At 49.0% G+C, this 119140-nt stretch overlaps 5 protein-coding genes across 11 annotated transcripts; 2 read left to right on the top strand and 3 right to left on the bottom strand.

The window, feature by feature from the left end:
* The first annotated feature begins 22198 nt into the window (after positions 1-22198).
* ZBTB46 (zinc finger and BTB domain containing 46) lies at positions 22199-75582 on the top strand. 6 transcript variants are annotated; one of them, XM_082292921.1, is made up of 11 exons: positions 22199-22339; positions 22788-22968; positions 29282-29409; positions 31135-31274; positions 37855-38824; positions 53503-53784; positions 59678-59850; positions 61014-61065; positions 61157-61468; positions 67259-67434; positions 70729-75582. In XM_082292921.1, the coding sequence occupies exons 4-11, from the start codon at positions 31221-31223 to the stop codon at positions 71113-71115; spliced, it is 2406 nt and encodes an 801-aa protein (XP_082149047.1). In that variant the 5' UTR covers positions 22199-22339; positions 22788-22968; positions 29282-29409; positions 31135-31220; the 3' UTR covers positions 71116-75582. The 6 variants fall into 6 exon arrangements, with proteins under 6 accessions (XP_082149047.1, XP_082149051.1, XP_082149052.1 ...); XM_082292922.1 differs by having other exon boundaries at positions 22222-22656; XM_082292923.1 differs by having other exon boundaries at positions 22222-22656; positions 22759-22968.
* Positions 75583-76617: 1035 nt separating this feature from the next.
* On the bottom strand, positions 76618-80630 carry SLC2A4RG (SLC2A4 regulator; the record flags this gene model as incomplete). Of its 2 annotated transcripts, none has more annotated exons than XM_082292959.1 (8): positions 76618-77233; positions 77318-77397; positions 77496-77754; positions 77861-77961; positions 78331-78578; positions 78655-78764; positions 79481-79632; positions 80529-80630. In XM_082292959.1, 8 exons carry the CDS (start codon positions 80628-80630, stop codon positions 77122-77124), a joined length of 1164 nt encoding a protein of 387 aa, XP_082149085.1. In that variant the 3' UTR covers positions 76618-77121. The 2 variants fall into 2 exon arrangements, with proteins under 2 accessions (XP_082149085.1, XP_082149086.1); XM_082292960.1 differs by having other exon boundaries at positions 78331-78575.
* A 4998-nt stretch (positions 80631-85628) lies between these two features.
* On the bottom strand, positions 85629-87662 carry LIME1 (Lck interacting transmembrane adaptor 1; the record flags this gene model as incomplete). Its single annotated transcript, XM_082293090.1, has 5 exons — positions 85629-86015; positions 86238-86650; positions 86819-86906; positions 86995-87043; positions 87547-87662. The coding sequence occupies 5 exons, from the start codon at positions 87660-87662 to the stop codon at positions 85629-85631; spliced, it is 1053 nt and encodes a 350-aa protein (XP_082149216.1).
* Positions 87663-92163: 4501 nt separating this feature from the next.
* On the bottom strand, positions 92164-99765 carry ZGPAT (zinc finger CCCH-type and G-patch domain containing). The gene is made up of 6 exons (XM_082292942.1): positions 98715-99765; positions 97932-98065; positions 97032-97190; positions 95872-96003; positions 94734-95145; positions 92164-94289 (listed from the first exon to the last, which is right to left on the bottom strand). Exons 1-6 carry the CDS (start codon positions 99350-99352, stop codon positions 94151-94153), a joined length of 1614 nt encoding a protein of 537 aa, XP_082149068.1. The 5' UTR covers positions 99353-99765; the 3' UTR covers positions 92164-94150.
* Positions 99766-99950: 185 nt separating this feature from the next.
* On the top strand, positions 99951-111783 carry ARFRP1 (ARF related protein 1). Its single transcript, XM_082292819.1, has 8 exons — positions 99951-100024; positions 101071-101170; positions 101552-101639; positions 102109-102191; positions 102819-102900; positions 103069-103139; positions 109258-109358; positions 110864-111783. Exons 2-8 carry the CDS (start codon positions 101078-101080, stop codon positions 110949-110951), a joined length of 606 nt encoding a protein of 201 aa, XP_082148945.1. The 5' UTR covers positions 99951-100024; positions 101071-101077; the 3' UTR covers positions 110952-111783.
* Positions 111784-119140: the final 7357 nt, after the last annotated feature.

Genomic DNA, 119140 nt, shown 5'->3' with positions numbered 1-119140 from the left:
TCAAAGGGGAAACAGTGGCAGGAGAGGGGGATCTGGCCCGCCCTGCTGCGGGCAGAGCTTGGTGACAATTTGCTCTAGTGACAATCTGCTGTTCCCTTTGGAGGGGCTGGGAGTGGAGTGGAAGCGCAAGCCCCACCGGCAGCACAGCCTGCAATTCCACCTGGGTCTGAGACCTGCGTCAGGGCACAGGGAAGCCCTGGGCTGCTCCGCTTCCAACCGTTTTGCAATCCCCTCCCTGAAAATCCCGCTGGGTTGGGGCCTCGTTTCATTTTCAGAACCTTTTCCCCTGTCTCTTTGGGTTGCCCAGGATGAGGCGTGAAAAGGGAAGTGAATATAGATGGGGAAATGGAATTTGTCAGAGCCCTTTCCATCAGCACCTTGGCCACCCGAGCAGAGGATTTGCACCCACGAGAGCTCCTGGAAATGCCCTTCCTGGAGCACAGCACATGACCCCCATCCGCCTGCTTGGTCCTGGAAGGACAGGAAGCACTTTAACAGCTTAACTTTTTATTGGGGGATTTTTTGAGGGGTTGTTGTGAAGTTTGGAGCCGTGGTGCACATCTCATTTCAAAGCTGAGCTCAGTGGAAACCCAGGGGGTGGCTGAATGCTGAGCCCACGAGAAAAATCTGGAATTTTCCAAGCTCACCAGAGCCTGGATTCCTGAAAATCTGGCCCTGAGAGGTCAGGAGGAGCCAGGAGGGCTGCGGCTCACAGGGACTGCCGTGGCCTCTGCCAGCTCTGCCAGGCACAAAGCCCACTGCCAAGTCCAGCCTCCCTGAACAGCCAGGGATCGGGCTGTGCCTCACGGGATTGCCCTCCAAAAATCCCCTGCTGATTTCCCTCTACCTTCAGGCTCTGGCTTTTAATTAAATATATCATGGTGCCAACTTAATCATTCCCCAATCCCAAGACCTTGAAGGCTGTTGGGAAGTGCAGAGCAATCCTAAGTTTGAGGAGAGGGGGAAAATAAAATCCCTTTTGTGTTTTCGGATCTGCTGGTGGTCTGGCGCGGTTGGGCAGTTATTTGGGGGGCAAAATGTCTGTGGAGGCGTTTGTTCGTCCTGGCAGCCACAGCCCTGCACCCTCCACATCCCCTCGGTTCCCCTTTTGCTGCCACCGGGATTTTCGCTTGGTTGGGACTTTTTTTTTTGGCCGTTTGCTGCCGAATGCAGAAATGCCAGACTTGGGGCGAGTTCCCTTCGCTGACGCCCTTCCAGCCGTGTGGAGGCGGAGGGGAAGGAAGGGGCCATTTGACGGGTCTCGTTTAGGAGGCGGGTGGCATCTCCTGGGGCCCAGGCATCCGTGTCTCTGGAAAGCGCATGTCCCCGGGCACCACCTTGTTTTCCAACCCTGTCAGAGCCTGAAATACAAGCCACTGTTTCCCAGCAAAGCAAGGAATTGCGTGAACGGCCACGCACACGGGAAGCAGCACCCGTGGGCGTCCTTGGCAACCGCATCTCCCGGGATAGGGATGCTCCGGGTGAGCACTGACATTGCTCAGCTGCCGGCTCCCGGTGTCTGCGCCGGGCTAGGGCAGGTGCCGCTGCTCCGTGGCTTCGCTGGAAGCCGCCGCGTTCTGGGCTCTGTGCCCCCTTTTAAAGCAAGCCCTGACCTAGATTCCCTCCCCGCCCGTGCACCGCCGCCGGGCTCTGCTCTCCCGCCGCTCCTCCCCGCGGCTGGAAGGGGCCCAGCGGAGCAGGCCGGGCTCCTGCTCCTTATGCCAGCGGCATCCGCCCCGGCGGAGCGGAGAGCGAGCCTGCGCCGGCCGATACAGCCCTATCGCCCTTTCCCGGCCCGGAGCGATTCCCAGGCGCGAGGTGTTAACGGAGCATCCCCCGAGCAGGAGGGGCGGCCAGTGGGACTATCACTGCTCGGCAGAGATATCACCGCCCAGAGGCAGCGGTGGTGGCCCACGGCCAGCCTTGGGCTCTGCCTGTCCTCCCCCCATGGCAGTGTCCCCCGTTCCCATTCAGCCCCCGGCATGTCCCACCCCTCGGGCTGACACCAGGGACAGCATCACCCGGGGGTGCAACGGGGAGGGAGCACAGCTGGATGGCCTCCTGCAGAGTGTGGGTGCAACAGGACCCTGTCTGTCCATCCGTCTATCCCTGTGTCCATCTGCACATCCATCCATCCATCCATCCATATCTCCCCATTAGAGTCAACCCCCACTCGTGGTTATATCCCTGACCAATCCTTGGGTCACCCACATGCAGCCACATGGGATAACATTTACGTGGGCACTGATGGCAAAACACACATTTAAGAGGAAAAACCATCATTAAAAAGTGATGTGTGCACCAGCACCCTGCCTCTGGGGCAGAGGCAGGATTGGGAGCTGCACACATTGGACAATCCTCCGCAATCATCCTGGGAGCTACCCAAGCCCCCTTTGTCTGCCCCCCCCCCCCCAAAAAAAAACCTTTAAGCTTCAGGTAAGACAGATCCTCTTTCCTCATCCCACAGGTGGGAACAGGGGTGCAGAGCAATATTGGGGTTCCTCTTTCCCCATCCACCACTGGCCCCTGCGTGCTGCAGGGCATCTCCCGCCCGGTGCTGCCTTCCGCTTTCCTCCAGACCCAAAATAGCCCCCGGATGACGGTGGGGGGATGCCGGGGGCGACGCTTCCCCTTTCTGAGACGCCACCGCAGCTGCTGGGGAAGGTACAGGGACTCTCAAGTGGGGATGAGCCATGGGGACGTGGGCGCAGCTGCTGGGGCTGACATCAGGCGTGGATCGAGAGCATCCTCTGGATGCCCGGCTCCTTGCCTGGGCCACCTCAACATCCCCCACTTTGCCATCTCCCTGCCGGTGTGAGGAGTTGGTGAGAACACCCGGCCCAGTGGCTGCATCCCACGGAGCAGTCTGGGGTGGGCTGGGGTCCCGGCACCTCCGGGGGTTCCCCGTGCCCCCCTCTCCACCCCAAGCAGAAAGCTGCACCCACGGGCTGCCCGAGGGGTTCCCGTCCACGTCCCACTCTTCCCCAGAAAGTGTCGGTGACTCCCTGACTGGTGGCTGGGCTTTCCCAGTGTCAGCCGGAGTCCCCATGTTCCCACCACAAACGCCCTCAGGAGCCATGGGAACAATTTCAGCTGGAGGAAGTCAGACTCTTCTCCTCTGAGGCCAGTTTTGAAGCCCCTCATCACACCCCTCTGCCTGGAAACGGGTCCCTTAATTTCCGCTTTGTTATCCCGGCTCGTTTGTCTGCTCTCAGCTCCGAAATAGCTCCTGGGGACACCCGGGTACTCTGTGTCAGCCACCAGTGCTGCCCCGACTGTGGGGTTTCTCTCCTGGCCCCACCTTGTCATATCTTGTTTCCACCCTCGTCACTGGGAATTCCCCCAGCAGCTTTTGGGGTGAAGCTGCTCATCTCCGCGGTCGCAGCAGAGTCCGGGGAGCCACCAGGGCCGTGGGGCAGCAAGGATTGTCCCGTTCCAGCCCCACATCAGCAGAGCACCTCAGGGGGATGCAGAGGACGTGGAGGGACGCGGGGTGAAGCCCCTGGTTTCGGGGCTTCCCACGCACCCCCAGAATGATGTGCACACCCGGGAGCTTGCACTCCTGTGGGGACACGCGCACTCGTGGGGACAAGGGACGTGCGCAGCTGAAGGACCCGGTGGGTGATGGAGCCACGTCCCGTAACCGGGACCTTGAACCCCGCAGCCTGGCTGGGGTACAAGGGAAGCTTCCCGGGGTCGTGGCGTGCAAAAGCCACGCTGCTGCCACTGCAGCTGTGACCCCCTCTGGGCGTCAGCTGCCATTCCTGGGAGCTGGGGCAAGGATCCGTCCCTCCAGCCCTCCCTCGCGCTCCGGAAACGGGCTGGGCAAAAACCCTCCTCCTCCCTGCTTCTGCCCGATTTCCCCTGCCCTGCCCAGGGCTGCTCTGGGACCTGTTTCCCACCCCGCTAGCCCTGCCCTGGGATCCATCCAGCACCATCTGCCTCTTGGAAGAGCCCTGTTCCCTAAGCTGCTCTAATCCCTGAATCCTATCTGCGTCCCGCAGTCGGTGTGAGCTGCCGGCAACGAGCATCTCCCCGGCTTCCGCAGCCCACGCTCCCGCAGCCCACGGCCACGCTCCCTGCGGCTCTCCCGGCTTTTCCCTGCCCGTCATGCTGGGGCTGGTCGGGCGCTGAGCAGTCCCTGCGCTGCGGGACAATGGGAAATGCTGGGAGAGGCAAGAGCAGAAAAGCACTGAGTGATGCTCGACGCGGCTGCCTCCTGCCTTCCTCTGCCCTGGGAGCGAGCCGAGCTCTGAGCCAGGAGCGCAGGAGGCAGCGCCGGGATCGGGAGGCAAGAGAGGGGAGAGGTCCCCCGGGATCGGGAGCTGTGGGGCAGCTGGCAGGAGAAGAAAAGGAGCGAGGGGCCGCGGAGAGGTGGGAGGAGGGCGGGGGGCGGTTAGCCCGGGGGTGAAAGAGCCGAACGCTGGAGCAGACAGACCCGGCGGCTCAGGAAGCCTGGGAGGAGCGGGGGGCTGGGGAGGTCTCCCCCACTCTCTCCGCCGAGGAAGCGCAGGGAAGAGCTTCCCGGAGGATGCAGGGCATGGAGGGAGAGGAAGCGCCGGAGACAGCTGCACAACATCTGGCAGCGGCGCGGCCCCCCGGGACCCCGAGGCAGCCGAGCACGGGGGGGCCGGGCCAGCGCGACGCTTCCTGCCACCCCTCCGCTGCCAGATGTGCACCCCTCTCCCCCCGGCCCTGCACCCCCACCCTTCCTCCCGCCGGGACGTGCCCAACACCTGTTTCCAGTTCAGTCCCAGTTCGCCGGCGCTCCCAGGACCCCGCGGTCCCCGCAACGCCCAGGGGACACGCGGCCCCGTCACCTCTGGCATCCCCATGCTCTGATGGCCTTCCTGGCTCCCGCGGGGCGGGCTGGGGGGAACGACCAGTGCGTGTCCGCAAGTGGGGCGCGTTCCCCTCCGTGGCACTGTGGTGCCCTTTCCCATATCAAGCCCGGGCGTCCAGCAGCCCCGGCCCCAGCGGAGCAGGACGGAGGATGCAGGACCACCCCATCCCGGCCGGCACTTCCCACCCGATCCTTCCTGCCCCGAATCCCTCTAGATGCAGACTGCCCAGGGCAGGGAACTGCCCATTGCGCGGCCCCGGGAAATAGCTGGGTAAGGTTGAACAGCAAGACAGGATTAGCCTCGGGCAGGGAAAATAGCCTCTCCCTTCAAAAATAGCTTCCTGGGATTAAAAATAGCCAGAGGTCCCAGAGCCGTGACTGCGGGGGGACACAGGCACCAGCTGGGCCGGGCCACCCGCTCCCGCGCCGGGGGACAATTAGGGGCATTATGGAGAGCTTAGGGCTGCCCGGAGCCATCTGGCCACAGGCAGAGCCCCTCAGCACCATCCCTGCAGCCGAGTCAGGCCCCTCCAGGTGATCCCATGAGCCCCATGGTGCGGATGGTCCCCAAATCCTGGTTATTCCCCTTTCCACGCAAGCTGTGTGTTGCAGCTGACATGCTGGAGGGAAGGGATGGTATCCAGTAGAACCTGGACAGGCTGGAGAAGTGAGCCTGTGCTGTCCAGAGGAGTCTATGGAGATGCTCCAAAAGCTGGAGCACTTCTGCTTTGGAGACAGCTGAGAGAGCTGTGGGCATCCAGCCTGAAAAAGAGAAGGCTCTGGGGAGAACTTAGAGCCCCTTCTGGTCTCTAAAGGGGCTCCAAGAGAGCTGGGGCCTTTGGACAAGCACCTGGAGTGACAGGACAAGAAACAATGGCTCCAACCTGACAGAGGGCAGGGTTAGATGAGATATTGGGAAGAAATTTTTCCCTGTGAGGGTGCTGAGGCACTGGCCCTGGTTGCCCAGTGAGGCTGTGGCTGCCCCGTACCTGGAAGTGTCCAAGGCCAGGCTGGATGGGGCTTGGAGTATCCTGAGATAGTGGAAGGTGTCCCTGCCTGTGGCAGGGGGTTGGAACAAGAGGAGCTTTAATGTCCCTTCCAATCCAGCCCATTCTGTGAAGTCCCCAGGGATGTTTTAGGCTGTCCCAGGGCACAGAGCAGGGGTTTCCCTGTGGGTTGGATGGGGCAGGGGCAGGTGAAGTCCAGCTTAGTGTTCTGTGGGTGTCCTATGACATGGGGACTGCCCCACATCCCTGGCACTGGAAACTCCCAGCCTGGGGTGATGCTGGGACATGGCCAGGCACCCCAAAGCCCAGCCAGCCCCGGGGTTTTTTCCCCCTGTGTCACAGGAAAGTGGCATCAAAGGTGGCCAGCAGTGCCTGGGCTGGGAATGTGGAGCTCAGGTTTTCCCTGAAAGTGCCAGCACAGGCTGAGCCCTGGGTGCCACAGCACTGGCAGGGAGGTGGCTGCCAGTATCACCACCATGTTGGGGACCAAAGGCAAAGGTGGTCTCAGTGATTCCTTGAGGGACAAGGACCAAAAGCCACCAGCAAGCACTCTGTCCCCGCACAGCCAGTCCCGGGAGGTTTGACATTTTCACCTCCACCTCCTGTTTTCTGCTCTCCTCCCACCCAGCGCTTGGAAACGGCTCCTCTTTCTCTCCCTGCTTTTCTTTCCGCATTTCCGCTGGCTGTGGGCTTTACACAACATCTCCCGGTTGGAGAAGGAGAGCGGAGACCTCCTCCCACTCCGATGGGAGCGCTGGGGGTGCTAGGGCTGGGGGGAGTCTCGCAGGTGGAGAGATTTTAGCAGGGGCCTGTAAGGAATAAATCCTCAGCCCCTGGAGTCCCAGGAAAGGGCGAGTCCTTGGATCATGTCGCTGCAGCCAGAAAGATGCGTGCGGAGTGACAGTGGGGACAGCTGGCCGGGAATGGCAGTGTCCCAGTCTGGAGAGGGGACAGCCACCCTCGGGGAGCAACGGGGTGGGGTGGCCTGTCCGTGCCCCCCTCCCGCCCCCCATTACCATCAGCTCCATCCGTTCCGCAGCCCCCCTCTGCCCCCGCCGGCATTATCCCGCTGATCCCGCTCGCAGCCTCCCTAAGGCACTTAGAGGGGTTAAAAACAGCAACTGTCCCAGCCCTGACCCCAAGGAACCCTCCGAATCCCAGCTCCCTTGGGGCGCTGGCACTGACCCGATGCAGGGTGGGCACTGTGTGTGTGTGTGTGTCCATCCCCACCGCCCATTCCAGACACTTCTTGGTCACCCCATACCAGCTTGGGGTGGTGGGAGCAGAGGTGGGGTGACCCCCCATTACCATCTCTCTGCCTGCACAGGCAGAGAGATGATGGGTGGCATTAATTGGTGCTGGGCTGGGGGGCCGTGGTGGGGGCTGTTTGTCTGCTGCAAAGGGGGGCAAGAGTGTGCCACAGCACCCAGCTGGTGCCCCCTTCCCGGCGCCCTTCTCCCTGCCTTTCCCAAAATCCCGCCCGAAGGCGGGGAGATGAAAGCGGGGTCACGCTGCCCTGCCTGCCCACATCCTTCCCGCACATTCCTCTCCCTCCTTCATCTCTCCGGGGGTGCCCGTCCGCGCTCAGCTCCGCAGCAGCCCAGGCTGGAGGAGACCTTGGCGTTTTCCCCTCTGTTAAAAATAGCCTGAGATTTATTTTCTGGCAGCATGGAAAGCCCCCGGGGCGGCCGAGAGGAAGCAGCCGGGCTGGGGCAGGCAGGGGCGGCGGGGGGAGAGCGCGGAGGGCAGGAAATAACCCCCGGCAGCGGCTGCCCTGGACGGGGAGAAGGCTCAGATGCGAACAGTGTGTGGTTCATGTGGAAACTCCCAGGACAGCAGCCACAGCTCCAGCCCTGAGCATCCTGCGCTCCGGCCAACTGCCCCCGCCTGCTCCCCACGGCCAAGGTCGGACAGGGCTGGGAGCAACCTGGCCTAGTGGAAGGTGTCCCTGCCCATGGCAGGGGGTTGGAACGAGATGAACTTTATGGTCCCTTCCAACCCAAACCATTCCACGATTATACAGCAGGGCTACAGCCCCTCTGGATGGTCCCCAGCATCCCAGTCCCCCTACCCAAATCCCTGTGTTTGTTCTAACCCCAGCGCCATGTCCCCACACCTTTCCTAACATCATTCTTCCCACCTGTGACATACAGAGGGAAGGTGGGATGCTGTGGAAGCTCCCAGGGTGCTGCGGGAGCCCTGGGATGCTGGCAGCCAGCAGGCAGGGAGGGCAGGGAAGTGCCGTGCCTGAGGGAGCACTTTGCTTGCCACCACTCCCTGCCCCGCTCGCCTTGCGTGCATCCCAAACCACTCCTAGCGTGCTGGGCACTTGGTTTTGGGCTCTATCCCCCTCCATGACCCTGCACGGCCATGCCTGGAGTGGAGGTGGCAGCTGTCTGCGCGCAAACCACACAGAGCTCTGTGCTGCTCTCCTCCTCCAGGCATTTCACTCCAGGGGCTCCCACCCACCCTCCGAGGATGCTCAGAGTGCCTCTGCCTGCGTCTGCCTCCCGTTGTCCCCCTGCCTAAAGTAGGATGGGGGGACGGGGCTGCCCCCACTCCTGGCTGGCACTTCCTGTGTTGCTGAAGCGTTCTGTCCACCCCTTGCCTGCACACCCACTCTCCGGGAGCACAGGACCCCCTCCTCGTGCCGTGACCTCCTTCTGCTTCCCAGAAGGACCAGTTCCCGTTTCCTGGGGACCTTTCGGTTCTTGTCCCCCTTCCCCAGCCCATTCGTTATCAGCCTCACTATCATTTCCTCCCCGTCCACCCACCTGCTTATTTTAGCTGCTTCTTCCTTCCTCTCAGCTGCTTTTGGAGCAAAGTCTGTCCCCGTTCCCCTCTGGCAGCGCCCACCCCGGCCACACCACCCCCTGCCCACCGCATCCCCAGTGTCCCCTCGATAGCCCGAGCGGGTCGCGGCGGGCGATGCCGGGTGCCGGCAGCGCGGGGTGCCAGGACGTGCTGCCCATGGGGACAGTTCCCTGCCCGCCGGCCGGGGATGGAGGCTCTAATTAAGGCAGGATCCTGCCGTCGCTCCTCGGTTAATTGCAGCCTGCGCTGCCCTGCCAGGCTCCCTGGCTCGCCCGCCGGTCCCTCCCCGCGCTGCCTGCGCTGCCTGGCCTCTGCCTGAACCCTGCCTGCGGGCTCTGCCTGCGCCCGGCCTGCCTCCCCCAGCCGGCCGTGCCTTCTGGAACGCTCCACCCTGCAAACCGGTTTGCAAGGAAGCGTCTTCCGTCAGGGAAAAACCGATGGGTCACATCCCCGCTGCCCCGCCTGTGCCCTGCCTTCATTCCCGCATCCCTCCCTCATCCCCACACCCTGCCCGCATTCCTGCATCCTCCCTGCATCCTTCCTGCACCCCCACATCCCCGCATCCATCGCAGAGTCCCAGGAAGCACCAAGCTCTTCTCCCCCAGCCGACCCTCAGTGATTAAATCCCATTCCCAAAGCAAGGCTGCGATGCTCCATCACAGGAGGCCTTGAGGAGAGGGTTGGCAGAGCCATCAGCCAGTGCTGACCCCGCCAGGGACATCCCAGGGCCCCCCAGCCCTTTTCCCTGGATCATTACCACTCCCCAGGCCGAGCTCCCAGCAGCACTGTCCCCATTCCCGTCGTGCTCCGGAGTGCGGGGGCTGCCAGGGAGGGCTCCGCTCCCAGCGTGGCGCTGCCAGCAGAGCCGGGAGATGTCGGCAAGCTCGTTATTTATTTAAAGCTCCATGTTTGCGGGGAGTGCCTGTCCTGCAGGAGGGATCCGGCTGCCAGGGACTGATTCGGCTGCCAGGGAGGGATCCGGCTGCCGGGGAGACATCCAGCTGCCAGGAGGAACGCTGGCCGACAGCCACGGTTGCAGGGGCTTTTCTCCCTGCCCAGGGCTGGGTGATGCCCCCCTACCCCGGGGGAGGACACAGCCCCCTTTGCAGCCGCCTCTCCCCCTGCCTGGCACCAGCCATAGAGCGGGATTGGGGGGCACGCTTCCCAACACCCCTGCTGTCACCCTGAGCAGGCGAGTGGGGTTTGGCCTCGCCACCGCAGTGGCTCAGTCCCTCAGTGGTGACAGGGATGTGTGGCTCGGGCGCTGTTTCCAAGGTAACCCTGGATGAGCTCGGCCTCCACATCCCTCCATGCCCCTGCATCCCTCTGTGCCCCTGCATCCCTCCATGCCCCCGCACCGAGGAGCCTCCCAGTGCAGCAGGGGCTTGGTCCCTCCAAGGATGGGGATGGGGAGGATACCGACCACAGGGAGGAGGGATAGGGAAGTGGAGATGTACAGGACATCCCTCCCCTCCCCGTTCCCAGCACAGCCATCCCCTGAGCATGGGTGTGTATGACCTATTCCAAAGACAGGACCTCAAGAACCTCGGGGACCAGGTCAGGGTGTTCCCGTCCTCCCTCCTGGAGCACCTCCCAGGGAGAAAACCGGAAATAGACTCTGTGGTTCCCCACCCAGCCCTGGGCAAGAGGCCATGGCCTGAGTCCTGCGGGATACCCTGGATGAAGTCTCTCCCCAAGCATCTCCTGCCCGGGTGGGATGGGCTGAGTGGGCAGTGCAGTGGGTGCCAGGGATCCCTGGGGGTCCCAACCCAGGCAGGTGGGGAATGGGGTGAGAGATACGTGGGTGCTGTCCCAGTTGAGATCTGCTGGGAAGAGACCTGGCCAGGCTGGGAGCCTGCCTGGGCTTCCCAGTGCCTCAAAAAAGGCCAGTTTGGATATATTCCAGGGGGTCACCCTGTCCCTCCAGCTCCTGCCACACCCCAGGCCAGTATGGCAGCACTGAGCCATTCAGCACAGATGGGGGCTGCAGCCCCCCACTCACCTCCCCACCTTCCCCCCACCCACCCCATCCCTGGGGATGAGCATCCCCAGTTTTCCATTCATCCTGGCTTGTGTAAAACAAGTCTTTCAGTGTATGCAGCCAGGGCTGGAGAAGACTGGGATGCTCCAACAGGAATGGCAGGGGCTCGGCAGGGAGGGGATGCTCCCAGAGGGAAGCAGAGCTGCAGAGATAATGCTGGACTCATTTCCCATTGCAGTGGGAACCCCAGGGGAGCACAGGGGAGCACAGGAGACTGGCTCCCTGACCCTGGCCCACCGGCTGCCATGAGGAGGGGAAGCAGCTCCTGTGTCAGGATGCTGCCAGCCCGCCCTGAGCACTGTTTCCATCGCAGCCCTCCCTTCTCCATCTGCTCCTGCCAGTTCCTCAGGGCCCTCCTGCATGGGGCCACCGACAGCAGCGATTTCTTATTACAAATATGTTCTGGTCCATCGCCCCCCAGATCTGCATCCCTGGGACCTGTGTGATGAGGAATTCGATTCCTCGCTGTTAATGAGTTTATGCCAGCAAAGGGCTTTGAAGATGTAATGCTCTGTACAGGAGCTGAGCATCATTTTTATTATTGATTTCACTGCCAGCCCCTGAGATGCTGCTGGAGGACACAGACCTCTGGGTAAAGCCTCTCGAATCCTTGGGGAGGCAGTGGGGAAGAATATGCAGGGAAGGAGAAATCCCTTCCCTGTGGACAGACAGCTCTGCAATGCTTCCAGGTCTGTGCCCTTCCAAGAGCAAATCCGCCCCACACAGCAGGACAGCAAACCTCTCCTCGGGATGGAGAAGGGATTGTACGGCAAACCCCACATCGGGGCCGGGGGAAGGGATCTGAGTCAGCCACTAACAAAATGTCATCACTGATGGCATCCTGCCACCCTGCCCCAGGCTCAGACAAGCCCCGGGGTCCTGGCGCCACAAGGGACCCTGAGCCGTGAAGGACCCAGAGCAGCCGAGGTCAGGGTCAGGGTGGGGCTGCGGATTTGGAAGCGGCAGGAAGAGCGTCCGGAGCCTTTTATCAGCCTTGGATGGTGGCAGCCACACAAAGGTCCTTGACGGGCTCCACATTGCTCTGTCCCCACACGCCCTCCCCAGGGATGGGCTGCGCTGGCAGCTGCCCTCCTTTCAGAGCAAACATGAGGCGAGTGTGTAGCCTCGCCCGACTGCTGATCCCACTGGAGCAGGATGTGGTGTAGGATTCCCTGCCTGCACCCACCACTGCTGCCCTGGGCTGAGCCTGGAGCTGCTGAGATGCTCCACAAACCCCTTGGGCTTTAAACACTGGGGAGGATTTCCTGCCAGCAAAGGGCACTGCTGTCCCTTGGCCTGGACTGCTCCTGGCCATGGGATTTTCCAGAAACGCCTCCCTAGTTCCCCACTCCTGGGGCCACCCATGGTCATTTCCCGTGGTGGGCACTGGAGTGGGTGTGGGGCTCACGTCTCCCCCCCAGCACACAAATGGGGAAATGCCACGCTGGGAGAAATCACCGGGAACGGCAAAGCTGAGGGCTAATTATCGGCAAGGGAAGGAAGTGGGGAGGGAGATGCTGTGCTGGGGCCGAGGGTGGGGAGAGGAACCGGGCTGCTCCCAGCTCCGCCACTGACTCACCGGCAGCCCTGGGAAAACCACCTTGCTCCATGGTTACCAAACACAGACATTGATAACGCCCTTTGGCAATCACACCCGAGCAATCTGATCCTGGGATCAGCATCCCTCCCTCCTGGGTACCACTTCAGGGATGCTCCAGTGGCCTTGGGGCTGCCGAATGGGACTGGAGGAGATGCCATCGCGGTGGCGAGTGTGGTGAGGCCACACCTGTGATCTGGTGTCAGGAAATATCTAAAAAATTCAGGTTAAGAAAAAATACGGAAACCGAGCAGAGCCCCACTTTTGCTTCCTGTTTTGGGGTCTCCATCCCCACCACCAGACACTGCCTCAGAGCTCCAGTTTGGTGCAAGAGGCTGATGTCACCTCGGTGCTGAGGACATGGCTCCTGGCATGCGCTGTTCTCGGAAAGGGGGTGCCGGGAGCTCACTTGGTGTTTGGGGGATTTTCGGTGGAGTTCCCATGGGTCCTTTCTCACGGGTTGCTCCTGCTGCAGGCAGAGCCAGCACTGCAGGCAGCACAGGCAGCACATGCATCCTGCCCATAGGAGAAGCACACTAGGACACATCAAGGCTGAGTTTTGGGGTCTGAGGAGGGAGCTCAACCACCCCCCACGTGGCGAACACCCCCCTGGGCACACAGAGGGGGCCGGGCACTGACCCATTTATCAAGGTCACGGCTGTGGGCAGCGCAAAGCAGAGGCGATGTGACTATTTCGGTGAGCTGAGGGAACTTCACTGGCCTGATTCCCATAAATAAAACATGCAGGGAACAGCCCCTGCTCTGTCCTATTAATTCTGGACCCCAGGGGCCTGGCTCTGTGTGCATTCAGCAGCTCAGCATTGCCTGCTCCGCTCCCCTCTCCGGAGCCTGGCTGCGCTCAGGAAGGCTTGAAACCCCTGGTTTCCACAAAATGCCGAGTGTGAGTGCTCCGAGGGCACTTTATGGAAAATCCATTTGTTTTCTTAGGCACAGAGGCAGCTGGGAAGGATGCTGGTGCGTGGGTGGGTCGGGGAGCAGAGGACAGCTCCAGCTTGCTGCAGCCCCCAGCCCAGCTCCCCGGTTTCAAGGAGCCAGAGCTGTTTCCACCCACTCTCCTTCCCCATCTCCCAGCACGACCCCAGCACACCTTTGCCTCCCAGTTCTCCAGCAGCAGCCATGGCTCTCCCATGGCTGGTTCCTCCAGCCTCTCACAGAAGGCATTAGCAGAACAAGGGAGTTTAATTATCTGGATATTCTTCCAGGAGGGCATGAACCTGTCTCTCCCTTGAATTTATCAATTGCTGCCAGATTTTATCTCTTGCTTTCAATTTGCTTGTGATGGTGTTTTCTGCACCAGGGGCACCATGTCAGCAGCTTCCTCCTCGCTTACCACAGACACAGTGAATGATCTCTCTCGTCCCTCTGTGGCATCGAGTCCTGGGTGCTTTCTCCAACACCCATGGGTGCTCACACTGGATTCACATCCATTACTGACCATGGCATTGCCCACCCAGCAGAGCCACGGAGCAAAGTTGGAGCGATGCCAGCACCAGGAGTGCATCTCGCCCTGGGGCTCTGCTGAGATCCATGGCCCCACCAGTCATACCCAGAGATGAAGGGCCCCCATTTTCAAGTGACTCAGACTCACCCTTCCTTCCTCAGGAAAACCTGTGATCAGATAAAGCCATCAAACTATCTGGTGAGAATAAACACGCTGCATCTGCACGGATGCAGGCTGTACCCCTGCTAACCCCGCAGAGCCCAGGCAGCCTCTGCTGCCATAACCCCATCCTTCGGAGGGACACCTCCAGCCCCAGGCAGCACAGTGGGGATTGCACACGCCATGTGCAAGGCTGGGACCTGCTCTCACTGTGACCAGCACTCACTGGAGGTTGGGAGGCCCAATTCCCAACTGGTACTGGGCACAGCATCTCCCCATCCTCCCTCATCCCACTGGGCTGTATCCATGCTGCACCAGCAAGAAACACATGGACAAAGCAAAGGGCGAGAAGAGGAGGAGCAGAGGGTGGAGGAGAAAGAGGGAGGGAGGGAAAACATTTTAAAAAACCCGCAACTGCCAGCAGATGGGCACTGCCCCCGCCAAGGTGCTGCACTGGCAGGCGGAGGGGCTGGCGAGGAAAAGAGCAAAGGAGGGTGTGAAGATTTCCCTGCAGATTAAACCAAACCCACACTGCTCTGGTGCTCACTGATGCAATCCTGGCCTAGGGAAACGGTGGGGTTGGGGTTTGGGGTTCCATTCTGACACAGGCAGGACCCCTTCAGGTCCCCCAACTCCCCACAGCTCTTAGCCCTGTCTGTGAGATGTCAGGGGTGCTCAGGATCAGACTGTTCCCACACTACATGGGGGTTTGCATGACACTGAAGGGGCCAAGAGCCCATCTCTGGAGGCAGCTCTGCTCCCCTCACCCCAAAATACCCTTGGAGGTTGGGAATGAAGGAGTGTGGTGCTAGGATGTGGCTACAGGTGCTAGGGGAGGTTGCACCAGCAGCTCCAGCACTGCCTTCTCTGGGAAAAGCAAGGATGGAGTGGGATGTGAGCAAGACAGAGGGGAAGCACAACAGGGCTGCTTAAACTGATGCTGGGTCCAGCAGGATGTGGAGCTCAGGGCTGGTGTGACAGTGAAGGAGCAGATAATGTATTACAGGGAACTCCTGGTGGGATAATCAAAATGAGTGGGTTGGGTTTAGAAAAGAGCTGAGAACACAGAAGTTTTTGTAGGGGGTTGGAACTACTAAACCCAGGAGGAAAGAAAATAAAGAAAGCATCTGTCTTTGCCCACATCCCTGTGCTACTTCCCAGACATCAGGGGCTCTCCTGGGCTTTGGGGCCAGCGGTGGTTCTGCCTCTGCTTGGGAGCACCCCTGAGCCTGGGTGTGGGTGCTGGCCCCACCGGCACAGCTCCAGCTGGGACAGGCTCCAGGGCTCACCAGGCACCGGGTGACACGGGGCCCTGCCTGCCCTGGACCTCCACACCCCGCGGGCCGATACCCCCGGCCATGGCCCCGGGCGATGCTGAGCTCTGCCCTGCCTGACCGGAGAAGAGGAAACATCTTCCCGACGGCGGCTGGCTCCGGGAGGGATTTTCCGCTGCCTGTTGACCACGTGCTGCTGGAGCCAACTCAGGTGCTGGATCTCCCTGGCTGTAATTTCATCCCTGGGCTCCTGTAACAGCTCTGGCTGGGCGGCACGAGGGAAGTGACCGGGGCGCAGGTCCGAGCCCCAGCCCGGAGCTGCATCCGCCCAGCGTTTCCAGCCCAGCCTTATCTGGCGGCTCTCCCTGTGACTCCCCATTTTCCTCCTCTCCCCTCCTTTCCCCCACTCCACCCCGTGCTCCCGGCAGAGCTTCCTGCAGCAGGGCGAGGGCTGGGGGCTGCGGTGTGCCTGGCCGGACCCCTCCCTGCTGACCCCAGCTCTGCCCAGATAGGAAATCCTGCGGGAACTGAAGCCTGGGAACAGCGGCCGAGTTCTCCCCAGGGCTTGGCAGCACTGGGATTTGGCCTACGGGTCACATCAGCCAGCTGGGCTTCTCTGGGAAAAGCTAGGATGAGCTGGGAGAAACCCAGGGAAGGGCATGGAGACCACCATGAAGTGCTCATGATGGACACCCATCACCTAAATGTGCCATTTACAACAAAAGGATTTTGGCACTTAAATGAGCCACTTTCCCATTGGGAATGGTGGGAGGAGAGGGCATCACAGCAGGAGGATGCTGACCAGAGTCATGCACGGCCACTGGCGTGACCCAGCTGCGCAGGAACCAGGTGGGTGTTCACAGAAGGCCATGGTGATGCAAAATGCCGTTAGCAGCCTTTGAACAGCTTCAAATATAAACTGATTATTGACAGCCTCATCGCTCCTCCTTACAAGCAATTTAATATAGATTCAAATATTGTGCAACCCCCTTCTTATTTATTTGAGAGCATTTTGTGAATGTTTTGCCAGAGTCATCCTGATGTTTCTTGTTATTATTTTAGAAAGGGAAGCAACCAGAGATGTGCTGCTCCCCACACCCTGCAGCTCAGCTCCAGCACAGCCCTGCGGGGAACCCTGAAACTGGAGCTGTCTGAGCAAATTCAAGACACTGGAGGTAAAACCAAACAGAAGCATCAGGGTAGGAGCAAAAGGAAGACAAGCTCTCCACACTCTCTGAGCTGAGGAGGTTGAGAATGGAGGTGGGTTAATGCTCCCAGAGTGGAGTGTCATCCCAAGCTCCACATCAACCAGAGCAAAACTTGACTCAGTGTTTAACCCAGCTAAACCCTGGCTGTGGCCTGAGTCGTTAGGAGAACCAGCAATTGCCTGCTGAAACCCCAAACCACACTTCCCAAACTCCAGGAGTTACATATATGTATATTTTAACTGTTGCCTCTGCCTGTTGCCAGCAAGGTTCCATGACAGGCACGGCTTACATGGATCACACTGAGCCAAGGACTCGCATGCAGCCCTGCAATTTCCTTGGGTTCTGAAGAAAACCAAATCTTTGCAAACAGAGGGATCTATTACAGTGAAATCTCTCTTAAACCCTGAGTTTGTAGGTGTTGTCGTAAAGGGGGTTGGGCCTGACTGAAAGACAAATCAGACTTTGAAGGATGCAGGACCAGGGGGATGTCCCTGCTTCTGTCTCCTGAAAATGGGTTTGTCTGTTTCTAAAGGGATGCTGTGAGCCCCTGGTAATGGCCAGGAAAGGTCGCAGGAGTGAAGGAGGGTGATAGTGGAGGAGGAAGGATCAAAATTTATTCTGAATGTGCTGACGTTTTGCTGTTGATGTCAGGACAAAGCCTGGCCCAAGCACCAGCACTTCCCAGATGTACAGAGGTGACAGTCAGCAAAAAGCTGCAGAAGGAGAAGATCTGGTCAAAGAGCACTGTCCAAAGTGCACAGCAGTGAACTGCTCCTGATCCATACCTGGAATAGGAGGAAACCTGGGAGGGGATGAAGTACCAGAGCACTATGATGCAAAATACAGCAGGAAACAACTCTGAGAAGAACCCAAGCTCAGAGAAAGGAAAGTGGAGATCCTTTATTGCAGGAGGAGGGTGGTGTCAGCTGAGCATGGGGATCTCTTGAGCTCCAACTAACACACAAATGGTCTGCGGCGTCTGGGTGGGACTTGGAGGGGCCCCAGGTTGGCTCCAGGCTCCCAGTGAAGTCTGCAAGAATCAGTGTTTGGCTACTGCTGGGCCACTCCAGGGAGGGGAACAGAGCCAGAGCAGCAAGTCAAGGACAGTGCAGATGGAGCAGCCAGGAGAAGGAGGGGACAGAGCTTGTTGCACCCTCCTGCACCCCCAGTGCCATGGCCCCAGCATCATTCATCCTTATCATCACTGTAGGTCTTGGGGGGAACCTAAAGGGACACCCCAGAGCTGAGCTCACCCAGGCCACAAGAGGTTGGGAGTGGGGGATTGAATTTGACAGCCTGGATGCTTCTCCACTTGAGAAGCTTTGAAAGGGAATGTATTTTTGGAGCATTAAAGATCAACTGTTTGACTCTGGCCAATCCCTTTCAAGAAGAGCACCAAAGGAGGTCAGTGGGATGTGTCTGGTCAAATATTTTGTACATGACCATCATCTCTCACCCCCTCAAGTATTTACAGACCTGAGAGCATTTCCTGCTGTTCCCCCCTGTTGAGTATGTGGTGTCTCTGCTCCAGCAGGATGGTCCTGTGGCCATGAAGGACCACCCCAACACTGCCCTTGGGTGCAGAAAACAAAACGAAATCAGCACGATGTGTTTAGTCCCACAAATGGCAGCAGGTTTACCCAGCCAGTAGTGAAACACAGCGCACGATAATGAGAACAAATCTGCGGGGGTGGTGGTGGTGGTGGGGAGATGGGGTGGAAAGAGGGAGGTTTATTCTCCAGGGTTTTTTTTGTAATCTTCACTCACCATATTTAGTAGGCTTGTGACTTGCCCTTGCTAGCTCATGGAGAATTCCCCCAAGTGTTTACTCCCACAGCCTAGCAAATGCCTCAATACACATCATGGAAAAAATACAATCGACATCTTCACTCCCACTAGAGAAGGAATTCCAACTTGCCCGGCACAGACCGGGAGTATAAGCCTGTGAGAGAGACAAATGCTGCTTCATTAGCTCCCCTCAGATGTGGTTTACTCCTCAAATGACCTGGTCAGGGCTGCACCACCTCCCTCCTTTCCTTCACCTAAGGAACCCCTGACCTTTGGTCAGGGCAGTGGGGATAGGAATGTGGGTCCTTTAACCCTTTCCTCCAACATCCGCCAGCTGCTCTCCATGCAGTTCACAAAGCTGATGGTCCCGGGATTTCCAGGGATCCAGAGATGCCGTGAAGGCAGGAGCAGAGCTCTGCAAAATGGCTTTCTTCCTGCTGTACCTAGAGAAGAGCAGGATTTGATGGAGAGCCAAGGCTACCTCGTACAGAACATTGAAACAAAATGGGGATCACTGAAAGCAGAGACCACATATCACAGATTGCCCAGGATTGCTTTGGAACCTCTTTTTCTACAAAACTTTAGTAGAGGAAAAAAACAGTAATTAGGCCCTTTGGACTTCGTCAACCTGTTCCCGAACAGCCCACATGACATGGACACACAGGAAATCATTTTAATTTATCAGATGAAGAATCTCCTAAAACTTCAGTGAGCATGAAGTAGAGGAGAGCTGGAGAGAGGAGCTGAAATGAGAATGCTCAGTGCTTCTGATGATTTGGCATTTCTGACCAGGAATTTCTTTGTCCATATTGGCAAATTTTGGGAATTTCTGCTGAGGGAAGTGGTGGAATCTCCATCCCTAGAACTGTTCAAAAAACTTGTAGATGTGGCACTTGGGGACATAGTTTAGTGGTGGGTTTGGTAGTGCTGGGTTAACAGTGGGACTCAATGATCTCGGAGGTCTTTTCCAACCTCACCAATTCCGTATTTTTATAAATGGGGCATGGTGTGAATGCAGCACCCAGCCAGCTCTCCTCTGCTGCTGCTCTCCCCTGGTCTGGTCCCATCATACCCCAGCACAGGAGGCAGCAGGAAGATGATGCTGACTTATTTGCACTGGAGAGGTCTTGGAGATTGTGCAGGGAGCAATCACAGAGGTGCAGGGACACTGAAAAGGCAGCGAAATTCAACAGCACCTGTGCAAGTCCATGGTGCTTAATTTGCCCACTCAGTGAGGATGATCAGCCATGGAGAACTGGCATGTGGTGTCAGTGTAGCTGTGCCGGGGGTTCAAATGCTCACATGCTCTTGGTAGAGCAAAAGGAACACCTTAGGGTAACTCCAAGCACTCCTGTGCTAAAGGAATATGATCTTTACCTGTTTTCCCAGTGGCTAAAACCCATCAATAGCGTGATACCACCTGTCTCTGCCAGGGTAGAACCTGTGGTATGGTAGCTAGCGAGGGATGTGGAGTCAGGCTGGAAACACGTGGTCTGTAACCCCTCACATGGTACTACACACCTAATCTCTCCTTTGCACACTAAAAATCACAGCAACTACCCCCATTACCGTGATTTTTCCTCCAGCTCTTGTTTTTCAACGCACATCCTTTCCTTCTTCATGAGGAGAAAGCACCTCTCAGGGCACACTGAGCTATTGCAGTATTACCCAAAATACAATACAAATACAATACAAACTTCTAATTAAAGGAGAGGGGGCTTGGCAAAAGAATATTAAAGCTTTTCAAGTCTGCTGAAATCCTTTGTGTGGAACAGCTTTGGGAAATGGGGCCTGCTGCCACCCTCCCCCTCTTGGGAGTGTTCCCCAGGGCAGTGCCCGGGCAGCAGCTGCTGCTGCTCCGGGGGAGTCAGCCCAGCCTGACACACAAATAAATACCACAGGAAGAAATGCTTTCTTCCAACAAAGACCTGGGGAAGAACCCCTGGGTAGAAGGAGAGGAGGGGAGCGTACATCCTGCACCTGAGGAGCTTTGGGGTAGTGGGGGAAGCTTGGTCTGAGATAGAGGAGTGAGGAAAGGCAGGAATGGTTACAGCTGCAACCAGGTATGATGCAGATGTCATGCAAAACAGACATAACTACATAAAGATAAAGCTCCACTTTCAACAGCCCCTTTAACCTTTGTATTTCAGCCTAAAATAAAGGACAGACTTAAAGCACAGGAGGATTTAATACCTGCAGGCATGGGGGTGACAGATTCACATGAAAACCAGCACGAGTGTTTAGGGTGGAAAAGGGATTTTGTTTGCTCAGCTCTGGTGCTCCTCACCCACAGGTGACAGAGGTTGGAAAATGTGTTCCGCACAGGATTGTGCGTGCAGAAAGAGCAGGTGGCAGAAGGAACCCCCACCCAGTGCCGATTCTGAATTGCTCAAGTCTAAGAAATTGTGTCCTTGGTTGCATGAACAACTTCTGCAAAGTCTTCATTTGCATTTTAATGGAACTCTTTCTAGGAAGGTGGTGCTTGGACTCTGTTGCAATATAAAATGAAGAGGTAATTAAAAACATGCTGGAGTGAAAAGGCATTTTGTTTTCATTAATCAGGTTTATTCAGAGTCTTTTCAAAATTAAAGGTATTTAGGGTATGTGGGAGGAAACAGGGGGAGGAAAACACATGACGGAACATCCGTTTATTTAAATTACAGATTAAAAAGTGGAAAACACACTTTTTGTGAGGGGATGTCCTAGGGATTAAAAGCACCTTACAGAAATGGATTTGAATGAAGAATAGGCATAAAAGCCAAGTCTAAGATTTCAACAGCAGGTCTGCCTACTTGAACGCCAGAGATGAAGGAAATACATAGGATGAGGGAAAGGAAACCACGGAGGAAATTTTTAAACCTTCGGCACGCAATTATCCCAGCAATTACTGTGATTGCACACCTAAGTCAGTTAACTATGCAAATGGCCAACCCCGTTGGTCAGACACGTATTTCCCCAATTTCGGGCGCAATCACAGCACGCAGATGTTGATAAACAGTTTGCGAACGTTTTATCTGCTGGACCAGCTCCTGCTTTCACAATCCAGCGACCGCACAGCATCGAAAGCGATCCCCCCGCTCACCGCAGCCATCGTGCGATCGCGCCGACTTCCCCCACGCTCCAGACCTATCCTGCCCTGTTAAACTCCGTCCTTTGAAATATAGGGCACTTTCTGTCAGATCCTTCAGCGCGACAGTCAAAAGGGCAAAGCCCTGCCCTTTGTTGCAGCGGGAGGTTTTCCATCGCGGAGCTGACTGTGATTCCCATCCGCTGTGATCTCCATCGTTCCCCGACCACCGGCCTCGTTCTCCGGCCATTACGGGTCAGGGGGCTCCGAACTGTACTTATTTTACATTATTTCATTTCAGGGAATTGTGTGAAATACATCTCAGTGCGTACAAGAGGGGAAAAGTGATTTTTTTTTCCTCCCGGCAAGGTCCGGAGGAGGCTGCGGCACTGCCCCGCTCCAATACCCACCATCCTCCATCCCGCCGTGGGGCTTAGGGGACGCGCCCCGCTGAGGGCGCACAGCCGCCCCTCCCGGGACCAGGCGCACCTGCCGGGGGCAGGAAACACCCGTGGAGGCGCAGAGAGGTCCGGAGCAGGAGCAGGACCGGAGTTAGGATAGGGACCGGGACCAGGACAGGGAGCGCTGCCGAGGTCCCGCCGCCGCCCCCGGCTCAGCGCAGCCCCCGCGCTGTCCCGGCGTGCCCCGCGCGCCGCGCGCCCCCGCCCTCCTTCACTTCCGGTGTCCGGCAGTGGCAGCGCCGCCGGCGGCGCCCCCGCTCCCCGGGCGCAAGGGGAGGGGGGCGCGGCAAAGGGGCGTGGCCGGCGGAGGGGCCACCGCCCAATCAGCGCCCGCCGCTGGGGGAGAGTGGGCGGGGACAGCGCCGGCACGCGCCGCGCGGCACCGCCCCCCCGCCCCCCCGCCCGCCGCGGGCTCGCGCCCCGCGCGCCCGAGGGAGCGTCGGGAGCGCGCCCGGGCGCCCCCCCCTTCCCCCCCTCCGCCGGGTTCTCCCCCCCCCCTCCTCCGCCCTCCGCCCCCCCTTCCCCTTCCCCTCCCCACCCGGGAGGAGAGGCACGGAGTGACCGAGGGAGCCACCGCTCCGGCCGCTCCGACACCCCGCTCTCCTCCATGGGGCACAGGTAAGCGCGCCGCCCCCCGCCCCCCGGGGTGAGCGGGGGTCGCCATGGCCGCCCCCCCACCCCTCGAGGGGCGGCGGGGAGCCCCCCCCCGCTGCTCCCGCACCTCCGCCCCCGGTGTTATCCCCGTTATTATCCCCCTTATTATCCCCGTTTTTATCCTTATCCCCGTTTTTATCCCCGTTTTTATCCCCGTTATTCCCCCCCTGCCCGCCCGCCGCGGGGGGAGCGCGGCCGGTCGCGCCCTGCCCGCTGAGGGGGGCACGGAGCCTTCTTTGGGACGCGATGTCCTATTTGGTGTGGGTGGATGGCTTAACTTGGTAAGTGCCGGGTTTAACCCCCCTCCCCCGGCCCTCCCCTCCCCTCGCTCCTCCGCCCGCCCCCCCCCCCTCCCCGTAACCTCCAAAAGGGGAATTTTCCAGCTGGTAATTTCTGCTGCGTCAACACCCAGCTCAAGGGAGAGGAGAAGAGACAAGGGGGCATTTTAACAGCAGCTCCACTTGCGGATAGCCAGCCTCAATCCCGGCTCCAGCATTAAAACCCTTTCCGCCCCCTAAAAACCAGCATCCGTGCAAGTTGGACCAAGAGTTTGTCAGGAGTGTGGTTCAAAACTGCTTGGAAAAAGGGATGAGGTAATAATACTGGTGAAGCATGTTGTATTTCTCTCTTTCTGCCTGTCTCTCTTTTCTTTCTCCCTCTCCTCTCCTCTCCTCTTTTTTTTTTTTTTTTTTTTTTTTTTTTTTTTTTTTTTAAGCTAGGCCTGTTTTGGGTTATTGTCTCCCCCTAAAGCCAGACATAGATCGCCTGGCCTTGCCTCCATTTTAATTGCAGGCTGAAATGGGGGAAGTGACCCTCTTTAAAAAAAAGAAATATAAAAAAACCCAACAAGCAAACAAAAAAAACCTTGAAAAAATAATGCTGTTCCTTTGGGGGGGCATAGGTGGTTTTTGATAAGGCTGTAACAAGTGCAAAAGTGGCTGGAAATGTTCTCTGTCATGTTGGGAAACTAGTGAGGTGTCCTCCCCCCTCCCCAGAAAAAAGTGCTGGTAGAATTTGGTGGAGGGGAGGAGAGGTGCTGGGAAAAGCAGGGGTTGTGCTGTTGGATTGCCTTTGTGTCTCTGTAAATAGACATGTCAGTTCCCAAAGTAATACAAGTAGTGTCTGATAACTCAATCCCAGATGACAAATAGAGAATGGAGCAGATTTTCAGGACTGTAATAGTGGGAGGATTTCTCTTTTGAAACGGAGAGGAAAAAAATGTTGGTATCTCCTGAGGAGGTTCTTCCCCGGCGCGTTATTGTGAACTGGAGCATTCGGATGGAATCCGGAGACATAAACCCATATTTATTTATTTTTACACCTGACCGGGGAAAGATAAACAAAGGAGAGTTTAACAGCTCTTTAATGAATTCCTCATGCTTTTTATTTTGCAATCCCAATGATTCATTTGGCAAGCCTTACAGGACGGGATTATTATCAGCATTGTTTAAAGCCGTGCTAATTAGGAGATGTGTTTAGCAAACAGTGGCATTGTAGACACCTGTACCAAAGTTCTTGCGTGCATTTTAATTGCATCACTGGTATAATTTTTAGCATTTAGTCTCTGTCATAGAGATGCAGGTCTCAGTTTGTGGACTCAATCAAGTATTTATTGAGTGTGGGTTCTCTGTGTGCACAGATCAGCCCTGCTACTAATGCATTTTTCTCAAAAAAGACAGGGAGTGTTTTTTCACTTTTTATTTTCCTGTGGGGATGATAAGAAAAGGCAGTGATACCCAAGAAGAGTGAGAAAAACATAATTTTGGAAGAAGAAGCTTTCTGTGACTGGATAGCTCTCTCACTTTAATCAATACCTCACTTTTATGCTTTTATAGTCTCTTTTAATTGGAATTGGAATTTGACTTTCCCCTTCTAAACTCTCTGTTTGTCAAGTTTTATATTTTGAAATCCTTAGTGATGGAAAAAATGGGTGGAGTGTATTATTAGTCACAATATTTTCAACATGCGGTGAGGAATTACAGCTTTGAGGTGTTTTTTGGGAACCGACCGGGAATAGGCAGAGGAGCTGCCCCGTGGGCTGAAGAGAGAGCAACAGGACGGAATTCGGGCTCCCAAATGCACATTGCTGAAAAATATTCCGTGGTTTGGTGCATTCATGGGATAACTGTAGCCGAAATAGAAAACGAATCTTTTGGTTTTGATGCAGTGTGTCCAGGAGGGGGAAACTCACTCACAGCGAAACTTCTCTCGCGGTTGTTTTCATAGACTGTGTGTTTGCCTGGGTGGAATTGAGACAATTTCAGTCTGGTACCAAAAACGGGGCATTCTAGTAACTCTCACGTTAGGTGTGTATGCCTGTGCTTAAAATGCTGCTCCATTCTGGAGTGTGTAGGACTCAGCCTTTGAAAACATGACCTGTACTCAGGGTTCTTGGAGACTGGAGAAAATGGGCCACTTTCTCCCCGTGGTCTTTGTTTTCTGGGACAGTTGTACAACAGTGGATATGTTCTTCGCAAGAGGATTTTTTTTTTTAAAATTTTAATATCTGGAAGTACTTAGAGGAAAACCAGTTTAGCAGCTCCCCCTTCCCCAGCAGCCCTCTGTCAGAATGAAAAATACCTCATGTTTGGAAGATCTGTTAATTGCCTGCTTTTCCTCTGCTGATGTGTTGTGTTGCTGTGAGGTTGAACATATTCTTTTTGTCTTTGCTATCCACTCGGGTGGATTTTTTTTTTTTTTTAAGATCCGTGTTCTTGAAGTTTCTAAGCAAAGTTTCCTGTCCTCCCAGCAGCAGTGCAGAGCAGGCTGACACCCAATCCAAACTGCCACTGCCTGCTTTCAGGGCAGAATTATTTCATAAACGGCTCAACCTTTCCCAGGACATTTTTCCCTTCGTGTTGCCGATTTTACTGGCTGCTCCAGAGCACTCTGTAACGCTTTCCAGACTCCCCCTAAATTGGTAAATAGCATTCACAGGGGTTTTCCATGCTCCTGTGTGCTTAGTTTAATGGGCAAACAGAAGGGCAGGGAGAGGGCTTAGTTTAAGTCTTTGAAGAGCTACCTGCAGTTGTAATGGTTATCCCACATGTCCGTTATAGTTCCCAGGAGGCAGCAATCTGTGTCCATTCCTGGCTGGGAGCATTACCCTGGAAAATTCTGACACTTTACACAGAGAGATTAATTCCGTTTTTTGATATTTCGCTCCTGGCTTGTGTTTGGCTCGAATATTTTGAAGTGTGGGGCTCACCTGTGTTTTGTGCGTGTGGTATTTGAAACTTGAAGTGTGTTAATAGTGAAAGCAAGCGTGCCGCAGGTTGTGCGCAGAGGGGTCACGTTAGGAGAGAGCACGAGGAGCGACTGCGGCTGCAAGGCAGAGGCAGGAATTTGGTCTGCGGGAAATCCTGCAATCCTAATCCATCCCTAAAGCATCTCTGTGGGAGTTTTTATGATATTTGGGCAAGCACAATAACAGTCAGGGCTCCAGTGTTAAAATTTGTTGTTTCGAAACTTCACTTTATTCCCTTCCTGAGGACTTTCTGTATGTTTGTGTTTGCAGTCCCCTTAAATATGTCCTTCAGTAGTTGGGTTTCTCAGTTTGCTCTGGATCTTCAGTCCTTTAGGCAGGATGAGAAATAAAAGCCCTTCGTGCAGGGCTTCTTTCCATGGGATGCAAGAGGGAAGAATCTCAACTTCCCTAAACAGTTCAGTGGTTTTCTGGTTTGTGCTGCCTTGGTGTATTTGGAAGCACAAGGATGCCCAGTTTAGAGGGAAAGCTGCTCTTTGGGACTCAGTGCCCATCCTCCAGCTGTTGATTGAACGTGCTGGTGTGTAACTTCTTGTTACCTATCTCCCATTCTGTGAAACAGGAGTTCACTCGGCTCTCCCAAACATTTTGTGTTACATTGATGAAAAATTGTGTTAGAAGTGCTTATTCTTCGTAAAGGCAAACCCATGTGAAGTCCTGGCTGAATTCCCTCTGGGATGTGGTGGAGTCCAGAGGCTCGTGGGTGGGGTTTGCTGTCCCTAACCAAGTCAGCTGTGGTGTAGTTATTTTCTGAACAGTTGCTTTAACTTTCTTTCATAGCCATGTATTTAAGAAACATCAGGCTGCTGTTGAGATGTTGGTTTGGAATAGCTTCTAAGCACTCCAGAGGCAGGGTGAGATCCTTGACAGCCATTCTAATGAGATGGAGGTGTGTCCCACTTGGCAGTGTTCAGTTGTGCATAGGTAAGGATGTCCCTGGCACAGGAGGGGAGAGGTGGCTTTGCTGAAATGTAACAGGTAGATGCCGAGTTAGAGCTGAAACTCACCTTTTTGCCTTGATTTTTGGGGATGTGGCTGGCTTTTATTCCAGACCAGGCAGTGATGATCTTGTCCTGTTGCTTACGTGACTCACGTGTGCACTTGGGATGAAAAAGTCCCAGTGAATGTTGGAAGTTGCCCTGTGTTTGCTTTATAGTAACTCTGAGTTGGCATCTCCTGTAGTGGAAAGAGGCACCAAGGTGTCAAAAAAATTCTACAAACATATCTATGAGCTTTGTGTGTGGATTAAAATACACTTGTTAATGAAAATGTCAGTGTGTAGTACCAGGACCTTACCTGCCCAAGAACCTTACTTAGAAAAGGGTTTTGTATATTAAGGAATATATTTATAACCTCTGTATACTGAAATACCTCATTATCTTTCCTAATTGTTTCCTTGTCGTATGTTGACCAGACTGCTTATTCCATCCAAGGGAGTTTGCTTCCTGGTATTTCTCACCCCGTGGAGAAGAGCTCTGCAGAAAGCTGTTATTTCAGGGGTTTGGCTCGCTCCCTTTGAGGAAAGGGTTAAACGAAATTTGCACCTTTTGCACTGATACAGCATCAGAGGAAATACCTTCCTGACTAGTGCTCAGATCATGCCCTGAAACAGAAGAATCAATGGTCTGTATTGGATTTTAGGTGCTTAAAATACCCAAACCCAACTGGTTAAGTGCTGATAAACGAAGTAGTCAGTGCCCAGTTGCTCCTAACAGTCCTGCTACTATAAGGTCGGAGAATGAGGTGGTGGCTAAATATAAAATGAGCTTTTTGACTTCCTTCTTGTTACCACTGTGTCCTTCTTGGCTTCACTCCATTTCTTTTTTTTTTTTTTTTTTCAATAGTAGTTGATCAAATCTGGATTATGACATTTGTGCTAAAAAGTAAACCAGGATCCTTACCCAAGGCATGGAAGGCTTGTACCACGAATTACACGAGCAGAATTAGGTTGTTCTCAGAGCCCCTCATATGTTATCTTTAGTTTTGCACTGGTTGATTCTTTTACTCTTAGATTATTCATGACTCCTTGTGTGTCTTTTCTGTCTTTTAGGTGATCTTTCTCTTGGTTTATACCCCTGCTTTACTTCTTTTTAAAAATCACCTCATGATTCTTCCTCCTTTGGCTCCCTCCCTTTTTACGTATTGAGTTTGGGAACTTTGGCAAAGATCCCCTAATTAAAAAGCCAAAAACCAGTGAGAAAGTTTGGGGGAAACCATTCTTCAGGGCAATTCCCAGTGTGATAAGTTTACAGTTCTCTAATCCTCTTTTTTTTTAAGGTAGTTTTTATGTTGTTTTTTGACTAATAGATGCACAAGGGCAGAGTTTTTTTGCTTAGATTTCTTTTGTGACTTTTTAAAGTAAAAGCTTAAGATCTTGCAGGAAATCTTAGTGAGATCTAATGGCACTTGGACAAGTAAGTGTCATATGAGTCACAGGCATTTGAATTTTTTCAGGTTGTTTTTTAATCTTGACTGCTGGAGTAGCAGATCTATCTGTAGCTCAATTCTTCTATTTTTTTGATGTCACCAGACTTCTCAAGCCTGGTACCCTGTACCAGTTCTGCCAAGTTCTTGCTGTGTTCTGCACGGTTCATGACATGAGTAGTGTTGGATCTGTTCTTCTCCTGGTGCAACCAGATGAGAGAGAGAACAGAGATCAAAACTAGGGGAACGATTCGAGCAACGGTTACTGCACCATGATGGAGAGAGGATGGAGAGACAGGCAGATGGAGAGAGTTGGAAGTTACAGGGACATGAATAAGGGAAATGCAGAGGAAATCCAAGTGCAGTGGAAATACTACTGCAAGTGAGCAGTTGGAACTGGGTGCACATACCTGTGCCCTGTTGGAAAGGTGTATCCTGTCGTATTAGCAACCTGTTACCCACTGGAATATTGTATTTCAGGCTGTATAGCTTTTACAAGCATGGAAAGTAAAGCTTCTGTTAGTTATTTGTGTCTTCATTTTTGTGTTTGGGGTTTTTTTCCCAAGTTTTTTAATGTTTGCAAGAGGAGCAAAGTGCTTTCCTTGGTACCTTTGTGGATGCTGCTTGGTAGTTGAAATCTGAGGGTCATGCTGGCTTTTGAAGGTTGTGATTCAGTCAAGATGGATGGGAATAAAACTCAAATATCTTCCTTTTGTACAACATGGACACATAATTTTTCTGTAACCGTAGGCAAATATTTTGGTTTGGAGGGGAATCACTGTAACCAAGAGGTGAGATTAATTCTGACCCCATTTAAAGTGTGTGGGTGGCAGAGGTCACAGAAACATTAACTGAAACTTACATGTCAACTGAAACAATGTTGTTAAATTTTTTAAAAATCCTGTTATAAAGTGCAGGTTTTTTACAGTGACTTTTTCAAAGCACTCCTGTCTGGAAGCATAGTCAGAAGTTGTTAATAGTCTTAATATTGGTATGTTAAACTCTTTCTTTACATTGACACAAGGGCCAAATAATTTTTCCTGCATTATTAATTATAGGAATATATTGGAATGCTTCTTGTTGAAATGGCAAGCAGTGTTGTAAATGTGCAGTTATTTTAAATGTTGCTTGTTATTATGTGACACTGAAGGGCTTTATATTGAGTTAAAGTTTGGATTTTAATGTTTGCCTCCTATTCTTTCCTTTTCCAAACACAGGACATCTGATGAACCTTTTGGAGCTTCTTACCAGAGACCATTCTCCTCTCTTCATTGAAACATGCACTGTCCAGCTGTGAAACATTGCAAGGTTTATTTTTGCTGACAGGAAAGACTTTCAAGTATCGGTAAGTTCTCATCATTTTAGAGATATTTTTGTCTAGTGGTATGGGAAAGAGAAAGAGGACCTGGAGATAACATTGTCATGAGGGCTGACAGTTCTTCGTAAAACTTAACACTGGTAACAAGGGCTCATTTAGAAATCTTAGTTAACTACAAAGTTGGAGAAGTACCTCTGGCTGTTGTGCTCCTTTCTTGTGGCAGAGGTGTCTCCATCCATCACGGTCACTCGGTTCTCATCTGTTTGATCAGAAGAGAACAGGCGCAGAGCTCAAAGCAAGAGGAAAAGGTGCCAGGCTCAGCTTTGCCCTTTTTACCAGTCTGTTCTGGCTCTTTTTGTGCTCTGGGACAGGTGTAAGTGAGAGTTTTAGCAGTAACAGCCACAAGTCTAAGTAGAAACACATACACTTTGTTACACTTTGCTACCAAAGTAATTTCCCGTGTGTCTGGGCTGGTCTGGCTCCCTCTCTTCACCACTTTGTTTTTTCTTAACTGTCCAAGTAACAGGACTAAAAAGAGCACGCCAAAACAATTGCTATGGAGAAGCAATCAGAATTAGAGAAAGGCAAGACTTGGCAGTCCAGAATAGAAACTGAGAACAAAGTCACTGGTGTTTGCTTCAATTGGGTCATATTTGTTTTCAAGATTTTCAGTTCTGCTGTTTGCTGTAAGAATGCTTGGATTTTCCTTATTACTTCCTTTGTTTATTAGATACTTTATTTCACCTTCTATAATGGCATTAATTTGTGTTGGAGAAGGTTTCTTAATTTTTATCTTCTGATGTTTCCTTTCACAATCTGTTACTACAGAAGGTCAGTCTTGAAATCACCAGTATTGATTTATAGCTTATTTTCATCAAGAGAGCTAATCTGTGTATTGAAGATATTTGAAATGCAGAGATAAAAAAAGACTTTTTCATGGCTAACAATATAAAGCTTTGAATAAAATGGACTCAGAAGTGTGAGTTGTAAGTTAAATGTTTGCCAGTGTGGTGTATATGTTATTCTGAAGAAAATAAACTCTGTTTTATATTAGAAAAATAGGTGCTCAAGATGACAGTTTTAATGGATGTGTCCTCACAAACAAAAGCCTTGGTGTAGGTGAACTATTCCTACTCCTTGTACCTTGTAACCATAAACACTCAGGTTTTCTCTGAGAAGCCTATCTGTAAATGTGTCTTACTATACCTAAATAGCTGTATTTTACACAAAACTTTAAAAACCTTGGGATTGTTTGGTCTCTTAACCCAGAATGGTGTCAGCCACTAGAAACTGGCAACTAAACATTTCAAGAGGAAATTCCCCTGAGTGTTGCACTGCAAATTTCTTTCAGGAGCTGTACTGGTAGCTTTTAAACCTCAGTATTTTATAGGTCAGATAAGGTGAGTCTCTTTAAAGAGAGTCATTAAAGTGAGAATGTTTTGAAAAGCTCCCAAACAGGAAACCCTGTTGTTCAAGCGTCTGATTGAAGTTTTAGTAGCTAAAATTAGAGTTTTTGTTCCCGTACCTTTAAGAAGTAACTCTTGTTTACATTATTGCAAAGTGGTAGCCAGGCTTTAATTACTTTCAATGTATTGATGTGCTTGGAGTTGACTTTTTTGGAATTCATTAACTCCTAAGTAAGGCTATCATAATTGTGAGTTTGGAGGGAAAGGACTTCAAAACATCTCACTGTTGTTCAGTCATCTTGTAGTTTATTGCTAATAGTTTCTTCTGGTTTTGTTTTTGTCATAGTTCTGTCTTTCTCCTACAAGAGTTCACACCAGTGCTGTCAGAAGGTCACGGAACAGGGCACTACCTGTGCTACTCTGGGGCTGTTGATGTCCTCAGCTGTTGTAGGAGAAACACTAGACCTGGAACCCAGTTTGTTACTGGTAAGAAGTAATTGTCTTGGATTTTATTTGTTTATTTATTCAATATTACAGTTTACATGTCTAACAAAATCAGCAAAAATCACTTGTTACTTTTAAGAACAATATAGCAAAATATGCATATCTGGTCTTTTCTTTTTTCCCCCTTATTATTTTTAACTTTACAGTTTCTAAATTTCTAATTCTAATTACCTTCCTCCCAAAATACAGAGGACAGCAATTTTCACTTACTTCTTATTTTCAGTCCTGTTTTTCTCTTGAAATTCTTCATGTGCTGTCAGAGCTAATGAAGGTTAATAAATGGATTTTTCTATGAAATCCTGTGTTTTGATTGCACTTTTATGTTGTCCGGCTCCTTCACATTGGTTGACCCATAACTTCAGGGAGATGGTTTGACAAGTCAAAGGCCACAGCCATGTCTCTGGTTTAAAGTTCTGGAGTAGAGAGTGAAATGTGTAATGATGACTCCCTGCTATTTTAAGTTTTGCTGTTGAAGTTAGATTTTGCTTGTGATTCATGTCTGGACCATGGAAACAAAGCTTTAGTGGTATGATGAAATGCTGGAAGTGTGTAGTGTTCAACCCTGCTGTTTGAACTTTGCTCATGGACTTTCTGGATTGTATCTGCTCCAGAGATTCTAAACAAAGATTGTTTTAATGCTGTCATTGATGAGGCACTGTTGGCTTGAAGTTGGAGAAGTTTTAGTGAATCCTGATCAGACTGATGGTAACAAATTTATGTAGGGACTTGAGGTTCTTTTTGCCCTGCAATCAATGACAATTCAGTGGGCCTATCAAATTTGGTAATAAAAACTGAATTAGTATTTTTCTTTAAGTTTACTGAAAATCATTTGCCTCCCAAATCCTTGCCCCTTCTGTACTTCTATAGTACTTCTCAAACTGAATAATGAAACTTATTTTCTTCCTGTGACTCCCAGCTCATGAGGCTGAACATGCGCTGTTGGGCTGCAATTAAATGTTCCCATCCCCAGTCATCAGGGAGAAGTGGTACATGTTGTTTGCATGAAACCCTGAGCTCTGAGTAGCCCCTCTGGCTCAAGGGTCTGGTTTGGTCTGTTTACAAACATCTGCCTCTTTCTCCTCGAGTTCAGAGTTGTGGTTGAAATGACCAACTTGAAACAACAGATGATTGGTTTCGGGAATCAGAATAGGGTCAAAGAGTTTCTTTTTTTGGCAACTGTTAATTTTTGTAAGCTGTTACTTATATCTATTTTGGACAAAGCTGAGCATATGAATATAATTTGGTGTTCTCTAGTATCAAGAAATTAAAACTCTTTCAGAGTTGTGTGCTGCTGTTCCTCAAAGACACTTGTGAGAAAACACTGCACTTGTGAAGATCTGTGCTTGTAAAGCTCCTGAGCAGTGTCTTTGCAGGGAGTTACCATCCATGAATATCCTGAGTCTTCTTTTCCTCTCCTTTACTGTCCTTTTCAGTTCCTAAGGGGTTTTGTTCTCCCTTCTTTTCAGCACAGGGCAGATGGAGAGTAGGAATCCTGTACATTTCTGTTGTCTTTAATTGAATAAAAGTGAAACTTGCATACACACTGTGTCTTGTTGTGCAAGGAAGCATTTCAAGCCCAATCTCACCTTACACAGCTCCTTTGCACAGGAATTCAAAAAATGTTGGAATGTCTTGGGAGTGGAAACATGGACAGGACTCAGGGGAAGCAGAGAAGTGGGGTGTGTTTGTTGGGTTTTTGTGTAATAAAGCATTGGAGTGAATTGGAGTTCTTCCTTAATCTGTTTTTACTTTTCTCTGAAGGGAGAGGGGGGAGGAAACAACACATTTTTGGTTAAATTCCAGTTGGCATGTTTTCTCTAGGGAGCAGAGTGGTGGAAGAGTGCACTAGTGAGCATTTTGGTGCTCTTTAACTTGGGTCCTTGGTATTAAGTGTAGAAACGTGCTGAGAAAATTGAAACAAAGTGCCATGTAGTTTAAATCTTCAGTTGCCTTTCATTCTGAGAGAAGAAAAAGTAAACAATCCACCAAATAAATCCTAACAACAACAAATCCCCCCCCAAAAACCTCCAGGCCGTTTTTTTCCCCTGTTTTCTTTCTGAGGGAAGGAAGTTTATTTTTGTCCCCACTGTTTCCCAGGGGACTGCCCTGTAGAGGATTTTGTGTGCAATTCATTTCTTATCTGTGACTTTTTGTCAAAATTTAAGCAATGCACTGAGATTTAGGTGCAACAAATTTGTGCCCCCTAATTTTAGTGATGTTAAGATTGTGGTTAGGAGACTCATTCCTGGGGTGTGCACTGAGAAGTTTGCCAGTAAATAAATATTTGTGTAACTCTTCTTGAAACCTTTCCAGTGGGAAGTGAAGTGTGATTTAGACGCTTACTGTGCCTTCAGGTGCTATTTTCATGTTTAAATAACTGTACTGACAGCGTTAAATAAACCACTTCCATAGGTTCACTCTAGCTGGGGTTAAAGATTGTATAAATTATTAATGCTTACTTCAAGACCAGGGTTTTTTTGATATGAAAAATAAAAGCAGGCCCGTAGCTTGACAGAAGCTTGCATGAAAGTGACTCTTAAATCTGCTTGCTTTGTGTTCTTTTTGCTGTTATGTGCAACAGTTTGGTTTGGGACATTTTTTTTTTTTTAGTTATTTTTGGAAAAGTAATAGACTTGAATTACTGTACTGCTACAATTTTATTTTGTGGAAAATCTTCAGATGAACTTTCATGGTTCGTTGGCTTCCTGGAAAGCTGTGTTGTGGCCATGTGGCCTAAAGAATTCTAGTAGATGCTCAACTTTGAAAACCTTCATGTACTAAAGAGACCTGAGATAAACCAAAAAATACATCATTAATCTTTGAGGTCTGTTTCTAAGAAATCTCCACAGTTTATTCCATCTTCACTGAGCTTCTACAGAAGTTTGAAGGGTACAGCTTTTCAGAAGAAATGTTTCCACAACACTTTTTAAATGGAAATAAGTATCCTTACCAGGGGAAAGTAAAAAAAAAAAAAGAAAACAAACCATCAACAAGCCACAAAACAGCATGTAAAATTGGAACACAAGAGCACAGGGTTTTAAAGCTTCCTGAATTTTTAACTACTAGCAAATTGCCTTAAATTTAACTTGGATTAATTCCCTAGTGATCCTTGACATTAAACGGATGTTCTGGTTTGACATGGGTAGACAGAAATCTAATTAATTCCTCTGAATTTGAGGCGTATTTAATTTTCTCCCCCAAAGACCTCTCGTTTTAAAGGTACAATGCTGTGACAGATGTTGGATGTGGAGCGATGTGTGTGAGGGAGCAGACCTTGTGACAGGGGAAGATCAAGACGTCTACAGTAATAATTCCTGGTTTGGAAACTGTTACATTTTATTGATTCCACTGAACACGGGGAGTATCCACTTCACTGCTCACTTGAAAGTGCTGTAATGTGCCCACCTCAGTGGCCAGTAAGGAGTCTTGCATAGATTTTTGTGTCTTTGTATTTAGTAAAAATTCCCTGATATCTTTTCTCTGACCTTATCTTCTATTTCCTGAAGAGATGAGCAAGTGCTCCATCCATCCATCCATCCATCCATCCATCCATCCATCCATCCATCCATCCATCATTAGTCAATGCCTGACCCTCAAACTGCTCCAGTCTAAACCAAAAGTAGCAAGAGACATATTTTAAATTCTGTATTTCTGCCACAGGCAGTTTAAAAAAGGACAAGATGTATCTGAAATGGACTTTTATCAGTAGGGGGGAACCCGACCTGCTGAACTAAACTGAATAAATGTATGAGAGAGCAGAGAAATAGTCTTGAGGAACTGATATAATTTCCAGTTGAAGAACATTTCCAGTTGAGGAAGGAAAAATGTTGTGCCATAAATTCACAAGGGCAAGTAGAGACATTGACAAATACTGTGATGCTAATCTGTACAAAATTGAGGAAGAGAAAATTATCCTTGCAGGAGATTTCCTGCCCCTCCTCTCCACAGTTCCAGGGAGTTGGTGTCTTGGAATATGGATTTTAATACCCATGAAGGAACAGTAAAAGGAAATGCCATATCTAAAACATTCTGATCCTTTCCTCATTGTGGGCTCTGAGGTTTTCTTACATCTTCCCCTGAATTGTTTGGGTATGGCAGCTGTTGGAGACACGAGTGGTGATGGACAACTCACTTTATCCTATGTGGCAATTCATATTTCCTAAGGGGACTAAGCTGACTCTTCAACTCCTAAAAGTAGATGCAGTAGTGGTTTCTGGAATAAAGACAAAACTGAACTGTCACTCTGCCTTAAGAGGTGGTTCTTTCCAACATGGAGATGTTGGGAAGTGCTGGCAGTTGCCTCCAGAGCCTGGATTAGAGAGATGCTGTGCTGGCTGGGGCCATCACAACCTTTTCAGGCCAAACACCTGAAAATTTATTTATTTATTTTCCCATACTCCCTAACCTTGATTCTTGGTTTGATTTTCATTGATATGTTTTATTTGAGACAGACATGGTGTCTGGGTGGGAATTTGGTTTGAGGTCTCTGGGCAGATTTCTGTGGTAAATAGGAGTGTGCAGCTGCACTGGTATTGACCTCTTCTAGTTCAATTAAAAAAAAAAAGATTGGCTTCTCTGTGCATTCTGTGCTTAATTCTGCAGAAAAGCTGCACAGCTTTGAAGTGGATGAACACAGTTCAGCCTGTTTGTGTTGCAGGGAGATGGTCCTTCCTCTCTCAAGGGAAGCAAACATTTCTCAATGATCAGGGACCAGCTGGCCTTGCAAATTAGTATTTCCGGGGCTGCAGAGAGGCAGCTCCATCCTTGCAGAACTGGAGGAGCTTGAAGCAGTCTTGCATAACTTGAACTTTTGAATCATCAGGTGGCTCTCTAGGAGAAGGCCCCACCTCACGGATGTTCTGTGGGCTGGGAGGTGCTTTTCTAGCCATGAGTGTTCGCTAAACTGCAGCTATTTTGCTCCTGCCGATGATAATAATAGCACAGGGTAGGGGAAGGGGGCAGGGTGCTTGTGGATCTGTGTTCCACAGCCCAGGAAACAGATTTGCTTGTGCCAAGTAAACTTCCTTAATCACGGCTGTGCTGCCCACTGCTGTGAGCCAGTTTGAGCAGATGGGACTGAATTTGTGTGTGAACTCTGTGGATGTTAGAAAGGTGCTCCAGGCTGGAAACAGTCTCCTTAATGCCAGTGCTAACAATGAACCATGTGTGCTTCAAGGCTATAAGACCTCAGAGATTTTGTTTTTATAAGTAACAACCAGTAGCCTAAATCCAGGCTTCTAATGTGTGTGTCTGCACATAATAACATTTGGAACTGGGTCCAATTTTACAGTTGTGTGTTGACATGTGGACTCTCATATCAATTCTACAGTTGGGACTTTTTATATCAGAACAAATTTTAAGCTTTTGAGTGAAAGGAGTAAGATATTCTTCACCTTGGTGCTCTTAATTAGTTGGACCATTAAGCCACTGTTACATGGTAAATAAATCTTGATAGTAAGTTCCAAAAAAAAGTGGTATAACCTAGAGAAAATGGCAGAATTGAATGCAGAAGGATTTGTAAAGCTGTGGCATCAAAGGCAAATATGGAATTGCGAAGATAGTAACTGGAAAAAAATCAATCTGAAAATCCTGGCACTGCTGATTACTGTCAACATTTAGGATCTTGTTTTCTGGTTTGGAATTTAAGAGGAGGATAATCTGGAGCATAACTTACAGGATAACTTGCTGCTGGCACTAAATGGCCTTTTATTTTGGATAATACTGCCAAATTTTATGAAAAGTGATCAAAAGCCCTGTGAATTTTTCTCAGCTTTATGTTGGTTGTAAGGATCCTTTTTTTAGGTGATCATGAGAATTTCTCTACTCAGTATCTGAGGGTTGCTGTGGGGTAAAGTTGGAGATGTAAACCCAAGGAAATAACATGTTCATTGCAAAGTATTGCTTGTAAGTAGTAACCTTCAAATAACATTAATTTCATAGTTGTGATCTATTGCCAGTTTAGTTTGGGTGGGGACTTAAAACTTTGTGATCTGTGGTCTTGGATTTGCTTGTTGCTCTTCTGACTTGTAAACCATGTTTGTAGCCCCTCCATGGCAGTATAAGAAGGGAAATTCTGGGTTCAATCAGCTCTTGCTCTTTGAGGATTTCTGCTCTTCTGTGTGCTACACACAATGCTTGTTCCCTCGAGGAAAATGTGTTACAGTGTGCCCCTCAGTAGTTTGTGGGCATCTGAACATGATTTTGAGTGTAGCATCTCTTTCAAAACTGAACTCCAACAAATTCACAGTAAAAACTGACAGCTGTTGTTCTCCGGTTACTTCAGATGGGTTTTCTTACAAGTCTGTAGTAACTTCAAGAAACGTTTCTCTGGGATGTTATGAGCCACTGGAGGATTGGCGTCAAATCTAGTCCTTTTTCACATAAATTATTTGAAGTCTGGGCAAAGTAAGGTGCATTTTGTAACGAATGTGGAGGATTATAGGCAGTAGCTGTATTTGTGGCACTCTTCCCAGATGAACCTGTTGCTTCTTTTGGTACAACCTGGGGTTTGTCTCAATCTTGTCCTGGATTTTGTAATCCTTTCATTTCCTTCCCCCCACAGGACTTGTGGAAGAGGAAACATAAAGATCTCCAAATGAATAACCGAAAGGAAGATATGGAGATTGCTTCCCACTACCGTCACCTGCTGCGGGAGCTGAACGAGCAGAGGCAGCACGGGATCCTCTGCGACGTCTGCATCATCGTGGAGGGCAAGATCTTCAAGGCTCACAAAAACGTTCTCCTGGGGAGTAGCCGCTACTTCAAAACACTCTACTGCCAGGTGCAGAAAACCTCTGACCAGGCCACAGTCACCCACCTGGATATCGTCACCGCCCAGGGCTTTAAGGCAATCATTGACTTCATGTATTCCGCACACCTGGCGCTGACCAGCAGGAACGTCATCGAGGTGATGTCGGCTGCCAGCTACCTGCAGATGACAGACATCGTGCAGGCCTGTCACAACTTCATCAAAGCAGCTCTGGACATAAGCATCAAGTCTGATGCCTCGGAGGACCTGGTTGATTATGAGCTGGGAGCCCCTTCCAGCAGCAGCACGGACGCTCTGATTTCGGCAGTCGTGGCTGGCAGGAGTATATCCCCCTGGTTAGCTCGGAGAACGAGCCCAGCAAACTCCTCTGGGGACTCAGCCATTGCCAGCTGCCACGAGGGAGGGAGTAGTTATGGGAAAGAGGATCAAGAACCAAAACCAGACAGCCACGAAGACATTTCATCCCAGTCTCTCTGGGCTAGTGACATGGGCTATGGGTCTTTGCGTATCAAAGAGGAGCAGGTCTCACCGTCCCATTACGGAGGGGGTGAGCTGCATCCTGCCAAGGATAGTGCAATACAGAGTGGGTTCTCAGAGCAAGGAGTGGGGGATGGCTGGCAGCCCACCGGCCGCAGGAAGAACAGGAAAAACAAAGAAACTGTGAGACATATTACACAGCAAGTGGAGGATGACAGCAGGGCAAATTCTCCTGTGCTGTCCCTTTTACCTGCCTCAGGATGGCCGTACAGCAGTCGAGACCCAAGTAAGTCATTCTTCCAGTTTTTGGGGATGAAACTGAAAACGTTGAGTTAATTAGATCTATTTATGGGATGATCTTATCAGCCTCTGAAATAGGAGCTTGCCAGAAATAGAAAAATGTAGAAAACTTGTGTTGCCAGCAATTCAGAAGCACCAAGCACTGTGTGGTTCAGTCAGGAGCCTCGATGGAGGCTGGTTCTCCTGTGAAAGTGGTAGTTTTGTTTTGGCCTTGAACAGCCTAAATCACCCCAAAACCACCACTCTAATTTTTGGAATTAATGAGAGAAAAGGTTAAAGGAATTTATTTGAGCAGGTGTGTGCATTGATGTCAAGGTTGAAGAATTTTCCTTGCGCCGTATATTGATGATGTAATTACACCACACACAGGTGTAATTTAGTCTTACCGATACCATCTTCAGAATTTCCTGATATTCAGGTGTCACTTTCTCTTGGGTAAGAAAACCACCACAGCTTGTCGCTGCTTATGGCAGGATAAGTGTTTAGTAACTCTCGAGAACAACATGTTTTTCTGAGGCACTACTATGGCTTCAAGTGTATTTTGATGTGTGACTACTTGTGGTCTGAGACAAGTGGCTGCGTTTAAAGTGTGTAGCCAGCGAGAAAATTGTTTTCTTGACTTCCCATGAATCTTCAGTAGTTATTTTTTTGTCTCAAGATAACTGTCCCATTTGATTCATTAATCAGTGGCAATAAATAGATTCAGGAATGCTTCTGAACTAGGAGTTTTGGATTTTTTTTCTAAGGACTTTAAGGAAGAGTGTTAGTAAACTGTCTCAGGCTGACTTCAAGAACTTAGTCTGGGCTGTGAGTTAGCCTGTGTTTCATTGCATACCAGAATCCAAGTCATCCAGGAGAAGGGTGTGTGAGATTATAGACTTTTATGTTGCCAAATTTGGATGAAAAAAACAATACAAAGAGTACTGAAAGTCTTAAAAGTCTTTATGGGCTGAAAAAGGAGGCTGAAGTTGCTCACATACTGGGGCTTAAATGTGGTTTTCATTGAACAGTAACTCTGCAAATGTCTTGAGATTTATTATGCTTTATGGTTATCTGCTGCAGCAAGCTTGCATGTAATTATTCTAATTAGCTGATGATACAATCTAAACAACGTCAGTTAGAAGAAAAATGCGAGATAATTTAAGATAACAGTGATTTATGAAGAATCTCATTTTTACGACGCGTGTATTTTATCCTTGTTTTGAGTGAAGACTCAGCATGGATTTCCTGGTCTCTGTTCTCATGCAACTATTTTTCATTTTCCATGGCATCCCATAAAAACAGCTTGATCACTTGTACTGTCTGAGGGGTGTGGGTCTGGACAGGTATCTGGAGTGAGCCAGACATGTTGGAGTGGCTGCAGAAACAGAGCTGCAGCTCTGAGCCTTTTGGAAAGCTGGGTATAGATTGAGTGTCTTTACTGAAAATAGTGCAGAATAGAAGAGACTGTATTACTGGAAGCTGAATGAAACTTAGATTATTTAATTCCTAATTGTTAAGGAATTAAATTGCAGTGCCTGTTTGCAGATGAGAGGAAGGTGGCTTGAGGGGTTGACTCAGCACAGTGCTGAGACAGCACGTCAGCAGGCACATCAAATTATTTGTTCCAAATCTTGTCTGAAATGCAGTTTCCAATAAAGGAGGTGGTTCCAATGGTGGGAAAAGGGCAGCTGAGTGGTGGTGGCCGGGGGGAAGAGTTTCAATATTCCAGTAGTGCTGGTAAAAGAAAAAATTAATGGCAACACTTCTTGCTGTCCAAACTGAACAGGCTCAGAGGCTGCCTGTGGTGGCAGAGAGCAGTGTGTCCGTGAGGAAAAAGGGGGAGTGTGTGGAGACTGAGCTGCTCCTGGATTCCCCATATTTGCCATCTGGAGAGGTGAATGCAGGTGAAATTCTCCTTTCTGCCCTGCTGGCAAGGGAGGTTCCTCTGCATTGTGAGGTCTGAAACTGTGGGGCAAGTACCTGTGGGCTTAACAGCCAGGATTGTCTCTGCAAGCCCTGCGTGTGTCTTAGGTCAAGTTGGTGTCCTTGGGGATTTTTTTGGTATGATTTCAAAGGATTTGAGATCCATACATGTTCAGTTTTAGTTAACCATGGACACCTTGTCCGTAGGCAGCCTCTCGTGTGGTAAACCTGTGGTTTGGGGGAAATCAGATGGGCTCTCAGGTGAGGCTGCTGCTCTTTCACTGTGAAGTAAAAGCAACCCTGTTACCCCAAAAACATCCCTGTCTGGGGCCCTGCAAGCAGCAGGATCTTCTGGTCTTGCATGGGTATTTCCCATATCCAGCAGATGGGAGATATTTTCCTGCAAACTTCTCCACCTCCTGAGCTACAGGGTTGTGCCTAGGTTGGGTTTTGATACCCCAGGTTTTTCCCTCTCCTGTTAGAACTCAGCAGTGCTGTCAGGGTGTTGCAGACTTGACTCGTAAGTGTGAACAATAATTGATTTTTCTTGTGTGCAATTGGATAATGACACAGTGCAGACACTTGTAACAAGTATTTGGGTTGTGTTTAAATTTCAGCTTGAAGTTGTCTTTGATTTAGTCATGTCAGGTTTCATTTCTTAAAACAGACTTCATAGTCTAGGGCTCTCTTTTACCTCATTTATTTAGAAGTGTCCCTGTCAGCAATGTTCACAGCTAGGATGGAAAGCTGCTCACTTACGGAGGAAATGGGTGTTGAATGTTCTTTCAGAAGTAACTGAGAGGAAAGAAAGTTACCTAGAACTCTTTGTTCTTTGGGGCTTGTTCACTTTTCTGATCTAATCAGTTATTCTAAGATGCTGCTTGCTAAGGCTGAAAGCTCTTGTTGGGATCACTGGGGTGCTGTTTACAAATGCTTCTATACTGCTGGGCTAACACATGCCCTCTGGAAATGCAAAAGCTGATTTAGGAGAATACTTCTTCAAAGTTCAGTCTTCCTCCTGAAATTGTGCAAGATACTCTTTTGGTCGTGGTTGCAAGCAGCACTGCATTTCAGCAGCATTTTGGAAGGGGAATCTTGTAAGTAACTATTGTGTCACCCTTTGAATTCAGTGATTATTTGGGGCAGGATATTCACAGATGAAAAATATGCTTCCTACTCCTCTATTATATAGGGTTACTTAATTCCTGTTATATTACAAAGAAGCACATTGCAATCACCGAAACTTTGCTTTTGGAACAACTCAGCTCGTTCATACTCAGCAGTGGTGCTGCTTTCAGTGGGAAAAACATTCTTACCAGTACAGGCAGGTGTATTAAAGTGTTCCAAATATTTAAGTAGACTATTTAAATACAAATCAATGACATCTCAAAAAAAGGCACAGGTTTTATTTAAATTGAAAGGGTAAGAAAATTCTTTGCGAACAGTTGATTTCCCATATGCTGGTGGGGTGCTGTTGAGAGTCTTTGAATTTGACAACATTGGAGATTAAAATAAAAAGGAATGTCTGGAGTAATCTTATTAATGGTAATCTAACATAATGGAAATAGCAAGAGATTGTTAATGTCTGCCATGAAGATTGTCTTTTTCATCCAAGAAGGAATAATCAAATAGGATTTGCAAAAGAATACAAATGAAAAACTGAGGTGCTGGAATGAGACTGTGATTCAGCTCTCACTTTCCCAGGGTGGTGTCAGTCAAGCACAAAGCTTGATGAGCACCATCTTTTCATGCTAGTTCCTATTTATTAATTTGGACTGTCTGTTTAGCATCAAACACATTAGGTTTTCTCTTTCTCATCCTGTTTGGGTTGTTCAGGATGTCAGTCTGTCATTCCTTGTAGGAAACATTCATATATATGTTTTCCTCACCAAGCCACATTAACTTGAAGCAGCAGTTCTCCAAAGTAAACTGAAGGATGGGCTTTTATAAATAATAACTTTCTTCATAACTGAGCCAAGAAGAATTTCCTCCATGGACTTGCCAAAAGAACAGGTCTGCCTTTTATTTTATCCCTTTTTCTTGAATTTCATAGGTTTTCTAAAGAAACATATTGCTGTTTGTTAGTTTTTGTGTCAAAGATGCTTATGCAATTCAGAAGCAGTCGTGTGCCTTGAACATCTTTATTTGCCTTAGGTTCCTGTTCCTTTAACCTTGCTGGATAAAATTTTTACAGGATTACACATCCTGAGTGCATGGACTACAGGATCAGGTGGTGTTTGAAAGGCTCTTGCCAAAGAGGATGGATATCTTCACTGTTAAGCCAGCAAAGTGTTGCTGGCTTTGCCTCTTCACATAATGGAAAACTCTGCCACTTGAAGGGTGTCTTTTGAAGGATTTATTGACGGCTTTATTAATGTGTTAGTTCAAGCATGGTAGTTATGATTCAGGAATTTATTTCCAAGGAAATACTCCCACACATCTTCTGAGTGTTTGCACCCAAAAGCTGCAAGTGAATTTCTGTGTGCCAATTGACTGTGAAATGAAGCTAATTATTTTAAAAACAGAACAGCCCTTTTTAAAGGTGCTACAGTTTGGGAACTCTTTCCTTTAATACATGTAGTGGAATTTCTGTGTTCTGTTAAGAAGAGCTTCAGAACTTGAGTAAGCCCAGAGTGGTGACCTCCATGGGAAGGACAGGCAGGACTTCACTGTATCCTTCTGACTTTGCAGAGTTCACAGTTCCTTTAACATTTTCCCCATCAAAATCTTTAATTATGCACAAGTTTCCTCCCTCCCGGTGAGGAGACATTCAAGTAGCTCGTTTTCCAGTGACACACATGTGATTGCAGTGGCTGCTGCAGGGAGCTGCTGGCTCCCTGGGAAGCCTGAAGACAGCTGGTGTCGTCAGCCTTTTCCCATCCCTTTTTCTGTCTTGGTTTCCAGAGAGCAAATTATGATTACAGGAGCTGTTGGGGAGCACAGATGCTGAACAGTTGGATCACATAGTGAGCTTACATTGCAAAAGGCTTCAGAGACGGGCAAGAAAGAGCTCTTTCCAGATGAGCTCAACTAATTTTCTGCAGGTGAGGTCTCTGGACCTGAGTGCAGGCAGGTGAATTTGTGGATTGCCTTATTACAGGACAATTTTATTCTTGAAAAAAAGTTGTTTTTTTCTCAGCAAGCTACTGGGCTTCCTATAACTCTGTCCCACTGTCAATGCATATCTTCAAATCTTCACTTGATTCATGTTTTCAAGTCATTATTAAATAAGTAATTCCCCTGAAAATTCTCCTGTTTCCATTGTGGTATTTGGCAAGCATATTAGTCCAACTAGAGGAATCCAGATTTTGCAAAATGAGAAAAGGAGGGAAAGATGAGTGAGGTGTTGGTACTCAGAATTCAGGTGTTTAAGGAACTCCTAAAGATTTTTGCTCTGTTCTACAAGACAAAAATGAAGGTATTGAAGGAGGTGCTGAGAGAAGTTTTGGAAGCATGTAGTGTTGAAATAATCCAGCCAGAAAAATCACTGGGACAGAATACAGGAATTTACTCTTCCTTTAAATGGACTTTGCTTTGAAGAAAGGGAGTCTCCAGTCCACCTGCTGTGGTCTGAGTCCTGGTTGCAGTGGGAAAACTTCAGGTGTTTAATGGTTTGTTACAGCCATGACTGAAAACTGGGCTGGCTAAAATTTCAGTTGTCAGATGAATGTCTGATGTCCTAAAAACCAACACAGGTTCAAATTTTAATACTTTACTGCTGTTAGTTTGTTACTTAAACCTCTTTTATACCTCACTTTGGAAAGATCACTTTTTAAGCAGGATAGATATTTTGGATCAAAACAGCTTATTGGAAAGGTGTTGGAGTATTTTTTGAGGGTAGGTAATAGTAAACTACAAATTGCCTGCCACTTGGAAAATTAAGTTCATTACTGCATTTTCCCACCTTCTTTTACAGCCATGACGATGCAGTTATGGTGCAAGGTATTAAAACCGTCTTTGCTACAATTGAGGGAGTTTTGCTGGGGAGATATTTTGACACCATAAACCCTGGTGGCCAGTGATGCAGCCAGACGTGGAGGGGTTACAGCTCTGTGCTCTTACGCCACCCCCTGAATTCTTTCTTAGCCCGAAATCGGCTTAGCCTGCATTCCTCAGGCTTAGGAGCTGCCCAGGTTTCTGGACCCTCTCTGGAACTCTTGGTGTGCCTGAAGCACCAGTGCACAGCATGGAGGTGGCTGAGAGATGCCTCGAAATGCAAAACTAAAGGGAAACAAATCCCACGCCGAGCACCACTGATCTCTGTGTCCACATGGAGAATTTTGCAGAGGATGCTCAGTGAATAATTCAGGTTCTCTGTATCACCACAGGTACAGGCTAATGGGGTTATCAGGATACAATCTTTGCGGGAGTAACTTTGGAGTTTCTGTTATTGAAGGGTTAGGTCAGGTTATTTTCAAGTTTGGAAACTAAAATCGTTGCTTTAAACCCAGACACACTTACTCCCTGGCTACACCCTGGCTTTAAAATGGTTCCACCCTAAACCAGCTTTAGCTCAAAGCTCAGTGTCTGTTTCCTTTCCCCACCCTGCATTCCATTTTCCCCAGGCTCCCAAGCCCTCCTCCTCCTCCTCCTTCTCCTCTTCCTCCTCCCCGTGGTAGCAGTTCTGATTCTGTTAATCTGCTTTAACTCCAGAGATCAGAGGCATTTCCCCTCTCCTGAGTGCCCTTCTCACTATTTTATTTGTTCCTTGTGCTTTTCTTTACAGAGATCTCAACTTTTCCAAAACTTTTTACCCCTTTTGGTTCTTTACTTTGAAATTACAAGTGAGAAATCAAGAAGGTTTTAGTATTTTAACATAAATTCTAGTCCTACTTTGCAATCAGCCCTGTCCAGGACTTTAATTTCCCTACTTGCAGTGCTGCTGTTGCATTAAAACGTAGTAGGAATTAATTCTTCAGATGGAGTGCCTGGGAATCAAACCCAACCTTCTTTGTACTGGTTTTTGATTTATTTTTCATTCTATCTTTTTTTTTTTTTCAAGGCACTTGTTTCCAAAGGTAAACGTTTTATTTCTGTCCCTTCATGTTTGTGTCTGCCTCTGTCCCAAGGAGCAGCAGGGAATAGTGTCACTCCTTTTACTGCCTGAATTAGGAGACTTGGAAAAAGAGGTTAATATTATAGTACTTTTAAAGTGATATAGTACTTTTAAAGTGATTTTAAAGTGACTATCACTTTAGTGCACAATTCTCTGCATATTTTGGAGAAACCAGAGTGGCTTCAGGTATTTCTGCACTGCCCAGTCATTCCTGCTCCTGCAAAGATACTTTATTATCCCATTTTAGAAGAGTTTCAGAAACAATTAACTCACCCAGTTTAACCATTCTTCTCTTTTTTGGATTTGTTCTGTTTATCCTTTTTTAGGAAGATCAGCAGTTGGCCAGATTTGCTCTGTAGCACAGGGAACGGTTGAGTTGAGGTCACTAACAAGAGGTGGGGGAGCAGCAACAAGCAGCAGGGTTTGGGCCAGGAGCTCCTTTTGCTGACCACAGAAAAGTGTCTGCAGCACTTGATTCAATGGTAGAAAAATAAATATTATGGGAAAGAGATGAAAATTGATTATTTTTTTTCCAGGTGCCTGGAAGAGTGGAGGGAATTTTCCAGTTACTTGTACACTGATTACTGTTTTGAGGAGGATGACAAAGATGGGGATACGCTTGAGCTTTTGGAATATGCTGCAGGAATAGCATCGTAAAACCAGGTCATATTTGTGTAGAACAAGCCTGGTTTATTTTAGCAATAGTGTTCTAGAGCTGGTGAGGAGAATGTTTCTGTTGGTGAAACACAGATAATGAACATCCTATGGCTGTAGGCTAGGAAATTATATTGAAGCCTCAGTTGGCATGGGCTCCTCCTGAGCCCTCCAGGAACAGGAGCAGCATTGGGAATCGGCACTTTCCTGCAGGATTGTGTTTTTCAGAACTCAGATCCTGACAGTGCCAGGTCACCCTGCTTTGAGTCGTGGTGGAGAAGCTGTAGTGGGACTCAAATCTGAAAGAAGAGGGGTGGGAAAGCACAGCCTCAAGGAGACCAAGTTTTTGATTCCATAAGGATTCACTTAATATATCTTACTGCCTTTAACATAAAGGCAGTTTTTAATGATCATATGTGTTGTGGTTAAATATCTATGTTTGCTTGATTGTTTCCTGCTCTAGGAAATTGGAGCTGATTCTGAATGCTGTGCACATTTATTGTATCCACATGTCTGCTGTTATGGTTGTAAAACAGTGCAAATCAAACCCAATATAACTCATGGCATCACTTCCCCGTGTAAATATTGCAGTGGGTGAGAACGCTGGGGTTTGCTTAACAAACAGTGAGTTGTGAAACACTTTTGGAAGATTTCTGTTAGAAAGGAGGAGGGAACTGAAATACAAACTTCAAGGATATTTTTAGCAGCTGGTAAAACATTGTCATTTTTCTGCCAGCCTGTGTGCTCTTTTCTTTTTTTTTTTTTAATTCCCAATCAAAAAGCACACTATGAAATGAAAGCTATTTTTTCTTTTTTTTTCCCTGAGAGTTTAAAAATTAATTGTCTTTTGTACAGAAGGAGATCAAGCCAAACCTTCCTAAACCTACACAAGAAACATCATCCCTGGAATTCTAGATAAAATCTACTGTCAAGCAGATACTTGACCCAAATAGGTAGAAGAACCTTAGAAAATTAAATCTTTGATTTCACCTAAGTTTTTTTGGGTCACAATTTGGCAGTGTACCTGAAACAAAAGCTGAGTTTAAGTGGCTCCCGCTTTCCTTTGGTATTTAATTGCACCCCCACGCTCTCCTGCAGTTGTTCCGGTGCAAATCTCCGTGCAACCATGTAGAGAACCAGAGAGAGGAACTGATCTGTATTTAAAAATAACTTTTTTAAATAAATCAGTTTATTTTTAACATATTAGTTCCTGTCTCAAGTTCAATCACAACTATATGTGTGGTCTTGGTACCACTGAGGGAGTAGCAGGGGGAGGGTGCAGGAATTTGGGGTGGGAGAAGTTGCTGATGCTGAGACCTCTTCCCTTTCTGCTTGTCATGTTGTAAACAACAAAAAAACCCCTAAATTTTCCATCACACTGAAAATTATCCAGCTGTGTGCAGGAGATCCAAAACATCTGCCCTAGAAAGTGTGATGCCTGCATCCATCACAGGCTGCTTCCAGGCCCGATGCTGTTGACTTTGTTCATTAACAAGTCGTGTGGTGGGATGTTGTGAACCCTCAAGTGAGTTGTTGGATGGCACCAGGCTGGGAGGGATGACTGGCTGGAAGGCAGCGGTGCCAGGCACAGCAGGAATTCCACCAAGACAAGTGTGAAGTCCTGCATGTGGGACAGGATAACCCTGTGCAGCAGTTTGGGTTGGCAGCCAAGGAGAGTGAAAGCAGCTTTGCAGAAAATGTCTTCTGGTGACTAAGGAGCTGAAGAGGAGCCTGTGTGCCCTGGCAGCCAGGGAAGGCTGGCTGCCTGCCTTAGGAAGAGCATTTGGAGAACAGGATCCAGTTTGGGGATCTCCAGGCCAAGAAAGACTTTGACAAGCTTGAGCAAGCGCAGCTGAGGCCATCAAGATGATGTGTGTGAGGAGAGGCTGAGACAGCTTGGTTTAAAACCTTGAAGAAGAGAAGGGGGGTGGGTGGATTATGCAGGGCCAGACCCTTGTCAGATGTGCCTTGAGAAAGGATGAGAGGTAATGAACACGAATTACAGGAAGGGAGATTCTCATGGGGTGAAAGGAGGAGATTCCTCACAAAGTGGTCAAAAGGTGGAGGAAGGACCTGGGGAAGTTTTGCTCTGTCTTCCCTGCTGGTATTCACAACTGGGCTGTACAAGCCACTGGAATCTAAGTCTAAAAGTAGCTCTGAAGTTACTTTCAAGCTAATTTATTCTGCAATTCTTAGAGATGACTCCAGGTGACAGAGCAGTAATGCTGCCCTAGGTCAGGATGATTTCTCACTCCCTGTCTGGTGACACCACTTCAGGTGTAATTCCAGCTGCTCCTCTTTCCAGACTCTACTTTCCCTGGTTCTTGCCTTGCTGACAGCAAGACTCCTGTACTCAAAAGTGTCTTTCCTTCTGTTCACCTTTCCACAGTAATTCTGCCAAAATGGGTCCTGCAGTGAGTGAGCTACAGGAAAGGGTCAGGAGCTTTTTGTGGCAGGAGGTGACTTGAATTGCCATCGTCTTTGGAGGTTGTGGGACTTGCAGAGAGTTTATTCCAGGTGCTGATCAGTGAGACCTCCAGTTCAGAAAGATATGCTGGAGGAATGGCTCATGAAACACCCCTGCATTCCAGGGGGGCTGAGGAGGGGTTGGGAGTGCTCCTCAGAGGTTGCTGAAATTTGCCAGGTTGATGGAGAAACACACAGGAACTGTTTTAAAGCTCTGTAAATGGTAAGTGAGGTACTGTTGCCATCCTTTGAAGGACTCCAGTGCCTGTGGCTGGCTCCCCCCTCACTGCTGAAGGTCACCTCCGTCACACAACCCTGGCATCCCAGAGACTCGGAACACCAAGGGAGAAACATCCCTGCTTTGTGCTCCTGCCACACTAAACAGGGCTTTGAAGAGAGGATGAAAGATTTCTTGGATCCCCTCTTATCTCAAGACTGTATTGAAAAGGGCAATATTGAGAAAGAGCGACCTGGCAAAACATTGCCTTTAGTTCTTGGGGAAAAAGCTTGTTTCTTTGAGTTTTCCAGCAGCAGATGCAACCTTCTATGGCTTTTATTCACGCCTTTCTCTCTTCTCATGGGTTTAGTTCTCCAGCTACTGATTTCTAGATGTTCAACTGTCTACGTAAGAGAGCAGGAATAAAAGATGAAAAGAGGGAAAAATAATTCAAAAAAAAAAAAATGAAAGAGAATAATAGCATTGGGAGTCTGGGAAACCCCACTGGGGGTTTACTGAGAAGGTTAAAACACAGTACAAACAAGAAATAAGTGGTGTGAGAGAAGCAGACGCTGAGGAAGTACTTCGGTAACAGCTGAGTTTAAGATGTAATGAGAAAAAATGATAGAAACAGGGAGAAGAAATACAAGAAAAAGAATTGGTTTGCTTATTAAAGTAACTAATTAAGGTAGTAAATGGAGTCTTTAAAATGGAGCTTTTCCTAGCTGTTTCTGGGATGGCATGTGTGTTTTGCTCAGTCATTGGACTAGGTTTAATGCTTTTTACTGTCAGCTTCTTCCTAGATCTTTGAAAATAAATTATCACATTAACATTTGGATACTTCTAGTACATTGCATTACTTTGATTTGTGCCATAGCCCTTTCCAAGGGGCTGCCAGATGTCTGTAGTGCTTGATTTTCTTTGACAAGTGGAACTTGGTTTTCCCATTCCTGGGTGTGTGACAGGAGCTTGGTTTATAGGACTTCCAGAGCTCACACAGTAGCCACTCTGGGTGTGTTGGGAATATTGTGCTGCTCCTGTTGTCCTGGTGTGAGGTTTATTCCTCTTCTTGGATCTATTAAAGCCTGGCTGGTTTGTGTGGCTGGGAATGAAGTGTGTTTTGAGCTCAGCTGGGACGGGTGACCTCTGTGATACAGTCCTTGTACCCCTGTTATGTGATGCTTTCATGTGTAGGGAAGAACTTTACTATTGTTTCCAGAATTGCATGGAAGTACTGTTGCCAAAATTGTCAAAAAATAGGCCCTGTGTTTTATTTGACAGTAAAAGCTAACAATAAAATATTCATCCAAGTCAACAAACTTAAGAAAGCTTTTCTAAAGCTTCTGTGTTTTGGAAAGTAGGCTGGTGTAATAGAACAACTGCAAAATAATGATTTGCTAAAGAGACTAATGAGCTCAGTGTTCCGAGCAGCATTAATCCCGTGTTTAGCTCGGGATTTCCTGCGTGTGGAGCCCTGCAGTCCCAGGGGCTGTCCCAGCAGGGTGAAAAACGAGCTCTGGAGGGCTGGGATGGAGCTCTGGGCCCTGTGGCAGTGAATAATTGCAGAATAGAAGCTCATTGACTAAAGCATGGTTTACGTGGGGCTGAAGCGCTGTAGTAAACAGTTTGGATTACTGGGAAATGACGGATGCTTTCGATTCATATAATTCTTTGGCTAAATCTTGTTAAAAGGAGCTGCATTCTAGAGAAAAGAGAAGTGGTTTTGGAGGCGCTGTGGAGAGGAACTTGGTGCATTTTTTGGGTTTTGGTGTGCTGAGAGTATTTTAGTACTTATGTGACTAAGTGGATATTTATTTTGCCATAATGTGTGTTTGATTAGATTACATCAGCTATAAATACTGGGAGCTCTGAAGCATCTATTTCGCTGTCTGTCTCTAATCTTGGCTTTTGAGGAACATTTAATGTCTTGTTGTGGTTACAATTAATCTGCGTGTGTTTTAGCAATTAGTGTTTATGTGCAGCGGGCAGCAGCCGATTCTGGCAACTGTCAATCAGCAGCTGTAACAGGCTCTGAGAAAGGAGGGCAGAAAGCATAAGGTGATTCCCTGCCTGCCTGGTTATTTGGGAACACCTTTTTGTGGGCAGACACCCTTTCTGGCCTGAGTTACGTGCTATGATTCCCCGTGTAGGCAGTGGAACAGGGCTGTTATCGTGGCTTTGATGTGATGAAGCTCTCTGTCACCTTACCAGTTTAATGGGCTAAAGTTTAATTTGCTTCCTTCACCACCTTTTGTAACAGCTGCTGGTTTTTTACTGTCTTCTAATTTTTTTTTAATGTAGGCATGCTGGCTGGTTTTAAAAAAATCTTCATTATCATCTAGAAAAGTGGATATCCTGTGAGCCGCTGACAGAGGGATGACAAAATACGTAAAAATTCAAAGTATTTGAATTCTTGTGCTTGGCTAAGATTTAATAAAACTGATAATATGAAATAATACAAGCGAAACACAGATGGAGGAGGGAAAATGGTTTGTTTTAAACAGAGAACATCTCTGGTAGTTCACATTTATGAACTTCCTCCTGTGTTTGTAGCCCCCGGCCTTGGGCTTTCCCTACATCTCCGGGGTGTGGGAACACTCTGCCTGTGATTGCTTTTTCCTTATTGTTTGCTTTGAGGCTGTTTGTTTTTTAAAGGGACAGCCTAGCAGTAGGATGTACTGGCAGAACAGTGCAGCTTAGTAAAACCAATCTGAACATATTCTGGAATCTGATGTGCTCTGAGCTGGGACTGAGAAATTCGCCGGCTGCTCCTGGCTCCGCAAGCTGGACACCTTGAGTGAGTCCCCACATCTTTCTCCGGCAGCCACCACCTGTAAAATGGAGTTAAAAATAATGATCTTCCTTCAGCTGTTTTCCAGGTTACAGGAGGTGGGCACAGTCCCAGTGTCCTCATTAGCATTTTTTAATAAGGCTCTGCAGGTTAATGCCTTGCCCTGGTTTGAAGTTGCGGAAGCCGAGTGCTGGAGTGTCCCCACTCTGCCTCCTCCCCTCTCCTGAGCTTCTGTTCAGGAGTGAGTTTATTGCAGTGCTATGTGTGGACAACACCTGAATTCCTTGCCCTGAGGAGCGCAAGGTGAATGTGTGAAAGCAGCAGGTATTAATTTTATACGTGTCCTACCACTGGTTGAGCTCTAATAGTTCCCTCTTGCATTAAGTAGATTTAAATCTCTTTTAAACTAGGAGGCAATAAAATATTCAGGATCTGCGGAACAGCTTCTTTTTCCATCTGATAGCTCATTATCTGAGCCTTCTCTTTGGATATGGGTTTTTTCCCTCTACATTGAGAGGAGAAATGCCACAAAGGCATAAGTTTGTTGGGAAGCTTCAGCTCCATTTGCCAGGTGCTCAGCTGGGCTTTGAGTGTGTCAGCTGTGTTTGCTGCTGCAGATTGTGGAGTAGGTAATTGCAATTTGTTTAATGCACTTTAAAAATGGGCTAACAGCCCTTTTTGTGTGTAATTTTTGTAGTTTCATGTGAAGAATAGAGAGGAATCTGAGAGTCATTTTCCTTTACATAAAAATACATAAATTATTTAAGCTGATAAGAGAGTCAAAGTTCAAACAAAAGAGGCTCTTCAATTAGACCTCCCCAAAAAATACAAAAATAAACTGTGTTTTCACAGGAAGGAATTTACCGTATCATAGCTTTTTTGGTTTTGTTTGGGTTCAGTAATTGATATATTTATACTAATATGTTTTATATTTATACAGTTTCTTTGTAGTTACATGTTGTAAAGTGGCTGATTGGTATCTTTTTTTTTTTTTTAACTGTATCACTTCTGTATAAAACCCACCCTGTGCTATATGCTGGGAACCACTGGTTACTGTGTATTTTTTAGAGTAGGTGACCCCAAGGGATTTATACTCAGCTTTTAGAGGCTGCTTATTACTGGATTTCTCAAAACCTGCATCATGGGGAAGAAATGAAAGAGTGAAAATTTGGACTACTGGAGTGTCAAATTAGGGAGAAAACAGAACTTTAACCTTTGAATGTCATTTCAGTACCAGCAAACCATCCTGAATTTAGTTTAAGATAAATGAATAGTTTTATCCAGGTTGTGGGTAAAATATACATCCCCTCCCTCAGCCCTGCCTTCATAGCGTGTGGTACTGAACTGAAGCCCAGTTGGTGGGGCAGGAGGGAACAGGCTGGAAAAACAGAACCCCCAGCTGTGAGGCAGGAAAAGGGGGGTGAGAAGCAGCACTGCCACGTGAAAAGCAAAGCCAAAGTAATTGTTGCTGCATTCCTGGTTCTGTTTCCCAGATGCACAGTGAGGCAGGTGCATGGTCCTGGTCCCAGTGCTGGGAGTTTTCCCGTGTCTCTGACAGCATCTTCCCTCCTGCAGGTGCTGATGTGGCCGGGACGGAGCCCAGCAGCTCTGACAGCAGGGTGGAGCGGCCGGACCCCTACGCCAACGTGGAGGAAGCGCTGCTGGGCGGGGAATCCAGCTACATCCATCAGCCCCTGACTCCGGACAAGGAGGATGCGCTCCAGGCCGCCACCGTGGCCAACCTGCGCGCGGCTCTGATGAGTAAGAACAGTTTGCTGTCGCTGAAAGCCGACATGCTGGGCGAGGACAGCTCGCTGCTCTTCGAGTACCTCCCCAAAGGCACGCACTCACTCTCCCGTAAGTTGGTGTTCTTCTCTTGGATTTTTTTTTTTTTGTTTACTGACACTTTAAGGGAAGTCTTTAGCGAGAAGAAAATACACATCACCGCCTCGTTGGTTGCTGGTGATGTGTTTATATCCAGGTTTAAATCCTGCTTAATCCCACTTTCTATAAAATTTGGAAACTTTTGTCTGATATTGACCCATCCTTAATGTTAACTGCTGAAGTCATAGAAGAAAATATTCAGCCTGTAGCGCTTGTCCTCAAATTTCTGTTTTGCTTGTTTGCACAATGGTACTTACAAACAAAATACAAACTATTTGAGTCGTTATGGGAAAGGTTTTGAATCCAAACTTGATTGATGTTGAACAGCTTGAATGTTGCTCCTGCATCTGTGGAAACAATTGGGGTGTTGTAGATCGCATGATCTTTACTTCTTGCAGTTTAATTTTAGAGCGGTAAGTAATGAGCAGCTATTGATTTTGTTATACTTGCACCTGGAAATGAATGTTTTTCTTCTGGTGGTCTGTTGGAGACAGCTGATGTGAACCATTAGGTGTGGACAGCAGATTTTTCAGCATATTTTTGTGTTTCCTTCATTGCAGCTTGATTGTCTAGTGCATAAAGAAAGAGACATGTTATTAATGCTGTGTTTTAGTAATACTCTGAGAAGATAGATCATTTGTGACCTAGACTAGAGCAAGCAGCAGCTTTCTGAGTACTACATGTTAATTTCCAGAAGAAAAGGTTTATTTTCATCTATGCTGAGGAAACTGATCAGGTAAATAGAATGAAAAGTTCACTTAGGGATATCTATTACTCTGTTTTCTTTTAGCTTCTTCAATGGCAAAAGACAGAGAACTTTAATGGTCATAGAATTAGAGAATGGATCATAGAGTCCTAGAATGGTTTGGGTTGGAAGGGACTTTGAACATCATCCTGTTCCAACCCATTTCCATGGGCAGGGACACTTACCACTAGACCAGGTTGCTCCAAGCCCCTTCCAAGTGGCCAGCTGGTCACAGGAGTTGTGTGACAAAGGGAATTAACTGCACAATGCAGTGTCAGACTTAGTGTCTCTTTTCACTTCTCATGTCTGAACAGTGGGATTGTTTTTAAAAAAACTCCAAAAACCTTCAAGTTTCTGTACCTTATTCTGTAGCTTAAACATTTGTGGGGAATGGCTGGTGCAGTGTTCTGGTTTCTTTCACAGTAACTCACTTCCCGAAGGATTTCCAGTTAAATCACATTTCAGATTGGCCTCCAGGGCTGAAAATCCCTTAGTTGCAGTGGAACAGCACAGATGTGGCTCAGTTCAGTGGCAGGGTTTGGGTGCAGGGAGCAGAGTGCCCTGAGCTGGCACCAGGATGGGTGGGAGCCTGGGTCGATGTGCCACCGCGGGTGATGGATGCACCGCGGGCTCGGATCTGTGACTCCTGACGGGTGAAATCAGCAGTTTCATCTTCTGTCTTGATAAATTGGAATAATGATGGCACTGCCCTCTATCCATCATCCTTCTCCTGGTTGGAGGATTTTAGGTTTTGCTTTAAAACTGAAGCACCACTTGATGTAAAGATAAATGTGTATGAAGCAGTCATAAATCTGGGTTAAAAATTAGAGATTGCCCAACCAGCTGAGAAGCAGAGTTTGGGAATGGGCATGGTGCAGGCAGGAGACCAGCTGGATTTAAAATAAAGCTTGATACATTTAGAAAAAGGGGTGGTTGATAGCTCACTAAGGGGGTGGCATGGCTCAGGCGGTCCTGTCCAGCCTGTATTTGAGGTCCTTATTTTCCAGTCTTCTCACTACTACTTGGATTTCATTCAGCTGAGCTTCAATTATCTCATCTTTATGGAAGCAAAGTGAAATGCCCAAGTCAAAAAGAAGACCTCCTGCTTGGTCTGTAGCTCTCATAGCAGTCGGGGATGTGGCATTGGCGTGGTAAGAGGGTTTTTATAGAAGCCAGGAGTTAAGAGACATATTTTTCTTTCATCTTATTCAGATTCACAGGTATCAGTTTATTTTAATAACTTGAAAAAGATCTTGTGATACATGATTCCCTTTTAAGTGGTCATTACTGAATACAACAGGACATCAAGCTTGATGAGAATTTTCGGTGTTTAAAATGACAGTGGTAGGCAGATAGTGGAGATGTAAAAGCACAGTCTAGGTTGGTGCTGGCTTTGTAGGTGTTTTTGACATTTTTCTTCAAAAACAATTTGAGGATGTTGAGTCATTTTAAGTCCTGGGTTATATTACAAAAAAAAAAAAAAAAAAAAGAGGAGGGGTTAGGCAGGAGCACAATGAAAAAGATTGAATTTAACCAGACACCCAAACCCAGCGGTTTTCATCTGTCTTGATTTGAAAAGAAATGCGCTAATTTCAGGGGTTATAAGTGATCAGTCTCTCTTGACCTTAAAGAAGTGAAGTGTTTTTTAATCTTGGCTGCTATCACTGGATTGTCTTCTCTTACAAAGCACTGCAGTAACGTAACTGCCTCAAGGAGCAGTATTCAGGTTTTGTTTTGGTTTTTTTTTTCTGGAGGAAAAAAGACTTATTGGAGGTGGACAGATGCAAAGAGGATGTTAAACATGTTTAAAATTTGGATGAGCCATTTCTAAAGGGGATATTACTCTCCAAGTTACTGCACACATTAAAAGTTTTCACTTGCTGTTCCACATAATTCATCCTGTTTTAGAAGTTAGGGGCTACCTCAAGGTTTTCCTTTTACCTAGTGTTCTTTTTAACTAATTCATTATATGATCATATGAGGTATGAACTCGACATTCTGCTGGTGGAAAATGAAGCCCAGAATGTGTGTGGGGGGGTGTTGTATCACTATGGTGAATTTCTGAAGTTAATCAGTTCAAACTCATTTAAAATCAGAAGGAAAAACTTAAATATCTTGCCATTTGGTTAGCACAGTTGCCAGATAACCTGCAGCTGAAGGGCTCTGAGAGTTTGATGTTCATGATGTGTGATCAAGATTGACGTTGTTCATATGCTTGTCAGAAACCTGGAACACACAGGTTTTACAGAAAAAAAATGTGTGAGTTACTCATGGGTAACACCGAGGTTCTCTGGGGAACTGTTGGTTACTGAACCTGCCTGGGTTGTTGCTGGGGGTGCCTTTCAGATAAGACATCCTGAGAGTTTTCCTGGTCTTGCCATGTTTTCCTGGTTTGTCTCTAAAAGCAGGTGGTGCTTGTGTGATTTCCACTCCAGCAGAGCTGCTCTGCAGAGCTCCTTGGTTTAATAACGTGTCTTATTTCATTTATGAGCCTGAACTTTGGTAGCATTGTTCTGCACGGTTACATCACACATCCAGAAGTCTCAAAGGCTTCAGTCGAGTGTTTTGAGCTGGTTTTGCCAAGTATAATGAAGAGAACAAGGATTTTAATATTCATTAGAAAATGAGGTTGTTAGTTTACATCCTTGTTTTCTCATTAAAAAAGAAAAGTTTCAGGTTGTGGGGGGGACCAACTCCCTTAAAGGGTGACTTCCACATTTCAGAATAGCACATTTGAAGGCTTTTTTATATGGCTAAGTTTGGCTTTTCCTGTTTACCCTGTTGCAACTGAAACTGTTTATAGAAGCAATTCCTATGAAGCTTCCAGTCCAAGTGATTACATGGTACACAGAGCCCTTTTCTTTTGGGCAAACCAGCTAATAGATTATTTTTAGTTAGTGGTTCATTGGAGCCAATCATTTATCCTTACACTGGATGTTAAGGAATACATTCTACACAGTGGTCAACTTTCCCAGGAAGAAGTTAAAGGTATTCAGTTTGGTGGAATTTTTGTACATGGTAAAAGAAGATTTAGAGGAGAATGGATGCAATTTTAAATTAGATGTAATAACTTTGCCTTTCTCTTTTCCACAACAGTTTACTGTCTAGCTGTCATGAGAATTCTGTATTCACAAAAATACTGCTAAACCCCTGCTTCATTTTCTGTGTGCAGAGCTGACTGAAAGAAAGTGGTTTTGATTCCTGATTTAGAATTTAAAATACTTTTGATTAAAATTCATTTTAGCACAAGTTTAGGAGGGAAAAAGGTTTCTCACAGTACGAGTCAGAATGGATGTAAATCTGCGTTCTTATGTACAAAGTGTGGGCCACTGATGTGGGTTTCTCTCTTCTTGTGTTACTTGCAGTTGTTGAAACCAAATAAATACTGATTATTGTTTGAAAACTCATCTTTGTTGTGTTGTACATCTTTGTGTGTTTGTACACCTTGGATAATAGTTTATTGCTTCCCTGTGCTCTATTTCATTGCTCATTCATTAGCCTTATTTTTGCTTTAAGAAGTGCAGAGGTTTTTAGGAACCTGTGGAACACTGGGAAGGTGCTAATAAAGAATTCATCAAGCCAGGCCCCACTGGTTTATCTTTACTGTGTGCTAAAATACCATTAGTTCAAAGAAGTGTAACCCAGAGATGCCTTTGGGGCAATTTGAATCAGTTTGGGATGTTCAGGGGTGGAAAAAAAGGAACGTGTGGCTGTCTAGGCAGGAATTCTGCTTGGACCTGTAGAGCTGGATTACTGGTAACAGTTTGTAACAGGAAATACTGATAGATTCCTTTTTTTCCTGAGTTTTTGCTATCTTGAATTTCTGGCATTTTGTTGTCCTACTTTTAAATGACAACAGCAACAGATGAGCAGCACCTGAAGGAAACCTTGGAGCAGCATTGTTATCCCAGCTGAATAGAGTTAACTAAGTTGGGAAAGATATCGATCTGCGATCAAAGCAGAGGAAAGTAAATCAAACATCCAGCTCCTGGTACAAGAGCAGATTTTCCTTTGATAGCTGATAAAAAAGTAAGGTTTGGGATTGTTCACATTGCGAAACCTTGGTGTGGTTTCACTCAGAGTGCTTTGTTGTCAGCAGATCACAGCGCATTGTATTTGGACACAGTGTAAACTGTGACTTGTTATTTGTAGCTGCATTAAAGAGTGTTTTTTATATCCCTGAAGGTTGCCATCAGACTCTTTTGTGCTGGAAATGAAAAAGCCTTTAGAGCATAGAGTGCTTTAAATACGAATTTGTTTATTTAATGCCATATTTGCTTCTGGTTTTGCCTCCCTGCATTTCAAAAAGAACAACCTGCTCACTATGTCATTCCAATATTCTGTCAAGGCATGTGCTAAAGTTTGTATAATAATTTATAATGTACACTGATATTGATGGCACAGTTTTTATTTGTATTTAGCTTTGTCTTTGATCCTCAGGGCAGTTTCTGGAATATTGTTTTCCATTTGGGTGTTGTTAGAGTGTAGGCGAGGGCCAGACACAGCATGTTTTCCTCTTGAGTTATGGGAGATTTTTAGACTGTAATGACTGTCAGGTATAATTGAACAGTTTTGTACAAATATTTGAACTTCCGTCCTTGCTAAATATAGAGTGACAGGAATCCTTTTTCCCATCTTTTGTAAAGCACTTTGAGATCACGGACTGACAGTCCCATATTAAATAAACCACCACGGACAGATCTTGAGATCTGAACCTGTGACATAAACTTTCAAGAAAGTTAGTGGAATGAAGTTTGCATGTACACTTCTTAAAGATGCAAATGTCTGTGTTCAGAATGGTGCTTCTCCAAGAGAAATGTGATTGCTCTGGATATTTGTGCTGCACTGTGTTTCTTTCTCCCGACGGACTCTGTAGTGACCGAGCCCTGCGATGTCACTCCAGTACACACAGACATTTGGGTGGGGAGGCTGGTTTTTAAAAAAAAAAAACAACCCATCAACCAGAAAGACCAAAAGCCTGGCATCCCTGTCCTGCTGCATTCCCTCCCACTGACAGAAGATGAGCTGCGAGTGCTGGGGCGCTGCCTTTGCGAGGCCGTTTTTAAAGCCACCAGCTGGTGCTCATTCACGTGGGTGAGATTCGTTTCCTGTGTTCCCCAGGGCCTGGCACCAACTCGAATCGTTCAAGGGGTGAAAGTGATGGCAAAGTGGAAGCACCATCTCCCCTGCTGCCTTCAGCACACCTTGCCACTCAGAGCCCCCCCGGGATCTGCTCTTCTGGTGAAATGTCACCAGAAACCGGGATAAAAGGAGAGGTGCCTTCCTCAACCCAGGTAAGAAAGGGGGCAGAAATGCAAAGAATTTGAAGTACAAAGGTGTCTGTTTGATCAAATCCTCCCCAGTTAGGAGTATTTTGAAAGATCTAACACCTTATACTTTAATCTGTGAGCTTTTTTTAAAAAAATACAGGTTATTTTAAAACTAGAAGTTGCTTGAGGGTCAGGACTGGTGCTGTCCCAGTTTTAGTCTTTCTGCCTTACCTCAACAGAACTTCTGTTCAAAAACCTCTGGGTTTTTTTAAATAAAAATGCCCTTTTAATTGTCAATCCCTTCATTTGCATAACACTGCACACTAGCATATAATAATGGCATGAGGCCTCGGCTACCCGTTGCTCACTTCTGGTGTTCTTCATTTGGGTTTCTTGTAACCATCTGAATTTGGACAGAAGTGGGCTGGCTCTCTCTATTACAGAAGCCAGAAGTTTGACCTAAAATCCATAGCTTTCTGCAGCATTTCTTATTATTAATATTTTTGAATGATACTTCAATTCTACAAAACGAATGGGTGGAAGCACAGATTTTCCTTTGCAGTCCCCGTAGAGCGAAGTGAGCTGGTCTGCACAGACCTGCTGAGGCTGCAGCACGCCTCTGCCTCATACAGGGCTGCCATCTGCCACACGCTGGCATATCGCAAAGGATTTATTAAAAAAAAAAAAGATAAAGTCAGCTTTTATTTAGAATTTGGATCAGCAGTGCCAGAGGGCATTGCAGAAGGGGAGCTACGCAGAAGGTGTTTGTGTTCTACAGGCTCTTCTGTGTGGAAAGGAAAAGTACCTGTGGAGGGCTAAGGGAGAATTGTTCTGTTGTATCAACTAAATTGTTCTATTGTATCAACTAAAAATTTTCTGTCCAGTGTTTCCCACTGGCCTGAGTGGGACCTACAAATGCTCAGTGAGAATGGAAACTGAGTAGTTATCCAAGACTTAAACAGGGATGTTGATTACTGTCTTCAAAACACCAGATCCTGCAAGATAAAGGCCCAGTTCCCTGCTCTGGCAGTGAAAGTTTGCAAAGGCACTTTGGGTTGCCAGGTCAAATGACTGAGCCTCCCTTAGAGAAGGGGTGAAGGCAGTGACAGCAATGGGAGTCAGAGCTCTGCTACAGGACAGGCTCCTGTAAATGCCTGCCTTAACTTCCCTGTGCTTTTCCTTTGCAGGCTGCCTACGATGGATTGCTGGCCCTTTGGCAGTTTGATAACTCTGACTCAGGTAAGCAGAGAGAAAAATACACTTCTAAGCTGTTGCTGTTTTATACGAGAAGAGGCTGATCCGTGCGTGCGTATCCATGGGTCTGTTTCAGATACGAGCTTCCCAAGGTCAGAAGACATGGACATCACTGCTGATGGGACCTTCCTGGATTCAGCCCTGGCGAAGAGGCTGACCTGTGGCTTCTGCAGGAGGGTGTTCCAGTGTGCTGAGGAGCTGAAGGAGCACATCTACGAGCACGCCTTCTCCATGCTCTTCCCGTTCGACGCACTTGACTGCTCCCGGCCCGGCCTCGCCGACAGCGTTCCTGCCGGCCAGCTCGCTCGCTTCCAGTGCTCCAAGTGCCCCGCCAGCTTCACCCTGAAATCCAACATGGACCGGCACGAGAAGACCATCCACTTCCACTGTAAGAAGATGCAGTGTCCTAACTGTGCCAAGCTGTTTCGTGACAAGACAGACTTAAACCGGCACCTTCTGTCCGTGCACTCAAGCGAGCGCACCTTTGTCTGTCTCTGCTGTGGGAAGGGCTTTGGCACCCAGAAGAACCTCAGTAGCCACGTGAAAATGTGTTACCTGGGCTCTGCCCACGTGGCTGGGCTGGAGCTTTTGGACAGTGTAGGACCGAGCGAGGATCCTGAGGATGTGTAGCTGCTGTTGTTGTATATGAGACACTTCCTTGAACTAGGAAAAGCAAATTGTGCCGTGGTTCTCGTGCTGCAAATAAATGTTCCACAGGTGTAATTTCATAGAGTAACTCCCCAGAGCTGATAAGTTGATGCTGTGCTGGTTCCAGATGCTGTGTCACTGCAGCCTTGGTGCAATTTTTGTGCAAAGATAATTTTTTTGGGTCCATAAAACAGGCCCTTTGGCTGTTTTATTGGTGTGCTCAATCTGTGTTCTGACACTACCTTCAACTGCTTTATCAGTAGATCTCAAAGTGCTTTATAAAAGAAATGGTGATGTTTTCCTCCAGTTCCTCAGGAAAATAACATCCCTCAGGTTGTTGAAAGTGCTGGCAATAGAATTAATAAGAGAATTCAATTCTGAGTTCTGCTCTAGTGCTCTGTCCATTAGACCATTTGGGCATTCCAGGGATTTTCACTGTGAACTTAGGAGCTACAGAAGCACTGGGTTGCTGTTTGTAAAGTCTGGTTTTTCATGTCTTTCAAAGGAGAAAAACATGCTGCTTCTTGATATGTGCAATAGGGTATGTTATTTGGGCTTGAAAGTTGTTGCAAGGCTTGCATATTTTACTGATATTATATTTCAGTACTTTCAGGGCTTTTTTTAAAAATCATCCTGGACTATGGCTGTGGTTTTCAGGGATTCTGTACATTTTTGTGACTCGTTTGGTTTACATACTGTAATTAAGTTAGGCAGGCTGAGTGTGGTGGTGTTAAAGCAGAGGAAGGAGGCTTCACATAGATTTAATTGTAACTTGGGGTGTGCATGCAGAATCAGTAATGGCTGTTCCCGGTGGGTAGAAATCTGTAATTCCTATTTCATTCTGTGAAATTCACTTACTTTTTAAAAAGATTAAATATTTCTGTGTCTCTTGCTATATATTTACATACAAAACTAGATTATGGTAACTGTGAAATGAAAGTAGCATAATTAAGAGCAGTGCTTCCCAGCTGCTCCGTGTGCAGTACAGCTTGTCAGCATGTGGGGTAGCTTTCCTCAGTGTGAGAGACAGCTGAGGAGAAAAAAAAAACCAACTTCTACAAATGTTCTCTGGAGTTCCTCAGGGAAGTTCTTTCTCATGATACTGTTGCATGTCAGGGAGACAGAAAATGAGAATACTTAGTTGTGCACAATGTGGACTTAGTGGGGAGCTTCTTCCCCAGCCCTTTCCTGTGGAAAGGTGAATGGGAGAGCCCATCAGTTCCTGCTGCCCTTGGGCTTGTAGGGAAGGAACAGGTGTGTTCTGGTGCAGCTCTGCTCCCCCTGTTCCTGCTGGGACTTGGAGCTTCTGGGAGACAGCTCCATGCCATGCCAGGGCTGGGAAGCTGGAGTTTCCCTGCTTGGCTTAGCTCTTACTCTTCATTTGACCAGGCTGCAGTCAGAATTGAGAATTAAGTTCCTGTGTAATCACCGTAGTACACTTTAATCATTTGGGTTTAAGTTTTATGGTTTCTGCAAAGTCAGGTTCATTTTTTCCACTCTTGTTCCTGTTGACATCTTTGGCATCAGAGATCTCGGCTGTCTGTGAATGTGTGTAGTTTTTAATGTCAGCTTCCCTTGTGACAGATGTCAGAGTAATTGCCTCATGATTTATTTTGCTCTTAAATAATCAGCAAGTGAGAAAGGAGAAAGCTGAGCTAGAAAACAAAGTTGTAACCCAGTGAATCTTATCTGGAAATTCAGGAGCAGCAGGGAAGGATTTGTCTGAGTTGGGAAAGTAAGATGCCAGCAAAAGCAATTTCAGCAAACTTTAAAAGGTTTCATTATGCGATAATAGTTAATGAGGTTTCATGTTTGTTCATTTTTCTTGTATTTTAGAATTTAATTCAACATGGAATTCTTTTTCTCTAGTCAGATCAACGCTGTCTCTAATAGAGGTTTCAGTAGTATTTTCCTTGGCCTGTACATCAGAGTGCTTCCTGACTTCAGCACTGGGAATTTCCAGTGCTTCCCTTCAGGATCAGGACTAGGTTTTTTTAATTATTAGAACTGAAGGGTATAACAGGGCAGAGCTTTATTGGGTTTGTGTATAACAGGTGTTAGAAGTAGGATTCTACTGTTAGGAAATGGCAGGGGAAGCTGATGGGAGGTGTGAGTCTGACAGTTAAATTGCACCTTGCTATTTATAACCTTAAGTGTAACGAGGATTTAGCGGACAAGAATTCTCCTGAAGTTTGTGAATTCTTTCTAATAACCCAAAGAATATAGTATTTCAGTGATTATTAACTAGCTGCCAGTTTACAGAGTTAATCCAGAGCAGCTCTATCAGGCATCACTAGTGCTTTTCCTTCACTCTCAGGGATGCAGGAGACTGTTTCCTTTAACAGCCTCAGTGAAATAAGTTACTTGAGCTGACAATACCAAAGATTTTTTTCCCAAGCATTATTGTGTTGGTTTTAAAAACACACATTTCCATAAATATTTTAGTGGCATTAAGTACACAGATTTTTACTGTGGCACTGTTTCTATTTCCTTCTCCATTTCTTGGTGCTGTGTCCAGTAGCTCTTTACCCGTGGTGCTGCTGTTTATCACCTTGATGATCATGTTAAAGATGATTTCTTAGGGCCTTAATGCTGCTCCATTTAATGCTGCTCCATAAAATATTGTCATTTAGACAAAGGATGGTGCTCATACCAAAGCTGGTATTTGTGCATTAAATAGATGTACTGTGGGTGCATATATTTAACAGGACTGTGAAAATGTTAACTCTGCAATACAGTTATTTTTCTGACAATGCTGCTGGTTTTCAGGTGTTTCCTTTTGTAGATACCAGAACTAAATATGTGGCTATTTGGTGCAAAAATAGTTTTCAATAAAGCTATAGCTGCAAACAGTGTTCTGTGAGTATTTTTAAATACAGAAGCTGAAAATGTTGGGTTTGAGTGATTTAAGCTGAATGCAGGCATGAGGGATCTTGGAATCGGACAGAGTCAGGAATAGGCTATTGGAAATCCATGGATGTGTTGGAAGCAGGTGGCTGGGGAGGAGCCTGCTGGGGGTACAGGTCATGCACCCAAGGCTGGGTGTTGCCTTTTCAGCTTTGCAGCAGCTCAGCCCTGAAAGGAAGAGATGTGGGCAGGAAACAAGAGCAAGCACCAGGTCACTGAGGGAACAGCAGGATCAGGTACAACCCAGCGATGGTAAATCCCAGGAATAAGGGATTTAGTGGTTTTCTGTCCTTAAAGCACTTTTGCTTCATTATCCCAGGATCTGGTTGCTGTCAGGATCTCCAGTCAGTGTTTTCCAGTGGCTCTGTGTCCTGGCAGCTGGGCTCTGCAGTGTGTGTGGTGTGGAGCAGGGCTGGAGGAAGGAGGGTTCATGTCCCCTCTTGACTCCCTGTGCTCAGTTTACAGCTTGCTCACCTTGTCTACACTCCATAGTGACGGGGTTGTTAGAAGTGTCTGTGTGGCCTGTCACCAAAATCGAGTGATTACAAAATCAACTGAAATGTATTTATAATAAATAGCTTTGTATCATGAAATTTCTACCTGCTGTAGAAAAATGTGGGCTCCTTGCCTCTGAGTGTATAGATGAGGGAGTGACAAACCCTAGGAGAAAATAAAGGAAAAAAAATTTCCTGTAATATAAAAGACAAAGAATTTTCATATTCTAATTGTTAAAAAAAAGAGAAAGATGTTACAAGTAGAGCTTGCACAAAGCTCTGGGCATCAGGCTGTGCTCAGGCATCTCCTCCAGGAGGTTCCCAAAGCAGTGCAGAGTCATTTCTCACTGCCCCATTGCAGTGGGTGAGCTTTGCTCAGGTGAATAAAATGTTCCTTACCATTGGCTTTCCCTGGTGTCCTTGTGGCAGCCATGGCCCAAGGGAGTAGGTGTTTGGGGTTTTTTTTTTTTCCCTGTAGGCTAGAAAATTCTCTTGACAGCTTTACAAATGGGCTGAAAAAACACCAAGCTACCCAAAAAAAAAGCAGTTGTGGGCTGGACCACCACAGGTCCAGTCTAACAGAATATTAGATGCAAAGCAAACTGATAATCAAAGGAAGTTTTTCTTCCACAAAGTTATCTGTGTGGAGGATGTGTTTTAATTCTGAGTAGTCAAAACAAATGCTGAGATAAACTTTGTATCACAGCAGCTTTTAAGATCTTGAATCATGCTTTTAGTGTGTATCAGAACAATAGAAAACTACTTAAAATACGTTTTCTCTGAGATGACCTGGTGTTGAAATGTTTGTTCTGATTAGCCGGGAGGGTGTTCCCTTATTTAAAGGTGTCTCTTAGTAGTGTCAGCTGTTTTGCACTTCTATGTGAGTGACAAAAGTAGTTACTTTTCATGTTGTTTCACCTGTATTGATATACAAGACAAAGTAAATTTTAAAAGCAGAAGAGGGAAAAAAAAAAAAACCAGCCCACAAACTGGGCATGAAATGGCACTGAGTATGCGGGCTTACCAATTTTCTTTAAAAAGGCCATTTTTCAGTGTACAGTGTTAATTCCAGGGCATTACCTGTGACATACTGAGGGCATGGACTGTGCACACACCTAGTAGGGCATTTATATTATATATTGCATTTATTGTATGTGTTCTATTTGTAATATTTCATTAAGCATCTAAAAATATTGCCGAGTTCTGGGTCTGTTAGGAGCTAGGGAATAGGTCTGGCATTCCCCTGTTCCCCCAGCTCTCCTCCATAGATTGTCTCCTTTACCAGGAGCCATTTACATACACATAAGTTACAGTGATTAACCAGAACTTGCTTTCTTTTTTCCCCCTCCTTTTTATGTAAGTATATTGCTTTAAGAAATAACAATAATTAGGAGAAAAGTGGCTGAAAATGAAAACACTAAAGGGAAGCAATAGAATGAAGGAGGAACAAGAGGTTTAAAGTCATCTCCACAGTGGACAGTCACTTCCAAACTTGTAGTGGGTGGGTGGGTGGGTGGTACCCTCAGGGAGCAGCACATACTCTGTTTTCAACAGCTGTGTTTTGTGTGTGGCACTGTCCCTGTGTCACTGGATAATGTAGAGAGTGGTGGTTGTAACTGTGCTGTTTCCTCTGGGTCATCCTCGGTCTCTGCTGCTTCACCAAAACACTCCTGGGGCGTGTGATGACGTTCTTGCACCACCCCATAAAGAACACTGGCACTGTTGGGGTGCCACCTTCATGGACTTCTGTTCTGGCTCCCTGCTTCTTCCACAAGTAGTATTGTTAGCATTTTAGATCTTGATATTTCAAATAATCCTTTAAAATAAATCAGACCTCTGGCAGGTTGACAGCCCTCTTCACGATCCCTTTAGCAAGCAATGTCTGTAACAGGCTGTTGCTAAATGTTTGTGTGTCAGCTTGTTCAAAAGTTGCTCTGATGGAGGTACTCAACCTCTTAGCTTTAATAATATAGGGGCAGTAGCACAGTACAAGGATTAAAAATGTGTAGCTGGTTAAGGGGTGAGGGTGTGATTTCACAGTGAACTAATTTAATAGTGCAATAGTCAACGAGAAGTCTGTTTTGAGACGTTCTGAGATTGATCTGTATGTTCTGCTTTCTCTCTTGCAGTCAACGAGTTCACAGTCATCAGGAAGAAGTTCAAGTGCCCATACTGCAGCTTTTCAGCCATGCACCAGTGCATCCTGAAGAGACACATGCGATCCCACACGGGAGAGAGGCCCTATCCCTGCGAGATCTGTGGGAAGAAGTTCACCCGCCGGGAGCACATGAAGCGCCACACCTTGGTAAGGGCAGTGCTGGGGACTCAGCCCTTTGGTTCTGGGTAAAGAGAGCAGGAGCTTCACCTCATTTAAGTCTGCAATTTGTTTGCCACACAGGGCTCATCTGAAGGCTTCTCCTGTATCTTTTTTCCCTGCTTTTCCAAGGCCTTGTGGCTAGCTGCCTGTTCATCCTCCTGCTGTTCTCCAAGCTCAGCTAGAGGCTTTCCAGGGCTTAGGCTGGATTTTTTTAGCAAAAAATTCTTCCCTGAAAGGGTTGTTCAGCCTTGTCACAGGCTGCCATGGGCAATAGTGGCGTCACCATCCCTGGAGGGGTTTAACAAACGTGTAAATGTGGCTTTTGGGGACATGATTTAGTGGTGGGCTTGGCAGTGCTGGGGTGACAATTGGACTTGATCTTGGAGGCCTTTCCCAATCTTAACAATTCTGTATTTCTATGACTTGGTGCAGAAAGTTTTAAAATACATGGCTCAGCAAGAACTCGAGGCAAAGCTACTCTGATCTGGCCATGCTTAGTTATCAAAAATACTGTTACACCTTATTAAAGAGGCTGCTCAGCTCTGACTGCAAGGCTGGTGCTGGTATCTGGCTCTTCACAGCTTCTCCAGAAACAAAATATTAAGATGAACTTTGATTATTTTTCTTTTCAGGGTGGAAGTCACTTGCCATCCTAAAGAGGTTCTCAAAGCTTGGTGTAGAGGTGGTACTGTGGCAGAGCAGGTAGTTTCTAGGCAATGATTCCAGCAGCAGTGCCAGCAGAGGGTCTGGCTCACCATCGACGATGCCCCAGATTCCACACCGGGATCCTGGAGCCCTGTGTGACAATTTCCACAGTGCCCAAACCCCCACCATCTCCTTCCCTTGCTTCCCTGCTCCCATCTCCATTCAGATGAGTCCCCAGCCATCTGCTTGGGCACTGCCTGCTCCCTGAGATGTCCCTTCCTTATTTCCTTGGGGCACTGGAGCTGAGGAGGCAGATCTCAGTGTGAGCTCAGTCCTGCTGCTAGCACACAGGTGTCAAGATCTGTTACTGGTTTTGCAGCAGGGAGCACCCAGTCATGCCAGCTTGTTACTTCCAGCCTTTTATTTCTGAGAACTTTCTCTTTTTAAAGTATTTTTTTCATAAATTTAGGATGTTGTCAGCATATTTCCCCTTCTCTTCCTTGGGATATTGTCATTTAATCAGTTAGACTGTCATCTTTCTAATAGCACTCTCCAATACTGAGGGCCAAATGCTGTTTCTGTGTTTAGTACTAATTTGGCAGTAAAGGGAATAAGAATAATTTCTGTTCAGTTGCAGCCAGGAATATGGCTCACTTTGAACCTGCTCACTGAACTGTCAGCACTGGAAAAGAGGGAGAGAGGGGATCAGTTTTTTAACAGATACACAGCCTGCTCTAGTGGAAGGTGTTCCTGCCCTTGGCAGGGGGTCAGAACTAGATCAGCTTTAAGGTCCCTTCCAACCCAAACCATTCTATGGTAATTACAAATTGGTTTAGTACCTGTTTTATAGTTTCTTTTTTATATGGCTCTTTTAGCCCTTATTCTGCACCCCTGACCACCTTCTGTTCTCCTATTCAGCTTTTGATGCCTGAGAATCATTCTTGTATGAGTTGAAAGTGAGTGATACCTATAGATCCTGCTGGATGACTCTGAGCAGCCCTGTCCAACTGCTTTAAAAAAAGTAATAAAATTTAATGCCTTTGCTTGATGCAGTAGAAGAATGTCATGGGGACTGGCTTGGAGCAGAAGAACCTGCAACCAGAGCACATCAGAGGCACTCACAGGCTTTGAACACGGCTGGGACTGGTGCAACACAGAACCCGAGGCAGTGTCCTGCAGTAGGGAGGGCTGAGGGGCTACAATGGGTCAATTTGTCCTCTTCCCAAAGAGCTTTAGCTCAGCTGAATATTCTGGAGTGCAGGGTTGTGGAGAATCAGGTGGTGAGAGCTGGTGATCCCATGCTGAGGCAGGAGCGGGCATTCAGGCAGCTGCTTTAAAGTGAAAAGAAGGACTTTAATCAGCAGAACCTTTCCCACAGGCTGTTGTGAGCATGAAAAGAAGAAACCAGTTAAAAAGGATTAGGGACTGGTGATATGTACCCAAGGCTCTGGTGACTGCTGGACTGCTCAGAACAACCCCAAACCACGGGCACTGGATCCTTGTGTGCTTCTACACCACTTCCTGAAGTCTCTCCTGAGGATCAGTGGCAGACACCAGGCATCGAGTGCCTGTGCTGTCCCCGTGTGGTGTTAACATATAAAAGAATAAAGAAAAAAAATAGAAAAGAAAAATACACATTTGTAGTAAGTACTGGGCAGCCCTGAAGCAGTCAGGCAGTTGGACTAGAAGATTGTCATGGGTCTCTTCCAACTGAACTGTTCTACATATTAATAAAATTAATATGTATTTTACATGTAGTTATATATGTGTAAGTGAAAGTACCTGGTGAGGCTCCTTGTGGTGGAGTTTGAGAATTCTCACTGCTCTGGTTTCCTTTGCCTGAGGAACAGCTGAGTGGTTTGACAAGCTCCTTGCCTTCCATGCAGGGCAAAAGTGGCCAGGGACAGATTTCACCCTTTATCAGGTGTTTTGTGCTTCTCAAAGTATGTAATTTTGCTCATTGAATAATGCAGTTTGACTCTGGAAGTGAATTCTTCTATCCTGCAGAGCATTTTCCTTGCTTCCTGTACTGGCTACATAGTCTGTGATAGGTCCACATGCCCAGGATTCTTGCAGATTGAGTTATGGAGGAGAAACATTTGTGTCAAACCAAAGTAGTCAGAAATAAGGTGAGAAGTGCAGTCAGATGCATTTTTTGGGAGATACAGGAGGCATTACCAGTGCTCCTGTTCTTTGGTTCTGGACAGCAGTGGGATCAGGAGGGAGACCACTGTATCACCATGATTAACACTGGTTTGATTGGGCTTGTTCTTCTCTGGTCTGCACAGAACTGGTACTTGTGGATTGCTTTTTTTTTCTTTCTAACATTTTCCTCTTGGTGGTGGGTGTGATACAACTGTTGCACCCCAGAAAAACAGAAAGAAAAGGAAAGAGAAAAAATTGCAATGAAATTTCCTCTCGGAATGATGAGTGTGATGATGAACAGGCAATCCCAAAGGATTTTCCATTGTGTGTCATACTTGCTGGCTCGAATTAATCATGGTTGGGTTTGAGTTCATGGTGGAAGCCAGTTGTGATCTCAGGTTGCAGTTGTGGATTTGCCTTTGCGAGAACATGGGAACAGCTCTCATTCCATCTCCGCTGGCATTCACCTCTGTGATCTTTCTTCTTTTCCAGGTCCACAGCAAAGATAAAAAATATGTCTGCAAGGTTTGCAACCGCGTGTTCATGTCGGCAGCCAGCGTGGGGATCAAGCACGGCTCCCGCCGCCACGGCGTCTGTGCCGACTGCTCCGGCCGCGGCATTGCCGGGCACCTGGACCACAACGGGGGAGAAGGGTCCCCAGACGAGTGTTATCCCGGGGAAGGGCAGTACATGGAAGACCCAGATGACATCAAAGTGGAAGGAGACGAGGAGATGGGAGACGAGGACGACATCAAGTGGAAGGATGATGTGGGGATGTCACAGGATGATGTGATTTTAGATGATGACAAAGATGTCGACTCCCCACAAGAGCAGGACAACTCTGGGGAGAACGACAAGGATTTTACCTGGATTTCTTAGGGATTTTTTTTTTGTTTGGTTTTTTTTTTTGTTTCGCTCTGTTGTTTGTAGGGGGAGGGAGGGTGGGGAGGAAGGAGTATGTTGGAAAAACTAAGTAGCCTTGTTGTTGTCCATGTGTGCAAAATAACTCTTGTGTTTTCTAAACAAGTCCTTCTCTGTTCCTCTCAGACACTGTCTTAGCAGTGTCGCTTCCAGCGGCACAACTGACTTCGCCTTCCCCCTTTTTCCTTTCCCTTTTCCCCCTGCGACTCCCTGCCCACGGCCACCCCTCCGGCCAAGCCAGCCAGAGGGAGGTGGAGTCTCTGCAGGTGTGGGGAGGCTGGTGAAGCATGAATCCTCCTCCCCTTCCCACTCCGAACTGAGCACCAGGGAGGTCTTTGTGTCCAAAGCAGGTTGGTTGGTTGGGGTTTTTTTTAACACCTTGTCTGTGCTAAAATCCCAGCAGCAGTGGAATTCCAAGCTAAGGTTGTGAAAGCAGATGGATGGATGTGTTGGAGGGCTTCCCCTGATGATACAGGCCTTTTGCAAAGTTATTTAAAGAGTTCTAATTTTTTTTTATGGAGCCAAATAGATCAAAAGGCAAGTCAGATTAACAGCCTTACGAGTACTTCTCTCGGATTCTTAGCTTCCAAAAGAATCACCATCACAGACAGATTGTGACTTTTCTTGGACCTACTGGCATCTTACCCACATCCTGTCTTCCAGCTTTGGTCGTTCACAGGCACCAAAACGCGTGTGGTGCTTCTGGAAGCCCCTTTTACTCTAGAGGGCACAGGTAGTTCTGTACCTGTCACTCTTCTCCACAAATATCTTCACTTTTCTCCCTTTGCTCCGCTGCCTTTTTCACAAATATATGCAAACTGTAGCAAAACTGGGGCATTCGGCGAAGTGCAGGATGAGCTGGGAAAGGCAAGAAGCCCGAGGTGAGGAGATCCCAGCAGGGTGGAATCTTGCTGCTCCCATCCCATGGACTTTGGTGGGGCCAGGATTTCACCTGGGTACCTTGTTCTTCCTTGCCAATTTCAACACTCTCACTGATCACTGGTAGGTCTAACACCTACTTTATTTACGACAAAAACTTTCAGATTTAGCTGCACTGGTTCTGTGTAAATTTTCGAATAAACCATTTTTTCTTTAAATAAGAACCAGATTTCTCTCCCAGCATCTCCTCAGACTCTGTGGGGCTGCACTAGGTAGTTGAGTTCTCCCTGTTCATATCGGCCACCGTTGCCTTCTTCCAGCTACACCTAAATAACAACAGCAACAGCGTGTGTTGGAATTGTCTTGTTCCTGAGAAACAGCTTGTTCTACCTTCACCTCTTTGCTTCTGGTGCTTTTTTAAATTAAAAAAAAAAAAAAAAAATGCTGAAGACCTCACTCCTTCCTTGCCATCGAGCAGTTTTCTACAACGTCTGTGACTGTGGTACCTTGAAACCTGCCACGAAAGACAACCCATTACCAGAAGCCAAATGACTTAAGGTGCTATTTTCCTTCCTGCAGGCCTGGTGGTCCATGAGGAAAAGCGTGGTTCCACCCAGCAAAGGAGTTAAAAGTATATTGTACAATAAACCCCCATAAAGCAAATAATCTGAAAGGATTTAAGCCACTTGGTGCCGGGATTTCGTGGAGTGCAGTGGGAGCCTCAATCCTGGCACCTGCAGGAGCTGGATCTCTCTTCGTTCCCCCGTTCCAGTTGCGTCCTGGGTTTATGGTGTTCATTCCCTTTCTTTGCTCCTCAGTTCCTTGCAGACATTCACCCCCTTCTCTCTGCATCCATCATCCCAGCTCACCATTGCTTCCCCTGGGAGCCTCCAGGCTCCTGCCCCATCGGTTTGGGGGTGCTCAGTGCTGTGGGAACGCAGGTCTTCCTAAAATCCTCTGTGTGGCTCAGTGGGGCCACACCAGCACTGCTGCCACCCCTTGGAGGAGTGAGGGGGACTTGTTGCTTTAGGCAGTGAGCACGGATAACCCCTTCCTTAAATATACGAGGAGCAGAGCGGATCATGCAGGATCATTTTTCTTGGAAAAATCTCATTTTGCATTTTAGCTTCTTTTCCTTCTCCTCCCCTACTTAAAAAGCTTTAAAAACCCACGCAGTATGTCACAATTGGACCTTTATGTACTCTTTTCCAGTGGTTTTGGGGGGTCCCAGAGTGAGGAGGCTGTTCCCTTACCCCAATTTTGGCTCCCCCAGAGTGTGGGCTCTGTATTTGTTGTCATTTACCCTGTAAATATGGAGGGGGTGGGGGTGCCTGAGGTCCTGAACGTGCAGCCTCACCTGTTGCGTGTAGACAAATACATACAGTACATAAAGATTTATCTGTAGCTTTGCTTTTTATATGTAAAAATCTATTTAAAAGAGAATTTTAAAACCCAAACAGCTCAAACCCCTGGGTTTGTGTGACATTCCAATGGCCCATCCCCTCCGATGCTGGTGTGTGCATCCACCTTCTGAGGAGGACTGGCTGTGGGCCAAGCCCTCCTCTTCCTCCGTGCCCTTGGGTAACTCAATTTTGTCATCAGAGTTACGGAGTGCTGAGCTTTCTTCACAATTCCCTTGGAAATATTCTATTCTTTTCTTTCCTTATATTTAAGGGTGAGCAGAGAGCCAGGCAGTGCTCAGGAGCGTTTCCTAATTGTGCCACTTTTGAGGCTCCTTTGAGCTGAGGATGCAAAAAATAAAGCAAAAGCAAAAAAAGGAGAGAAAAATGGCGAATCCACATAAAAACTTTTTCATGTTATAACCTCGCACGTGCTTCTGTCCCACTAACACACACCATTTACCAAATAAAACCCTTCTAACACCTGATGTCTATTGAAGTGCTTTGTTCTGATGGAGGTGTGCAGAGTTGGAAGTGCAGGGATTCATCTTTAACCTTCTATGCTCCGACTTGGGTTTGAAAAAAAGGAATTTGGGTGCATTTTTTATGCTGAAACTTTATAAACTTCCTCAGTTGCTCCAGGTGATCGCATCCCTCCAGCTTCTCTCCGGGGTCTCTCGGATCTACTGCCTATGCAAACTTCTGCTCTTGGAGATTTAAACAAAACCCCACTAATTCTGCCTGTTCTGCATCTTGTCTTTGTATTTCCCTTCAGGGCTTTGTATACTTCACTGAGGTTCCCTTTTTTTAATTTTTTCTAAATATATATATATGTGTGTGTAAATATATACAGACTTCGTTCCAAAACAATTAACTCCCTTAGAGGTAAAACATGGATATACTCTGTCTCGAGAACTTGCAACTCATTTTTTTAAAGCATTTGTACATGTAAATGTTCCTCCTCGAATTCCTTGATTACCCTCATTTTTTATTTTAAATCTGAGTGCCAGGAGTAGAGAGCGTTTTGGCCACGGTGCAGAACGGGGCAGAGGGCATCGTCCTGTCAATGACCTCTGGAAAACATCCCAGGGATCCGTGGACATGGAGAGCATCTTAAAGGATGGAGACAAACGAGGTCCTTGTGTTGATTTGGGATTTGCAAAAATGTTATTAAAATCATGAACTCCCCAGTTTTGTGGGTTTTAAGGTCACCCCAAAGCCTCACAGCTGTAGAGCAGCTTTGCGGGGAGGAAGAGGGGACTCACCTAATGAAGGTTTGCCAAGTGATTGTCCTTTCCTTTTTTTTTTCTTTAATCAAAAATCAGGTTTTTGGACAACAAAACGAGTATTTTTTTGTCCAGAAGGAAACCCACTCCAGTGTTACTTCCCCTTTTGTTTCCTCTCCCCACTCCTGCCTTTAAACACTCCACTTCCCTGAAAGCAAAGCTATGGCTGTGGGGTGGGTGGGTGTGTTTTGGGACTGACCCCAAGCACCCTCCCCTCAAAGCTCCCCCTTTTGCACATCACCCTCGAGGAAAGAAACTCCATGAAAACAATGCAAAAACTGGAATTTTTTGCAATATTCTGAAAGATAATCTGATTTTCGCTCATTCTGTGACACGTGCGACTCCTACGAAAGCCATAATTAATGGTTCCTTGATTTTGTAGATCCTGAATTGTGTTTTGAATTTCAGCCTTTTTTTCTTTTTAGTCCCCCTAGTCAGAGTGCTGTGTGTATGCTTTCATATATATTTATTTTTCAACGTGCTTTAAACCTGTCTACAAAAATAAAGCTGAACAAACACAAAAAGGACGGTGTTTGAAGATTGTCGATTTTTTTTTTTTTTTTGCTGGGAATATTCTATATTATACTGACTTTATATTAATTATTATAAACCTGTGTTTGTATTGAAGATGTGTTTAATATTTTGGGGAGGTTGAGGAGATTTCATAACCAGAAGTCAGTGGGAGAACATGCTGTGTTGTACTGATTTTCTGTCGATGTAGTTCAGGTAAATCTGATTTTATTTTCTAGTTGCTGCCCAGTTCCTCGCCTGCCGGGGGCTGCCCCTCGGATAGAACTTTTGTGATGGGATTTAGCTTAGACATACCTGCAAAAATCAATCAGTTTCAATAAATTGGGAAATTGCTGCTACAATTTTGTCTGCTTTTTCTTTTTTATTTGATACGTAATTATTATTTTCTTCCTTGCCCTCTGTGGAAGGATGGGGTGACATGGAGGATCCAGCTGCAGGGTCCTGCACCCCACCTTTGCTCCTGGATGCTGGAATGGGGGGTCCCCAATCCTCAAAATCCCCCTTCCCCCAGCAGAAAGCCCTGCTCACCCTCAGGCTGGGGGTGCTGCGTCCTCCCCCTTCCCCCTCCCAAACAGGCACCTGTTGCTCGTTCCCTCCCTCCCTGCTGCCTGTTGGTGGCAATTTCCTTATTTTTTGGTCTTTATCTGAACTTTAAGTAACTCCTGGGAGGATGCACAGGGTGATGCCATCCCTGGGGGATGTGGGATGCAGGAGGAGCGTGACAGCAGTGGGTTTGGGGGTGCCAAGGGTGCCCACCCTGCCTCTCTTAACAGTAACTAAAGAACAGGAATCATTAAAAAAAAAATCCAAATATTTATTTTTTTTTCTTTTGGATCTGACACATCACATCCTGGGAGGGGACAAGTGGGGGCACAGCACCAGCCTGACCCATGGGGCGATAGCAGTGTCCAACCCCCTGCAAGGGGGGACCCTGCAATGGGGGGAGGGGATCCCTGATGCAAAGGGAACCTTCCCACAGGGCAGGAGGGTGGAAGGGCCACCACCCTTCCCTGTCCCCTCCTTGGATGGGGAGAGGAGCAGGGTGGCATGACCTGGCCAAACCCAAGCTGCTGCCTGGGCTGGAGAGTGACAGGATGAGAGGGAAGAAAGGGTTTAGAGGGGGGAAAGGGGTTTTTTTTGGGTAAAAAGGGGGTTTAAAGTGAATTAAACCCCTTAAAACCCACCCAGGGCTGGAGACACCCCGCTGCCGCAGCGCCGCGGCCCGCGCGCTCTTGTGCTGTGGGAGGGAGTAGGTAAAAATATGAATTTTCATATATTTTATTTAAAAAATAAAAACCACACGAAGGAGAAAAAAAAAAAGTAAAGGAAAACAAAAAGACCCCTCTTTGTGCAGTTTGGCTTAGTGCAAATGGGCGCATTCCTGCAGGCACTTCCCGGGGCATTGCCCCGGTGGGGGCTCCCCGAAACGAGAGAGACAAATGACATTACAAAGAGTAAAAACCCCCCTGGGGGGGGTGAGGGGGGGCAGGCACCCACCTCTGCCCTGGGCACTGGGGCTGCCCCCCGGGAGCAGGCGAGGGGCAGGAACAGACACCCCCTTTTCCGAGCCCCCGCCGGCCACAGGCACAGCTTATTTGAGCCATGGGGGCATCCCCAAACCAGAGTGGGGAGGGGGCTGGGAGCAGCCGGACGCCCCCCGCCAGCCCCTGCCGGCAAGGAGCAGGGTTGGATTTAGCTTATTTTCAAAGGGAAGAAAAGGCAGGGGGGACAAGCTCCGTGGCGGGGGGGCTGTGTGTGTGCATAAAGCTTTTGAGGGGGCCGTTCCCTGAGTCCGGGGGCGCGGCCAGGGGGGCGCGAAGGCACCTCGAGTGCAAAATGTGCAAGAAGGAGGGAGCGGCGGGGCTCCGTCAGTCGAGGAAGCGCTGGCAGGCCTTCTTCCAGCGGCACGCCGTGCACCACATCTCCCGGTGCTCCATGCCGTACACCTTGCGGCACTTCTTGGCCTCCCCCCGCGGCCGCCTGCAGGCAGAGGGGACAAGTCACGACAGGGGGGACACACGCAGGGGAGAGGGGACAGGGTGGGGTGCGACGGCAATGGCTCACCTGGGCACGGCCGGTGGCTTGGGCGGTGGTGGGGTGGGGACAGTGGGGGACACCGGTGGCCGCGGAGGGGTCCGGCAGCCCTGGAGAGAGAGGACACAGCTCCTGTCAGACAAGGCGATGAGGGAGTGCAGCAGCCCCACCTCCATCCCTGTCCCTGCTCCATCCCTGTGCCCCTCACCTGGTACGCGTGGTCTGTGTGGACGTGGCAGCGGCCAGGGGGGGCCGGGGGGCTGCAGGGGGAGGCCAGGGCTAGGTCGAGGATCGGCAGCGCTGGTGGCGGAGGAGCCTCGGGGCCGGGAAAGGCAGGAGGCACCGAGGAGGTGGGAGAGACCGGCGTGAGGCTGGAGAGCCCGTCTGTCAGCGCATCCACGTCCACGTCCAGCTCCGTGTAGTAGAAATCCTCCTCGCCATCGCTCTGCTCCAGGTCGGCTTTCCGGCTGCAGGAAGAGCAAAGGCTGGCTGGGACACTCTCCCCCAGCATGGCAGGACCCTGCAAGGGGTACCAGGGGGTCTGGGGGTGTCCAGGGGACCCCATGTGCTTACCCAAGGTGCACAGTTCGGATGTGCTTCTGCATCCCTGAGGAGCTGCTGAGGACTTTGCCACAGCTCTTCCACAAGCACTTGAACATCACCTTGGTGGAGTTCTGCAGGAGAGAGGAGTCAGGCTGGCAGCTCCATCCCCATCATCCTCCTCATTCCCAACCTCATCTCCAGCCCCACTCTCATCCCAGCCCCAATATCATCCTCACTGTCATCCCCAACCTTACCCCCATCATCATCCATATCCCCAAACTCATCCCAACCTTCATCCCTATCTCCAATCCCATCTTCTTCATTCGCACCCCAAATGTCATCCTCCTCATCCCCATCCTCACTATCCCCATTCCCCAACTCATTCATGTACCCAACCTCATCCCAACTGTCATCCCTCATCCTTAACCTCATCCTCCTCTTCATCCCCATCCTTACTATTCCCAACTTCACCCCCATCATCATCCCCAGCTTCATCCCACCTTCCTCTTCCGTGGGGTGGGCTCTCCAAAGACAAAGTGGGTGCCGTCGGGCTCATCAGGGCCATCATCTGGCAGTGGGCCAGGCAGGAAGGTGCTGGGGACGTGGCTGGAGAGGGGGGGTGAGGGGGTGGAGGGGGTGGATCGGTCGCTGGAGGGGTCCCAGCTCCAGTCCCCGCTGGTGTTGCTGCTGCTGCTGCAGCTGGAGGACATGGTGGGAGCCTCCTTCCAGACCTCGCTGCCAGGCTCTGCTGAGGAGAAGAGGAAGGTCAGGTCCTGCCTTGGGACACGTGTCCAGGGATGGGGGGGACAGGGACATGCTCTTACCTGGGGCATGAGTGGCCGGTGGGTGCGAAAGCACCAGCGGGCTGGCAGAGAGGCTGGTGAGCACGGCGGCTGCCATCACCTCATCGATGCCTGCCTTGCCCGAGAGCTTCCTGCCAGCAAGAGCAGAAGGGACTGTGTCAGGATGGATGGGCCCCCTGGGACCCTCTATCGCTGTCCCTCCCCCCTTGAGGTGTTGGGACCTCCCACCCACAGTGGCCTGCACCCACCCCACGGTGGTTTGTGTGGGGGCACACGAATGGCACAGAGTCTCAGTGGCCCTACCATGCTGGGGGCATCACCAGGTGGAAAGGCATCCACAGGTGTCCCACACTCTGCAGCACCCTGAGATACTGCTGACCCCTCCAGGGATCACCCCAGCAACTGGCTGGAATTCTCCTGGGCATGGCACAGGCAGAGGTGCAGGCAGGCTGCCAAAATGCCACTGCCTGTGCCATGCCAGGGACAACCCTCCATGCCCGTGGGCAGCACCGTGCCAGAGGGTACTGGCACATGCATTCTGCCCAGGGACATGGGGATGGCTTGCCTGGGGCCAAACAGTTCCTTGAGGTGGAAAAAAACCTATAAATATTTTAGATTAAAAAAAAAAAGGCAAGAGGTCAAGAGCACCCAAAATCATTTTGCAAACAGATAATGTGGTGATGCTCCCAGCTGGGAGTCCCTGGAGCTGCCACAGCGGGACAGCTGCTCACTGCCGGGGATCCCGGCGTGGCCAACAGCGGCCAAAGTCCTCCTGCAGAAAAAACCCCTGGCTCCCGCAGTGAAGCCAGTGCCGGTGGGAGGGTGGTGGCCGTGCCGGTGTCCCTACCTGTGCCGGGGCACGGGGATGCACTGCACAGCCGAGTGCAGCGCCAGGCACCGCTCCAGCCCCGCGTCCAGCACCCGCAGCATGGCCTCCTGGCTGGCCGGGTCCCGGCGCGACGGCGGCTCTCCCAGCCAGCCCTCGGATCCCAGCGGAGCCTACGGGAGAGACGGCAGCGGGCAGCAGGGATCCCCGAGCAGTGGATACTGCAGGGATCCCCCTGACCTCGGTGGGATGGGAAGGTGGGTTTGGGGAGCTGGATCAGCGCCTCCAGGCAGGGCTGTGGTGGGACCCTGCCAGCCGCTCAGTGGGTCCCCCTGGGGTAAATCCCAAGTGGATCCCACCAGGCCGCAGTGGGATCCAGCCAGGAGTTCCTTAGCACTCTCCAGATCCCCCTGTGATGCTGCTCCCAGCAATCGCCCACTGGCTGAGCATCAGTAGGGATCCAGCAGGGATCTCCACAGAGCCAGGAGACGACCGACCTGACAACGCAGCTCTAAAGTGGCAGCACCCACATTCCGGTATAGATCCACACCTTAGGAATCCATATCCCAAGTTTATCCCGCTCTGAGCGGATCACCCGGGATCCAGCGGGTATCCCCAGAGCTGGGAGCACACTTGTGCCTGCCAGGCCAACCCCAGACACCGGCACCCGCTGCCCACGCTCCGGCACCAAGTGGATCTCACTCCAGGCAGATCCCACGTGATCCAACACCAAGTCGATCCCGCCGCAAGCGGATCCCGCTCCAAGCGGATCCTAGCTGATCTCCCTGGGGCGGGGCTGGGTGGATCCCGGCGGCGGGAGATCCCTGGAAGATCGCAAAGGGCTGCGATCCAGGAGAGACGATCCCCCCGGGGGTGCGGGTGATGTGACCCACGACCACCCCCCGCGCCCCGCCGCCATACCCCCCCCCTTCCCGCCCCCCAAAGTTTATCCCATCGCGGCGCCATTTTACCAGCGGGGAAAGTTTCGGGCGGGCCGCTGTCAGCTGTCACCGCCCCCCCGCCGCCTCCCCCGGATCCCACCCCGGTCTCCGCCGCCGCCCCCCGGTACCTTGGCGGCGGCGGCGCGGGCGGCGGGCGGCGCGGGCGGGGGCGGCGGGCGGCGGCGGCGGCGGGCGGGCATTAGGACCGCGGGCGGGCGCGGGGGGTCCATGCGCGGAGCGGCCGCGGCCCGGCGGAGGGGGGAGCGCGCTCCGCCGCGCGCGGCCCCGGTGTCGGCGCCGGCCGGGCCGCGCCCCCCGAGCGCCGCGCCATTGGCCGGGCCGCGCGGGCTGGAACGCCGCCGCCGCCTTCCGCGCCTCTGATTGGCTGCGGCGCGCTGCCACTTCGCCGCCGGCGGCCACGCCCCCGCCCTCGCGAGGCCGCCACGCCCCCCCCGGCCGCGCCACGCCCCCGCCGGCAGCGGCCATCTTCGCGTGCCCCGCCCTCCCGCCGCGCGCGCTGCCCGCGGGACCCCCCCCCAAAAAAAACCAGCCCCCCAAAGCCTCACCCCACTCCCACCAGGCCGCCCGTGTCACCCCCGTCACCGCTGAGTGCTCCCCGGCACCCTTGGGGCCACCGTGAAGTCACCTCCCCTTTTCCCGCCAAACTCGCGGGGCTCCCCAAAAGTTGTAGAAGACCCCCGAAAGTTCCGATTTTGTTGTTACGGCGCGGGATTATGGGCGCCCCCTCCCCCCAAGAAACGTGGGGATCCCGCCACCGCGGAGCATCCCGCGGAACGCCCGACGGCTCCTGCGGACTTACTGGGGTGAAATTTGCAGCGTTAAAATTTGGGGGATTCGCGCAAAAATGACATGACCGGCCGAATTATAGGGACGCCGACAAGTTACAGGAGTTCTTCAGACGTTGCAGAGCTCCTCACGAAGTTATACTCTCCAAAATTTACAGGGTACCCCCAAAGTTCTCTCCGAAGTTTTATACCCCCTGGAACTTGCCTGTAGGGTTCCCCCATCAGCTCTAGGGCTCCCCCAAAAGTTACAGTGACCTTCTGCTAGAAAGGGGGTGTGGTCTGGATTTTTGGGGTGTGTGCGCCGTTCCCAGCAGGAAAGAAGTCCCTAATTCCACACGGATTCAGCCAGTCCTGCCCACCACGGGGAATCACTGCTAAAACCCACACAGAATGGCAGGGCTGGGTGTGGGTGGGGTGCCCGGGCTGCCAGGGGTACAGGAGGTACTTGGGGTACCGAGGTGCATGGGGGGTACACGGGGTGCATGAGCTCCACGGGGTGCATGGGGTACGCTGGGCATGTGGGATGCGTGGAATGGCCTGGACACATGGAATGCTTGGAGTGCGTGGGGTCCATGGAATTCTGGGGTGCCCTGGGGTGCCCTGGGTATGTGGGGTAGCAGGGGGTACCTGTAGTGCAAGGGGGTACGTGGAGTCCATGCGGTGCATGGGGTTTTGGGGTGCGTGGGGTGCTTGGGGAGCTCAGGCTGGCGCCCATCTGCCTTCTGCTCCTCACCTGCCCCAAAACCCGCGGGGCCCCGAGCGCTGGGCGGCGGCCACGGGCCACCGGGTCCTGCTGCTGCTGGATTGACCAACCCGCAGCCTGAAGGCCGGGACAGAGTCCGTGCGGCTGTCCCAGATGGTGGCCCCCGTCTGTCCCCCCCCCTCCTGTCTCCCCTGCCTGTCCCTCAGCAGCCCTGGGCTGGCTGACACGGCTGATTCCCGTGGCTCGGGGGCTGTGGGGTTGCTGGGGCGGCATCCCGCGGATCCCCTGCCTGGGGAGGGGATGTTCCCAGCTTGGCTCCTGGGGTGCTTGGCCACCCCGTGTTCCCTGCTGTGGTGCAGGGGGGCTGGAGGTGCCGCTTCCACCCTGCGCCATGCCCTGGTGCTTTCGTAAGAGTGAAAAAAGCAGCACACCAGGAAAGCCCCCACGAACCCGGCCAAGCGCCCGGTGTCGCCCCGGGACGGCCGCCCGCGGGGTCCCCCTGCACGCCACAGGAACTGGGGACCAGCCGGGTGAAGGGCAGTGTCCCCCGGGAACCGGGACACCCGCGGGGCCCCACACCTGCCCGGGGAGCACAGGAGGAGGAGCAGAGCCGGAGCAGCCTTTATTCCCCATCCTGTCCCGTCCCTGGGGGACCGGATCCCGCTGCCCCCGTTAGCGCAGCCCTGGAGGAGCCTATGGGGCCCGGGGGAGGCTCCGCGGCCGTCCCCGCTCTGGTTTAATGGTTAACGGCGGCCGAAGCGCGGAGTTGAAGGCTCCGGCAGCTCCGTTCGGTGTTGTGCAACTCCACGAGTATCGCCCGCCCTTGCACAGGGTGCCGCCAGCCCGACCCCCGGCCCGGGCAGGAGGGTGCGGCAGGGTGGCATCCCAAGTTAAAATCGTGGTCATAGCACCTTCTGAGCTGGAAGGGACATGCAAGGATCATTTAGTCCTACTCCTGACCCTGCACAGGGCTCCCCCAAGAATCACCATCCCTGGGAGATCCCCCCGTGGTACCTGGATTCCCTTGCCAGGGGCGGGTTGGCTGCGGACTGGGCTGTGATGCCTCTCGCCCAGGAGGTCCTGCAGAGAGACCCGGGGCCGTGCCCGCACTGCCCATGTCCCCTGGCTGCCTGCTGGGGGTGCAGAGCTGCCGGGGGACGGGGCCACACGGGTGTGAGCTTCAAGGATGTGGGGCTGGGCGGGGTGCGGAGCTGTTCAGGTGCGGGGCTGGTTTGGCTGGAGAGCCCTGTGCTGCCGTACAGCCACAGAGCTGCTCGGGCTGCGGAGCTGTACGGGCTGCAGGGACATAGGGGGTGCGGGTCCTTATAGTACAGAGCCCCGTACAGCGCCATGCACTGTGTGACACGGTGCAAGCGTCGCACCGTGCAGGTGTCACACCGTGCACCGTGTAATGCGCCTTGCAGCACCGGGCTACATCCTACAGCGTGCGGGACTATGCGATGTGCAACCCGTTCAGCCTCTTGCGGCGCTCGCTGGGCTCCTGCTCGCTCCCTCTTGTGGGAACGGCACCGTCCAGCACCGTCCCTCGCAGCGTGACGAAGAGCCCCGCACACGTCTGTCCCCGCGGCTGAGGCGGGGTACTCCCAGCCCTACCGTCTCCCCTCGCTCTGACCCCAACCCCGACCTTCCCGACCACAGCCCGAGACTCCCAAGTCATGTTTTGGGATGGATCCTTCATTCACCACCCAGATTTCGAGCCTGCAACCGGGGTTCCAGAGACATTTTCCATCACCGTGAGGACTGCGCAGTTTTTCTCTTATTTGAGTCCGGCTCTCCCACGTCCCACAGGGATTATGGGCAAGCAGGCAGCCCTGCACGGCCTCTGCTGCTACTGGGGTAAATTGGAGACCAAATTTGGCCACCTCCGCTCTGCCACAGTAGGAGCTTTCCGTTCCCTGGTGCCATTCCAAGCCTGCCTTCCCCCAGGGAGGTGGCGCAGTGGTACCCACATCCCAGCCCACGGGCAGCGCAGCGACCGGAGTGAAGCCACACTGATCCCACACGGAAGTGATGCTCGTGTGGCTGACAACACAGCCCAAAACAGCTCCCAGGGGGTTCAGGTGGTGTAGGAGGGAGCCAGCCATGTGGGGTGGGATGATGGAGAAGGGGAACAGGGGAAGGGTGCGGCCGGGGGCAGCGCGGGGGGAGCCCACGCGTCGTTCTGGTGCCACCGGCAGAAGGAAGAGCGCGGTAGCACCGGCACCAGCCGTGTTCTATCAGCGCCCTTATCTCGCAGGGGGATGGGAGCTCTCGAGGGCGGCTGTGGTTTGGCGTCGAGCACGGAGCTGACGACGCCTGGGGTGCCTCCAGCTCTAACGCCTTGAGCGGGGTTTGCTGAGCGCCGCGTTTTCGGTTTTAATCTCTTCACCTGCCGCGGTGCAGGGGCAAAGCTGCTGAGGGAAGGCATGTGGCTTCCTGCCACACAGCCTGGCACAGCACGGCACGACACAGGGGCTGCAGGTTCCACCTGGCTTCAGCGAGCACCGGGCCATCGTGCCACGAGGTCAGGCAGCCGCTGGCCGGCTGGTGGCCATGTGACCAGAGCCACCGTCGTTGCCTCACCAGGGCGTCCCTTGGGGCGGGGATGTGCAACTCCCCACGGGGAGAAGAGGAGTGAAGTTTAAGCCCTGGGGTCTGCGAGTCGGGGTACAGATCCAGCTCACCCAAGCTTTTTTGGCACATGGAGGCCACAGGACCCAGGGGAGTGAGTAATGGCGAGGTGAGCATGAAGCAAGTGCTGGGCAAGCACGCCCTGGCTTCTACCCCAGCCCTGTGCAAAGCTCTGCTCTGGCACAGATCCACGCAGCAGCTCTCGGTGGCTGTGTGTCCCCATTTCAGAGGTGCCAAACCACCCATCCAGGACGGGTGCACTCACAGTCACACTGTGCTCCAAGCTGCTCTCCCAGCACCAGCTGCACCAGCAGCAGCAGCCCTCAGAACCAGGGATTTAGACTCAGTTTAAGAGTGTAAACCTTCTCTCAGCCTTTTAATGGTGTTTGGGAGAAGGCTGCCCATGGAGACATCCTTGCATGGGTCTGAAAGGGTGGGAATGGAGGATGGAGCGGAGCCCACAGCCCACAGCAGGGAAATTTCTGTGTTGTCCTTTGCAGGGTCAGGAGTTGGACTCAATGAGCTCTTGTGGGTCTTTTCCAACTCAGGATATGCTATGATTTCACGAAGGCACAGGGCTGACCCCATCTCCCCATAACAAGGGATGTTCTGTGATGGGAGCAAAGCTTCTCACGGCTTCCTGGGGGCTGGAGGGAGCCTTTGGCTCCCCCACAGTGTGAAGAGGACAGAGACTCTCAGTCATGGTAGAAACCCCCTGATGAGGGTCTGATCCTGCAGCCCAAGGCACGGGGCTGGCCACAGCCCTGTCACCCCCCCACCCCAAAACATGGTCCCCACCCTGTTCCCATCTTGGTGCCAGCACCAGCCCTGTCTCACTGGGGTCCCACACAGCACACAGCACCCCCAAAATACCCATCCTGGGATATCCCACCATCAACCTGCTGGCGCCAGCTGGGCTGGGATGGGACAAGGACACTCATAGAAAAGTAACAGAAATATATACAGAGAGTGTGTGCAGGGTTGCAGCTGCTCTGGTGGGCACAGGGCTGTTGGCACCTGTCCCCCAGCACCTGACAGTGTCCAGCCGGGTGGGACCCTGCTATGGCCCTGCCCCTGCTCCTGGGGGGCTATAGGTTGGTGATGTAAACCTCCAGCCCATTGGCCGCTGTCCGTGCAGAGGCTTTCCGGGGCTCCCCTGCCCAAATGTCCACCACACTCTCGTACAGGTTCTCGGGGACACAGGGCATCCCCAGCTTGCCCCGTTTTGCCGTCTTCTTCCAGTTAATGTCCACGGCCTCATAGTCAGGGTCGGGGCCATGGCCCTGAGCAGTCCATGCTCTGTCGTTGATGGACTCATAACAGGGGTCAGGGGGGCCTGGGGCTGCCGGGGCCCCCTCCTGCTGGAGGGGGAGCAGCCACCCGGAACCTGCCTCCTTCACGGCCCTTTGGCTCGATGCAGGGACCTGGGATTTCTTTCTGGTGGCTTTGCACACCGTTGAGTACATCTCTTCCAGCTGCAAAAGGAATTTTTTTTTAGGGTGGGAGTTTAGGGGCAATCCCTGCCCACTGCAGGGTGTCCTCATGATTTTGTCCCCCCCATCTTCTGACAGCCCCCCAGGAGGATCCTGGCAGTGGATCCTAATTTATACCTTACTCCAAACATGGGCACTACAGGGAGACATGGAAATAAATGACCCCCCAATATGTCCCATCCCTGCTGCCCCCCAGAGTCGTACCTTGGCCTGGGGGGCATTGCCTGCACCATCCCAGCAGTGCTGTGTTCCAGGGGGCCCTGGCGCAGCCCCATCCTGCACCTCCACTGACACCGTCTTCTTCACCTTATGGACACAGGCATAATCGGCTGCCCCATGCACAGCCTGTGGAGGGGACACCTGGGTGCCAGAGGGCATGGGGGACACCGGGGCATCCTCGCCCTCCACTGCCAGGCACTCATAGACAGTGTCTGGTGCTGGTTTCCGCAGCGGGGTGAAGAGCAGGTTGGAGTAGGTCTGGTCGGGGGCTGGGGAGGCGGACGGGGGCTCAGGGACGGGGATCTGGGGCAGCTCGCGGTGCAGGAGGCCGGCGCTGTGCAGGGATTCGCCTCCAGGGGCCGCGGGACAAGCGAGATCCAGGCTGGCCGGGCGCTGGACTGCGGGAGAGGAGAGGAAATCAGGGGATGCAACAGGTACCAACCCCTGTGCCAGCACGGTGCCACGTCTGTCCATGACACGATGTACTCTCTGAGCAACATGGGGACTGCAGGCAGTTGCCCAGGGCCACCAGCCCCTTGGGCTCCCCCAGCTCCACGGCCACTCACCGTTGTCTCTGACCTTCACCCGGTACAGCTCGTGCAGCTTCGTGTCCGACTTGCTGAGTGACCGCAGCTGCGTCTGGCAGAGCAGGGCCTGCCGTGGGGGAACACACACCCTCAGGCTGGGCTGAGAGCCCAGACCACCCCCCGGGGCCGATCCTGCCCCCCAAACGTCCTCTTACCTCATCCACGAGCTTCACCCCGTCCGGAGCAACCTTCTTCCTGCCCTTCCTGCAGGGAGAAGGGGGGCTGAGCCCAAGGCAGATGGCAAAGCCAAGGGTGAGGAGCAGGCGCCCCGGGTCCCCAACGTGGCACTGCCAAAACCCACATCCCTGCTCCTTCCCCAGCCCCACAGCACGGTCTGTGCTGGCTGGGGACATCACAATTGCATCCTGCAGCCTTCTGCGCTGTGCAGGGCACCACTGGCACCACCCTCGGCATTGCCCCTGGCATTGTCCGTCCCACTCACAACTCAGCCCTCTCTGGGCTGCTCCTCCGAGCTTTTGGGTGTAGGGGGTGTCCCGGGGGGCTACAACACACAGGGATGCAGGATCAGCCAAGTAGAGCTGCACTGAGGTACAGGTGGGGGTTTGGGGTGAGCAGATCCCAGCGGTCGCAGCTCAGGATGGGCTCACACAGACTCTCCACCTGCAGCTACCAAATGTCACCGAGGGGATCCCCAGGCCCATTTCAGCCCCAGGAGGGAAAGGGGAGGAGCCGTGGGCAGCACGTACCGTTTACAGGCAGCGCACAGGGCGCCCAGGTAGACCAGGCCACCGAGCAGGGCCAGGGCAGCGCCGGCCGGCAGGAGCCGGGTCCCTGCTGTCCCCTCGCCGACGGCTGCAGCCATGGGGGAGCCGCTTCCAACACCACTGCAGGGCCGAGCTCTGGGGACAGAGAACACAAGCTGGGGTTCAGCCGGGAGCTGCTGGGCTCACCACGGCACGAAATGGTGCTCAATGACCCCCAGGGCTTGAGGGACCCCTGCAGCACAATCCCCCAGCAGGGGGTCTCTCTGGATGCTCTGGACGGGGACATTTCACTGGGTGCCCCATTTTCTGGCCAGCGATTGCCCTCCCCAGGGTCACCATAACACCTCCAGTGCCCAGCCCAGTGTGGACACTCGGCAGTGGGTACTCTGCCACCACAGGAGAAAACTTCAGATTCTGGTTCCTTTTGAAAAAAACAATCCAACAAAACCAGCAGGATTCAAGCTCACAAGTTGCTACTGAAATGGTGAAAAGGAGATGGCCAGGGGCCCTGAAAATCCTCTGGAGACACCCTAAAAATGCCAGAATGCCTTCTGGGGACACGGGGACAGTACCCCAGGTTGCGGGATGGGGGTGACACTGCTCCTGAGCATAGGGGAGGCCAGAAAGGACAGGCAGGATGACTCAACTTCCTGGAAATAGGGTGAGCTTCAGCCTCTCCTTCCTCTCCCTCCTCATGCCCCGGGCTCAGCAGAATGCGTCAGGACATGCTCCTCCTGCAGCAGATTCACACAGACCCCACGTTCCCTGTGCCACCACAACCCCAGGTCTGCAGCTGCTCTCTGCTGTGACACCAGAGCAGAAAACACCCAATCTTCCCATCCCTTTCGTCTGCCTAAATCTGTGCCTTGCCCAAATCCAGCCCTTGTCCCTGTGCCTTCCTCAAGGCAAAAGCCGTCCCCTGCAAACTGCGGCAGCAGCAGAGCCAGAGCAAGAGGTGCAGAGGCAGGAGGGTGCTGGGGAGCCTGACACAAAGCACGGATGCTCCCCAGCCTGTCAGGATCACCACCTTCCCCAGGAGGCTTTTGCTGACCCCTGTGTCACCATCCCCATGCCACCATCCCTGTCCCTGCCCGGCTGCCAGTGCACTGCGAACCCAGAGCAAAAGCTGGCATCCCTTCAGCTGCACCAGCGTCAGCAGCAGCTGCGGCTCCCAGCTCTGCACAGCTCAGCTCTGTGCACCCTGCTCTACAAAAAAAGGCTGGCCTGACACCGACACCCAGGAAATGCCTGATCCGAAAGGAGATGGAGGCAGTTCCTGGAGTGAAGCACAGCTCCAAGAAGCCGCAGTAGCTGATCCAGATGGGCCCAGCAGCAGGGTCCCTGGGCACAGCTGGGCAGGACAGCTTCCACCAGCACAGATGGGGACCCAGAGATCCAGTGGGACATGCTGAGCACCCCTTACTCACCCTCTTGCGTATCTTCATCCGGATGACAAAGCCCAGATGAGCTCTGGTGAGAAGCCACCCTGCCTTGTGTAAATCTCAGAAGCTACTGCAGACCCGCAGGATCTCCCCTCTCCCCTGCACCCCCAGTCACACAGCAGCATCTTTGGCACATTTTTACCCCAATAACCAGCAGGTCTCTGCCCATTTGCAGCACCCTTTTATCTGAAAGCACCCTTTTATCTAAGAACTTCCCATGCCTTTGGAAACTGCCCTGACTGAAGCATGAACCCTGGAGAGCAATTATTTCAAGGTAGAAAGTGAGACAGAGAGGTTTTAAGGACTAACCAGGCTGGACAGACTGGCTTAGATCAGAGCTGGGAAGGGGAGGCTGTTCCCTTTCCAACAACGTTTTAATTAGACAACACAGCTTTTCTGTCTGAGCATACACTAATTATACGGATTACCTGCAAAAGGGCCAGTGCGTTAGACAGAGCCTGAAGCTCCTCACTGGACTCGTTCAGCTCATTAGAGTGATGGAATCGTGGGCTGCAGGAGTAGGGCAGAGCTGAGCAGGCTCTGGAGTTGAGCAGACAAAGTTCTAACGAGGTTCGATGGTCGGAGCTGGTGTGATGTTGGAGTCGAGGTGGAAGCTTTCAGCATGCTGAGGCAGGCACAGATGGGGCAGCTTATCCCACAGCAGGGGGATTTTCCATCCCTGAATTTTGAAGATTGAAGGGAGAGACTTTCTTGAGTAGAAATGAATGCGGAGGAATTCTTCTGGCCTACTTTCTGTAGGGCAGGTTGGTGGTCACTCCAGGATTTCTGACCAGTGAAACTGCCCAATGCAAGCTCCTCAGTACTCAGGCTCAGCAGCCACTGGGAGAAGCCACTTCTTAGGACAACACATTGGGTCTCCCAAAATCACAGATTTGCCAGCAGAACCCAGTGCCTGACTGAAGGCAGTCAGGTAGGGCTGAGCAGCTTTGTAAGGCAAAGTCTCAGCCAGACCTTCTGAAACCTACACCCGAATTTCCTGCCAATAAAGTTATCGATTGATCTCCCAGTCCTGGGGCTGCTCCCGGGGCAGGAGACTCAGCAGACAGCGTTTCGTAAGGCACCGGCTCTGCCAGCCAAGGTGGCTTTGAAGACGAGGGCGGTCACAGCCGTTGAGTACGTGCGACAACACCCACAGCCCTCCGAGGAGGGATCACTCCCCTGTGTGTGACACCCAAGCACAGGCACCCTTAAGGCAGATGGTTTGCTACTCCATGGTGTGGGAGTTTTTTGTGAGTCCTAGAAAAGGTGCAATTTCCTCATCTCGGCTTCATGAAAGTAAGATTAAATTCACTGCAAAGCCAAGGGCTGCTGCTGATAATTCTGCCTGGTCTCTGATTCATCTCCTCTGATAAAACCACACAGTGTTCAGTGCAGGGTTGCAAGAAAAAAGTCTGCAAAGCTACTCAAAGCCTATTTGCACGAAACCAGGAGGAACATTTTGAGCTGATTTCCATCAGCAACTGTGCACACGGCTGCAGCAAACTCTGCTTGGGTACCCCAGGGAGCTGTGCTTCAAAAAAGGCACAAGAAGCAGAAGTAGATGGATTTTTTCTTTTCAATTACAAAAAGTGAAAGCGCTGTTTACAGTTAGTCACAACACTGAATCTGCTCTAGACCATGGGGTGCAATTTGTGAATTGTAAGACTATTTCAAAAAAGCAGGCACAAGATCTCACCCACTTCGCTCATCTCTGTAATGAGATTTCATGGTCAAACACCTCCTGAGGCTTTTGATTTAGAAGGTGCCAAGCATGCTTCTAAATGCCAGACCCAAATGTCTGAAAACTTGGATGCACACTTCTAGCTGCAGTTCTGATTGCTGCTCATGTGCTGGAGTGGCTTTTGAGAAAATATGACTTTAAAACCTTTGGATGAATGACTGTCTGCCCACACCACAGGGCTTTGCTCGAGGCTGACACCATTTCAACACTTTTCTTTCTTCCCACCCTTCCCTAGTTGCTGAACATTCACTTGGGAAGAAAAATGCTCCTCCAAGGCAAGAACCTGCTCAAGAGGTTTTCTGCAGAGCTGAGCCACAGCAGGAGACCAGTGGAGAGCTTGGAGCTGCTGTTACGGGAAGCCACATTCCACACTACGGGATGGGTGTATTAAGGAGATGTGTCCTCTTGAAAATCATCTGCCTACCACAGTGGCTTTTTTTGCCACAAATGAAGTATTTGTACATCATCTTAGGTTTACAGAAGACAGCATTTCAGTGACCACATTCTCAAGCCTCCTCACCCATAACCAGGAGCTCAGCATTTCCCCCTTGCACACACCAGCAATACTCCTGTCCCCCTACCCACAATACAACTGGAAATTTCCACAATGCCACACACCTCTGAACTGAATTAATTTATCCCAAAAGCAATCAGCTCCCACTCAGCCTCCAGACTCCAGCCATGGGATCCCAGCAGTGCTGCCAAGCTCACCACCTTTTCTTCCCTTTCAAGCCCAGCTGCAGAGCACAAAGCATGGAGTGACACAGCTTGGAGCACAACTCATAAAGTTGAGCCCAGCTGAGGCTTCCCAGAGCAGAGCAGGAATCCTGCCTGTCCAGTCTATCCAGCCCCAACAACATCTCCAACAACGCTGCAACTTCTATATACATGGCGGGGTTTAAAGAATTTCCGCCTCTGGTTTAGCTGCAGATTCCCCGTTTCCCAGGCAGGAAAGCCACCACCACTTACTTGCAGGAATTCAAAATCCAGTGAGTGTGGAGCACACGAATCTGATCACGCTCTCCTTGCCAGCCAGCCCGTAGAACTTCATTTCTTTTATCCCACAGCAAGTCCCAATCAGGGGCTCCTGCACATTTCCAACATCCCGATGTGAGCTCTCCCACTCTCTGAGGAGCAGCCGGCTGTGAGCAGACGCGGGGCACACACGGCACAGCTTCCTGGCCCCGGAGGTGGTGGCTTCACCCCGGGGTAGGCTGGGTCTGTGCTCGCAGCCGGGGCGGGAGGCGCCGCGGCTCCCGGGCTCCGCAGGCTCCCGGCACACACGAGCACCCTCTGCCGCGCCCGCTCCCCGCCCGGCTCCTCCCGGCTCCTCCGGCAGCTCAGGGCAGTATAAGGAAAGAACGGGGCGCCCCAGATCATCATTACCTTGCAAATGAGCAACGCCTTACAAGGAGAGAGGGGAAAAATAAACACCAACTTTATTCATCAGGGACGTGAACTGCGCTGGGTGAGAGGTGGCAGCCGCTGGAATAGGAGCCTGGCAAGTCAGGCTGTGGAGATCCCAAGGAAGGGTCAAAATAAGACTTAGCCAAGACACGGGGCTAATACACCCAGTTCCTAAAGAGATGATGATAAACAGAGCACAAAATAAACCCCCCCATTTTCTCTGCCCAGCTCAGCTCTCCAGTCATGGGCCACTTCAGTAAGCATCCATGCTAAGCTGGGTGCATTAATCCTTGTCACCACTCAGCACTCAAGTGTGAGAAACAAAGAGTCATTTGTGAGGGAAGGGCCATTGTTAAACCCTTGAGTTGAGCCCCGTGTGTGGAGAAAACAAATTCAGAACAATGAGGACAGTACAGCCAATCCCAAGAGGAACCAATGGATGCTGAAGTGCCCAAGGCAGCCCATGCCACTTCCCACATCCACGAAGATCACAGCATGATCCAGGTGCTCTTCAGGAGCAGAGGCTCACTCCCACAGGTTTCCTGAAGATGTTCATCTTGTTCGGTTTTGCTGTCTCACTGCGTTTCTGAGTGTGTCTGCAGCAATGTGAAATCCCACACGACCTGAACAGCTCTGATCGTATCTTCTTCAGTCTCAGATTTTCTGGTTCCTTTGGCAGCCTGACCCTACAAGCAGGCACAGCCCTGTCCAGGCTGACAGCCTGTTTTTTAATCTGTTCTTAGGGATAGATAAAAAAGGAGGTACTAAAAGAACCTTTTCTTTAGAAAAATGACTCACAGAATAAAAGGAAAATGGTTCATTAAATTAAAAAAAAATGGTGCCCTTAAGATACTGGCATGAATTGCAAACTCTTTTTTTAAAAAAAAAGCCTTTACAATGCAAAAATACCACCAGATAATGAAACCAGCATCTCCTCTGAGGCAAGGACTGGCCACCACCAACGCAGAATGTAACTAAGGGGAGAGGACATCCTTCTTGTCCAAACACTTTCCACATTGCAGGGAAGGGTATTTGGCTTGCCTGGCTTGCTCCCAGCCCAGCCCCACCCCAAGCTCTCCCACTGCAGGGCTGCACGTTGGGCACACACAGATCTTGCTCTTTGTGCTGATCCAGGGCCCTGTCCAACCTGGATCTGGGTCCTGAGGTTTTTTAGTAAAAGGACCTGTGTTCAGTGAGCCACCTCAGACAGAAAAACCCAACTAATGGTGGCAAAAACCACAAGGTTGCGAATCCCGTTATGCTGCTGGCTTATTCCCCCAGCTGTGGCACTCTACTTGTGGCACCAGGCAGCTTTCCATGCCAAACCAGTGAGTTTGGCTACAGCATGTCCTGGGATACTCTTACAGTCAAACTGCTGGAATCTGATGCTTCAGGCTGCTGGTTCCCACCTCTGAGCTGTCAGTTTTCCTTCTTTTCCTCACACTAGGGCTACAAAGAACTGCTCCCCCAAAAAATGGAGTTCTCAGATAAATCCCATAGTAAAATCCAGAAGGCAGAGAGCAGCTAAAGCACTTCACCTTTGATGTTTTCACCCAACCGTGCTTGGGACCCTGCCTGCACCTGTGCTTGGCAAGTGGCCACAGACAGAAGCCACAGTTGATGGCAGGATGTGGGGCTGTCCAAGCCCCCTCGGCTGGTTTGTAGCCAGCAGTGTTATCACCTGAGCACCCACAGACTCTGGATGGAGCTGCTACTGCAGAGAAAATGAAGGAAAGAAGTGTGCAAGAGAGCAGAGAATTGTATTCCTTGTAGCTAGGCCTCATCCAAGGCCCAGCTCACTGAATGCTTTCGGGGCTGGATGGATGTGCACTCCTCCCCCTCCTAGAAGAGCTCAGAAGCATCCAGAAACTGCTGCTTTTTTGCCCAGTTTTAGTCTGGGCAGCCTGAGGCCCAGCAGAGCAGGACAGCTCACCCAGGCTCTGAGGCCAGGAGCACCAGAAGGACAATCCCTGCAATCCAACACCTTCCTCAGCACCTAGAACTCAGTCATCTTCTTGTGGGTGTCTGCTTTCTTCTGCTCTCGCTGCAGCCTGGCTTCCTGGGCCTGCAGCTGTCCCAGCTGCTTGTGAGCATCAGCCAGCTTCTCCTCCAGCTGAGCTGCAGCAATGCTGTGCCTGAAAGCAAAAAGCACAGTGGCAATGTCATCCCACATGGTAAGATCAAAGGCTTGCTCCATCCCAGGAGGCTTTGCCCTTTCTTGTAGGATTAGCCCAAGGGACCTGCTGAAAGCCAGGAATAACCTCATGCTCAGCACTATCTGGGCTAGAGAATGTCCTCCTGGGATGCTCAACAGCAGTGCTGCAGAGGTGGGCACAAGAAGGACTCCAGCACCTTTCCTCAGAGAGCTCCTCTTTTCCCCACAGCCCGAATTCCAGTCAAAGGACCCCAGACACATCTGCCAGTGTCCACGCAGATCTGAAGCACACACTAAACTCTCTCCTCCACTTCCCCTTAGGTTTCATCCAGATACATTTCACTTGTTCCTCCCACACCTCATTTCAAGCCCACCCCTCCCCAGAAGCACCAGGAACTTGGTCCCAAAGAGAACGTTTTCCTACCGCCCGATGTTGCGCGCCAGGGCCTGCTGGATTCCCCTGATGTCCCTCTGTGTTTGTTCAATCTTCTCCGTGGTCTGGAAGAGGCTGACACTCAGGGCCTTCTTGGTGCTCTTGCTGGCGTGGTAGATCTCTTTGCTGGTCCTCTGGGGCAGTGCCACCCCCCCAGCCTTGTCCCCGGCACTCTTCCCGCGCAGTTTCTCGTTCAGAAAGTCAAACACGTTGCGCGGGGCCTTATGGCCGCCCGGCTGTCCAGAGCTGCCTCCCTTTGCTCGGCATTTCCTTGATTTACCTGGCTCCAGCTTCCCCTGCTTCTTCTTCTGAAGCACCTCAGCACACTGGTCCAGGGACTTCCCTCGAGGAAGCACCACAGCCTGCACTGGCTCCACTCTGCCCTCGCAATTCTTCCCTAAGCCTGAGGAGAGACACCGAGTGATTACAGCATCCCCTCTCCAAGTCACCTCCCACCACAAGCTCACGCTGACAGTCACAAGCTTAGAACAAGCAAAGAGGCTTTCGAGGTACCAAAATTTAGAATTACTGTCCAAGCCAAGGGCAGCAGCAAAGGCCAGGCCAGGAGCCTTCCACAGCAGGAGATTTATGATTCCAAGCCTGAGGCCATCCATCAGGCCGGTTTCTGTGAAACTGGGTTCAGCCTCACATCCTCAGCTTCTCAAGCCAGGTTCTACCTAAAACTGGTTTGGTTCCTCTGGGAGAACCGGAGACACAGAGGCCCTCCCAGAGCCCCCAAGGCTCGATGCAATTTGGGTGGGAGCAGCAAGTTCAGCAGGCTTTGAAGTCTGTGTCCAGGCCAGGAGACGCATTAACACAGACATCAGAAGCTTTGCAGATCAGCTCACTTCCACCTCCAGCCTTTGAACACTCCACAACGTTCTCACGGCTTTGATTATGAACTTGACTGTGCTTCCAAGTGCCTCCAAAGTTTGCCATTACCATACAGGGGCTGGTGCCCCACAAGCCTGTACTTCCATGAAATGTCCTCCCTCTTCCCTCCAACACTGCTGTGATCTATCACCCTGCTAGAGTCTCACCCAACAGGCCCTTCAGCACAGCACAGTTCTGGCTTCATCCAAAATATTGGGTTTTTCTTAACAGCTCCAGGACCACCCTCTCCCCTTACCTTTTCCAAACTCATATCCCATCTGAACAAGCAGTTTGGAGCCAATGCCACGAGTATGGGCCTCCCAGCCACCGAAAGAGGAGCTGCACGCAGGGATCCATTCCCCGTTCTCTGGAACTCCTGAATCTATCACTGTGGCACAGAAGGGGAGAATCAGTGAAACAGGAATCACAAATAAAGCTGCTGTGTGGGCCACCCACACCGTACAAAAAGCCCTCACAGGGCAGTACAATTCACTTCTCCAACCTTAAAAACATTTGGTCATTCCTCCAGCCTTACTTAGTTCCTACTGAATTGTCACCTTCCATGAACACCTGCACAGGGAGTGACTGAAATGAGAGATTTCACTTGATTTAATGGACATACTACCTCCCAGTTCCAGGCAGAATCACCCAGGAGTTTTATGACCCTTTTCCTTCCTTCCAGGATGGTGATACGGACTAATGTACACATCTGAGTAGAATTTGGCACAGTGGCACCTAATACTTATCCCGTGCCTCCAGCTCCTGTCTCTGGCACGAGGCTCCTCCAGGCCACAGTGTTAGTTTTGTGTTACTAGGATCCAATAATCTCTGTCAGGTTAAATGTAAAGAGCTCTAGGACATGACTTTGTCCCTATGATGCAGCTGTGGCACCAGCAGAGTGACAGTGCTGCCTGTGCAGCTTCCAAGAAGTCACTTGGGCACTCTGTGTCACCTTTCAGCAGTAAAACAAGGCATGGCTGTTCCTGCAGCCTCATCGAGCACTGGAAGGACCCAACACTCCCATTTCTTTGGGTCTCATACTCCTGAGTCATGGAGTTCCCAGGGATGAGGAAATGATTCACTGATGAACTCAGCTCAGCCAGACATGTAAGAAACAGGCTCAGAGCCTGGAACTCTAAAATATGACACTCTCTTCTTCCACGTGTGGGAAGTTCCCATGGAAACCTCCAGCCTTCATTAGCCCAGGGATTTGCATAAAACAAAGATTTTAGTTTGCAGCTGCAGCATGACAGCTAATTACTGTTCTCAATCTTTCAGGAACACATAAAGAGATCAACTACTCTTCATCAGAGGTGAGACACTCACAGTGAGAGCTCTAGGACAGCCAGCCAGTCCCAGAGAAAGGCAGAACAAAATCCCAAGTCGCTCTTGCTCACACCCTCCCCACTCCCTTACCTTTGGCATAACCAGAATCATCCACACTGTCCCTATCAGACTCATCAGATTCAGCAGCATCTTCACTTCTCAGGGGGGGAATGACACTGTCCCCTTCCACCACGGCCTCCTTGAGGAGCAGGGAGTCAAATTTCACCGTGTAGTAACCGCTGTCCACATCTACAGAGGGAACAGCAAGGACGGGAGCTCCAGTCAGTGCCCAGCACACAGGGAGCTAAACCAGAGTGAGCTCCAGCAGAACAACACGGGACAGGGGGGAGGCACAAGGAACAGGTTCTGAAAGGTTCTGGGTTTAATTAGTGATTTTTATTTCTGTCTGGGAGGGAGAAGCACCCACTACAATGAAATGCTATTTCCACAATGCCTGTGTTGATACCCAAAGGTTTATCTCTACAAATCAAGAAAGATGGGCTGTTAAGAAATGGAATTAAAAAGAAGTTAGACTCGCTCCCTTCTGACTTAATAACAGTTAAAAGAAATATGGAAAGAGGAAATAAACCCTCCCTCTTCCCAAGACATAAGGAAGCCTGTATCAGCAGCTGCTGGGCAGGGCCAGCTCCCCTGGTTTTTGTTTAAACAGAGCAGATTATTGCAATTCTCACCTAATTTACATGTAAATTCCTGCAGCACCTCCCTCTTCCCTGGAGCAGTTAATGACCTCGTAGTCATTTCCTTTCCACATTCCTGCTCTTTATACCTCCTGTTTCCCAGCCAATTCCCTCCTCTAGCCTGACAAAACTCAGACTGTTTCCTCAGCTATGTCAAGATTTTGAGTTCAGGGCCACAACCACATAGTTTACATTTTTCTGTCACTAACCACAAGAGCAAAGTTTTAGATCCACATAACCCTCAGCCTCCACCTTCCCCCTGGACCCCGGGAAAGCCCCTGTCCCCCCTCACCGGTGATTTTGGCCATGTACCAGATCCCGTCACTGTGCTTGGCCAGGCAGGCTGAGCCCACCCCCAGACTGCTCAGGTCGGGCTCCTGGAACGGCTGCAGCTCCTCCACGGACACCACCTGACCATGGGAAAACCTGCAGGGAAGGAGGAACAAGAGTTTTCAAATGAAAATCCCTTCCCTCCTCAAAGGAAATGCACACGAGTGTCAGCAGTGATGAACCTTCACCATAACTAGGGACGTTTGACCACGTGCTGTTGCAATTACAAAGCTGTTCATGTTTCACTTTAAACATGTTATTTATGTCATGGAATAAGGAATGCATCCCACCCCAGAGACTTTAACTGCCTTGCTAGTGACACATCCAGTTAAAAAGTTCATGGCTTTGGGGATAAACAGGACCAGAGACAGGCAGGGCTCCAGCTCAGCACCTTCACAGACCACTCAGGCTGATCCTGCTGAAGATCCCCAAAAAAAGGAGCCTATAAAACCTCCCTGTGCAACTGGAATGTGAGCCCTATCCACAGACTCGGGTGTTTTATTTTAAAACACTTAATTAGTTAATTTATCCACTCAGTTATGTAACACCTCTGCAGCTTCCCCATGGGATGTCCCACTTCATCTGTGCACTAGCTAAAGAAACAGCCAAACTGATGCCACTGCCCACCACAGCACACTTTAAAAACATTAAGGCACAATCTCTCTGGGTGAGAAAGCCACACAGAGCACTTTAGGAGGAGGTTTATCCCTCTGGAACAAGGCCCCTCCCACCCCTCTCTCTTTACCGACAGTTCTCCTTAAATCTGCACTTGTCATCCAGGAAGAACGGGCATGGCTTCAGAGACTTGTGGGTGGGGTACAGATAGAGCACCCTGACCCCGGCACTGCCATCCTCCAGCTCCTCTGTCCCCACAATCATGGCATTGTGGTACTCCAGGGTCCCCCAGGAGCTGTAGTAGGGGGCTTTAACTTTCATACCACTCAATTCCTCCTCCTCCTCCTCTCTCTCAGACTCCTCCTCCTCTTCACTGCACTTTGATTTGGTTTTATCCCCAGTTTCTCCCTCTCTCTCCGAGGAGATCTCATTATCAGCTGGAGCCTCATCTGTTCCAAGCCCAGCAATGGCTTCCTGAAAAGCAGCATATTCCTCATCTTGGGCAGAACTCTCCAGATGGGAATCCTGCCCCGGCAGACCTGCTGGGGAGGAGGAGGAGGCATCTGTGTCCAAAGTGGCCAGAAGTTTGCTCTTTTTCACAGCCACCAGGCTGGACTCGGTCAGTTCTATCAGCTGCTTCAAATCCTCCTGCAGCTGGATCAGGTCCGACTGCTGCGATGGATCCTGGCCCGCCCCCAGCGCCAGCTCCACCTGCTCCAGCTGGGCGTTGTAGGTCTGGATCGCTGCTTCCAGACTCTCTTCATCCATTGTCAGCACAAGGAAGGCGCTTTTGCCCGCGTCCTCTCCACGAACTCAAAACACATTCAGAGTTTACTCAAGCACTTTTGGATAACAAGTCCTCGCCCGCAGAAGCGACATCTACCCGCCGTCCCGCTCTTTCCCTCGGAAATCACCGGGGTGATGCTCCTGCTGGAAACAGGCGGCAAGAGGCGACGGGAGAGTCCGAGGAGAGGCCGGGCCTGGCCCTGCGCTCCCCCGCCACGGAGTCCACTCAAGCCCACCGGGCCCGCGCACGGCACCGCTCCTCCCGCAGCCTGGGCGCTCCCTCAGCCCCAGGGCTGCAGCACCTCCCTGAGCCGCCACCACCACCTCGGCGGCCCCAGTGCACCCTCAGCCGCCTCGGCCCCTGCGAGCCGCCTCCGCGACACCCGCCATGACACCCCCCCTTCCTGCCGCAGAGCCGCCGCTTCCGGCTGCGCTCGCCAGCGCGTCACCCGCTCAGCGCTCGGGGTCCCCGGCAGGCCGGCGGCGCTGGACATTCTGGGAGTTGTAGTCCACACCCTACCCATGTGCGGCTACCGCAGTTGCAATAGGACTACATTTCCCAGAGCCCCAAGCGCATAATGGCGGCGGCCGGTGGCGCTGGGGAGTCGTAAGAGGCGGCTCGGGCTCCGGCACTGACACCGGTACCAAGACCAGGTGAGGGGCCGCGGGCCTCGGGCTCGGGACTCTTTTCTTCGCCCGCTGCTCTCGGGAGCTTGGGGCGGCCTTCTGGGCCGGGACGTGGCGCTGGGCCGGGACGTGGCGCTGGGCCGGGACGTGAAGCTGGGCCGTCAGGGGGAAATGGCGGTAGGGCCGGTGTTCCCCTTCACCCGTCACTGGCTGTGAAAGGGAAGGAAAGGGCCGGATCTTTTGGATGTGGAAGGATTTCCCGTGTCCGGGAGGATCTCCCGGGTCGAGGAGGAGCAGGCCGGCGGTCGGGCGCGCCCGGCATCAGTCGCTGTCCCGAAAGAGGAGCGGGCCGGGGTTCCCCCCAGCCGGTGACCCGGCTGCTCCCCCGGGGACGGCAGGAGCCCCCCGCTCTCGCACAGCTGGAGGTAAAGGGTCGCCCCGCTACCTGTGGGATTGAAGCCCCTACCCTTAGGTGCCCTGTCCTCCGTTCCCGTGGACCCCCCGATTCCTGCTTTGGAACACTTTTATTTCCCTTTAGGTAATGGTGTTTGACTTCAAAGTGGTTGTTTAAGCACGCTTAAGGCAGCTGCCTCTCAAAGGTTCTGCCTTGAGGTTCCCTTTATCTGTGTTTGAACAGAAGAGTTGTTGCAATGGCATGTGAGTCAGCTGCAGCACTTGGTGCCAGTGCTTCCTGCATCCCAGCAAAGCTGATCTGCTTTGTGTGTGCAAATTCAGCACCAAAAGACCCAGGTGTGAGCTTCTGTAGATTCTTGCTCAAAATACCTGTTCTTTGTATTTGTATGAAGTTCGCTTCATTTTCTGTGGGTGTTACATGTACTGCAAGAGGTGTTCAAGCCCTTCCTCAGCTCCCCTTTAAACCCCAGATTTGATCTTGAGCTATTTTCATGATCTCTCTTGGCTCTGTGATTTTTCCTGGGATTGCCTAATTATGAGAGTTCCTGATAAAAGAGTAACATCATTTATTTATCTGGTGTTGGGAAAAACTTGCGCTGTGGCATGAGAGGCTTTTGGGAATGACCTGTTTGTTAATGATTTCCTGGCATTTGTTGCAGGAGCAGGATGTATACGCTGCTGTCAGGGCTCTATAAATACATATTCCAGAGGGATGAGTACTGTGTCCTGATCCTGGGTTTGGACAATGCTGGTAAAACCGTAAGTGCTGTTTATCACCCCATGGAGGGCACACGCAATCCTAAATATTCTCCAGGGATAAATCTTCCAACAAGGGTCGATCTTCTTCAGCTCTGTCCTGAGTTATTTTAGTGATGTCACACCAAACAATCAACTTTTCCCCGTTGCTTAAATTACCACAAGTTTTCAGGGATGTGGCTGAGGCTTTGGTAATCCCATAATCGCTTATGATCCCTTATTTCCTTGCTAAAATAGGGAGCAGGAAGAGGAGTTTGTCCAAAATTAGGTAGGGCAGTATCTGCTCTAGCAGGATTGTGCAGAAATGAAAAGGCAGGCTTGGGGTAGGATTACCCCAGCCAGTAAAATGTTTGACAGTAAATACTTTGTCTTATTCCTTTTCAGACCTTCCTTGAACAAACTAAAACCCGATTTAACAAGAACTACAAAGGGATGAGTTTGTCCAAAATCACAACCACTGTAGGCTTAAACAGTAAGTAAATCCACGTGGAATTTTTTCAGCTTTTCTGTGCAGTTAGACAACAGCTGTCTTTTGTTTGAAATATTTAAGAATTCAGAAGGGCAGAATAGTTCCTGGAAGCAGAGATTGTGTCTCCCAACTGCCCAGGTCTTTTTATAGGTAATAAAATAGGCTTTCTTATCTTAGGAGGGAAAACTCGTGAAGTATTAGACCCCCAGGTATCCTATTTCAGTGCTGTCCTCAAACTGTATTTTCCTGCAGTTCATTCCTTGGCCCAATTCTGGAATTATTTGCACTGATGCTGCTCTAGATTTGTGATCACTCTGTGCAGGTTTTGCTCTGTTGTTGCAAGTAGTCACTGCCTGTGATTTGTTCCCCTACAAGCTTGTCCCAGCCCAGATTTCTGAGTGGGGTGTGCATGTGTCTGTGCTTTACAGCACCTCTAGTTTTAACTGGATTCTTCTTTCCTTCTTCCCTCCAGTTGGAACTATTGATGTTGGCAAAACTCGGCTGATGTTCTGGGATCTTGGCGGGCAGGAGGAACTGCAGTCACTTTGGGACAAGGTTAGAGACGTGGTTTTGTTTAATTTGATGTGTACAATTTGCCCAGAGAAGCTGTGGCTGCCCCATTCACGGAAGCATTCAAAGCCAGGGTGGATGGAGCTCTGATCAGCCTGATGTAGTGGAAGGTGTCCCTGCTCATGGCAGGGGGTTGGAATGACTTGATTGGCCGTTTCCAACACAAACCATTCTGTGATTCCATGATTTCTGTTAGAAGTGGTTTTGTCTCTTAGAACTGAACCACTACAATCATTTGGTAATCACACAGGCTTATTGATAACCCCAGTAGTTAGCACTAACAATTTGCCAGAGATTCCACTATTTCTGTGCTTAATATTTGCATTATTGGTTACAGACAGCAATTACCAACCCAGATCTGGGGTTGTGCCATAGAGATAAGCTTTGGGGAGACACAGGTGAGGTTTTTCAATCTGGTGTGTTGATCAGGCCTGCAAACAGAACACACCATGCTGTATGCCTCCATTCTCTCTAGGCACACTGTGAGTACAGCTGGCTCTAACTGGTTGATCTCCTCCACATGTACCAAAAATGTACCAAATTAAGGTAAAATCATGAAGAGGAACAAGTGATCCTAGTGGATTGACACCAATATCTGTGTTCTCTTTCCAGTACTATGCTGAATCTCATGGGGTGATCTATGTTATTGACTCCACTGATGAGGAGAGGCTCTCTGAGTCCAAAAGAGCTTTTGGTAAGTACAGTGTGAACAAAATAGACCTGAAAGGTTGTATCAAATGAGACTGTAATGCTAGAAAGAGCCTCTGGCTTCATCCCTGAGATTATCCACAGGTAATCTGTGCCAGTCATTTGTGCAACTTCCAGAACTGGCTAAACCTGGTTTTGTTTCTGTCCTTTGTAGAGAAGATGATTACCAGCGAAGCTCTGGAAGGGGTTCCCATTCTGGTGTTGGCCAACAAGCAGGATGTAGAGGTAAAATATGGCAGATTTACATACATGAGCAAATAAGCCTTGGAAAGGTGAACTCTGCATTCATGTTAAATTTGTTCCACATTTCTGAGCTCATCCTATGACACTGTCTCATCACTGGAAATAATTGCTTTGAATTTAGTTGTGGTTTTTTTCCTTTCTGTTCCAACCCTTTTCCAGTGCCATGAATGAGCTTCTTACAGGCACGTAGTTTTGAACTCTTTATGTAAACAGAGCAAACTGCATAGCTATGGTGGGTCTTTCTTGTACCGTGACTGGGTGTATTGATACTGTTTTTTCCTGTTTATTCAGAAAAAAAATGTTTAGTGCGCTTTGTTTATGATGCTGTTTAAAACCCAGGAATAGCACAACAGATGTATGTGAAGCAAGTCATCCTTTCCCCATAACTGGATAAGATCTGTTCAATAAAACTCTTGTTTGTTGTAGAGCATTCCATGAGTGACAGCAGTGAATGGCAAGGAATTCTCTTTTCTGGTAATATAATATGAATTTTTTCCAGCATATTCAGAACTGTAAAGCTCTTGGTTTGGGTTGACAGTTCGTGGGTGGTGCAGTGTTTAGGTGACACATCCTGGACCATCCTCATCTGCCCCAGCATGGAAAAAAGAGGAGAGAGTGCCTAAGGTGGTCGTGATGTTTTTCGTGTTTTCCTCCTTTCCCCTGCAATGTACCTGGAATTCCAGGACTGCAGCTCCAGTGATCGTCTCTAGATGGAGCCAGAGGCTTCCAGTAGGATTTAGAGCACCAGCCCTGGCAGCTGGGATCAGTGTCTGTTCCAAAGTATGCCAATACTTCTCAGGTTCTTCCTCTGGACTTTACACTTGTCCGAGTGATTGCACTTGTGGGAAGTACTTGAGACTTCCATTGAAATCACTTGGCTCTCAAGGAGGATTGGTTACATCTCATAAGTACAACACAGATTGGTTGTTGTTTGATCTAGATTATCTAGTCTTAGAAATAAGAGAAATGTAGTTCTATGTAAAAGCAAGAGATCAAGACAGAACTCCTGATTTATGGTCCTGACTTTGCTGTGGTCTCTAAAATGTGGGGAAATGGTCTGTCTTTTTCCTGTGGAAACCAGAATACTGACTCTCATATTCCATGCAACACCACAGCTCTTCGGTAGGGAGCAGCCTGCACTCTTGCCTTGACGTGTTGAGAATGTTCCAAGCAGTGACCTGGAAAGCTGTTCCAGTTTCCCTTGTGACTGTATATACATACTTTGTTACAGGCTGCAGACACTGGCTCTTCTGACACTCTAGCCAGACTAAAGACAAATAATTGAACAAGTGGACATCTTTAAATGACCAGAAGGAGGTATTTGGAACAGGCTTTCAAAAGAAAATCTGACTCCTTGCCCCCTCTGGAGGGTCTGAGACCAGCCCACAGACTTAGTGCCTTCATGCAGTTGCAGAGCTGCAACAAGAGATTAGCAAAGCCAAACCCACTTTCTATTTGTAAGAAATACCTAAATTGGATATTTAGAGGTCCACTCCTGCAGAATGATCTTAGTTATGAACCCAGCAAAGAGACATCACTGCTGTTAACAAATCACTAAGGGGATTATAGCTTATTTTCAGTAAGCACTGAGGTTCACTTAAGGTTGAGAAAACTCAGTAGCCTGTTTCTCTTCCTCTGATTTAGCAGAATGGAAGACCTCTGGAATAACTGATAATTAGCACTGACAGACATTTTTCTGCTCTGGATCTCCAGAAATAAAACTGTAGTAGGGAATTCTCACCAGCATCCCTCTATCCTGAACCACGGTAAGGGAGGATAAGTGGTATCTTAACCTTGCTGGTATTTGGAGATGAAGGATAATTCTTGATGATGATGTCTGTAGAGGCCAGCAGAAGGCTCGTGATTAAATAAATCAGAAATAGTACATCTGGCTTAGTTTGTTTGTTTCATTTTTAAGTTTACATTCTGTTATTAAGATAACAAAAGTGCTGATGCAACATGAAATTGCATAAAGTGTTAAGAATTGTGCTGTGAACCCCAAGGTACACTGTGTCCTCTCAGCACTGCCAAGCATGAGCAGTATTTGGTCGTTCCAGGGGATGAAGTACGTCACTGACTGCAAAACACCAATTCTAATATTCTCACAGTACTGAATGTGATATTTTATGGTATCAGGAGAATGCACTGAGTTCAGCAGGGCCTTCAAAACTGGATTATTTTATAATTAATTAAAAATCCGAGTCAAACGTGTGTTGGAGGAAGGAGTTTGTTTGGGTTTTTAAAGGAACTATTGCATTGAAGGTGAAATAAAATACCTAATATCTACTAATTCCTGTGAACTCCCTTTCAACTCAGAATGCCACTTTTGAAAACATGGCTTATTGCAGAAAAAACTGCAAAATAAGAATTGATATTTGCTGTTTCAATGTGAATGCAGCTGTTGAAAGGTTTGCACAAGGTATACATTTCTAAGCTTTACAATGAGCTGTCAGAGTTTGAGGATAGAATGGTTCATTATGGAACACTATTCAAAATACTGGAAAAACATGACCTGTCAAAAACAGCATTTGAAATTTAACAATCTGAAAATTACTGGGTGTTGAATGATGTCCCATGTCTGGGAGGAAGTTTTGCCATCCTCATCTAAAGACAAATTTTGGAAATTTAATTTGAAATCTCCAGAATGTTGAAAAGCCTCCTTATGCCTTTGGAAAATGCGAGGAGTCATGGTGAGTAGCAGAATACTCATTTCCACACAGCTGTTAGAAAACAGACCTTCTTCATGAAAGCCGTTCCACTTGCCAACTGAAGACCTACCACAGCTTCCCTGTAAAATTAGTTTTAATTTAAATTGGCTGGTTTAAATTGAGGCTATACTATTCCTTGTTTAAATTTAAACAAGCTTAAGTTTTCATTTAAAACAAACTCGTAAAAAGGGTAGCCCGCAGCGTAGGTCAGGTGAGTCAGACTTTTTGTGAAATAATTTTATTTAGGCAATCCACCTTGCTGTTGTTTCTCTTTTAGTTCCATTCTGATGGTTGATTACTCTTGAGATGGCTGAAGAGCCTCTACTTGAGGTTTTACCCATGTTTCCAGTTTTATCCTGACTGGAGACCAGGCAGCAGCATTGTCTGCTGCACTGGATTTGGTGAATGGATAAAAACTCTACAATTCAACCTTTTTTTGGCTAAAACTTGTCTTGCTGCTTGATAGATTTTTAGGTGTGCCATTGCTGAGTCTTAATTTGGGTAATGCTATTCTGAACCCTTCCTAGGAGGAATTTGGTTCAGTCTTGGCTGGATTATGCCTGGAGGAGCCTTCATCAAAAGATGTTTTGCAGTGTGTTATTTTGGGGAAGCTGAGATGGAAATCTGGTTCGTCATGTGTTGTGTGTGAGGTTCCTGTGAACTGGCTGAGAGATACCATCATTCCTGAAAGGTCACTGTGGATTGTGTTGTTGCAATGGTGCAGTTGATGTGATCACAGATCCAGCTTCCCTTCCTTGCCCTTAGGTTATGTGTTTGCAGCTGAGAAACAAAACACATATGTAAACAAATACTTTGTAATGTGCTGGGGCGAAGGGGAACTTGGAAGCCACAGCTGACATTTTCCCTGAGCATGCGAAGCTCAGGTGCTCCTTGCTGAAGTGATGGATAATCTGCCTCATCCCTCTGCTGTCACATGAGATTCCCACTGGAGGCTTTCCCTGGAACACTAAATCAAGGCATTGATAGTTTGGTGTTACCCCCTCTGCTGTGCTGCTCTACTTCATCCCAAGGGGAAAATGATTTTCCTCAAAACAGGATTGGTGGTGCAGTGACATCCTGCTGTGACAATTTGAATGGTGCAAAATCTCCTCAGAAGCAAAACTCTTTCTGATGCAGATTTCCATGGAGAGCTGTGGCTGGGCAGCTCTGTGGAAGGTGGAGCAGACCATGGCTCTACCAGAAGGTGGGAAAGGGAAGTTATGACCATGGTTTATGCTGGGAGATGAAAATGGCTGTAATTGTAAGCTGCACTGGGAAAAGTGGACTCTTAAGGGTTCAGGGATGGGCAAGGTGAAGGATGTGGGTTCTGTGTGCTGCTGGGTATGTGCAGGTGTCCTGGTCTGCTGGTGGTGTTGGGAAGTTCATTGCCTGATTGCTTTGCTACCTGTGCAAGTAGATGTTAAGGAATCACGGACAGTATGACTGTGCTCTCTGTTGTTACTTTGTACCTTGAACACTTTATCTGATTTATTTTAAAATGCATCATCATTCAGGAAAGGAGAAGGAAAGGGTAGACTCAAGAAGAATAAATGGATATACTCAGAAGTATATCATTAGACAATGATATTAAACTGTAAGAGGCTTAAAATATATTTCAAGAAGCATTTGCTCATTTTCAGCTGCCTTGAGATTTAACCATCCTGCTGCAAGGTCTCATTGACTGAAAAAAACAAAGACATGAAAAATAGCTCAAATTACTGACATGCAGCTCTTTCTCCTTCCCAGTTGTTGGGTAATTGACTTGTCCAGAGCTTTGGGTTAAACCAGGAAGCATTTGGACCTGCCTTTGACAGTGTACAAGGCTAAGGGAGCAGCTTTTACAAACCAGTAGAGAATGGTTGGTTGGCTGTAATCTCTGGCCCATCTTCCAGACCTACTGGTATGAATTCCAGCTCTCAAGTCCAGTCTGACTCCCTCTAAAGTTAGTAATTGTTGTTGGTTTTTTTAATTAACTATTTATCCTGTGGCTGACAGCTCATCTGTATGAACTGCATGTTTGTCAAAAATCCTTGACTAAATTGTTGAGGCTTTGGTGGAATGATGTCAATAACATTTTTGGATATGGTTTCTAGGTCACTGATTGAAAGGGCAAGTTTAAAATGCAACTTCGGTCATAAGAAAGTACAGTCATCAAAAGTTGTACAGTTAATGGAGTCAAGGGCACTGGGTGAATTGGGTGTTGTTAAACACCTTGCAAGCCATTTCTTAAGATCCCTTCCTATTTTTAAACAATGAAACCTGCTTACTTCTATTGTCCACAAAAATTTCCTGTATTTAATTTCTCCAGAATCAGTGTTTTGCAAATGGATGGCTGGTAACATTAATTTTCATATTTCTGTCTCTCAGAGTTTACGTTCACTTGTCCAATCCTCAGGGCTCATAAGGGTCCAGTTTGGCATTTGTGTAAACATTTGTCCAAAACACTTATGTGGGCCTCACTGAAGCTTCAAAACACATAACTGAGCATTGGTGAAGGTCCAAAATGTCTTTGCAGAGAGGAGGAAGGGTGGCCTTTTGGCCAGCTGAAGTGCTTAAATGGCTTGTCCAAGACTTCTTAGGAAAAAGTGAGGACTGAGTGGTCAGGGAGATGCAAGTCCAGACTTTAGTTGGGCAAGTTTGCTTTTGTTGTAGCTTTAAAAGTAAGATTTTTATGGTGACACCATGATTTGTGTCAGGAAAGTAATCCACTGGTTTATTGGGCGTTCTTGATTTGTGGTGGTGTTCCCAGCAGCCTCCTGGCAGCTTCACAGAAGTTTAAGACTTGCTGGGGGTCAAGAGCACAGTGACATCAGGCATCAGAAAACGTGCTGCATTCAGTGCTGCCAGTGTTTTCTCTGAATGCAAACAGATGAGTGCTGGTGGGGCATGGCTGTAATGCCAAGGAATGTGCTGAGAACAGGAAAAATCACAGGCTGTTTTGTGAGAGTGCCCAGGGTGCTGGCAAAGCGTCAGCTGGGCTTGTGGCAGGGACCCTGTTTCAATAGGCTTTGTCAATAGAAAAGCTCTTGTAGTGTCCTGGTAAATACAAGCTGTGTGTGACAGTTGAGCAGCTTGGAAGGGATATCCTTAGACGGAGCAGGTTGTGCTCATTTTCAGGTCTGTTTGCTTAGAAGTGTACAAATTAAGGCTCAGCTAGGTGAGGCAGTGTGTGTGTACTGTCAGCAAACAGCACTCTCTTTGGTGAAAAAAGAATATGTTCATTTCTTTAGAATGCAAAGAGGTGAATTTGCTGGGTTGGTGGGTGAGGGGGTTTAACCTCACAGCATTGCCATCCTGACTGAAGCACGACTGCAGACATGGTAGGATTCACTGTGGAAGAAGGTCACCATGTCTTGTAGCACAAACAAGCTCTTCTTTGGTTCCCTTTGCAGACTTGTCTGTCAATTCCTGACATCAAGACAGCATTTAGTGACTGCATTAACAAAATTGGGAAGAGAGACTGCCTGACACAAGCCTGCTCAGCCCTTACTGGGTGAGTATGAGAAGGGGTAGAGTCAGAATTGATTGACTGAGCAGCTGTGGGGTGTCACACACAGAGCAGCACTACAGGATTTATTAAGCCTTGAAAGGGAGCTGTGCTTCCTTCCAGCACTGACAGACACTCATTCAAGAACCTTGGACTTGCCCCAGCTCAATAACTTCCTCTGTAAATCCTGCCTGTGAAACACAGTGCAAGTGTACTTCTGGCTGAGAGCAGCTGGACTTGGAGGCGTATTTATTGTCCTGTATCATCCCTTCTCCTTGCACAATAATCCTTGAAGGTGCTGGTTTGCTGCAGCTCCTGGCTTTTAGGTTAGAATGCAGCTGAAAATGCAGCTGTTGATGCCTCTGCCAGAGAAATGGGTGGTGCTTCACTATTGCTGCTGTAACTATACTTCTACTTTCATATTCTTTGGCGTGCAGATGAGCTTTGTGATGGGGATGATATAACAGTCCCCAAGAGCCCTCTTACATGGGGATGCCTGTGGTTTAAAATTTGATGACTAAAACAGACCCTAACTGGGGCTTATGCAGCTGCATGCCACGAACTTGACCAACCCACTGGATTCTTGATATCTTGGCATCATTACTGCGTATCGAGTCTTGCAGTACTTTGCTTCTTTGTACTTTCAGTTCTTTAAGTGAAAAGTGATACTTGGTATAAATCAAAAGTTTTGTTCCAGATAGAGAAACACTCCTGGCTGAATTACTGCCTGGGCTGAATCCAGAGCTTTGAATTTTTTTCTTTTATAAATTTAGCAAGAAATCTGTGTTATCATACAAGCTACTGCAAAGGATAACAAAAACTACTTGAACTGTGGAAAAATATCTGTTGTCTGTATTGCTACAAATCACATACCATTAAGCAGATGAATGACCACAAGAACAATGTTCAAGCACTGACTGGAAGAGAAGTATTAGATAATAACCTTATGAAAAACAACCTTTTCAGTTGTGTTTTTTTGTACAAACATTTCTAGTTTTGATCTGTGTGGAATTTCCTTTCAAAATTCTGGTTTGAGCTTGCACTAAAAGAATAAGTAACTCCTGGAAGTCATGGCTAGGGAGCTGGTGGTGACTTGCTTGGCAGCCCCAGCAGAGATGGTTACAGAAGGCTGGAATCAGGATTGCAAGATCTTATACAACTAGTGTGAGGTTTGTGGCAAAATAACCTCAAGCCAGCTGTCAGGTGTGTTTGATGCTTGTTTATCCCAAGATTTCCACAGAGTTGGTGACTAAGTTGGGTGTAGACTTTTACAGACACCAGAAAAATAAAGGATGGAGGTATATATTGCTGAGCTAAAAGAAATCAGATTCCTGTTGTTTGCCTGCATGAGAAATGTCACAGAAATGCCAACAAATAACTGGGGTAGGTAGAGCCCTTACCTTCCTCATGTAAGGGCTCAGTTAAGGCCTGTATGATCCATGTTTCTGTTCTTGGTTGCTTCTTGTTGTTGGTTTATTTTAAAACCTTTTCTGCTTGTCTTACTTCCTTAGCAAAGGGGTGAACGAAGGAATTGAGTGGATGGTGAAGTGCGTGGTGAGGAACATCCACCGTCCCCCAAGAAAGAAGGACATCACGTAGGAATTCCAAGCCGGTCAAGGAATGGACAGCCTCTTTCCACACACTTTTGTGTTTCCTTTAAAGAAGGTGATCCACTGGCTTCCTATTACACCTGATTCTTTCCTAAGTTTGGAGACAAATATTCTCTTTCTGTGTCTAAAAAAAACTTGAGCCAAGGATTCCAACTGGGTGGGGGGTGGGAATCTCTTACGTTAAGAATTGTCTTTGGCTGAGAGCATCCTATGTAGCAACCTACACATTGTTGCCGATGCAAAGGACTTAATTTTCTACTATCTTACTTTGTGATTCCTGATTTGTTAGTCTAACAGGCTGGAGGCCGGTGACATGAAGGAGCATCTGAAGGAAATGTGTAGGTGAATGTGGAAGGGGAGGAGCAGCCTGGGGAACAGCTGTCCCTCCTAACTGAGAAGATCCCTTGCTGCTCCAGCCCCGTGTTCCTGCAGGGTGTTACTGGCCCTGTTATGCTGCTGTTTGTGTAGTGGGGAGAGACAGCATTGATTAGAACTTGATTTTCAGTTGGGGTGTTGATTCATAACTTTGACCTGTGGTAAAAGCAGATGTGGAAACCAGCAACTGCACAGTGGTTATAGGGTCATGGAATCATTAAGGTTGGAAAAGACCTGATCAAATCCAACTGGGCTGGTTGAAATGGATATTTCTACCAGGACACGGATTCCAGAAGCACTGCCTTGCTCTGACTGCCAGTCTCTGTGCGTTCTCTTTAATCCTAAGAGTGATTGGGATCTTCTGTAACTGGACTGAATCAAGGCCCTCTCTGTGATCTTTCTAAACTGGAAAAAACCTCTAGGCAGGGAGAAATCAGTATGCAATAAAGCTTCCTACTTATTTGAACTTCCCTGGCTGAAACAAGTGGTGTTTGGGAATAGCAGTACTTAGCCCGTAGGTTTTCTTTGAAATGTAAGAAAAAACAGAAAGGCAGCACTCAAAAGACAAACAGTGCTCAGTTCTTACATTGCCTACTCAGCTAGCGATGCTGATATATCACTATCATTTCCCTGAATATGAGTTTTTACGTGAATTTCATGGTGGTTTGGCAATGGGTGTGGCTCCTCTTCTGTTTTATTTACTTCTGGCACTGGTGAAGGTTCTGTGCTGTTTGCTGACATAATTAAGGGGCCATTAATTGCACTGTACTTGTGCCAGTTAGCAATATTTGTTTAAAGGCTGTTGGGATCAAAGAACTTTCTGCCAGATTTTCTGCGTGCAACTCATTGCAGGTGGTTTTGGAGGGAGAGCATCATTCATTCACTCACATTTGGGTCAAAGCACAAGAGCAGCTGGGCTGTGTCACTAAGCTCATGAAGTTAGTGGAAATAATTGCAAACTGAAGAGCAGAATCTTGCTTCTCAATAAGAGAAGTAAGGCTCCTTCAGACTTAGTGACCCAGTCATTTTTCTTGTGTGCTCTGTGAATGTGGAGGATCCCTTGGAAATCACTCACCCACTGCAGGAAATGGCACTTTTTCTGCGTGCTGCATGTGATGTTGGGCTGAGATTTTCAAGAGTACTAAAGTTTTGGAGAACCAATGGCCATTGGCCATTAATTATTGGGAGCATCTCTCTCACTGGGCTCTTGGAAAACACTTGGAAAGCCTGAGTGTTTTCAAGGTGACTTTGTGACTCTGGCTGTTTTGGTTGGCAGAGTTGGTGTTGACAGTTAAACTGAAGATGGAAAACAGCAACTAATGAAAAAAGTACCTTGCTGAGAGTCAAAACACTTCAGTCAAGTAGCTTGAAATGTCTATTCTTTGGGACACAAGGGGTTTTCCAAGATTTTCACATACTATTCTCAGATCTCTTGCTCTTTCTTTGCCGTGGGAGACCAGAAAGGAAAAAACAGCTTCTAGACACAAAGAAAAGCTTCTAGACTGTTTTATGGCCCATATCAGCAGGGGGTCTTAAAGCAAGTATTTTGACTTCAGCATTCCAAGTTCTCAGGCGTGCAGAGTCCTTTCCCCACAGACATGCCCAAGCTGAGATAGGTATGTATGAGCATGCTCTGGCCACAACAAATCAGGAAGGATTTCTCTGAAACCAGCAGCATGAAGTTCACTCTAATTCAAAGTGAGCCACCAGAGCAGTATCCCAGCAGATGGGAGAATTTTTTATATTTTGATCAGAAATTTAATAGTTTACCACATTTTATACTTACAGGAAACGCAGACTTACTTAAAATGCTTTTTTTGTTTCAAGTGACCCTCCTGCCAGATCTCAAACAAAGCAAGAATGTTTCTGAATAGTTTCAATGTAGTCAGTTTTCCAGATTTTTGATATACTTGCGTTGCACCTGTTTTGCCCGTGCCTGTTCACAGCAGTGTGACTGCCTGAAGAGCTGCTTTATCTTCCCAAGGAGAAAAAGTTTGGTCATCTGCACTTTGCAATTCCTGTTTCCTTTGGCATGCTGTCCATGAGATAAAGGTAAGTGTCTAATAACCTCAGCAGGGATCCCACTTGCCTTATTTGAGCATTGGCAGATGATCACATTTCTCTCACCCATCTGGAATTTCCTATGCAAGCATTCATTAGCTGGTAGCAGTAGGAGACAAGAGCTAAGAAAACACCTCTAAAGCATTTAGAATCCTAGTGAATCTTTGAGTCTTAGTGCTGTCTGTGTGCTGCCAATTCCATCTTCATTTGGAACTCTGTAAGGACACAGAGTAACTGAAGTACAGCAGTTCTGGCTGGTCCAACCTGATCCTGTCCCGTCCTTGTGCAAGGCAGCAGTGACGGCTGCACTGAGGGTCTGTGTTGCAGTGGTGCTGACGTCAGAGCTCACCTCACTTCCCCGGACTTCCCATCCCACAGAACCACAGAAAATGCCAAGACAAATCAGACCCAGCTTCAAAGTCCAGCATCTTAAAGTCCAGAGTCCAGTTTCTGGCCACTAACATCTGTCTCAGAAAGTGGAGCAAACAGATGCTCTTTGGGGTCTGTGCTCCCGGCCATCCCTACTCTGCTAAACTGAAATCAAGCCATCATAAAGAAGTGGACTTAATATCCAGTGCTGTAGGGTAGTTTTAGTGGTTAACGGGGCTATTTTTAGTCTCTTCTTCCTTATCGTCCTACTTGTGTACTGCTGACACATCCAGCATATCCAACAGTTTGTTTAGGCAAAGAATCTGCTGTCATAATACAGATCACAATCTTGAATGAGTCTCCTCAGCAATGCTGTTTCAGCTGTGTATGAGATTGTTGGGTTAGTCATGATTTCCAAGAATGTTCTTGATTAACTGACTGAGCTATTAGTGCAGGTTTGAAAATGTAAGGCTCAGCTAAAAACCTGCCGTAAAATACTTTTGGAGGGTGCTGAATTGATCTAGGCATTTCACTGGATTTTTAACAGTATCCTGGGATGTCTCTCCTGGCAAATGGTGTTAGTTCAAGGAGAGAACTTCTAGAGAAAGGCAAAGAGTGGTACTGTTACTGCACGTGACAAATACCCCTTTAAATCAAAAAATCTCATTAATGTGGACAATAATTCCTGGCAGCCACAGCCAGCAGTGTCCATATGTGAAGGACAGTGGGTTCTCTCTCCATGTCCAGCTCTGCTGCTGCTCCTCCTTTTACCCAAAGCAGCACCACTGACTGAGTTTGCCTTCAGCTTTGGGGCTGTTTTCAGGCTCCTAAGTATTTGTCATAGATTTCCCCAAAGCAGTTTGGACAACTAATGAAGACAGGCTGAATTCCTCTGCCATGCAGACAGGTTCTAGGCTGGGTGGCCTCTCAAAATTCCCTCCTGGCACAGTTTCCTACTAAAATTTGCCATGAATTTCTCTCCTGAGAGATAAGGGGCAGTGGTGAGGTGCCAAGAGCCTTGCCCCTCTGCTGAGCTCTTACAATGGATGCCAGAGAAACTGGAGCAGGTACTTTTTACACTGGGATTTTATACCGCTTGGAAATCCCATGTGAAACATTCCTGGTGGATAACACAGTTATTGTTTACTTGACCTCGGGCATTTCTTGCAGCTTTACCCTTGGGGTTTGTTTTTTGTGCTTCTGCAATCCCTAAGGGAGTTGTTTCTCTGCTCCTCTTGTAAAACCAGCTTCCGTGACCACTCCTGGGGGCTTTCCATTCATTTCTTTACACACACTCAAGCTTTTTTTATTCCCAGACTTCATGAGGATCTAGTCCCAGCTCTCAGCAGTGTCTGCTCTCGTATAACTTCATCTGCACAACGTCTAATCACAAGCCTTCACCCATTACGTCAGAAGGGAGCTGGTAAAGCAACAAAATGGTACTAAAAAGAATCAGACCTCATGGAAAATGACAGAGATCTGGTGCAGAAAACATGGACAGCACAATATGCAACAGCACTGGAGAAAAAATTACCCAAAGGTTTCCCATAAACAAGGTGCTCATCAGCTGGAAACAAGGAGAGGAGGAACATCAGTAGTTAACTACACAGGGCTGGAATTCTGCCTGACATTCTTTATAAACACAAAATCCGGAGGAAGGGATCTCCTCGTTCCTTCTTGGTTTCAGTTTTTCCTTGAAGCTGCTGATGCTTAATGAGTTTCAAAATTTCCGTGTTATGAGTGTCCTCTTGAGTACCACATTCCTCACATCGTTTCTTGAGGATGTCTGTGCAGTCTCACTTTTCCCATGAGTTATCCAAGGTAGCTGTGAAGGTGAGGCACTGCATACATTTGCTTAGGAACACAGAGGATCCTTTCCTTGAGACAAAACCCTTGCTGGACCAATATGTAGTATTCTCACTAACACTGCTAACTCAGGAGTAGTAACTTTTTTGTGCTTGGGCCATCTTGTCTAGGCCGTCCTTTTGCCAAGAAAGGTTGGACTAGATGATCCTTGAAGTCCCTTCCAACCTGGAATTCTGGGGTTCTATGATTCTCCATCGTTTCAATATATATCCTTCAGCTGAATGCATTTTATGCTAAACATTTGGAGGAACTAATCCACTCTGACCCCATGTAGCCTTAAGCCATCTGTATTCAGCATATACCAGAAGCACTTTTCCGAGGGCAAACTAAATTCGCTTTAAAATTAAGTGTATCCTTATGTGCTTTCCTTAAACAGGAGCCTCTGGAGTTGTTCCTGTTGCATCACAGTTCGGTTCACAGCCAGGAACTCCTCTGCCAGTTCTCAGAAGTCAAAGAACCTGGTATCATTTCATTGGAGATTTTCATTAGAATTTTTTCTTTTTTGAGTCAGACTCCCACAAAGAAGAAAAACATTCTATAAGCAATCATAAGGAGGAATAAGGAATTTGCTGTTCCCAGAAGCTGGTGTTACGCACAGCACCACCTCACTGCCTGTAACAGTAACAGGCAAAGGAGTGTATGGGCAACTCAGTATTTCAGAGATTCATTAAATGTTCTCAGTTGGGAGGGACCAACAAGGATCATGGAGTTCAACTCCATGCTGAGCTTTTGCTGGTTTTTGTGACCAAAGGCTTTCAGATGGGCCCTTCTGCCAGAGGAACAAGAGGACCTGGGGGATACTGAGGCATATCCAACCCTGTTAAAAGATTTTGCTCCTCTGACACAAACACAGCTTATTTTTAACTGAGATATTGGCAGTTATACATTAAACCCCCAGTACTGACCACCACAGCTTTGCCCTGCAGGCACAGCAAGGGGGGCAAAGGCAGCTGTGGCCTCCTGGGAAAGGACAACTGAACCAAAACCAACCAATCCCACGCAGCAAGGATTAAGCTCTACCCACATCCTCAGGGTGGTGGAAATTTTGACAGCTCATTTCCATGCCACGAGAATAGGCAGGATCATGGGACAGCCCACACCACAAGCTGTGAAAGACTAGTAACTCCCCTGTGAGTATATGTGGTGTATCAAAGGGCAGGGGATCTCTGCAGACAAGAGGTGCTGAATCACAGGCGAGGTTGTTCCTCTGTGACATGACAGCACACAACACATGAAACTGGGTGAAAGAAGAACTTGGTGTTGTTATGCTCAGAGTTGATTTGTCCTTTCATGTTCAGAGTCATGGAATGGGGAATGTACACTCCTATTCTTATCTCCCAAGTTTCCCAGCTAAAGAGCTCTAATCTTAGCTTCTGGGAAGACTGAAAGAAGTCCAATAAACCACCTGCCACGCTGCAGTATCACAGAAGGAAGTAGAGAGAGACAGGAATAGAAACCAGCAGCAGGGAATCTGTGTGATCTGACCGAGGCTGAGAAATCAAGTCCCTGAAGCCAGTCTGGGCTCTTTTTCTGGTGCCTTACACTTTCCACTCAAAAACACCCTAAAATCCACATGCCTGAGGCTCAGCAGCACTGACCACCCAACACCCATCCTCGCCGAGCTCGTGTCCTCACAGCCATAGCTGGGAAGTCATCATTCCTTGTGTTTCCATAGGAAAATGATGAAGTCTCCTGGCTCCACTCCCATGTTACAGCTAAGTCACTGCGCTGCTGGAGCTCCTCCATGTCCAGACCAAGCACAGGATCTTGGTGCACTGGATGGCCCAGGGTGATGCTTGGGTGAGCAGTGACAAAAGATACCGCAATAGGGACCTTGATTCTCCCCACATCCACGTGGCACTGTGAGGTCTGGGATCCCCGATTCTGCTTGGTCACTTAGACACAGCAGGTTTTCTGCCCTCTTTCCCTAAACATTGTGTAACTGTAATTGTTTTTCAAGGGCAAAGGGTTGCTGAGGGAAGACTCCTGTTGACTGAGACAATAACATGTCAAGGGCTCGTGGTTCTAAACAGGGAGAGTGTTGTGTATAGAGATTGTAGTTGTGGCCATGGCTTTGTTACTGAGAAAATTCTTTTAAGTTAAAGGGCACCAGAAAGTTTACTAATATATTCTAATTTTATTCACGCTGAGACGAGGCAGTGCCCAGACCTGATCATCAGAGCTCAAGTCCCGTGGGAGCAAGGTCAGGGCAGCCAAACAATGTCTGACCAAACAGAATCATAGAACATCCCGAGTTGGAAGGGACCTGCAAGGATCATCAAGTCCAACTCCTGGCCCCACACACACCACACCAAAATCCCACCATGTGCCTGAGATCATTGTCCAAATGCTGTTTGAGCTCTGGTTCAGGTTTGGGGCTGTGACCACTGCCCTGGGGAGCCTGTTCAAATGCCCAAGCACCCTCTGGGAGAAGGATCTTTTCCTAACATCCAACATAAACCTCCCCTGAGAGCTCCAGCCTTTCCCTCAGATCCCGTCACTGGTCACCAGAGAGCAAAGGTCAGTGCTGCCCCTATAAGTGACCCTTTAAACCTCTCAGGGCAAAACCAACCTGTCCTGTGAAGGACAAGTGGTCTCCCAACACTTGCTTGGAAGCAAACACTAGGAAGAAGTGAGAACTACAGCATTGTGCTCTGTAACTACCACAAGAAACCAAATCCAAGTTTTTGTTAAAAAAAGACAATTTCATGTTAGTATTTCTTTAGCTGCCTTTTAAATGGTTGACTCAGTGCTACAGTATTGTCTGAACAAGTCTGTTGAGCACTAAATATTCTTGAATAATTGAATTTACTCTGGAAGATGGTGATAAGAGGTATCATCATCTGTTCTCCGCTTACTCAGCAGCAGGCAGCAATAATTTGCTTTTTTGGAACATGATTACTCCAAAGACATCCTAACACACTTGGAATGTGTAATCTGGAAAGATCATCTTGTTTCATAGAATCATAGAGCAGTTTGAGCTGGAAGGGACCTTAAAGACCATCTAGTTCCAACTCTGCCATTTTACAAGGGGGACAGAAAGACCCTTTGAGGACCAACACAGGCAGCTGGACAGTGAGGTGAGGGTGGGGACTGACCCCCCAGCCCCTGCTGTACCCTGAGGCCAGACATGGCTTTGAACTGGGGACCCTTCAGCAGCACTTGTAGGGTCATCAGGCTGCCAAAATACATTTGAGCTTTAATAGGAATATATTGACAAACCAAACTGTTTCCTTTTCATCAATGTGTTTCGTGGAGGTTTTCATAGTTGCATTGAAAGGATTTATCAGTCAGATTCTGGTTTTGGTCAACACGAGGCAAAAACTCTCATTTCTTTAAAAAATACAGGAGAACTGCTCGGGAGGCAGAGTTTCACCCAGCTCTGGATGCACAGCAGTGGTGTGAGCCCCACTCAACCCAAGAGCACCTGATCCATCTCCTCACCTGCCCAAAGTGACCCCAACTCATCATGGGGTGCCCTGGTCCTTACCACTCAGTTCCCTTGTA

Source organism: Coloeus monedula (assembly GCF_965178545.1).
Source record: "Coloeus monedula genome assembly, chromosome: 17".
NCBI classification, from domain to species: Eukaryota; Metazoa; Chordata; class Aves; order Passeriformes; family Corvidae; genus Coloeus; species Coloeus monedula.
Note: the sequence above shows the minus strand (reverse complement) of the source record. Positions and strands in the feature narration are given on the sequence as shown.

Bases quoted from the DNA above. Each gene is read 5' to 3' on its own strand.
- ZBTB46 (XM_082292921.1), top strand. From the start codon at position 31,221: ATGTCCTCAGCTGTTGTAGGAGAAACACTAGACCTGGAACCCAGTTTG. The intron at 31,275-37,854 runs GTAAGAAGTAAT...TTCCCCCCACAG, and splicing joins TGGAACCCAGTTTGTTACTG to GACTTGTGGAAGAGGAAACA. The intron at 59,851-61,013 runs GTAAGAAAGGGG...TTTCCTTTGCAG, and splicing joins AGGTGCCTTCCTCAACCCAG to GCTGCCTACGATGGATTGCT.
- ZGPAT (XM_082292942.1), bottom strand. From the start codon at position 99,352: ATGGATGAAGAGAGTCTGGAAGCAGCGATCCAGACCTACAACGCCCAG. The intron at 98,066-98,714 runs GTAAAGAGAGAG...CCTTCCCTGCAG, and splicing joins AGATTTAAGGAGAACTGTCG to GTTTTCCCATGGTCAGGTGG. The intron at 94,290-94,733 runs GTAGGAAAACGT...TTTTGCTTTCAG, and splicing joins CTGGCGCGCAACATCGGGCG to GCACAGCATTGCTGCAGCTC.
- ARFRP1 (XM_082292819.1), top strand. From the start codon at position 101,078: ATGTATACGCTGCTGTCAGGGCTCTATAAATACATATTCCAGAGGGAT. The intron at 101,640-102,108 runs GTAAGTAAATCC...TCTTCCCTCCAG, and splicing joins AACCACTGTAGGCTTAAACA to TTGGAACTATTGATGTTGGC. The intron at 102,192-102,818 runs GTTAGAGACGTG...TTCTCTTTCCAG, and splicing joins TGCAGTCACTTTGGGACAAG to TACTATGCTGAATCTCATGG.